Below are 118,252 nucleotides of genomic sequence, written 5' to 3'. Positions count from 1 at the left end.
ATTCAAAACGTAGGCTCCCGTGGCAATATCTCCATGAATCCCACACAGTGCAAATATTCCTGAAAGCAAAAGATGGCAACTTCAAAACCCCAATTCTAACCCGTGACTTCTCTCCGTGATGAGACATTCCTCTCCCGACTCCTGGTGACACAAAAACACACAAATACATAGCTCAGCAGGTAATCCACAATTGGAAGCAAGTGCTTTACTCATTCATACATATAAGTGAACAACAGGTTTAACTCAAGAATGCTACACTGCCTGGGGCTCAGCCAAACTCTTAAACAGGTTGCTCCTGATGAGAATAATTCACTACAGCTGGCTGTGGGTGACAAGCGGCAGGTGTGGCTGCCTCCAGCTCGACCAAAGCAACGGTGTCAGGCCGTCACACTGATTTCTAGCTTGAAAGTAAAATTCTCGGATTTCTTTCTTAGATCAGTTTTTCCAAATTTCCACCTGACTGATTTTTGTTTTTACAAGCTTTTTTATTTATTTATGTACTTCAGATTTCAGGAGAAGAAGCAAAGAGACCTTCTAGAAGACATGAAAACTTGACACAAACATAATCAAACATTCAAGTCTCAGATATTTATTGGCAGAAAAGCTGATTTTATCTTATTAAACTTATAACCTACAGAAACAGTCAGTGCGGCCAAAGCAAGGAGTGAGATGCCAAAAACTACAAAGAGTGTATCACATCACAGGTCACACACAAATACAGCCAGGTTTAGCACAAGGGTGTGAGAGATTCAGGTGATGTGATGAACTTGGAAGTTCATTACACAACATTACTCCTGAACTCGGAAGTTCAGCACAAGGGTGTGACAGATTCACTGTCTGACACTGACACACCCTTGTGGCACACACCCAGGTTTAGCACAAGGGTGTGACAGATTCAGGTGACTTCATAACTCAGCCAGGTTCAAGACACACAGACTCCCAGAGATAACGTGAGAGTGAGAATGCAGACGGGGATGACAGAATTCATGTTGGTGTGACTTTTAAAAAACTTTTCAAGAACTTTTTTTTGCTCAGCTAATATGTATTCCCAGCCTGATGATCATAGTTTTATTCAAATCAAATTATTCAAATGTTATTAACCGCTTTTCCTGAAATAATGATTCAGATTTAAAAGTTTTTAAAGTCCCACTGAAGAGTAACCACAGAATATATGAGATGAATGTCAGACCTAATGGTCTAGGAACCCTAAAAAAACAAAACAAAAGTGAATTACTCTTTTTTTAAGCTTATCGCTGTATGTTTGCTTCACAAACAACATGTTTGTTTGCTAGCATCAGTTTTTATTTTTGGTAATAAAGAATAAAATCCAATCCTCTTCCAACCAGGTCGCTGCCAGTACTACCTAGCCTGGCCTGTCTCCCCAATGTGATGTTTGTGTATTGTATGTACGTCTATCTTAATTGCCCCTTGGGGATAAATAAAGTCTCTCTGACTGTCTGACCTCGCATCCACCTTTTTATTTCCTGTTTTGGTTTGGTCCAAGGTGCACGCGCTCTTAGCCAGATGATGATGGTAGGATCGCTCCGTGAAAAATGAAGTCAGGGTTTCAAAGAAGGTAAGCAACACTGGTGGAAATAAAACTTATAGTTGGAGTATTAGTTACCTTTATTTCGAACAGGAAACATTATTTTAGTGTTGTTTTAGCCAAACAATATCTCCAAAAGTTGATTCTGTTCATCTTTATAAAACGCTACGTCCAGATGAACAGAATCAACTTTTGGAGATTTACTTACCTGGATGATTGAGCATGCATCAGGAAATAAAACAACATGTAAAATCTGAGGTGCTGCTACACTGTTCGGTACCACAAGCCCCTCAAAATATGATTGGCCCCCTTCAGGCATGAACAGAACCACCTGTGGGATGTAACTGAGTACATTTACTCAAATACTTCATTATTTATTATTTACAGGTAAAGTGATGTATCCATTAATATGTATAATAACAGCTTGGTGGTGAGTTTAGCCACAGGACATGAAGTGCAGATTTGGTCAGATATAACCAACCTTGCTTCCTTTCATCAGCTGCTGTGACAAAATCTAAAACCTCAGATAAAAATAACAGGTATCACACAGTAACTGTGAGATGAGCTGTATCTGCTAATGAGAGGCTGAGGTGGAGAGGGCTAAATGTGGCTCATCAGCTGCTTTGCACAGTGCAAACCCTTCATCTGTAATTCTGCCTTGGTCAGTGCATCACGTGTCAGTTCCATGTCAATAATACTGAGAAGATTCAAGATCTTTTAGTGAATCAGTAAGCTGCAGTAACAGTCATGTTAAATAAATCTTTGTCTCAATCACAGTGATTATTCTGTTCCTTTTGTTATGGGATTTTCTAAAGCGAATCTGAAGTCCAGTTTTTATTTTCAAGGTCATCAACTATTCAGAGACACGTTCACTGAGTTCAGGTGATAAAAGGGACTTTGTGACAGGCTGCCAGATCATAGCTACTGATGGTTTTCTCATACACAGCTGGTGCTAAACTGGGATTTACCTCATCAGTTATGTCAAGACTTGTTCTTTTTTTTTAAATCACTGTTTGTAGTGAAGACAAACAGTGGGAATGCACACAGTTTAAAAGGAACAATCACAGCACCTTCTCAGCACTCCCACAGAAAGTCCACCATCTGATGTTTTAAGGTTTAGGGATTTTTGTTTGTTTTATTTTATGCATTTCTACATTGTCGAAAGAAAACTGTCAACCAATCAGCGTTTAGTGTTTGCTGTGCAGATGATTGTCCACAAAAACAACCAAACGTGGCCTTACTGTCTCAAACAGTAAAGTACTAAACAGTTTAAGCACTGGTTTAGTAACCTCAATGAGACTCCAGAACTTGGCCCTCGTAGTTCTGTTTCTGATGATTCATTTTCGTAAAGTGTTTTTTTCTCTCTCTGATATCATCACAGTTCTGCTCGGGCTGCTTCAGGCAGAAGCATATGAGTGGCTACATGTTTAAACTTGGCTGGGCGATATTGCGAAATGTGACATTTTGGTTTTAATGAGGTTTTCTGGATGTCGCTTTCATTAACATCATTGAAGAAGGTTACCCCTGATCTGTTAATACCTGTGATTTTCTCCTGTTTGACTTTATACACACACAAGTGTTTTCCCCCCAGTGTGGCGTTGTCTAAGCAGCAGGGCCTTGAATGTGGACAAACTGGTTAGACTGTGCATTTTTTAATTTTTATTTTTGCAAAGAACAAAGCCAAGAGATGAGCACTGTCACACACAGCAGGCCAGAAACATGCAGCTGAAGAATGAAGAAGGACAAAGAGTCAAAAGATGGCAAAAGGAGTGCCACTCCGAGAGGAAACCCCTCACAGACAAATCAGAGATATAAGAAATGCAGAGAGAATCAGAAAGTTTCCCAGCATCTTCACCTTCAACCTACTTGGCTTCAGGACTGACAGTAACGTCACAGCCTGACTCACTGTGGAGTGGACTGCTGCTGTAGTGACAGAAGAAACGAGCATCCCAGCATTGTAAGAAATCTATTTATTCACTTACATGCATACAAATAAATGCTAACGATGTAAACAAAATGACAGAAGTTTAAATAAAACCAGACTAAATTAAAGCTTTAATCAGAAAGCCTCGTTGGTCATCAGCACAACAAACTAGAGATGGACCGATCCGATATTACGTATCGGTATCGGTCCGATACTGACCTAAATTACTGGATCGGATATCGGAGAAAAATAAAAAATGTAATCCGATCCATTAAATATCACGAAAGCACCTCACAAAACTTGCAACATGCTGTAACTCACCTCAGAACGTTAGCACGTTGGAGCAGTATGCATCACGTGATAGAGCGGCTGTGGCATGCGGGACCTGTCGGTGGTCTGGATAGCATTTGGAGCTTAGCTACCAACCCGGCATTTCATCTCCGACAAAGTTATCCCCGAGAGAAGTAAAGCAAGTGTGTAAGTCCATCTCTGAATGTTTGTAAAGCATAGGGATGGGTATCGTTTAGGTTTTATCCGATACCGGTGCCAAATCGGTACTTTTGAAACGGTGCCGGTGCTCAAACGGTGCTCGAACCGGTGCTTAAAGAATGGAGAACACAAAATTGGTCCAAAAACCTCTCATATTCAGCTGGTTTTTTGTAAAAAGATAACAATGTTAGCCTTTTCTGCAGCTATGGGGCATATATGGTATCACTCTTAGCTGGAAACAGAGCTTAAACAATGGAAAAAATACAAACTTTGTCCAAAAACCTCTCATGTTTAGCTGTTTTCCACTTTTTCTTTGGTCATTTTAGCCTTTTTGGCCAGGGTGAAGGGAGCATCTGCCATCAAACAAGAAGACAGCCGCATGTAGCTATGATGATGTTTGTCATAGCTACATGCTTGATGTTTGCTAGTTCACCTTACATGCATTAATGTAATAACGTGGTTAGCCTACTCAACGTAAATTACACACGAACAACATTAAGCTACTCACGCAGAGAAGAACGGCTGCTGCTGCCATCCAATACAGCGCATTTCTCGGCTTTTAAAAAAAAAAAAAACACTATGCGTCGCCAGGTGTTTCATCGGATTCGAGGTGTTACTTCCTTTGACAGTATCACAGTATCAGCTTAAAGCACTTGTTGCAGGCTGCTGAGTTTGCATATTTTGCTGTGAAGTACAGCCAGACTTCTGACCGCTTCGCCTTGGGCATTTTTAATCTGTAGCTCTGCATAAAAGAACGTACGTACCTGGACCCGCCTACTATCCTCGGAAACGTAAAATGATTGGCTAGAAGTGTATCACAGCTCAGGAAAAAAAAGCACCGAAATAAAGCACCGAAATGTGCACTGCTTTTCGGTCTGGTAGTAAAGCATTCCTGCGTTAAGCTTAACAAGCGACTGCCTCTCGCTCTCCGGCTGCTACTTCAATCATGAAACTGATCAATGATCAGCTGATCGGCTTTTCTGTCGTGACTCCGTCTCTCTTGTTTGTTTTGGCCCACTTTGCACCAGAAAGAGGAAACCAGCGGCTGAACAACAGCAGCACGTTTAAGCTTGATAAGCTGTTGTTAGAATTTATTTAATATTACTTTCTACACCAGGATCTTTTTCTACGTAGCTGACGTAACTGTGCAGGGGCGGATCTAGCAAAGTTTAGCCAGGGGGGCCGATAGGGCATTAACTGGGAAAAGGGGGCACAAAGACATACTTTTCTTTCTTATTCTCATTTAAAATGTCTAGCTTTTAATAAATAATTATCTGACACCCAAAGTTTTAATTTGATGTAAAATGAATAGAAGTCAATTACTGTATATAGTGACTATTAAGTCGAATATATATACCCTAGTAAGCTATAGTACTTTTTACTTTGGGAAGGTACCATCTGTGCAGTCTGCAATTTTGTTGAAGAAAGATGTTGAATCTATTTAATATTTCTTGAAAAATAATTGATTTCTGTGCATTTTTTTCCACACTGCATCAAATTAAGGTTGATTACGTCGGTTAAGCATCATGAGGTGGCGCGTGAGGGGTGGTTCCCTATTTTTTATTTATTTATTTTTGTTGTTGATGGGAGTTGGAACCCTATTAGTTAGGTTGCTTAATATTTATGCTAAGTACTGTTTAAAATACCAGAATAGGGAGGATGGTGTAGGTTTAAGTTTATTAGATTGATCAGTATTGCTGAACTATGAAATATTTTTTTTTGCATACAGGTATAACAGAATACCTTTAGTGTAGTTGTTGTTTTAAACTTGAGTATGAACTTATACAAAATGCAGCAAGATATTTTAAAAAACAGTTTTGTTGATTAAAAAACACTATATCGGATTCATATCGGTATCTGCAGATATCCAAATTTATGATATCGGTATCGGTATCGGACATAAAAAAGTGGTATCGTGCCATCTCTACAACAAACCACTGATTGAAAGACACTTTTCTTTTGACAACGTAAATATTCATAAAATAAAATTTTTAATTTTTAATTTAAAGTATTTGTAGCTGTTGAATTGCAGTCACATAATTACATTTCAAGTTCAAAATTAGGTATTTAAACTGGTTTCATGTTGTGTTGTCGCCACCTACTGGTGGACTTAAGAGTTGTGCTTATGGCACGCATGCTTTTGGCGGGTGTTCAATTAAGCACATATTCCACCAGAGACTCAGGACTCTGTGTATAAAACGAAAATATGAACATTGTTTATCTGTGTTTTCATTTTGTATTTCACGGTAGTTTTTCCACACTGTTTGCTGGTGAAAAAAAAGATTAAAATACTGGACAAACTCCGTGTTGGTGCGCAGCGACATCCCGGGACTGAGGCTGTATTTGGCTAAGTTTTCCCTCTTCTTCACTCTCATAGTTTCCAGGAAGAACAAATGAGTCTCCTAACATCACTTTGACATATAGTATACTCCCCTCACTAAGAACACTCATGGCCGATGATTTTTTATTTTTTTGATAACGGTATGTAGCCTGGGAAATGGTTAGCCACACAGGACACAATTACTGGGTTTCTTAATGTGCAGTTTTATTGTCAATGACAACTGAATAAACAAAAAAAATGTCCTTTGACTTTTACTTTTGTCAAACAGCGGCCATATGGACTTGTACTGAACATCGACGGCACGAGAGGTAACGTGGCGAAGTAACAGAATAACCGACTAAACAAAGATGCGCCAATACAATACGAGGAATAAAGGAAATGAAATGAAATGAAATACAAAACACAAAAATACGGCAGTGGCCTCTGTCTGTGCAGAACAGAATACAAAGAGCTAAATCACACAAGGCTCCTTTAAAAAAATGTGGAAGTGTTACATACATTTTTATAAACACTTACATTCCACAGAAATCTCACTTGGAATACTGGAGCACACAGACGATCTCGCAACTTATTCGTTGCATGGAGAAAATGGCTGCTCCACGCTGCACATACGGGTCCTTTGCATCATACATTTCAGAAATACATCATCTTGTTAAAAATAATGACGCTTTGCCACGGCACTACAATTATACCAATATGTTTCAATGAGTTATGTGCATATTTAACAATTCCTTACCAACAATTTAACTCCTTCACAACATTCCCGTTCCACATCCACAGCAGAAAAGCAAACAGGAAGTCCCAAGATGCATTTCTTGTTAAGTATTTTTTTGGAAAACTGCAGTTAACCCTTAAGCACTACCACCCCCCAGTGACCACAATATGCAACTACACCAACCTATAAAATTAACAGCTTCAAGTGCACGTAACTATGGAACACCAGGACTGCCATAATGAATTAATTAAATACACCATTAAATAATTAATTAAATGTGTCAATAATTAATTAATGTGTCATACCTATTTATTTAATTAATTAATTCCAATTTAATTAATTATTGCCACATTTAATTAATCATTTAATGGTGTAGTTAATTAATTCATTATGGCAGTCCTGGCGTTCCATACAAAACATGCAGATAACAAAAGAAATAGCACAAGCAATAACATTAATTTACCCAATAACATTCTTGTCTTACCATACATGGAAAGAAAGAAACAACATTTTAAGACCCCTTTTTGAACCTTAAATGGAAAATATTATTATTAATTTACCACTCGGCTACAGGTATAAACAATGAAAGGTGGTGGATTGGCCAGATACTGACCGGTGTGTAAAAATAACCCAGTTGTTTGGTGGTGGCTATCGCGGAGCTTCCACAGATTCAGTAACATTAGCAAGTGGTGGAGGCCAGCAGGTGGATGAGAGAAAGTGGAGGTAGGAGAAGGAGAGACCTAGGATTGCCAACCATCCCTTAAAAAACGGAATCGTCCCGTATTTAGAAACAAAAGTACACAGCTACAAAGGCAGACTAGCAGCACACTGCACAGAGTGGTGCATTCAAGGAGCGTCAGCATAGATATGGTGAGGTTAATGACGTAGGACATATCAATTTCCAGAGCTCAAACACTATCTATAAACAAACCACAACACTTCAACCAAGCAAATAACGTGTAAACAGTGGGCTTTCTAACACCACCCGATGCTCTGATGCGACCTGAGTGCTCACACTGTGCCTCCATAATATGAAGATTATAACAGAAATTCTGTCGCTCGCTCTCCCTCTCTGTCTGTCTTTCACTCACACAGACACACACACCGCCACCATCAACTTTGCTAAATCAAAAACATTGATCAGGCAGCTGTGATTGAGCAGCAATGTAAATCCAACTATTTTCACGGTTCTTGTAGTCGTGATAATTTTGTGAGGCCACACCGAAAAGGCTCGGATGAGCTTTCGAAAGTTCTACAAGTTGTGCCTCCATCGCTAGTGTCCAGATCACACGCTGCACAGCTGTGCTGCTCCGTCTTTTTCACCGTTTACGTGTGAGCGGCTGCGGTGACACCCTCACGAGCGATTGATGATCGGGAGCTGGTCGTGAGGTGTTAATCACTTCTCGTTACCCCACGTATACTACACGATGCACGATTAAGGCCAGAATCGTGCCGATCACCAAATCGGTCGCACGACTGAAAAATCGGCTCAAAATGTGCCAAAAACCGCACAGTGTAAGCCCAGCACTGGGCTAAATAAAGGACACTCTTTCGAGGATGCCAATGTTCACATTTTGGACAGAGAGGACAGATGATTTGAAAGAGGAGTGAAAGAAGCCATCTATGTCCACTGTGAGCGACCATCTTTGAACAGAGGCGGTGGTTTACGACACCAACTCTCTGCCATCTATAATCCAGTTTTGAGATCCCTCCCCAGACGCCTTAACGCCCACTTACATCCTGGGCCATCTGACCTCAGGAATTCACATGATAAGGTGGGGCCAGGTTTCACAATGAGCTCATCCGAAACCCTGGCTGATTGGGACCCACACCCAGTTTCACACCTTGGCTCAAGCGATTAGAGGATCATCAGGGGGTCCTTTTGTCCCTCTTTGTTGTTTGCCAAACTCAGTAACTTTTTTGAAGAAGTAACTTTATAATTAATTGCCCAGCATTGGTCATTATATACTGTATTTTGTAGACAGAGTTACAGGACTCTCTCCCAGACCATAGACTCATAATACAAGTCAGAGCTTTATTAAAAAAAAAGAAAGAAAGTTGTGTTTTTAAAATTGGAGTTCAAGTTATTTTTCCTTCCAATAGTGTTAACATACTACATGTCAGGCGTTGTGTGGAGGCGAGGAAGAAGGAACCCAAACGCAGGACTCGCAGGTAGGTGAAGACTGGTGAAGGTTTATTATAAGGAGTGGATGAACAGAGGGTGAATGGACACTGACTGGCTGGACAACTGAATGGGAACTGAACTGAGGGAACACACATTGTAAGTGGGATAAAGCAGTTAATTAAAAGTAGTCTAACATAAATGTAAATGCTGTAATTTGATTATTTTAATAAACCATGTAACTTGGATGGATTAGATGCTGGCGTGACCACAGTGCACACGTCTGATGAGACTCACAGTGGTCCAAGGGATCGCTCAGTGAGTTTGTGCGTTCGCTCAGACACATGAAAAATTAGAAGGAACATTGCCCCCAGGTTTATAGGAAAAGCCATAAAGCCTTTGAATGAAAACAGACGCTGTTGTGAGAGTGATGTACACTGTCTTGTTGGTATATGTATGATTTCTATACATTTTACGTTAGATAAAAACTTTGGTTGTAAGCTTCAGATAATTATTTAATAAAAGCCAGACATTCTAAATGAGAATAAGAACGTATTTCTTTGTGTCCCCCTCTCTCTGTTAATCCCCTACTGGCCCCCTGGCAAAACTTTGCTAGATCCGCCCCTGCACAGTTGTCAGCGTAACCCTGGTGTTATTTGTCTCTCAGAAACAATTCATAACTTCCCTTCAACTCATTCATGTCACCTAAAAGGTAAACCTGTTTCTCCATCACCTGTTCAGCTCTGATGATTCAGTAAGGACATCTCCTGGTTTCATCATGTTTCCCTCTCACCACATATCGAAACCAACATCATGACCAGCAGCTTTTACATCTGTGGCTCCAGCAGCCATCAGCTGATACTTGAAATTAATATTAAATAAATTCTAACAACAGCTGATCAATATGTCTGTGAAGGTTCTCAGTCATCCAGGTCCAGTGTTGGGAAGGTTACTTTTAAAATGTATTCCATTACAGAATACAGAATACATGCCCCAAAATGTATTCTGTAACGTATTCCGTTACGTTACTCAATGACAGTAACGTATTCTGAATACTTTAGATTACTTAATATATTATCATGCTTTTTACAACAACGTGAATGTACTATTGCTGTGTGATTTATTACTATTACTCCGAACTGTAGTAAAGGGACCTCTGACTAATACGGCGGGGTCCCTGTCGGCTCGTAGCCGAAAAATAGCTTTACTTTGTTGTGTGGGTCAACTTTTCTTGCGAGAGACAGAGAGAGGCGTTGAAAGGCTGCTCCAACGGAACTTATTGTTTCGGAGGAAAACACGAACACAGCGTACAGTCGAGTCTTAATAGCTTACTTACAACTGGGCTCGTCAGGCACTCTTCTTGGCTGAAGTGGTTATTATTATATTTACATGCTTCCAGCTCCCGTTTTTCCTCGATGACAGCTCGTACCTTTCCACTCACCTTTTTCTCCCTCCTCGCGCTCACAGACCCCTAACGTGTATGGCAGTCCATTCTCCCTGCAACACGGACTACACTGCCCATGATGCTACATTCTTTAGAGCTATGCTTGTAGCATTCTACCTGTTAGCTTAGCACAACAACAACAACGAAAAGGCGTTCTCTCATGCAGGAAACACACAGTCGCAGAGAGAGAGAGAGAGCGTCGCCCTGTAACCATGGCAACCGTAACCCTGCCGCCTGGAACTCTCACCCAGGAAACACACAGAGGTCGCCCTGTAACCATGGCAACCGTAACGCTGGCGCCTGGAACAACAGAACGTAGCTGTCAAACAAAACCCAAACAGTCCTGACCCGCGACAAAATGAAACAGGGAAGTACCGCAGTGTAATCCATTTATTTCAACAAAGTAACTGTATTCTGAATACCACCTTTTTAAACGGTAACTGTAACGGAATACAGTTACTCATATTTTGTATTTTAAATACGTAACGGCGGTACATGTATTCCGTTACTCCCCAACACTGTCCAGGTCATCGTAGTCAAAGGAGCTTGCAAAGAAAAGCGTCTGGACTTCTTTAAGTTACTTGAAGACGTTTCACCTCTCATCCGAGAAGCTTCTTCAGTTCTAAGGTCAAATGGTGGAGAGTCCCAGATATAAACCTAGTGGGAGTGACCCCCCACAGAGGGACAAAAGGACCCCCTGATGATCCTCTAATCGCCTGAGCCAAGGTGTGAAACTGGGTGTGGGTCCCAATCAGCCAGGGTTTCGGGTGAGTTTCGGGTGATAAAATCCTGTTGCTATGTAGTGTTATCATGTAGTGCAAATCTGTGAAATCTGTGAAAAAGTCACAGATTAGTTTAAAGTGGACTCCTTCACAATAGCACACCGCAAAGTCCTCGCTTTTCATTCCTTCAGAATTAAATATATTCCGGTGCTTTCAGTCTCGTAACTGCACCAGGCTGAATAATAATCCGGAGCGGCTCATGAGGACGCGGATACCTTTTACCGTGACCTGCATCTGACCATGACAAATCGTCAAATGCGGTATGTTAGGCGGGATAATGCGTCAGTCTCTGTGCATTGATTTCCCCGTTCTTCCCGCTTATATTTTCTTTGGCGATTAACAAACTCTCAACAAACTCTCAATAATCTGCATAACAAACCACTGATTCACAGTTTTCTTTTAACAATACATCATGAACATTTTAAGCATTCAGAGTCCTTAGAAGATGAATTCCTCTGCAGGATTCCTATTGTTGAAAGTTACAAAGTATATATGTATATGTGTACGCATGCACACGTTGCGTTCTGTAAAGTTTTCTGCACAGATTTAGACCCTTGGCTTGTTACTCGCATGCCACTGCACTCTCATTGGATGTAGGAATTGGATTTCATAAGGATGTGGCTGTTGCAACAGGCCTGACCCAACAGAGCAGCGGTTATGGTCGCAGGTCTGTGTAGCTGCTCCCTGGGTTGCTGGTTTGAACTTTCCATTGAAGTGATAGTGCACAGCTTAGTTTAAAGTCCTGCTCTTTTTGTGAAGAAAATAAAACAACAACAACAAGTGATTCTCCAAGGCTAAAGCAGATATCCGGTGCTGGTTGATGTTTCTCAGCGTCACTGTCTTTGACCCCCCCCCCCCTCCCCCAAACAGAGAGAGAGAGAGAGAGAGAGAGAGAGAGAGAGAGAGAGAGAGAGATAATAACATCTTACCTCCTAAAAACACACTCGCAGTAAAAACTATCAACAGATACAAGACCAGAGTGAAATTTCCAGTAAATTCTGCTCCGGTTTTTGATATGGGCGGGATGGGGTGCAGCATCATGGCATCGGCAAAAAAAAAAAGTTGCTTGCACCGATGCTGCCCCGATATTATGCCAGCGCATTTTGGGGATTGCGTGGGCACCAATCGGTTTTCTATTGCCCATTTGCTTGGAGTAAAGGCGCCCTCCATTTGTGAGGTGCGCCACCAGCTTGCCAAACACAGAGAGGAGAGGGCGGGGCGATGGGGGATTCTTTGGCTGGCTGCAACATTTAATAACCAGTTCGCAAAATAAAACAAAACAACAAACTAGGGCTGTCAATGTTAACGCTGTTATCACGATTAACGCAATTAAATTTTTTAATGAAATTAATCCATTTGGAGCGCAGAATGACCAAAAATCTCTGTGTTACTCCTCTGGAGTCTTAATAAAGCTAAACTTGTTCTTTGCGTTTTAACTGACATTTATTTCGGACACGAGGATTCTTCGACATGCCTCAACATGTAATGATGTCCAACCACAGCCGATACAATGCCGTCAGAACTAAAAAGAAATACAAACATAAATGAATATTCTTAATAAAGTCCTTAAGCATTATATATGACGAGACATTCCAACAAAACGATCAATAAAATACACATTACACCTCACACTGCGGTAATTGCACTGGAATATCACGCAACACTCGCACTCAACATGACATTGATTATAAAACTCTAAGCATATATGAGTAGATATTTCTAACCATAAATGACAATCCACTATATAAACCTGACAGTTCTACAGCTGCATTGTGGAGAGCACATTGACCAGCTGGGTCATTGCAATATGGACCGCAAATGCCTGCAGAGAGTGATAACAACCAGGACCCTGCTGCCCTCTCTGCAGAGCATCTACCATCGCAAAGTCCAGAGGAGAGCTGCCTCCATCCTCAAAGACCCCCCACACCTCCAACGCAGACTGTTCACACTTCTGCCCTCGAGACGAATGTTAGAAGTGTGAAATCCAGAATGTCCCAACTCAACAACTCCTTCTTTCCCACAGTTATCAGACTCTTGAACAGCTGACCTACCTCAACTGCAATTTGCACATCAGGGCACTTTGCACACTAATTCATTTTGCACATTAAGCTCCTTTGTACATCTACATCAACATCTGGACACCTCACTTGTCTTCACTTACCTATTTTTGCACTTATTTATTTATCTTTCATTATTTTATCCTTATTTTTTTTTATCTTTATTTATCTTAATATCTTGTCTTATTTTTATACTTATTTATCTTGTTCTTTCAACCTAACTTGGCAAATGAAGAATTTCAGTGCACAGAGAAATGCTCTTTCTTCTGTACACATGACAATAAACACTTTTAATCTTGAATCTTGAAATATACTGTTTATAAGACTGGAGAAACCTGAGGGAGTGTTCGCCCAGGGCACCAAACAGGCAGAACAGACCCTGTCCGCAGTAATTCACATTTGTGGCCAGGGACGTGCAGAGGGGGGGGGGGGGGGGGGGGGGGGGGTAAAGGGGCTTGAGCACCCGCCCCTTTCCTGATGAGTGCCCAAAGTGCCCTTTTGTTGAGGCAACTTTTAAATTTTTTTATTTATTTTTTTATGTGTGTGTGGGTGCGGAGTCCTGTCTGTGCCCCTCAACAATAATATTTAACTATTAATCACAGTTTTGCTAAATAAAAGGATCTGGCTTGCATCAGTCACATGATCACTATTAACCAATGATCGCCCTCGACGGCAGAACGCGCTGGTTACGAGCCGGGAACGAGCTCACAAAGAGCACGCGCATTTTTTGCGGTCCGGAGCTGTAGGAGAAACACAAGTTAACTCAGAGACACAGACTGATGCGACAAAACCAGTAAGTAGGTGTACAGCGTACACTGTAGTGTGTAGCACACAGGAGTATTAGCTTATTACGTACACGTTGGTAAGCTGTCTTGTTGCAACTGACGAACTGAAACAAACGAGCGTGCTGTGTGTGCAACAGCGCGACAAACATTACCTGTCCTTTTATTAACTGCACAAGTAGTGCTGGTCATAGCTGCTGGCTACCTGTGTAAGGCTGTCATGGGTCTGTAGCTCTGTCACCGTTTTAGGGAACATTTAGTTTTAAAGTATTTAGAACATATTTAGTTTTAAAGTAAGTTTCTGGGCATTTCCTGCCTTTCTGGAGGGATTGTATTTCACTAAAAAACGATCTAATATGCATGTCCACATAATAATAATTATAATTATAATATATTAAAAAACACACGCTGTATTTTAAAGAACATACATTAAGAAGCAGATTTATATTTTAAATAAGACAAAAGTTGGATTTTACAGCAGTAAAATGATTGTATCTCTACAGTTTAAACATGTAATAAGCTTTGCCCTGCACAGAGTGGATAGTGAAACAAAGGGAATCATCATAAATACATTATTTCATATTTATTACTTCCCCCTCCTCATTGCTTTATTATTGTAGCTCTAGTAATGAATAATAATGTAAGGATTCTGGATCAGCACCATGATGCCCATAGTATATACAGTATTCTGAAGAAGGTCTAAAATGTCACTGTGTGTGCGTACATGTGTGTGTTTTATTTAGCTGGATTTAAAAAAATATTACTCATGATATAACATTGTGCAGACATGGCTGGTAAGGACATGAGGAGGAAACAGTAGGAGCTGTATGAGGCTACTAAAGGCAGGGCTATAACATTTTTCTGTCATCATTTTATTATAGATTAAGTGCAAGAGTTGTTAGGTGTGGATAATTAGATTATAGTTTATTGCAATAGCAAGTTGCGCCTTGTTCTCAGATAGACAGCAAGTGGAGAGTGATATATGAAATGATGGGAAGGAAGGAAGAAGAGAAGCAAAGAGTGATTCACAGGCAGAGCCGAGTTTATGTCACAGTTTTTTGTTGCCTTATGGTTCCAAGCGCTGTGACCAATCTTTGCATTTTGTTATTATCTCATGACACTTGTTTAATCAGCTACCATCTCTCCTGTGGACTTTTTAATGTCTACAGTCTCAGACCAACACAGCCCTGCCCTTCCCATATTAGATTCTTGATGAATGTGTGTTGTTGTTATTCAGCCTGGTTCAATGTGCCCCTTTTTAACTTTGAGCACCCGCCCCTTTAAACCTCTCTGCACGTCCCTGTTTGTGGCTCATTTAAATATTCTCTTCCTGAAATCGAAACTCTTAAAAACACATTGCCATAAGGACAGTCAAACTGGCACTGTGACGCTGAAGCATTTTTTGTTCTGTTTTGCAGTGTTGTCTACTTCTGTTGTGTTTTATTCAAGTTTCTTAGTGATTGTTTTGTCCTTTTGCAGCATTTTCCTCTATGTTATATATTCTTAAGTTACAGCTCGTTTGAGCTCTCAGGGCCACTCACATCAATCAGTAATGGAGCTTCGTTTCAATGATCCCAAAAACTCCCAATGCAGAAAAAGCAAACCTGGATCGAAAAACACACTATCATAGAGTGACTTGCCCAGAGATTCTTTACTGAAGCAGTGTGGGTCATCTTGACAAAGAAAAAGCAACCATCTATTAAAGAAGAGCTTTGAATGTCCTTCAAGGCGCCTGGAGAACTATTACTGAAGACTACTAAACGAAATGAGAAGAAAGAGATTTCAGACTGTGTCGAAGAATAAAGGTGGTTATCCTAAATATTAACTTTCAAGTTCGTTAGAAGTCATTTGTTTTTTTTTTGTTTTTTTGTTTTGCGTGTGTGTTTTTATGTGTTTCATTAAGTCACCAATTTCACACTTTCCTAACAAAATATAAAGAAATGAGGAGTGGCTCGAGACTTTTGCACGGTACTGAAGGAGCCGCAGCCCGCGAGCCTTGGGCCCGCCTCCTTCAGTCAGCTGATTAGAGGCAGACGAAGTCAGTTGAGTTTCGAGTTAAATTTGTATTTTATTTCAAGCCTTTCTAAATATCTCCAAAGGAGTTCAGTGATTCAGATCTCCCAAACTCAGTAAGAAATAAATAAATACAATTTAAAAACGTATGGTAAAATTCTTACCGACCCTCCTACTTCCTGTTTTGCCAAACTGTAGTTCGTCATTTTGCTTCAGGCTCTTCCCTGGAGAGGACGTACGAAAGACTTTAAGAAAGTTTGGGACCTTTTTTTTTTTCTTTTTTACCTCCTTTTTTACAATCCAGTGAAACCAGCGGGTCACTTTTTCTATGTTTCATCCATGAGTATCTCTGTGCTCCTGCTGCTCGTCGCCGCACACTCTTCTTGCACAGGTAGGATTTGGATAAAGGCGAGCGTACAAGAGTGTTTCGGGTGTAGATGGCTTTTCCACGCTCCAGTTTCCAAACCAGGCATTAATATATTTGTTATAAAAGCTGCCGGGGACGATCTCCGTGCAGCAGCTGCAGGGTCAAAACGAGCCCGTTCAGGAAGCAGAAGTTGTCTGAATAGTCAGGTTTTAAAGGTTTCTTCGTACTTCAGTTGATTCACGTAAAGCTGCCATTAGATGGAATTACCGAACAAAGTAAAAAATGATTTGTTAATGTGTAAGTCGATGTACTTCTCCAAAAATGCAGGCAAAGTATAGGTTATTATTGAGGAGTGACAATGTAACATTACAGAAGCGCAACAAAAAGAGTGTAAAGAAGGGGCGAAAAGGTAAGGGCGGAAAAAACCCATCTCCTAATTAGTCTGAGAAAAAAAGACACGACTTATAAGAACATAAAACATCCCATAATTGCGAGATTACGGCGCTATGTTTCGAAAAGAGAAGTCGGTATATCTGAGAAACAGAGATAACGATCTCACAGGCCTGTGTGTAAAAGTTACGACTGTGAAGTCGGGCTTTAAAGGACTGTCCCTGCTGGTTCTGTGTTAATGCTGCTAACACGAGTGTGATCTTGTGTCGTCTATTATGTGTTAGCGTCGACTTCAGTGAGCAGATGTTTGCATTTGTCAAAAGGATCAAAAGGTAAAAACAGGAAGTGTTTAGCTTTCGATGACTGGCAGGGAGAGTTTCACTTCGCCGTGGGGGAATTGCGGCCCACCTTTGTTTGGCGTTTTGTTTTAATCCCGTCAGACTGCAGGGGTTCCCAGCATGAACAGCTGGTCGTGTCACAGCATGTTAATCGGATATGAATCCCAAACGCTTGTTTGCAATTCTTGCTGCCAAGTGTGAAACCGATTAAGATAAGAAAAGATAAGATAGTAAAGTCTTTATTATTCGCAGAGATTAGAAAGTAACATTGTTTTAATAGCAGATTGAACAAATATAATAAGAACATAAACTCAATATATGATTAAATACAGATTAGTTTATAAGGACAATGACACCATAACAATATGGAAAAACATTGTACTCTCTTGTACTGTAGGAATGTGACTGCTCTGGTTTTTATGGGCGTGTGCAGGGCAGTTAGACTGTGTTTGCTCTGAATGTTGACTAACAGTTAAAGTCGTGATCTACCAAAGCTCAACATATGTTTGTTGCTGAAACACTGCCTGAGTTTTATCCTTTAGATTTCAGGGTCAAGTTCACAGGACGTTTAGAGTATATCAGTGGCATGTTTGGTAAACACACCTCATATTACTGTCATATTACTCATGTTGCATCCCGTAATCGTCTCCCAGTTCTGTTGAAGAAGTTGAAGGTAGCTGTAAATGTTTGTCTCTGCTCAGCTTGTGATCGTGCTGTGCAGACAGACATGTGAAACTCCAGAGAGTTCAGCAGTTTCACAAGGACAAAAGTGCAGAAGTAGTCGACATCGAACAGACGTAAATGTACTTTTCGCATTCTCACTGCACATGTGCGTGACTATACATCGCTTTAACGATTTACAAACCAGAGAAAAAAAAATTAACCCTTGAAAGGTCATTTCCACATCCTTTCTTTCTAATATAGATATGCGTTTAGAGCAGATTGGTGGTCCCTTATCTTTCTTATGTGTAGGGGGCGGTGCTAGCAGATTTGTAGTCCTCTTTTAGTTAAAAAAGTTAAAGAGGGTTTACTATTCTGAGTTTTATCTTCATGGTTTGGTTATTGAAGTCTTTTAGCACCTTTCCACACAAAATATCCCTTATTTGCAGCGTCTTTATCTATTTTAATCAGTTTTCTCCAACATCAAACAGAGCCAAGCAGAGAAACTGCCTTAAACTAAGTGTTCAGTGGCGTCTGAAGCCACAGGTATTACTCATACATACACATGCCTCTTATGTATGACTAATATGTTATTCTCTGGGTTACTAATAAGAAGCTGCGCCCTATAAATGTACATGCTTTAAATTGAATAAAAAGGTTTGTGTGATGAGTAACGATATTATATTGTTGCTACACAGATAAAAGGTGTTAGGATAACTCTTTTTAAAACTCAGTAATGACCTACTCCATGTTTTATACCTTTTTCTCTTCACAGGAACAGCGGCCTCAGCAAACAATGTACCAAAGATCGTAGCCTCTGCAGGTGAAACTGTCCTCCTGCCCTGCAGCACCGCTGCGAGTCACGATGTACCAACAGTTGAGTGGAGTAAGGATGATCTGTCCGCATTTGCCTTCCTGTACCGAGATGGATTCGAGATCTTTGAGATGAAGAATCCAGTCTTTCGGTACAGAACAAACCTCATCAGGGATGAACTTCACAACGGAAACCTGTCATTGGTGATATCCAACGTGCAGCCAAGCGACAGTGGAAAATACCGGTGTGCGATTCGAAAGAACAAGGAAACTGTCATTGCAATACTGGAGCTGTTTGTAGGTACGTCCACTCAAAGTTTAGAGCTGCATGTAATCCCCCTCAAAGTCCCTTTCTTCACTTTGGAGATCTGCACATGTTTAGGTTTCTCTAAACACCCTGAGAAGTTCATCTTACAGATTTCATTCTTTATTCTAAGCGGCAGTAACAGAGGGCATTTTCATTTGTGACAAATACTCTTTTGGGTTCAAATGCAGATTCTTTAGTCATGTATCTCTCTCTTAAAGCTCAGATGAGATTTTCTAATAGTTTCCCACAGTTTTCTAATAACATTTGAACTGAAATTTTGGTCACAGACAACAACCTGAATAATTCTTACTTTTGCAGGTGCTGTTTCTGAGCCGAAACTCTCAGTTGTTCCAGATGAGGGAGGAGGACTGACTCTGCAGTGTGAGGCTAAGTGTTGGTTCCCTGAGCCTCTGATTACATTTCTTGATAAAAAGGGAAATAAGATTAGTGCTGAAGACCCAAAGAGAAATGACGAATCCCAGTGGTGCCTCACAGTCACAAGAAGAGTGACTCTACAGACTGCTACCAAAAGGTTTCAATTCAATTTTAATTTTCAAGCCTGAATTTAATTTATATTCTAAAAGATCTCTGAGAATGGCTTAATCTGCGTTAGTTAGTTAGGCTAAGTGGGATATGTTTTTCAGAAGATTTTTCATGTGCACACACTCTTATTTTTCTTGAAAAACAAAGGAATAAAGCTTAAATATGTGTCTTTTGATCACAGGGTCACCTGCAGAGTCCACCAGCGTGAGATAAACACAACCAGGGAGTCAACGATTTACATACCAGGTACACCAGAGCTTTAACAAACACCTGCATCAGCTGCATTACAAACATTATTATTAATGCATATGCTTTATAATCCATCCAGCTGTTCAGTGAGACAAAGAATATAGCACGATGAATAAATAATTTATATTTAGACTATTACTTATTGAATCTCAGTAAATAACCATCAATCTTAACTATATTTTGGAGGTTAAGAAACAAACATGTATAAATTGTTAATATATCTTCTAACATTGCATTACTGCTGTGGCCTCATGTATACGGACTACACATAAACAATCTCTAATTATTTATTTTAATATTTCTAAAAGTATTTAAATACAACCAGAGATAAAACAGCAACATGACATGTTAACAGAAATTAGGATTCATAAGCAGCGTGAAACAACGTACAGTCCTTGAATCAGTAGCTTATAAACCACATTTAGAACACTAACTTGGTGTAATTGCTCTTCGTATAACTTTATCAGTGTCTGACACTGTTGTGGGGGAGTTTTGGTCCACTCTCCTTCACTATGTTGTGTCAGTTGTATATCCAGAGCTGTCTTACAGTCCCACCACTGCATTTGAGTCAGTTGGGTTTGTGGACTTAGACCGGGCCATTGCAACAATTTTTCTTTTTCAGTGATTCTGTTGTAGATCTGCTGCTGTGTCGGGGACCATTATCCCATTGCATTACCCAAATTATACCATCTGAACCTTGGGGTGAATTTGCAGGGACATTTACTCCTGTTAGACTGGCAGCTGTCCTGAACTTTTCCCATTTGTCAATAATCTCTTGCGCTGTCGAATTAGGACTTAAGTTTATTTGCAAATGGCCTTTTAATCTATCCCAGATTAATGATCAACAACAGTTGCCTCTATAAGTTCATTGCTGGAGTCCTTTTTTTTTTTGCGCATTGGTCTGACCTTGGGGTGAATTTGCTGGGATGTCTACTCGTGGCAGAGTTGTTGCATTGTGTTAGCACACACTTGAATGCGCCAGACCTGCAAACTTTTATTGCTCACAATCAATTAATCAAGTGCGTTTGATCAGGAGCAGTTGGCTACTTACCCTCTTAATCCCTATGAAGGCATTAAGAGCATACTTTGGTTTCCCACAGACTGCTTTTGCATTTTGTCTTATTTTTGTTAAATAAATAAAGACACGTTTTGTAATGAAATTATTGTCAAACTTGGTAAAGACTAGGTCATATTTTTATATTTATATTACTATGTGTTGATATGTAAACCTTAGTGGTAACATTTCAGTTAAAAGCAGCTTAGAAAACAAACTATGATTTTTAATTTATCCCATTGTTCATGCTTGATCTCCTTTAAAAAATCATTTCAGATGAATGCATGAAATCCTCCACTCGAATCGTCGCAATTGCTGTGGTGGCGACCGTCATAGTGTGCACACTAATCTGTGCTCTTGTGCTCTTTTTAGTCAAGAGAGGTTACTTGTCTGGTAAGTCAGTTTTTTTCGGCTCTATGTTTAACTATTACGAAGTATTATTTCATTCACTAACTTTTGTCTTTGTGTGGAGAAAGTGCTAACTGTATATGTTTTTGTGTTCCTCCAGTGGGAGGACAAAAATCGAGCTTGGAGAAAGATGAGATCAAGCGATTAACTAAAGAGCTGAAAGACCTCAAATCCAGGCAGAGTCCAGCACAACAGTCCAGCCAGTCTACAAATAACCCTAGATCCTCACCAGGCACCTCAAAGCGTGACATCCCACCCCCACCAAAGTCTTCCTACCACAGCAAGCTCCTTAAGCCAGCATCCTCAACCAACAACAACAGTCCTGTCGCTTCAGGACAAAATCCGGCACGCAGCCCACAGATGAGAAGAAGCAGTCACGGCAGCAGTTCTGCTGTCTCAATAACTAATGATGCTGCGTCATTCAATCCTCCTCCAGATTCAAAAGACAAACCTCTTCCCCGTTCGACGAGTCTGTCTGAGAAACGGCCTCGTAATGTCATTGCAAAGTCTCCACGCAGGAATACTCTCTCAGGCATTTCCAACAACCCCTACGGTGTCCTGGCAGATTTATCAGAAGATGACAATCCGCTGATTGGATAAAGAGGGATAACCAAATGTGATCAGACAGCTTTTATATTTGTATAAATGAAACAAAACATCTCAGGTTAGGGATTGAATCTTAGTAAAAGCTGTCAGTTAGATTGGAGTTTGGATGGTTTGAAAACGAAAAAAGGAAAAGTAATGTACGGGTACAAAAGTCTTCCCACTGAGCCTCTAAAGCCGGCTGAATCATCAGCTTTGAGCAGCTAAGATCAGAGGAGATTACTCTAAACATTTGCAGCTTGAGTTGATCTTGAGTTATCTATATTTTAATACCTACTACACAAGTAGTAGACTTTACACAAGAAAAGTTTTAGTGCAGTCTATTTATAAAACAGAAACTTGCAATAAGTTGGGGAAATAACCTTGTTATAAACACTTGTTTTGATAGTCTTAACTTCCACAGACCTTTATTTTTTAAAAGTATTTTCTCAGTTACACCTGTTGCATTAAGTGCTTGTTGACCACCACTATTCCTGCAAGTCGCAGTTTATGGGTCAGATTGACCCTCATTTACAAATTTATTAACAGCATGTAGACACAAATCTGTTGTGTGTATGTGTGTTTCACACACAAATCAGTGATTTATCCCCATTTCCATACAGTTTGTTCATACTTTATGAACAAATAAAATCAAACACTGCCATAGGAAATGTAAACATTTAAGATGAATAGCATTTTACCACTACCACTATATATATATATTTTTACTTGAGCCACAGTGAATGTCTCAGTTCAAAGCAATTAATTTTATATTTATATAGTGTCAAATCACAACAACAGATTGACTCAAGGTGCTTTATATTGTAAAGACCCTACAATAATATGAAAGTGTGATTTATATTCAGAGCCTCTGTTACTGCAGCCTTACCGCTTTTCCATCACTTTGATGGAAAGCACAGATGCTTTAAGTGTTTACTTTTAACTCTTGGGACTTTGTTGCTGGGAATTAAATTCTTATTGTTTCGCACTTTTCTCTTTAATGTGATGTTTATAAATGATGTTATTTTGCATTTGTGTTTGACTACAGAGATTTGACTGGTGGGGTTTTGTACAGTTTCCTAGTATAAAAATTACATTTGTTAAACAAATGGATCATTCTGCAGTCTTTGTGCATGAAAAGGAGACTAAATAAAATCAGAGTGCTTCCTGTCTATGAGCAGTATATTATTAAAAGCTTTGCTGGCTGTGGAACAAAGATCGAAAAGTTTGAAGTTTTATTATATTTATAGGATTTTAAATCATTTTAATAGGATCAAACACTTGATCACTATATATATATAGATATATATATATATATATCTATGTATATATCTATATCTATATATATCTATCTATATCTATATATATATATATATATATATATATATATATATATATATATATATATATATATATATATATATATATATATCAGCGTGTCAGGCTACATTTCACTGTGTGTTATACTTGTATAACTATGATAACTATGCATGTGACAAATAAAGAACCTTGAACTTGAATCTTTGTTCGTTAATCAGAGTCAACTGGAAAACAGGAATGTTTTTCAGGTGGAGGCTGCTGATATTTTTCCCTCTTCATCTTTTCTGACTGTTTCACATTCAGCTAAGGTCAGCCTCACTACTGCTAGTGTACCTGGACCCTGCAAAGGTTAGAAAGGTAGTTCAGCTCCTCCAGGATGGCACATTATTACACTCCATTCTAAGAAGGTTTTCTGCATCTCCCAGCACAGTCTCAGGAGCAAGGAGGACACTGTACGAGACAGACCGGTGCTGTAGGAGTGCTGGAAACTACAGAACTTAAGGAAAAATAAACAGGAATCTCTAACGTAAAGTTTTACTGCAAACCTCATTCTCAGATTTTCATACTCAGTCCTGACAGCTGTCTTTGAGGGACAAAACAATGAGCCCACTGAAGTTATTTAGTATGACATGGATAAGAAAAGGGTGAGATTTGGTCTGACTCACAGTCTTATATGCTCAGTCCTCTCCAGGAAATAACTATTATGTAGATTATGTAGAAAATGAACTTACGGCACTTCAAAAAAATTTTTTAAGTTGAGCTTAGCATCATGTCAGAAAATGAATTTATGGCACCTTATTACCACTGCCTATTATTCTAAAGGCAGGAGTAATGAGGTAACAATAGAATCTCTCTTTCTATGACCGCCCATCAAAAACTCCTCAGAGGACATTAAAGCTGGACTGCAGTGGGCATTTTGGACACTAAGCCAATATTGTCAGTAGATGTCAGGCTGACACCAAGTGGAAGAGAGAGTGCTCACACTCACACTCACTAACATGATACAAAATGTTATTTGGTTGAAATATTAACCCTTTCTGTTGTGAATTAACTGCTTATATTATTTAAATCTGGCCGTTCATTCTCTGTGTGCCAACCAACCTTGTTTTAGTTGTTTCACACAACAATACTTTAATCATGAATACAATAATTTTAAGAAATCATTTGTCAACATTTACTGCATCTGTTTAATTAGCTGACAAAGAAATGTGTGAGAGAGAAAAGTGGTGTCACACTTCTCAGCGTTTCAGTGTCTGTGTTGTTTCTTATTTCAGTTTCACTGTATTGTTTTATAGCAGTGATTTACCTCGAGTCAGAATCATGGTTTGCACAGGGCTTTGCCCGTGAGTTCAATTAAAGCCTCACACTATAAGTTCAAGCTGCTGATAGCAGAACAGCTGCACTGGTATAATGTTAATGAGATTGACTCAACAATTGTTTTCTGGAATAATAAAAAATGTATCATGTTCATAAGCCAGTTAAAATGTGGACATCTCCTGTAGTCGCAGCACGCTGGTCAACAAGAGATGTGCAAACTATAAGAAACTCTGACCTTAACACTGACCTATAAATCATTCAAGTGTTATAAGGCTCCAAAATCAAGAGATGAACCAGCGTTTAAACAGAAAGCAGACAGAAATACCGAAAGCACTTAGGTGTTAAAAAAGTTGCGTGTATGACTGTGTGAATGGATGAATGAGTCATATTGTTCTATATAAAGCCTCCGAGTGGTCAGGTATAGTAGAAAAGCGCTATAGCATCCAGCATTACAAAGCTACTTTCAAATGAATGATTATTAATGAGCTTATAATAGATGATGAAAGGAAACCTACCTGTATAAGAGGAAGTACTTTGATTGTTGATCTACTAAGCGCTATAAATGTGTAAAATTATCAGACAGCATGATGAAATTATGGCTCTGATCCCGCCTTCTTCTCTTTTTGCGACTTGAACTACAACAGTCGAAACTGTTCCACTTCGTCTGTGTCGACCTGCTCTCTGAAGAGGAACCATGGACGAAGTCAACAAAGTTTGTTTTGATGCCTGTTTGAACAGGTCGCTGTGGTTTGTCCGCCTGCTCCTGCTCGCCGCTGTCCTGTCCTCATCTTGTTGTACAGGTGAGATTTATGGATTTGTGTTTTCAGCGAGTCACTTTACAAATGTTAACACAGAGTCGCTGTAAAAGTGCGTATCTGTCTACCTTTAATGCCTTTGCTAAAGTTTCTGTATTATTCTGTATCGAAGTTCTGACGATAAAAGCAGGATGTTCGGCACGTGGAGACTATTTGTTTACATTTTGAGGAAACAAGCTCAAAATCTGTGTGTCAGTCATTTACAGAGCTTCTCTGTGTTTAAACTTGAAACGCTGAGCGATATTATCAAATGTTTCTCACAATCTGAATGTTGCAGTTCATTTCTACGTTTAGGGGAAGTTCATTTTGACCGACATGACTCGACTAAATTGATACCCAGTTCCTCAATTCTCATTTCAAGTTGAAGTTCACTCACTTCCAAAGGTTATTTTTGGATCATTTCTGTTGTAGAGCACCGACTGCAGTCAGCAGGGAAATCACACTGCTGCTGATGTTTGTGTGCAAACAGCAAATGACCACAGTTTCCAAAATAAAGCGATTTACTGTGACATCAATGTGCGCAATGTGTGACACCCGTACAGTAAAACATTTTTCAGAGTACTTTTTGTGTACGTTTATCGGTGATTTTGCTGTCACGGTTGCAGCAGAGAGTAATAGTGTGGTTTTGTGCTAAAAATGTGTTTTTAATGTGTTTTCTTTATAACTGTCCCTCAGTTTTATTGCAGTTTCCTACAAATGTTTGTTCTGCATTTATTTGACTCACGTTATGCAGGAAGTTAAAGAATCTGCCTCACATGACAGGATTTCCTTTGTTGCGCATGCTATAAAAAAGGCAACAAAACAAAAATTGAAGTAAATTTACTACTTGCACGTACACAGAAATGTTTCAGTGTATTTGTGCATGACGTTTTACCTGCCTGGAACTGTGAGTCTCCTGCTGGAAAAATTATTATGACATTTTGTCTGATTTTTCGTTTGACGTTATGCAGGGATAAACTATCCACAGAGACTGCAACTGTCTCCTCCTTATTTCAGACAAAACAGACACCTTATCTTAAAGACACCACATAACACTAACAGATTAACATCGCTCTCAGACATGTGGTTCGTCTGATATTTAAAACAGAATGAGGAGGCAGCGCCTTCAGCTTTCAGACCGCCCTTCTGTGGAACCAGCTCCCAGTTTCTTACACTCTAAAGCACCTTTAGCTGTTGTAATTTCTCGCTATATACAGGCTGAAAACATGCTTTTCTTATATGGTAATGTTGGGCATGTAAATGTGCAGTCTGTGGGGACTGACACACTTTTGTAACCAGCATTAATTTGCCACAATAGCGACAGTAGGCTGCATTTCTGCGCTGGCCTCGTTTTTCAGCCACAGAGACTCCTGCTTGGGTAATCTGTGGTGAAGAGGTTAGCTATTACAAATATATAAATGAAATTACACATAAGGCTCATCACTGACCTACAACACAGTCTGTGCGTATTTTAGAGTCTCAGTTTACACAAACAGAAGAAAACTTCAGATTTGTTGGACTATATTGTATCGTGAGAATAAACACTTGTGATGAAACCTGATATTTGTATGAATGATTTCTGAGCAAGTTTTAAAGCATAAAGCAATAATGAGGTTGCTGCTGCACACACACAAACATTTTTTTTAGTAGACTCAGTTCTTTGAATAAACACAGTAATTAGTTCCTCCGTGTTTTGTTATTTCTATTATCCACAGGAAAACCCTCAGCGATTGTCGTACCAAAGATCGTGGCCTTTGCAGGTGAAACTGTCCTCCTGCCCTGCAACATCACCCCAAGTGGAGACGTCCCAACAGTGGAATGGACTAAGGAGAGTTCACTTCCAGATATTGCCTTCCTGTACCGAGATGGGTGTGAAACCTTTGAGATGAAGAATCCAGTGTTTCGGTACCGAACAAACCTCATCAGGCACGAACTTCACAACGGAAACCTGTCAATGGTGATATCCAACCTGCAGATAAGCGACAGTGGAAAATACCACTGTGCGATTATCAGGAAGAAGAAAAAAGTAATCACAACTCTGGAGCTGTTTGTAGGTACGTCCACTCAAAGATCAGAGCTGCATTTAATCTCTTTAATGATATCTATCTATCTGTCTATCTGTCTATCTATCTATCTATCTATCTATCTATCTATCTATCTATCTATCTATCTATCTATCTATCTATCTATCTATCTATCTATCTATCTATCTATCTATCTATCTATCTATCTATCTATCTATCTATCTATCTATCTATCTATCTATCTATCTATCTGGTTGGAAAGTGCAAAGGCTACAATGTGAATATTTAATATTTTTGCAGGTGCCGTTTCTGAGCCGAAACTCTCAGTTGTTCCTGGTGTTGGAGGTGGACTGACTCTGCAATGTGAAGCTAAGTGCTGGTTCCCTGAGCCTAAGATTACATTTCTTGACAATCAGGGAAATGAGATCAGTGCCGAAGACCCAAAGAGAGATGAAGAGTCTTCACGATGCTTCACGGTCAAAGGAAGAGTGTCCCTGCAGACTGCTACCAACAGGTTTAATATCAAATTAAAACTTACCACAAGTTTATATTCTGAATGATGTGTTGGAGAATTTTTATCTTGATCATTTAGTTTGTTTATTTCAAAAAAAGTTGTACTTGTAAATATACATTGATTAGTGTGTAATTGCATCTTTCAACAGATGCCTTCTCACGCTAACCCCACTGGTGCACATTTTGAATAAGATGTAAATGTGTGTGTTTTGGTCCCAGGGTCACCTGCAGGGTCCACCAGCTGGAGATACATCAGACGAGAGACTCAGAGATTTACCTGCCAGGTAGCTTTAATCAAACACCTGGATTAGCTGTGTCTATGCTTCACTATCCATTAGCTATTCAGACACACAACATTTATTGAGTAAAATGTGCTGATAAAGCAGCTATGAAATTATGCAGGTTCCTCCTCTTTTATCGAAATGCTTTTTCAGGTTCAATCTCTTTTTTTGTCATTACAGATGGATACCAGGGATCCTTCATTGTAACCATTGTAATTACAGTTTTAACCACCTTAACAGCCACTGTCATCTGTTCATGTATTGTGCATTTAGTGAAGAAACACAGCTGCCCTGGTAAGTCAGTTTCTAGGCGTTATTTTTAAAACTGCTAATTCAGTTCAATGAATCATCAAACAAGTGAAGGAAAAGCAAAACAAATAATAAAAAATAAAAGGAAAAAATATACATATGGTAAGAAGCACCTGGATTTTAGCCTGAATTTAGGTTGGCTTTGTCATAACAGTTTGTGTGTGTAATAAGAACAATGAAATGTCAGGAATGAAACAGATGCTAATTATTTTTGTTTTTTTGTGTTCATACAGTGAGAAGACAAAAACGGAGTCTCGATAATCATGGTACGAATGATGAAAGGCAGAGTCCGGTCATCCAGACAAGGGACTGTACAAATGACTCCAAATCCTCATCAAGCATCTCAAATCCCACGATCCCGCCCTCTCCAAAGTCTCATCACAACAACGACAACCCCAGACCAGAGGCCTTGACAACATCTGTCAGCTCCTCACAGACCACAGAAGAAGATTCATCACATCTGGACACCAGCGGCGAGATGAAAAGAAACAGTGATAACAGCAGTTCACTTCCAGTGTTGTCCATTCCGCATGAGCGTCTTCGCCGTTCGTCCACTCGTCGGTCTGTTAGAGGCAGTATACGTGTTCAGCACAGAAACATCATCTCTGAAGACTCAGAGCCGCTGATGGAGATCGGTCCTGAAACTAAATGAGGAACGTTTCATAATCAGACAAATGAAACTGTCAGTTAGGTGGGAGTTGACCTCTAAGTATAAACTGATTTGTCATTTATTTCAGGACGCCATCCAAGTGAGTTTCATAGAACAGCATTGCATTTTATAAACATACCAACGTTTTAAATACTTATTTGATAGTTTTTGTTTTGAAATACAGTCAAAGTTGTCATTTTAATGTGCTGACCCAATATCTGCTTTTCTTGATTATCATCGTAGGTAGTAATACGGTTTTATAAGAGAGGCACCTCAATTCAAACTTTATCCACATTCATTTTGTGTAATATATTGGGATATGTATTTATTAGAGCTTTGCTGTAATCTTTTTTGAGTTTTGTAATTATTGTATTATGTAATAGTGCTGTTTTAACTTGCTGGTTACTGTTCTTGGAACAGCTGCAACCACACGATTTGCATTATTTTCACCTGGATTGCTGTGCATGTGAGTATGAGGCTGGCTGAGCTCCAGCCAAAGTAAAACTCCGACACGGACAGCAGTGACAGTGAAAACCACGTCATGTATCATGTAACTGTTTGTGACATTCTGATATAAACACACACACCTATAAAACAAACTGTAATGTTAAGAACAATAAAAGTTGTTCTTGTGAATCTACAGCTGTCGATTAATTCTGGTTAAAGCAAGTTTTCTTCAGTATTCACTTAATGCAGTCATATTTGAATTCATATCAAACGATTCAAGGTAAAAATGAACTATTTGTAGCCAGTTCAGTTTTCTTCTTTTTCCAAAACCTCAGAAAGAAATGGGCTAAATATTCCTCACATTGCAGCAGAGTAAAAGTAAGTAAAACAAATGAAGGTTTTGGAGTGGTCTATCATCTGGGCTTAAATGTGACTGGATTACAGAGATAATCGTGCAATTCTGGAAGAAGCTGCTGCTTTTCCTCTGTGTATGGAAAACTCCTTTAGAAAGCCTGTTGTAAGGCTGATGTTAAATGTTGATGTTGTTGTTGATGCTGATGTTAAATTAAAGTACAATTGCTGTTTGTTAATAGTAAACAATGATTAAAAAATTTAAGTAGCTTTGACATCATATGCAAAGCACACAGAGTAGCAAAGTGTGATGGTGAGTTACTGAAAAAAGTTTCTGTTAAAAACCATGGCAAAGGTTTAACGTGAGTTTTTAAAGAAACAAGGTATCATTTTTATATCTTTTAATTTTTTACATGGTACATTTTTTTCTGTAGTCTACTGAGGATTTTGTGGTATTTACTGTGAAAGGTTAAATTTGTGGGTTTTATAGGAAGTGTCAGGTGATGTGAGAATTTAAGGAAAGCGAATGCAACTGTTTTTTGTTTTTTTCCAGATGTCTTCCCATAATCGTCTCTCATTTCTGCTGAAACAGTTTAAAATTAACTGTAAATGTTTTTTTCTGCTCAGCTTGTGACGCGTGCTGTGCACAGAGTTCAGGAAATTTGTTTCACAAGGACAAAAAGGATTTACAAAATTGCACAAGTTCATGGTAATGAAATAGAAGTAAATCTACTTAGTACGTGTATGGAAGTATTTTACAGCATTTCTGCACGACTTTCTACACCACTTGAACTACTTACAGTTATTTTTTTTAACTATTATATTTTACAAAGCAGTGCAATTAGAACTTTTGAAAGATATTAATTCCACAGCAGTGTGTCCATAGCAGAGTGGTTTCTTAAATATGGGCCCTTTGCTGAATTTCATCCTTTATTTTTTAGTTAAAACATTAAAACAGACCTACTATACTCATTTCAGCCTCCATGTTTCGATTCTTGGAGTCTCCTACAGTAGTTTTGCATGATGCCCACTTCAAAAATATTCCTTCATTTTTAGCTTTTCTTGATCAATTTTAGCCAATTTTCTTCTGATTGGCAGGCTGGTGGGGCTTTTCCTCACAGCCACAGCTGTGTGCCTGACCATGTTAGGAAGATCCCTTTTCTTTGACGTCATACAAAGAGAACTGAGTGTTTACAGCAGACTTTTGGATCACGGAGATTATTAATCTGACATTTTGTGTTGTCTTAGGTTAGAATAAGGGGTACAGTGATTTGCAGTTATTTTCATTTCAATACATTTTGAAAGCACAGAAATAAGTAACAATAATGTAAATAACGTAATGTAACAATAATGCAGCTTAAAAAAACCGTTCACTTTGAACCAGCATAGATTTGTTTGTTTTCTAAACACTTAAATTAAAATATATTAAATACATGTCTTTTGTTCCTACTGAGTCACACCTAATAAAACATTAATGTGCTGTCATGTTTGCTGCTTTGAGTCTGTATTATCTAAATTTTAGCAGTTAACTGCAGGCCTACTTGTTGTTCCTAGAGTATTCAAAAGTAGAATGGGAGGCAGAGCCTTCAGTTTTCAGGCCCCTCTTCTGTGGAACCAGCTTCCAGTTTGGATTCGGGAGACAGACACTATCTCTACTTTTAAGATTAGGCTTAAAACTTTCCTTTTTGCTAAAGCATATAGTTAGGGCTGGACCAGGTGACCCTGAATCCTCCCTTAGTTATGCTGCAATAGACGTAGGCTGCCGGGGGATTCCCATGATGCATTGAGTTTTTCCTTTCCAGTCAGCTTTCTCACTCACTATGTATTAACAGACCTCTCTGCATTGAATCATATCTGTTATTAACCTCTGTCTCTCTTCCACAGCATGTCTTTATCCTGTCTTCCTTCTCTCACCCCAACCGGTCGCAGCAGATGGCCCCGCCCCTCCCTGAGCCTGGTTCTGCTGGAAGTTTCTTCCTGTTAAAAGGGAGTTTCCTTGCTTGCTTGCCTGCTTGCTCATAGGGGGTCATATGATTGTTGGGTTTTTCTCTGTATCTATGAAGCGCCTTGAGGCGACTTTTGTTGTGATTTGGCGCTATATAAATAAAATTGAATTGAATTGAACAAGCCCAACATGACAAAATTTGCCACATCTAGTTTAACCCCTACTAACATTTGTTTATGCTGTTAATCACAGGTGAGCAGATCATCCTGTGTGGGCCAAAAAGCAACAATACAGACAGTTCACCTCACTATCGCTGTCACTGATCAAAAATGAGCTTTTCTGACTGATTCAGATGTGAGACCATTGAGATGAAGAATCCAGTCTTTTGGTAACCTTTGTGCTCAAATTGAATAGTTTATAATTAAAGAAGTTATGAGAGAGTATGAACCATCATCAGTGGTCCTCCAACTGCACAACCAGTAAGAATGTAACAAAAAATCAGAACAGAAAAATGAAGCAACAGATTTCTGTCCCTATAACTTATAAGTAAATAAATAAGTAAATGTTATAAGTAAAGCCAGCTGTCTGTAGACAAATGCTAAACTGTTTCTTTGTGGACATTTTCACCCACATCATTCGTAAAGCGTGTGTAATGTAATGTTTTGTATAAACATTTGACCTGAAATGTTGGTTGAAAAGTTCAAAGACCACAACGTGAATAATTAATAGTTATGTATCTCTCTCGTAAAGCTCAGATGAGGTTTCCTAATCGTTTCCCATAGTTTTCTATGAACATTTGAACTGAGATGTTGGTCACAGACAACAGCCTGAAAAATTCTTACTTTTGCAGGTGCTGTTTCTGAGCCAAAACTCTCAGTTGTTCCAGATGTGGGAGGAGGACTGACTCTGCAGTGTGAGGCTACAGTAAGTGTTGGTTCCCTGAGCCTCTGATTACATTTCTTGACAATCAAGGAAGTGAAATTAGTGCTGAAGACCCAAGGAGAAGTGAGGAATCTCCAGGGTGTCTCACAATCACAAGAAGAGTGACTCTGCAGACTGCTACAAAAAGGTTTCATATTATTTTAATATTTAAAGTTTCAGATCTTAGTTCTGGTTTTATGTGGTTCATTTACCTCAGTTGGGTGGGATTGTGTTGTTAAATTATCATCAGTGTACAGAGAGCTTTAATTTTCCAGGACAAAACTATGTGAATAAAACTAAAAGGTGCTTCTTTCGATCACAGAGTCACCTGCAGAGTCCACCATCCGGAGATAACCCAGACCAGGAACTCAGAAATGTACATACCAGGTACACCAGCGCTTTAACACACCTGGATCAGCTGAACTACATAAAACACATATTTTTGTCTATTGTTTACATCCATCTAGCTTTTCTAAAAAAACACTGCAAACTGTACATGTATATGAAAACTGTTTAAAATGTAATTAATTTTAATGTAAGATTTGCTAATTACTGTGTTCTTTAATGTCACTTCTGTTTTAATGTAAATTTTACAAGATGGAAGTTACGTCACCTGTTTGTGTCATTTTTGCAAAATTTTATTATCCTAATCTTCAAATGTTGAGTTTCAGGTGAAAGCCTGAGATCCTGCACTGACATCCTTCGATCTTTGTAACAGCAGTCATTGCCTTTTTAGTCAAGAAATGTCAGCGTTATGGTAAGTCTGTTTTTTTAATAATGTGTTTTAAAATTAATTATTTAACTGATTATTTGGCCATCAGAATGTAAATATTAAAAAAACAAAAAACAAAACAGATCTGTTGCAATTATCTCCGTCAAGGAGGTTGTGTTTCTGGTAATGTTTGTGTGCTTTTCTTTCTGTCTGTAAACATAGTAGCTTGAAAAGTTTCTAATGAATTCTGATTAAGCTTTGCAGGCGTCATGTTAACAATCTATTCAAATTCAGCTAACATCCACCAAAGTGTTCAAGGTCAACTTAATGATTTATTGGTCAAAAAAGCTGCGTGATTTAGAAACCACAATTCTTACGAGTGTGGTGTCTATTACCAATGTACAGAAAGCGATTTAAAATAATATTCCTTGGACATATAAAGACTGATATAGGTCAAAAAACTTAAACTTTCATGAAATTGATTTGCCTGAATTTCTACTGCCTTAGTTTGCATTGGCAACATGTACGAAATGATATTAGGATATTGAAAACATCACATTGACCTCTGACCTCACTTTTACATTTCACATCAGCTTTTCGTTCAAACTGTAAGGACACAAAGATATATGTTATATCTTTAAAGAACATATTGTCAAGAGAAAGACAATGAACTGCCCATTAAGTGACAAATATACTGACATGTAATATTATATAATGAGCTCGGGTTAGTTACACATCAGTACATATTGTCAAACATCTACTACTACATAATGTCTGCCCTTCTTACAACCTTAAAGTGAATACTGCTGACATTGTGAGCTGACCTGGTGGAGGTTTGCAGAGATTATTTTAGTTATTTGCTGGACTGGGTTTGTGTTTTCACTCTATAAGAATGTTAAATGTAGCAATAATGTGGACATCTCAGGATACACCAGATCGTTGTGAGGCAGTTTGTACTGACTAATTTGACACAAAATCAAACCTCTTTTTACATTTAACTTTCTTATTTTTACAAGGACTGTATAGCTACAGTAAGTTCTCAATCAAAATCTCTTCACACTAAAAATCTTTACAATAAACAAATGCAGCAAAGTGCAGACAACAGAGAAAATATATAATTCATACACTAAGAGCAGTAGTGGTAGTTTAGCCAGGACTATCACAAACATATTTGACATTAATTTAGGTATTAGAATAAGGAAATGGGATGTGGTGTGTTGCAAAGTGGCTTGCAGAAGAAGCAGGCAGGGTAAAAAAAAGAGCTTAAAAATGTGCTGTAAACAAGATTGACCAATTTGATTAGATAAGTGATCATTTGTTGTAGCCTGGCAGTGACAGCAGGTGATGGTCCTGGATTTTGAGTTAATTTGGCCTGAATTTGTGGCCTGCCTAATCTAATGCTCAGTCTAAATATATTAATTTAAATTATATTTGTGTGTGTGTGTATGTCTGCACTGATCGATAGAATGGTCAAGATTTAAGAAAAAATTGCCAAACAAGTGATTTTTTATTCACTTTTTGTGTTCATACAGTGAGAAGACAAAAATCAGGCCTTGAGAAAGATAAGATGAGTTGTGTTCAACAGTCTAGCCAGCCCTCGGGATCATCACAAAGCACCCCAAACCCTGTTATCCCACCCCCAGCAAAGTCTCCCCACACCATCAGCCACCTGAAACCGGAGGCTTCAACCAACAGAAACCATCCAATCAGCTTAACACAGACCAGGTATTCCACACCTGCCGTTTCAGGACAAAATCCAACATCTGGCACGCAGATAAAAAGAAACAGCTGTGACACTTCTGTTTTTTCAGCAAAGAATCGTGCTGTGTCATTCAGAAGTCCTTCAGATTCAAAAGAAAGAAAACATCTTCCTGTTCAAAAAGCATGCGTGTGTCCTGGTCTGGTGCAGGTGGTGCACATGCGCCTCAGCGCAGCAACACCTTCGCTGACAGGTCTAAACTGCACTACAGTACCCTGATAGATTCATCTGATGTCCGGGGACATCAATAACAAATCAATATAATAGTATTAGATTTAGTAGCAGTAGTAGTTATAATAATGATAGTAATTGTAGTATCAAAAGTTAATAAAATTATTAATGCCACTACATAAAAATACTTCTGAGAAAAATTATGATCCCAAGATGTGAAATGATTCAGTGCAAGAAACAGGTCTGTGACATGCTTTATTTTCTTTATGGATTCATCTTATGATTTTTTTTGTTTGTTTGTTTTTTGCTTGTCAAATTATTTCAAGAGTTTCCCAGTCATAACAAATCTCATGCAAAATGACAGATTACTAAAAAAAACTTGGGAAGAGCAGCTAAAGATGAAAATGCGCTTTTTCCCCACATGAAAAGGTTTCTTTTTTAATTTCATTCTCTTTTGGATACTACATCAGTCAGTTTCATGGGAAACCTTACACTTTTACAAATAATTTATCTTTCATTTGTATGTGTATAATGTGTAAAGTAACATACTTGAAGTTGTGTCTCAATATTTTTATTGCTTTTGATTATTCTGATATTGGAATAATACAAAAATATGAAAGACAAAAACACCTTTCATTTTAAGCTTCTTTTAGTTGTATGCATATTGTATGTCCTATCCTTCAGACACTTTAAACTGAGTGTATGTTGACTTTTCCATTTGTATAAAAAAATGAATCAACTTTTTTTTTCTTCCAAACTTAATTTAAAAATCCCATTACAGAGTCACAGCCCTTATCTACCCCAGAATTTTCCAGGGGTTGGCACAAATAAATGGAAAAGAGACAAAATGAAACCATTCCTTTCCTCCTTACAGGAGCCATGGTGGTTTGAAGGAAGCTTCAGTGCTAAATTGATTTCATTCATCTGTAACCCAGAGGTTTTGAAATGAAAGTTTTGTGGAAATATTTAAGCATCTGTTGATCTAAGCGTATGCAAATAAGAACACCGATCCATCACATTAACATCATGTGAAATAAAGAAAGCACATTATACTTCCACCTTTGCTGCTGCTGTGTTCTCCTATAGAGGTCAACTTTTCTATTAAGGCTTGTTTTTGGTCCATGTTTGTCTCTTATAATATCTCTGCTGCTGGACTTTCTGTCTATGTTTATAATTTCTTGGAGACTTAACTGGTCATGAAAAGACAAAGCTGTTTAATAAATGAATAAATCCTGTTGAAACTGTTTTTTTTCCAGCATATTTAAACGAGCAAACATTTTATCTTTGACTCATGTCCCAGTTTTTAATCCCTGTTCAGCGACGATGCCAGACTAGTGGTAACTGCTAGTTTAATGTCAATGGGCTCAACTTACAAGACTGTACATGTTTCATAGGACGCAGAACCAACATAACAAGCTTGTTTCCACCACTGATCAAAAACAACAACAGCAAAAAAAGGAAATTTTGTTTCATAGATGACATTTCTTTATCAAAAGCTTCCATAGGCATAGACAAAACATATAAGAGGGAGAAATTTCTTCTCTGCTCTGGACTCTATTCAAAAAGACGAGCCTTGTCTTTGAAAAATGGGGTCAGTGCCTGCCAATGCTTATAAAGATATAAATGTAGGCATACACTTCAGTCACTGACAAAGGAGAGGAACTGTAATGTTAGGTGACAGTAAGTTTTGCAGAGACTTATGTCAGCATTTGATTGCGTCAGACAGACGAGTAACTTCACAGACAGCAGATACTCGGAGTTCATGAACTGTAAAAAAACTGCATAAACATTTTCACATCCATTAGAAAAAAATTATTTTATTGTTATTGGGAGAGAGACAGAGTGAAGTAAAAACTCAGAAACCAGCGAACGACAAAGGTGGCACCGCTGATTAATAGGATTTTTAAACAGTTTCACATTTGCAATCAGAGGAAGAGGATTTAGGAGAAAATTATTATGGTTTCATGTTTAAATTTTTATTTTGAAACGATATTAGGCTGTTTTAAACATACAACACTTATTACAGTAAAACTGATGTTTTACCTCATCCAGTGTCCCTCTGTTTTGTTCCAACCTATGAGTAACTTTTCATGCTGAAAATGATTCACTGTGTGCGATTAACAGGAAACAGCCATCGTATTTTCTCGAAACCATCGACAGCACCTTTGAATGACTGACAGAGGTTAACTCACTCATCACTGCATCTACAGCAGGTCTATGGCCTTTTGGTCAGTGAAGCTGCACAATGGTTTATGTTTGTTTAAGTTTTAATAAGCACTGTAGATGTGACTATAATTGAAATAATAAAAAAGTTAGCAATAATAACGCATTGCTGTTAAGATTTCAAGCTCCGTGAAATTAAAGCTTGGCTTATTTACTCAAAAACAGCGCAACCGTGTGGTAGGATATGATAACTGCATTTTATTATCGACCTCTTGATTTAATATTCAGCTTTTTAAAATTCGGCTTTATATCTAAATATCCTACATTTTTCAGCAGATCAAAAATTTATTCTGCTTGTTCTGGTAATTGTTTATTTTCTTCCTTTTTTCGGTTTTTTTCTTCCTCTTCAAAGGACTTCCATGATATACGCTCTATATAAGACCAGATCCCCAAAGTGAAACATTAGAAAACTACATGCAGTGCACGTGTGGCAGATGTGACCCTGAGTTGGATAATTAGAAAAGGATGGATGGATATACATATATGTGTGTGTGATACAGGGCTTTAAGAACAGGTACATAACTCAATATGTTCAACACAGAAAGAAATTGGAAGGAACACCAAAGGGGCAAAACACCAGCTCTTGATACAGCTGTTGCTTGGAGTTGCAAGACCAGACTGGTCGTAAGACTGGCTACGGATACCGACTCCAGAATGGAGCAATCTCCACCCACCTCCTCTACATGGATGACAGGAAGCTGTATGCCAGGAGTGAAAGAGACACTGTCATTTGAACTTGAGAAGTGTAGTCAGATGGTAATGAAGACGGTAGTCAGAATTGGGGAGGACTGCACCACCATAAGGCAACATTGCAGACATCGAGGACAACTACAAGTACCTGAGAATCCTACAGGTAAACTGAAACCATGAATAGGCCTCTAGGAAAGCTGCAACCACCAAGTATGTTCAGAGAGTAAAGCAAGTCCTGAGGAGTAAGCTAAACAGGAAGAACAAAATCTGGGCAATCAACACCTACGCCATGACGGTGATCAGATACCTCACCGGGATAATAAGTTGGCCAAATGAGGAGATAAATGCCAGAAACATCAAGACAAGAAAACTCCTGACCGTGCATGGAGGGTTTCACCCAAATTCCAGCGCCCTGAGGGTGTACGCTAAGCAGAAGGAAGGAGGCCGAGGGCTGGTGAGTGTCAGCACCACAGTCCAGAATGAAACAACAAAAAGCAAAGGTCTGTTGTTGTTGCTTTGACATTTTTTATCTGACTGTGTTAATGCTGTCTACATCATCTGTTGGGTGGACCTTTTGTGACCTTTTGTATAGTTGAGAAGACACAGGAGTCTCTTCTTATAATGTGCTCTAAAAAACAAAACAAAACACAGTCTCTGTTAACACATAAAGTTGCCACTTTTACCATATTCAGCATTGCAAAGGAAAATAATGAAAAATGAAAATGCACAGCAAAGGTATAACAGGCTAGAGACTAGGGATGGGTATCGAAACCCGGTTCTTGTTGAGAACCGGTTCCCACTGTTTCAGTTCCTTGGAATTGTTTGACATTTTTGCAAACATTCCCTTATCGATTCCAGTCGCCCCGAATGACGTCACCACATTGCGGAGCGTCATTTACCCGGCAGGAAACATGGTACCTAAGCGGCTCAAACACTCAAAAGTTTGGTTTTACTTTACGAGAACGGATGACAACAGGACAACTTGCAATACTTGCAAAGTAGATATTTCATTTAAGGGAGGAAACACTACGAATATGCAAAAAACACGTGATGACCTTAAATGAATGTCGTGTTTTTAATTCAAATTCAAATCAAATTCAAATTTATTTGTCACGTACACAGTCATACACAGTACGATATGTAGTGAAATGCTTGGACAACTGCTCGTGACCTAAAGAGAACAAAAAAGGAAAAGGCTATGAATAAGATAGGAAATAAATATGAAAAATTAAAAAGGGTAAATTTAACTAGGAAGGAATAAAATATAAATTAAGGTTAAAAATGAAATAACTGTACAACACAAATTAGAATGAAGGGTAAATTTAACTGGGAAGAATAAGATAAAGATAAATATATAAATTAAAGTTGAAAATAAAATAACTGTACAACAAAATACACAATACACAATATAGAACTATATAAGAATGTATGAAGGAATCTAAATATAAATAAATATATACACAATAACAGCAGCTGTACAAGTATTAACCGGAAATGAAGAATATAATTCCGCTCCAGACTCGTGAATCTCAACCCAGCAGCAGCGGTAAAGTTTGCACGTCCTCTCCCGTTAATGCGGCAGGTAAATAATCAACTAACAGTGCATATTATGTTAGCGCGATCTGCCTTATTACAAAACCTGCCATTACTGTGCATTTAGGTGACCGTGATGAGAGAGACAGACAGAGTCTGGCTCAGATGCTGGCAGTTCTCGCTGCAGTCTACCGGTAGCGTCTCCTTTCAGGCCAGGATAGACGAATGTCACCGAGCAGTGACTAAGTTTGTGGTCAAAGGCTTGCACCCATTTGCCACAGCAGATGCCCCGATTTAAAGTGAACGTGTTTAATTGTAGGCAGGACATTACTGGATATTCTTGTGTAATTGCTACAGAATAATTTATGTTATACTTTGTTATTGCTACAGAAGAATATTTATTTTATTATTTTACATTTACAATTTTTTTTCCTGGGGCCCCTTTGACACCCCATGGAAGAGCCGTAGGCTGGATCTCTTAAGATCTCACTGTTGGGTTTGTAAGGCCATGTTACTCCTAAATTTCTATCTTGTTCAAAGAGAAGATATAAAGCAAAGTTCTAAGCTAATCGACCTTAGTGTTCTCCTTTTTTAAAAAGAATCGATAAAGAATCGAATCATTAAACAGAATCAAAAATGGAATCGGAATCGTGAAAATCTTATCAATACCCATCCCTAGAGACGTAAAGAAGTGTGTCCGTGTAATGAGCACTTTCACTTTAATAGAATCAGTAGCCACATTTTATTGAGATCACTGATATCTTATCTGGATGAATCATTTGGTTTGTATCGATAGCATAAAATACAACAATATGAATGTTAAAGTTGTTGTATTCAGTCATATTTCCTTTATTAACAGATTCAGATGTGAACATAATCACACGGGCTATATTGTCAGCAAATAACATAAAGTGCTACTACATGAGTTACTTCTCACACACAAATTTTCTGTAGACTTCATCTTGAAATGCACTGACTGATATGAGCTGTCAAATGACTGTACTGCTGTTGTTTGAGTGTAAACAGGAAATGACCAGAGCTTCAAAATTACAGTAACTTAGCATGACTTCATGCAATGCACAGTAACAAAGCATGTTTCTTGGCTTTTGTTTTTTTGTAGGTTTACCAAAAGTTTCATGGCATTTACTGTAAAAATTGTGGTAAAGATTAACAGTAAGGTTATTTTAAAAGCACAAGCTATCAGGTGATGATTCCTTTGTATCCCTTTTTTGTACTAAAAATAAATTGTGGTTGTGTTTCTTCTTCTCCTTTTTTTAACTGATGTTCCCATAACTGTCACTCAGTCCTCTTGAAAAACTTAAAAAGGTTTGCAAGATGTGTTTGTGTTCTGCATGCATGTGACTCATGCTGTGTGACAAGTTTGAGAAATCTGCCTCACATGACCACACAGGATTTCCTTAAGTGCTGTTAATGTTGTGATAAATAATATGATAGCGTTATGTTCTCATCGGCCTCCTGATTTAATCTTGAGATTTTTTAAGGCTTTCTGGTTACATCTACAAATATTATACTTTTTAATCAGCAGCTCAATAATTGGTTCTAGTTGTTCTGGTTAATAGTTTCTTTGAGGGACATGTGCCCTGTTAATTTTATATAGGAGACCAGACCTCAAAGTCATCTAATGTCTTTGTCTAATATCAAAGACATTAGATGACTACTTACAATGTGGATGTGGTTTGTGGCTGTGCTGTACATCCTTTTGTTGTTGCTTTGAGTTATATTTGTTTGCAGACTTTATGCTAAGGGAAAGGAAGGAAGCCGAGGACTAGTACGTGTCAGTACCACTATTCAGCATGACAAAGAGCAACAAAGAGCAAAGATTTGTGTGAATGTGTTAATCCTGTCTACATCATCTGCTGGGCGACCTTTTTGTGTCTTAAATTTGGGGGTTTGTGTCTTTAAGATATTCCTTTTAGCTTTTTTTTTTTTTTTTTTTTGAGACACTGGACGATTTCCCAAAGGGTTTCATATGAAATGTGATGTGAATTAGAAAATTACAATCTATGATAACAAGTTGTCAGTTTCAGCACATTCAGCATTACAAAACTACTTTTGTAGCTGTTTGTATTGTTTGGCATGATGAAAGGAAGCACTTTCAGTTCACTCACTCACTGTTTGACTTGAAGCAGCAGACCTTATTGTCTTTTTTGAGTTTGTTTTCATTTAGCCAGATTTATCTTGTACTGCATTTGAATCTTATCTGGGTGTAGTTTAAGAGAGCACAATGACTATGATCTCCTAAACTACAAATACATTAAAAAACAAAACAAGAGTGCATGATGACATTCACACCGTCATGAACCCACCCACTTCCTGTTTTGTGAATGAGATACTACAGTTGGAACTGTTGCACATCATTATGCCTCAGGCTGCCCTCTAGAGAGGAAGCATGGAGCAGGTTAACAGAGTTTGGGTCCTTTTTCAGTCCTTATTTCACACCCGTGGATCCGGCAGGTCGTTTTTCTGTGCTTCGGCCACGCACGTCCTTGCGTTCCTTCTCGCTGTGGTCCTATCTTCTTGTAGAGGTAGGATTTCTACAGTCCCGTGGGAGTGTTTTGTGTCGCGTGACTTTCCCACGAATTACTGTGCAGATCACACGACAATATATTTGTTATAAAATCAGCTGAAATGGAGAGAATATCAGTGTAGTAGCTGCCTCTGCCCGTTGTCCATTTATATGCTCATATACAGTGGACTACACGGTTAATGGTTAATTCTTTGTATCTTGTTTTATTTAATCTGAAAAAGTCGGTGATCACTGTCACCCTATGTTTTTATTACCACTGTTCATTTTAAAGCTCAGTTTTTACATCCTTACGATGTGACTACAGCCCAGCTCATGCAGCAGTATATCAATGACTAAACTTATATTGTGGATGGATTATCTCAGCTGTTCTGCTGCTGCACCTCTTAGATATGACTGTAGTCATTACTGCTCTCACTACTTGTTTCAACTTCTATTGACTGTGTGTTTGAGGTGGTTTCAATCAGGCAGAACTGAAAACACATCCACACTGTTTCATGGTTTCTGGTAATATTTGTGTAAAAAGTGATATGCCTAGCAGGTTTTTACAGTTAATGGCTTGACTTTCATTTTTAAGAAACAAAAAAGGTTGTAAATCTGAGGACATGGGGGGGGGGGGGGGGGGGGGGGAGAGAATATGAAGAATGAAAGGTGGTTAGTCGAGCTGATATACCTGTGCAGGTACAGAAGACCAGATTATTTTAGACAGTTTGCCTGAGGAATGGAGGAGAAGTGTACAGGTACCAAGCAGTTTCATGTTTTGATATAATAATGGCATCCATTATTCTGGGAGAAAAATCATCCCACTGTTTGCTTTTGGGCTTTCAAAGCTTTAATGTTTACGCCTGTAAACAATGTTGTATTTTTGGAGCCAGATTTGACCAAATTTGATTGCTAAATAAATGCTAAATGCTAGCATTCTGTTTAGCAAACTGCATCAATAAACTGTATTACACAATAGGTATTTGAGGGATAAATGCCCTAAAAGAAGCCAAGAGGTCTTCTTTATACAATTACTTCAACTGAGTCCTAGCCTATTGGAAATAGCTGCCAGTGTTGGCAGACCCATCGAAGTAGGCTCAACTGCAAAAGTTAAACCTCAACAAAATTTCAATGAGTGATAATAATAAATACATTTAAAAAAAAAAATCACTCCTGCTGTTGTCATGTAGAGATGTACCATCTACAGAGGCTAAAGCTGGTTTGTCTATCAAGCTGTAAACAAATGTTTTAACTTGTTTTAATGTTGTTAACGTGGGCATTTTGAGTTCTATAGCATTGAGAAATACTGTTGCTGCACATGCAAACTATATTAGTAGATCCAGTTCTTTGACTGTAGGAAAAACACAGTAATTAGTTGCCACACATATTCTGTTTTTTTTTTTTTATTCACAGGAATAATGTTAGTGGATACTGGACCAAAGATCGTTGCCTTTGTCGGTGAAACTATCCTCCTGCCCTGCATCACCACCATCAACAGTGAGGTGCCAACAGTGGAGTGGACTAAAGAGGGTCTGTTTCCAAACACTGCCTTCCTGTACCGGGATGGATGTGAGACCTTCGAGATGAAGAATCCAGTCTTTCAGTACAGAACAAACCTCATCATGCACAAACTTCACGACGGAAACCTGTCAATGGTGATATCCAATGTGCAGCTAAATGACAGTGGAAGCTATGTGCAATTCGGAGGAACAGGAAAAAGAAAGTCATCACAAGGCTGGAGCTGTTTGTAGGTACGTTAACTCAAAGTGCAGTACTGTATTTATCCTTTCCTCCACTTTGGAGATCAGCACAAGCCTCACATTTTGGTTTAGGTTTCCCTAAAGACTCCGAGGAGGGTGTGAGGAGTGCACAGATTTTACTGTGAATGTCAGATTAAATGATTTATTATTTAATGAAATAGTCTGAGGTTTTCTCCTTTCTATTCTTTATTCTAAGCAAAGGTAACCAATTATCTGCAGATTTTTCCCAATCATCTTTGCCAAATGTTCTTAGGAGAACATGCAGATTCTTTAATGATTTCTTTGATCCACAAACCTCAGATAATATTTGACATTAAAGTATTTTCCACAGTGAAAATTTTTGTAATAATGTTTGCTGGAAGGTTCAAAGGCCACACCCTGAATAATTCTTGTTTTTACAGGTGCCGTTTCTGAGCCGAAACTCTATGTTGTTCCTGGTGTTGGAGGAGGACTGACTCTGCAGTGTGAGGCCAAGTGCTGGTTCCCTGAGCCTAGGATTACATTTCTTGACAATCAGGGAAATGAGATCAGTGCTGAAGACCCAAAGAGAGATGGAAACTCCCCAGGGTGTCTGACAGTTACAAGAAGAGTGACTTTGCATACTGCTACCAACAGGTTTAATATCATTTTAATGCCTAAAGTTCAAGACCTCAGATCTCATTTTATCTGTGTCATTTACTTCATCCAAATGGGAATGTGATATCAAGTCACTGCATTAGTGCAGTCATGCATAAGCTATGACAAAAAGTGCACATCAGTTTTCTTTTTCCAGGACAAAACTGTGACTGAAACCTAAAGGTGTGTCTTTTTAATCACAGGGTCATCTGCAGAGTCCAGCAGCCTGAGATAAACCAGATTAGGGACTCAGAGTTTTACATACCGGGTAAGCTTAACACCTGAATCAGCTGGACTGCATAAAACTTAGATTTCATTATTCTTTTGTAATTATTCTAAATGTTACATTTTGCAGAATAAAAGTGCATCAAAAAGCACCTTCAAAAAATAAATGCCAGTGTCTCTTTGTGTAAAATGATCTTGATTTTCTCATTAAATCTCTTTTTTTAATCATTTCAGATGAATACCTGAGATCCTGCACTCTAAACATCGTAATCAGCGTTGCAGTGACGATCCTTTTAGTCACAATCACCTGTGCACTCGTATACTTTATTGTCAAGCGCTGTTGCTCCTCCGGTAAGTCATTTTGTGCCATCCATCCATCCATCCATCCATTCGCTTCCGCTTATCCTTTTCAGGGTCGCGGGGGGCGCTGGAGCCTATCCCAGCTGTCATAGGGCGAGAGGCGGGGTACACCCTGGACAGGTCGCCAGTCTGTCGCAGGGCCAACACACAGGGACAGACAACCATTCGCACTCACTTTCATTCACACATTCACACCTAGTATGCCTTTGTTTTTAACTACTTCTAATTATTTGCTAATTAATTAGACAATTTATAAAATGGATAGAATGTTGTCTCCAGAAGTTTAGCTGCTTTAGCGTGGCAAGGTATGGTTGGAGAACACGGAGCTTCCAAGTTTAGCAGATATATTCAGCTGTGGTCTGTAGTAATGGCACATGAAGCAACTATCAGTACTGTGTGCGTCAAACATTCAACACGTCCAAACATAATTCTAGCACAGAGATTCCAGATGGAAACTGTATTCAACACTCACGTGTATAACAACTTTAACAATTACACAAGGTTTATAATTAGCATTAACTAGCTTAGTAGCTTACATAGCGTGTTAGCGTAAGATAGCATTAGCATAGTCACGAGGGAACAAATACACGCAAAAGCATTTGACTTACACAAAATCATGTAAACAGGACCCACCTTCTGGCATTCAGACACAGCAATAACACAAGAACCCACAAGTTGCTGGTGAGAGGACACAAGGAAAAAATGCTGGCTATCAGCAGCTTCGAAAAGCAGTTTTCAAAGCCCACTGTGATGGCATCAGAGCTTTTGTTTTGTTTGAAGAGTCCAGAAATTTATAAGTTAAACATCAAATGAGTCAAGGAGAAGCAGCATTTTCGTACCGTTATAAATAAGAACCTTGATACTGTCTAAAATATTTAAATAGTTATTTGTAAGTAAGTAATTTTAATGTCAAATTGCTGACACAATAGCAAATTGTCTCATAATTGCCCCCAAAGCATTTTTGTTGGGTTCAAATAAAGATGAATGCTATTGTAACTAAAATGCTTATATCTTACAGTTGGAGTTTTCCAAATTTTACACACACAAAAGAAAATGGAACTGTGCCCTCACCAGTGTTATAGTTACTAGTTACTTCTTCAAAAAGGTAACTGAGTTAGTAACTGAGTTACAATATTCTAAAAGTAATTAATTACTTGAAAAGTAACTATTGCGTTACTACTAAAAAACATTTAACCCTCTGGGGTCCAGGGTATAATTGGCCATTTTTAACTACTTTGGATTTTCCCCACATTTCACCTTTAAAAAATATTTACTTTGCCTTGTTTGGCCTGCCGACACAATTTAAAAACTGGTATATATCACCTTGTTGCTTTGTCTTTAAGTGGTCATGTGATTGGCTTACCACGACTACTTTATTCTTCCTCAGTCAAACAGCAGCACTCATGTGATTGTTTTGCCCCGAGCTCCAGGTGTTGTGCTAGACAGTGATCGTGATTATCGTCCGCGGGAGCGCGCAGCTGCTTAAAGCTGTTGCGTCCAGATTACTTACGTAGCCTGTTACTTCCGTGCAACTGATATAAGATGTGGTAAGCTGAACACAGCTTCAACTGTCTGTTTGTTGAAAAATAGTAACGGACCGCATTTTCCTGTTAGTAACGGTAACGGCGTTGTAACAATAGGAATAGTAATTAGTTAGATTACTCGTTACCGAAAAAAGTAACGCCATTAGTAACGCCGATGTTTCCCATCACCGGCCCTCACTGATAAAGACACAGCTCAAAGCAGCTTTCGTTCATTAAAATAACCTTGTTAATCAGAGCAAATCCCAAAATATGGGGTCACTCAAGTGAAGTAGAACCTGGATTTGCTATGAAATTCAGGGAATTAACACTGAAATTATGGTAAAAAGATGCAGTAATGTGCAGGCTTTAATGTGGACAACAGAGGCATACAGCAGTGGTAGTTCAACTGCGACTGCTTTAATTAAAGGAAAGTTATTTTTATTTGGGGGCATTTATTTATTTGTTTGCATGGCTACTCTGATGTCCTCATCCTTTTATGCATTTATGTGAACAGGCAGGGAAAGACAGCAGAGACATAACACGAAATGCAGGAACTCACATGTAGGCGGTCTGCAAGCTGCAAGATAGCTTGCAGAAGAAGCAGCAACTGCAGATAGAGTAAATAAGCTTAAATAACATGCTATAAATTAGCCACTGAAGGATATTAGCAGCTGCCTTACCTAATGCTTAAGGTTAGTGCATTCATGTATATCAGGTATACTATGTTTTCTTTTCCGCTTTGTAATAGAAACAGGGAAATGTCAGGAAAACAAAATGCTAACTGTGTGTCTTTTCTTCTTTTGTGTGTGTGTTTCTACAGTTGGAGGACAGAAACCGAGTGTTAATGGAGAGAGCATCCACCAGCTACCGAATGAGATGAATGAAAGCACACCCAGTCCGGACGCCCCCCCCAGCGAGTCATCAAATGACTCCACATCCTCACCAGGTATCTTAAATCCCAGTAATCCATCAAGACAAAAGTCTCCTCAAAGCAACAACAACCTCAAACCAGAGACTTCAAGCAGCAGCAGCCGTCCAAACTCTGACAGATTATCAAAGACCACAGGAGGAGATTCAGAACCTGCCGGTTCAACACAATATGCAGCAGCCAGCTCCCAGACGCAGAGAAGCAGTCAAGACAGCAATTCTGCTCTTTCAACAAACAGCGACGATGTGTTTTCCACTTCTCCTTCACACTCAAAAGAGCTTCCTTTTGTCTCAAACGCGCGTCGTGGAAGCACTGCACGGCCTCAGCGCAGACATACGCACTCTCCAGAAGCAGAGCCGCTCATCTCGATCTAGAGTGGAACTGAAATACGAGGATGTGGCAACTTTTACAACTGGACAAAAAGAAAGTAAAATGCTGATGTCAGCTGACAGTCAAAGGAGAGTCGGTCATGCAGTTCGAGTTTTACTTTCTGTTGACTGATTTTTCAGTCATGTTTAATCATTCAGCAGAGACGGCTGGATACAGTCCATTTTTAATATATTCCATAACACATAGTCTAAAAAGTAGTAGTAAGTAAATGCTTTCATGTTAATATATGGTATCATTTTCTGACTCACTAGTAGCACTGAATAACTATTATCTTCACATGGTTATCTTGGTGTGTCAGTATGATGCTGCCTGAGCGCTCGTCAAGATAAACCTCCAACACAGATGGTAGGTTAGAGGTAGATGTATTATTTTATGATTCTTTAATAATCAAGCTAACGGGACTTTTGAAATAAGCTTTTTCCTTATTTTTTGTTTCTTCAACTCCCTAAAAACAACAACAAGAACTTTCTTGTTTTGTTATTTTGCACTTTTCTCATGTTGTTCTTTTTTGCACAGTTGTTTCTGTGATTTTACTGGGAGGGCTGTGTAAGGTCTTCTTACTGCTAATCCTACATATCAACATCAGCTTTACCATTTATCAGACCCTTGAAACTTGGAAGCTTTAAAGCTAACTTTATTCCACTTTGAACTACCTTAAGATTGTGATTTTGTGATTTTCAATAATATTTGTTATGGAGTTTTTACAGGTTTATTATATAGTTCTTTTTATTTTCTGGTTGTGTAAAATGAGCCTTAAGAATAAACTATTTTGGCTTTTTAAAACTGTTTTTGTCCACATTTAATAAAACAGACCTTGTTTCTGACCCATATTTTCACAGCTGGAGGAAGAAAACAAAACAGTTAAAGTATTTAAAACAAGTCCAGTTTTTTGTATTTTTTTTCTTCCTTCTCCTTTTCTTCACAGCATTGTCATGTTACAATATTTATAGATGTCTAACCCTCTCAAACTGCAAAACAAGAAATGAACTACAGAACAAAATGAAAATAACTGGAAACCTGCAGCTTAAGGATTAGGATGAGGATCCAAAACTACACACTGTAGCTTGTCTGCCCGCCACTGTTTATTGCACTTCTTAATAATGACAGATGTCAATACACTGTCAGGAAGTACATGAATAATCTTAGTGACTATAGACAGTGACCATCATAACAATATCTGAACATTGGGCCACATTGGCCATATCACCTCCGCCTTTGTTCAGGTTACACACACACATATCACTTGCATCACTAAATACAATATACTATAACTCACAGCAAGCGACTAACAAATAACCATTCATTAGTGAAGCATTTGCATATTGGTTACAGCATTTGCATCTCCTCTTACCTCAACAAAACATAGAAAACACAACTGAAAACATTCATGAGCCTGATTAACTTTACTGTCACGAATACTTTTTGTACTTCATTAGCATCGCTACTGCACTTGAAGCTTTACCTGCTAGCATCAAGTCCATTAGCCTAGCACGACCACGTTGGCGTTATTGTTTCATTCTACTCACAATACTTCGACATTACTGAGTTTATAAGTTATACTTTCCTTTGACATGTTCACAACAGGCTTATTGTTTCTACGTCATTTAAGGACTAATAACCCACCTGTGTATTAAAATAAAGAGGCACAGATCATCAGCTTGTTTACAGTTTGCCTCAAAGAGAGTTTATGTTTCTCCTGTGCACTTTGCACCACCTAGTTGTATCATAAAGTAATGCCGCAAAGTGTAGTGAGAAAACCACTGAACCAGTAACTAAAGACATAATAAACATGCAAGGATAGCACGGTGGCACGGTGGTTGGCACGGTGGTTAGCACTGTTGCCACACAGCAAGGAGGTCCTGAGTTCAATTCTGACCCTGAGGAGGATAAGTGAATGGATTGATACGCCTTTTTTTTTTTTTTTTTTTTTTTAACCTTGTTTAAAAACATGAACTGAACTGTGATTCCATAACTTATGAATTGTCTTTTTTTTTTTTTGTCTCTTAACCTTTTAACTATTAGTTTAATCCCTATTTATGTCTTCAACAACATTAAGCACTGTTTACTGTGTTTAGTGGTCTTCTCTGGATTCCCTTCTAAACCATTTTCCTCTGAGTCCTTGTAAACCAACCTTGAGGAAACACCAGAAACAGAATAAAAGAAATCCTATTGTTTGTTGTGAAATCTGTTTATGTTGTCCTAGTAAGGCTACCATGGGGGCGACCACTAGAGGTCGCTAGAATACTGTATGTGTATATGTTTTGAGAAAATTGATGATAGCCACGTACACTGCTGCTACAGTTCAACAAAAGCTGTTCGTGCAGGAGAACCATGCGTCTTATTGCCTCCAATCACGACATTGTTAATTCCTTTGATCTGAGAGGGAACCAGACTTCTTCACATGTATTCTGTTTTCAGACCACAGAGGCCACAGGGTTAGGAGGACGGACAAATAACCAAAATATTGGGGGGGAGTATGTGCTGCTTTGCACCTGTTCCCCACTACCTCCCCACTTGGTACGTTCTTTTATTTCCTACTTGGTTAGGTTTAGGAAAGAGAGAGAGATATGGCCCAGAGCAACCCTACACACTGAACAGACGGAGGGATTGGCTGATCTGGCATAGGTTTTGGTAGGATCAGTAAACACCAGCAGAGGGCAGCAGTGCACAGCTTTCAGGAATTGTAGGATCGTTACTGGTTGCCTGTTGTCGATACAGATGAAGTCAAACACGTGGATCTTAAAAGAGTCTTTGGTGGATTAATTAAATACACAAGACTCTGCATCACTGCTTCTTTATGTACCTGATAAGTTGACAGCTATCATTGAGTGTGCTGTGATTTGAAGTTTTTCGCTTCAGCTTCACTTGCTGAAGCATTGTGACTTTTTCTTAACACAGCTGTGATTCATAGCGGTGAGTCAGAATGATACTTTGCGTAGTGATTTCCCAGTGAATCTTCCTCTGAATCATTGCACCCCCCCCCCCCCCCCCACACACACACACACAAGAGCACAAGAGAGATGAAGACACACTACAATGAGCTGAAACATGCACTTGTTATTGTTAAAACAGATTATTATGACTCAAAATATTATTTGGTTTTCATACGTGCCTATTTTCAGTGATATCAGCTGTAATAGCAGGATATTAACTAGGCATATAAACCTATAATTCTCTCTCCTTTTTGCCATACTTTTCAAGCAACCTATATTTGACAACAACATAAAAATTAAAATTCTGTTTTGGAGGCACGACCACAATATTTTTAGTGGCCCCGTATGAAAAAATTCTGGAGGCGCCCTGTCTTTGTGAATTATTAAATTATTATTATTGAATTAATTTGGTCTTCTGACGAAAACAAAAAGAGGATTCAATTAAAGAAGATTTCATAGGCTTGCTTTAACTTCTAAAAGAGTGTAAAAAAGAGACTTTACACTTTTTTCCACTTACTGAAGGGTGTCTCATTTCCTGTCATGCTCAAGTGCACGGCATGAAGCCGCTTCAGAGGGGTAGGTGTGAAATGGTGGGGGTGTAAATTCATGAGAAGGATAAGTGTTTGGAGGGGGAAACCAAACAGCACTGCATTCTGCAGACAGAGACCACAGGGGGTGGAAAATAGAAGCCCCCTGCATGTGCTCACAATGTTGATCTGACATTTGGAATATGAGGATTTTTTTTGCAGAGCCCACCAACACCTAATCATCTGTGCGACCCTAATAACTTCCTGCAAGTCAGAGAGCTGCTGAAAAGTTTCTAAGAAAGAAAAGAGCACCAAAGCACAATGGAGATCTCTTCAACGTGTCTGATTATCTGTGAGTAAATGTTACTTTTTTAGTTGTTTTTAATTCAGCTGTAATTGAAAGAATTCCTGAGCTTGCAGGACATTTGAAGGTTTTATTAGGTGTATGTTTCTCCAAAGATCTCAAAGAAAATACGATTACTTCTTTGTCCTACAAAGTACAACTTGATGAGAGGCTGCTTCCTCACACATTCTGCTTTAAATTTCTCCCATTTTTTCCAGAGTTATTAGGTTTTGATTTATGTTCGGCTCGTCACAAGCTAAAAATGTGATTTGCTGTATTTTAATTTCACTTTCATTTACTCACTTCCACGTTGCTGTTTTCGGACGTACTCGTGATATATTGCATGGACAGAATGATGTTTTGCATGATAATTTTACTGTGCTGCGAGCTTAAATTGTTAAACAGAAGCGTCGCACTACAAACCCAAGTTGGCAAAGTACACAAATGGTTTTCCTACTGCAACATGTCAACATATCAGCAGTGGACAAAGTCCGGTTAGTTCCTTTTTGCAACCTGCATGGACTCTCTGTGATCTGCCAACAATGGTACCAATGCCAAGATAAACACACTATTCATTATGTATATCGTGAAAACAACATAATTATATATTTTAACACCCTTGAGTTATATTGTCTCTTGTAAAAGGGACTTCTTTCTTCCCACATTATCCTTAAAGTACTTGTTCAAAGGAGATTTTAAGGTATTTGGAATTCACTTACTAATATCGTATGTCATGGCTACTGAACGGACCCACGCGCAGACAGTTCTTTCAAGGAAACAAAAGGGGATTTATTTACAATAGGGATCACCTTAGTGCAAAATATATGTACAGTGAGTTGGGAGGGGGTCCAGGGCTCCAGGGAGAGAAGGGGGGGGGAATCCACACACACGCTTCCTCTTCCACTCAGTCACCGCCACCGCTCCTCCGCACACACGCACTCCTCTTCAGCCGCACTCGCTCCAACACTCCACACACTGCCCCACTTGGACAGGTCCGGTGATTCGGTCCAGAATCTACAGACAGAAGGTCAAAGGTTAGTTCCACAACATAAAACACGTGTAAGCGATTCTTCTTTGAATATGCCGCGAGCACGAACTCAGGTGGTTCGACGTTCCAGCGGTGAGCTGCTCTGTGCCACTGCCTTAAATAGCAGCTGGGGAAATCAGCCAGATCAGCCGCAGGTGGACACCATCCACAGGGGTGCGTGGGCCAAGAGTGAGAGCCCGTAATGAGCTCCACCCAGGCAGAGAGGAGGAGGAGAGACAAAAAACTAAAACTAACAACAACAAAACCTGTAGCCAGCGTGGGCCAACCAGAGAGACACGGGGACCGTGACATCGTAGGGTCTCTATATTATCAAGCATCACAAGGGTGTTGTTGTGAAAATCCTTCTGAGACCAAGAAAAATAAAGTTCTGGACATTTTTTTGTGTGTTTGTTTTTTGGAAGATTTTAAATTTTTAGATGATTTGGATTAAATACAAAACCTTTTTCCAAATAGCGGTTTATTCATTTATTTTTTATTTTTTATTTTCTGCCACTAGTTCAACAACAGAATGATGTTATGTGGAGATTTGGTGTTCACGTTCATGTGGATTTCTGGTTATTGTTTTGTTCACAAACAGTAAAATTGTTAGATGAAGGAAACTGGAGAGGAAATGTCTGCTCATCTACACAGGACTTCAACAGTCTCAGCATAGAGAGGCAGCTTTGTTGCACTTTGTTGAAGTACAGTCATCTTCCAGAGATCATGAATTTTTCTTATTATTAGAGACATCTATATCAATTGTTACTTTGATGGAGTAATCTTGAAGATTTTGTCTTGACTTAACTGAATTGACTATAATTAGGACTCAAGTGTATCTGGATCCCAGTGCATCAGGCATGCCATGAACACGTTATAGATACACCAAAGATTGTTTTCAGATTTCAGGTTAAAACAGTTAGGAGAAGGAAACACATCAGAACACTAAACCATGAACATATTATCTACGCACTGAAGATTGTTTTCATTTTTCAGGTTGCCTTGTTAGATGAGCACCTCTCTGGTTTGTGTGCTCTGGCATTTTCAAAAACCTGGTTTTCTATTTCCTGTTTGAGGTCACCAGAGGGCCTCCAGGCTTGGCAGTTGTGGGCAGTTTTGTCCTGTCTTCATGTCTCATGGTAAAAACAGCTGCAAACCAGTTTCAATAGAGTTGAAATTGAACTGAAAAAGAAGGGAAGGGTACAGTTTAATGCACTGTTAGGAAATATATTATCAAATGTATAACTAAACAGAGTAAACAGTTTAAGAAATAAAACTAATTATCCACTCTATGTTTGTGCGAGTGTGTGTGTTTGTGTTTATGTGCGAGTGTGTGCATGTGAGGGTTAAAATTGCTCTACATTTCTGAAATCCTACTACAATGAAGGTAGGGATGTAATATTTTTCAAGACTGTAAGGCCAGTAAGCAAAAACAGACCCAAATGCTGAGCTGATAGAGAGTTGTATCAAAGTATTATAATCTTTATTTACACATGAGTTAAGGTACGCATTGAGGGGTCTTGGTAAAAGCACAGGGGTTTCTTTCAGTTCTTGAGGGAAATGTCCATAGAGAGAGACGAGACGGGTGTTAAAAGGTCCACAAAGTAAAAGGTCCACACAAGGTCTGGAGGCCAAATGTTTTCATTCTGTATCTGCCATTTTCAGCTTTAATTAGACTCTGTTTAATGTATTTTAGCCTCTACACGAGATTAAAATGTTGCTGCTTTCCAACATATTGGTGATATACTACGGAGCCCCGCAGGGGACATGGGAGAAAAAAAAATTAGGGAGGAAAAAAAAAAAATTAAGACGGACTTTTGCGAGCTCTCGCAAAAGTATTGCGAGAGCTCGCAAAAGTTTTAGCCGCATTCTTCGGAGGCCGCCAGCTCGAAGCCGACCGGGAGGTCGAGGCACGATGTGCCGGGAAAGCTGTGTTCCTCCCGGCTGTAGTAGGTCTCGACCTCCCGTTAGCTTCGAGCAAGTGGGTGTCAGATCTCCAAAAACGTCGGAGCACTTTTGCAAATATGTGATGTCTTGTAAACCGAGCAGGTATCTGACGTTTACACAACTACATTCACGCCTCAAAATATCTTAAAAGTGTATTTTGTGACCCAGAAAGAGCAATATTACAACTAAGTAGCTGCCGCCATTGTTGGAATTCAACTTTTGCGAGCGCTCGCAATACTTTTGCGAGATCTCGCAATACTTTTGCGAGTGCTCGCAATACTTTTGCGAGATCTCACAAAAGTCCGTCTTAATTTTTTTTTTTCGCCCTAATTTTTTTTTTCTCCCATGTCCCCTGGGGGGCTCCATAATATACAGGAGGGACAGGATGATGTTTTGTGTAATCATTTGCCTGCATGGAGCTTAAATGGATAAACTGAAGCATCGCCCTACAAGCTCAAGCTGGCAGTAGTAAAACAGTTGCCTAGTGATCGTATGTTATATGGACGACAGTATTGGCCCACAGCTGTAATCTTTGAATACAGGTGTTTTAAGTTGCATTTACACAGCTGTATAAAACTGAGCACCCTTTCAGTCCGGCATTACAAACACTTACAAAAGATTGAGTCGTTCTAAAGAGGTCACTGAAACACTGAGCGTGGTATGACTAAAGTCCATTCGTGGAATTTCTTCCCTCCTAGATATTCCATGATCAACTGAAAGTGATATTATTACAAAGTGGAACAACAGCAACTCAGCCATGAAGTCGCAGATCACACAAACAGAGCAGAGTCTCTTAATACGTAAGAGTTTCCAACGCTCTGTTCACTCAGTAACAGAGTCCAAACCCCCTCTGTCATTAACCTCAAACAGTGTGCACTCTTGCGGGTGTACTCCATCTGTGGCCTTTGCTTTGGTCCATGTCCTAATTTGAGACGTTCCTATTATTATCATTGTTATTATTATTTTATACACAGATGTCATGGACTTACAAGTAATAGATTGATATGATGCGGTGATATGGTCTTAATCTTTTGTGGATTTGTGATCATTTTTTTGTCCATGAGCATTAAAACAGTTAGATGAAGGAAACACATCAGAACACTAAACAATGAACACATTATATATGCACTCAAGATTGTTTTCAGTTTGCCTTGTTAGATGAGCACCTCTCTGGTTTGTGTGCTGTGACATTTTCAAAAACCTGGTTTTCTTTTTCCTGTTTGAGGTCACCAGAGGGCCTCCAGGCTTGGCAGTTGTGGGCAGTTTTGTCCTGTCTTCATGTCTCATGGTAAAAACAGCTGCAAGCCAGTTTCAATAGAGCTGAAATTGAACTGAAAAAGAAGGGAAGGGTACAGTTTAATGCACTGTTAGGAAATATATTATCTATATTCACAACATACTTCATACCGTGTACATTATATATCTTTCTACGTAGCACTTTTAATTCTTATTTTTATTTTTATTTTTTCATGTCTATTTAAGCGCTATCTGACAGTATGTTTGCACTGAAGCACCGCAGCAATTTCCTAATGTTGTAAACCTGCTCAACATTTGGCAATAAACCCCTTTCTGATTCTGATTCTGATTATAACATACCATAATAGACCCATTTCTGTAATATACTCACATATCTATACTATTGCTACTATATATTGTAATATATCTATATCACTAAAGCACTTCTGGATGGATGCAAACTGCATTTCGTTGCCCTGTACCTGTGCATGTGCAATGACAATAAAGTTGAATTCTATTCTATTCTATTCTATCAAATGTACAAAACAGAGTAAAATTGCTTGGAAATCAAACTTTTAGCAATGGCTCTGAAATAACTGAAAATCAGGTTGTGTAGGAATGTTTAGCTTATTTTAGAGTTTAGGAATGTGTTAGATAGGATATAGAATTGTGAGACACTGCCTTGGATATAAATAAAGGCCTGACTGTGTCATGAACTTAGGAGTAGATTTTAGGAGACCCTCCCCCAGTTGAACTGTGTAAGTAAGACAAAGAGGAGTTAATGCTGAGTGGAAATTCCTCAGGGCATGCCTGGGTGGAAGTCTCAAAGTTTGTAACTAAATAACTTTGGTTTGGAAGGGAGGTGGACTTTTATGACCCTCAGGAAGGTACGTACATAGAGATATACGCACATAGTGTTTTAACTGTTACGCACACACATCCACACGCACACTCACTCACGTGCATTCACACATACACACAGGTACACGCATACACTCACTCACGTGCACTTACACACACACGGATACGCGCACACACAGGCATTCACGTGCTCGTGCACATAGACACAGACACAGAGTTTGCAGCACACCGTGGGGGGTTTTATGATAGGGTCGCTCCTACAAAACTGTTTCACGGACAAATGAGTGAAGATTTTGCAGAGGGGCACCGGCCTGGCAAGTCTTCCCTTCTAGAAGAATGCATGCTTAAATGAGGATAAATAAAGATGAATAAAGTTTTTGTGAAAATGACTACTGAGTCCGTCTCTGGATGCTCGAGGAATAAAAAGAACCGGGGTAAAACTGATTTCGCAACAGTTGTCATTCACTAGGTGGTTTAATGTTGAAGAACATGTTTTTCTCTATCAACCAATGCTTGCCATGGGGTCTCCAGACCTGTGTGTCTGGGGCTTACCACAAGTCTGCAGACTTGCATGTTTTAAAAGGACCAAAACTCAGCCTGATGCTTTTTTCCTCTTCTTTTTATTTCATGTTTCGAACCCCAGCTGCTATGCTGAGCATCCATCCTGACCGATCTCAGTTCTTTTGGTACGAGACGATCACGCTGAGCTGTGAAGGGACAGACAACTCTGGAAATTGGACTCTGAAGAGAAACACCTCCTCTAAAACTGCTGAGTCATGTATCTCGGGTTGGGGAGTGTCAAATCAGACGTCATGCACTATTGTGGACACCTATGCATCAGACACTGGAACATACTGGTGTGAGTCTGATCGAGGGGAATGCAGTGAGACTATCAACATCACAGTCAAATGTAATGCTCTTTATTATTTGATGTTTTAGACTTTTTATCTGATATACAGCTGAGGAGTCATAGCACGGTTTGATTTTCAGATGGAGTCATCCTGGAAAGCCCTGCGCTTCCTGTGACAGAAGATGAAACAGTGATACTTCTCTGCTATTACAAGTACGATGAAGAGAGCAAGGCGACTTCTAATTTCTCTGCTAACTTCTACAAAGACGGACATTTAATCAGTACTCAGCCTGCAGGAAACCTCACTTTCTCAGCTGTGTCCTTATCTGATGAAGGTTTCTACAAGTGTGAACACCCAACAAAAGGACAGTCAGCACAGAGTTGGATGGCTGTCAAAGGCAAAGGTGGGTTCAGGCAACAAGACATCTGTTTTGAGGAGAAATGTGGTAGACGTGATACATAATCAATAAAATACACCCAGTCTGTCCTTTGACATATTCATTGTGCTCCAAAAGCAATGCATTAACTAATTTCACCTATTTAAACTAGTCACTGAGGATTGATTGACATATATTCAAAAGATTTTGTTATTTTCTAACTGGTGAAGCATAAAATCCTTATTGAGGCAGTCCTGTCTTCCTCCTCTCACCCCAAATGGTCGCAACAGACAGCAGATGGCCCCGCCCCTCCCTGAGCATAGTTTTGCTGGAGGTTTCTTCCTGTTAAAAGAAAGTTTTTCTCTCCCTCTGTCGCCAAAGTGCTTGCTCATAGGGGGTCATATGATTGTTGGGGTTTTCACTGTTTTCTTTGTATTACTGTAGGGTCTTTGCCTTACAATATAAAATGCTTTTAGGTAGCTGTTGTTGTGATTTGGCGCTGTATTGAATGCTGAATTGGAACTATTTAAAATGCAGTCACACACATGCACATTGCATGGCCAAAAAAATATAAACAGTATAAAAAGTGGATGTAGCCATTCTGCACCACTCATTACTTAGTGAAGTACTCTTATGAAACCTCAAATTGAGTGCTTTACCACTTTGAAATGGACATGATAAGGGAAGAGGTGTCCAATGCATATTCATTGTTCAAGAACTTATGACTGGTAATTAATTCATGAGTGAGCATTACTTGGATAATCCTTCATTCTGATTTCAATAAAGGCCATAATTTACTAAAGGAACTTCATATTTTATTTATTATGACTAGAAATTCGTGGCTGAGCCAAGCAAGTCAACAGAAAAAGGTTTAAAGAGGTCACAGAGTGAGGGAACTTCCCCTAGACTTCTATAGCATTGGAAGTCTCTTTCCAGTCACAGGAGTCTCCACCTGCTGGCCATTAAAAGAATGAAGGTTTAACATACTTGCATATTAGACCTTGAGGCTGTATCCATCTTTTATACTGCCTGTGCAGTACTGCTCTGATTCACACATCTCATCTGCACATACTTAATTAGAAGGTAAATATGAGAAATACATATATAAAGTCCAAGAGCTTTTAAGCTCCTGTGCCCTGTATTTCTGCTTTGGCTTTCCCTGTCGGTTACTTAATTGATTCTAATGTGTATTGTTTGATTTCCTTCCTTTATTGTTGCCTTTCAGCCATTTATTCTGCCTGTATTTTTGGTACTTTCTATGCCAACTCTGTTATTTTGTTCTGTCTTCCTTACAGTCAGAGCTCAGCCATCAGTATCTGTGCCTGGACTGATTGGTGCTATTCTGGTGAAACTCTTCTACACTGTGATTATTACACTGGGTGCAAATGTACTCATACGCTGAGCTAATGGTAGAAAACCTGAGAAAATGAGTGTGATGTGACCTCTTTCATATCATTGCCCTCATATATTGAAATATATCTTTATATTTGTACAGCCATGATGTTTCGCTTTTTATTTGAAAATGCTGGAAATTAATCGCAAAGAAAAAACAAAGAATTTAGGAACATCTGAGATAAGATGCAGTAAAAATGTTTAAGGATGCGTTCACCAACAGCTATGGAGTCTGTGTATGTAATGGTGTTAAACATGTACTCATAAGACAAGTATTTAACCATCCAGCCATCAGTTTTTGCAGCTGAGCTAGAGCTGGAGCCTATCCCAGCTGTCATAGGGTGAGAGGAGCTATGGACAAATTGCCAGAACTGGTGAGAGACAGATCTGAGAACAACCAAGTAACCTAGCATATCTTTGAATTGTGGGTGGAAGCTGGAAAACCCACTGGGAGAAGATGCAAACTCCACTTAGAACACCAGGCAACTGATGGATTCACACCCAGGACCGTTTTCCTGTGAGGCCGTGTTGAGAAAACCATATCATTATTCCGTCCTTGTTACTATATGACTGTAACTACCTTCTATAGTGTTTTGTAAACCATTTAACACATTAATATGGTTCTAATAAATGACAACTGGAGTGCCTGGAGAGAACCCACACCAGCACTGTGAGAAGATACAATCTTCATACCGAAGACCAGGAAACTGATGGATTCACACCCAGGACCGTCTTCCTGTGAGGCCGTGGTGCTAATCACCGTATCATCATGCAGCCCATGTTAAACTATATGACAGTAACTACCCTCTATAGTGTTTTGTAAACCATTTAATATGTTATTGTGGTTCTAATAAATTACAACTGGAGCATCACAGAGTGCATTTTGTGTTTTCTGTAGGAAAATACACTTTAGGTTTTAAAAAGGCATTTTAAATCTGGGTGAAGTATTTTTATAAGAAATCAAAAAGGATCAAACTCGTATAGAGGATAAATGTGTTAATGACTATTAAGTTACATAGATGCTGCCTTGATTTGCAGCCAAATGTCTGTTCAAAACTAACTTTTCAGGAATAATTAAAAATAACGTTCAATGTACGATGAAGCTCTCTGCCTGTAACTCAGGGTATCAGCATGTTTACATTGTTGACAGGTGACAAAAAGAAATGTTTCTCAGTGCTCACTCATTTTTTAGGTAATCACCATTCAAACTTGGGTGATAATAATAATAATAATAATTGTTATGGCCCTGGGCCTTGAGGGAGTGAGACCGCTTTTCTCTTCAAGCAAATCCAATAGTGCCAGGACTCAATAATGATTGGCTAGCTGGAGATCTGTGCCAGCCCTCCTGGGCCCTGTTTCAGGAAGCCGGTTTAGTGGAAAAACTGAGTAAGTATACCCTGAGTTAACGAAAACTCTGGGTTTTCAGTTTCACAAAGCGAGTTTAGATTAATTCTGAGTGAGTCACTATGACGACACACTCCGTGAAGCTAACCTGCCCCCTAGCAGGTTTACTACAACTAACCCTGACCTTCTCCGCCCCTTTGTCGGAAACCTGACTGTAGGAAGTGTCAGACATGGCGTGCCCCTTCCTTGAAGAGCCAGTAGATGTTGAAGCCCAAATTGTCTGCAGGGCTCTCCGCCGGGAGAGAGTGATTAGAGCGCGTTTGGACATTTTATCATTTCCTGATGATTTTCTGTGTGAACGTTACCGTTTTTCAGCACAATCTATAATTTATTTGAAGAACATCCTCAGGCCTAATATTGCTCATAAGACACATCGCGGACATCCTCTCAGTTCTGTACATATTATTTGTATTGCACTTCGGTTTTTTGCAAACGGGAGCTTTCTGTATAATATTGGTGACGCTGAGCACGTTTCCAAGGCTACCGTCTGTCGGGCAGTCAGGAATGTTACAGTTGCACTGAAACGTCTCCTGTACTCGTCTGTGGTGTTCCCCGGTCATAGACCCACAAGATTTATCAAAGAGGGATTCCACAAAATTGCAGGTAACAGGATGAACAAAACTTAATTTATGATGTGGTGATACTTGAACTACTACTTAAATTTTACATTTATTTTCAGGGTTCCCAGGCGTGATTGGCTGTATAGATGGCACTCACATTCCAGTCATTGCTCCTTCAGTAAATGAAGGAGGCTATGTGAACAGGAAGTCTTTCCACAGCATTAATGTGCAGGTACATAGTTCCCTGTAGCATTTCAAACTAACAAATTATTTCATTATAGTAATGGATGCTAATTTGTGTTCTCTGCACTGTGAAGATCATATGTGATGCTGCCAACATTATCACAAATGTGGAAGCCAAGTGGCCAGGCTCTGTGAGTGGTGGTGGTGGAGGACCCCCACCTGTTTTTCGGGCCTCCGCTTTTTTTCTGTTGGCTATAACGGGTCACATTTGAGCATACAGAGTAAGCAAATATGTACTTATAATGTGCTCAGATAATTTCAATAAGTGCTTACAGAAAGAAAATTAATGTAGCCTCTAACTGCAATTGATTTACATGGGACAAACAGACCAAGCACTGTGGCTCATAATACAATTACACCTTACCTGTTTGGACTATATTTTTATATTTCATTTTTACTTGCTGCCAGGAACGTTTGGGGCCTGTTGGGTTGCACCTGTGCTCACATCATCACAAAATAAAATGTATAAAATAAAAAATAAAATATAATAAAATAACGTGTTAAATGGGTGGAAATCCCTAGATCAATGTTTAAATTAACACTCAAGCATTGACTCTGTCGGCTATGTTTTGCCATGCATGCTCCCTTTTTTTTGCAGCTGAGGCTGTGTTACTTTTTTTCTGCAAAATTTGCATGTTATCGGCATATGCTGCCATCAGAATTTCGGCGTCAAGCGCTGTAAAATACATTGACCGCGCCTTCTTTCCCTCCGTCTCCATGGTGACTCGCTTAATCTGTGCTCCACTAATCAGGGCTTTATGTATCCTTGTGCACGCGCCTAACTTGGGGTTAAAGCAACTCCGCGTTGATTGAACTAATTGTTATCAGCCTTTCTGAAACCGAATATTCCGAGTTGGACAGTTTGGGGTTACTCAACCCTGAGTATCGTTTTTCACTCTGAGTTTTCTAAACCGGCTTCCTGAAATAGGGCCCTGTATGCAGTTTGCAGTGTGTCAACCCTCATAGACAGGGCTGCACATAAGTGGTCCGCAGGTGCGCATGCGCTGTCAAAATAAAAGACGCGCAACAAATAATAAGTTGCAACGCATGTTTGCGTACATAAGATTTTCTGGAGGAGGACAGACGTTTGTTTAGAACTCTTAAAGATGTCAAGAAGCTCCTTTAAGCAATTACTTTGGTAATTGCTCCTTCCTCCACCTCCAAAGAAATGTCAGAAGGAGTCCGAACCACAAAAGAAGCACGTATTCTCGGAAAAGTGGTTGCAGGAGGTGAGCTGGCTTCAAACAAATGATGAACGCACAGAGATGTGGTGCAGAATATGCCGTGAAAATCCCACTCTAGCGGACAAAAACAGTGCCTTTTATATGGACGCAAACACACATTGCAACTTCTTATCTGGTGTGCGTCTTTTATTTTGACAGCGCATGCGCACCTGCGGACCACTTATGTGCAGCCCTGCTAATAGACACTTGACTGCCTGGGATCCGGTGGTGCTCCAGGAAGCAATGAGTGGTTGATTGTATGCACCTGTGGCTCTGTGTCTGCTGCTTAGGAGTGAACATGCTTCCTTCTTGCCTCCCTCTTTGAACTTTGATCACTCAACTCTGTTCATGGCATTGAATTTTGTTTGTTAACCTCGGTGCCTGGTTGAACTTAACTTGATTAGAGTTTTGTGATGCTAGTGTAAAGTGTAGAAGTAAATTTAAATCTACTTTGATATACAAAGAGGTGTTTACAAAGGTTATAAAGCTAGTTATGTATTTGGTGGTTACGTGTTTTGATATTTACATGTTTACATGTTTGAATGTTTAGACATGCATGTTCAAACCAGTAATAAGTATGTGTTATATCTACCTGGTTGTTTTCCCTGTTTTGATCTGAGTATAAGATTTCCTGGCTTCTGAGAGGCCAGTGAAGTACTCATGAGGGCGGCACACAGGAAGTGTGGGTTATTGTTGCAGTGTGCTAAAAGTAAAGAGGCTGCTAAAAAGTTATCCGTCTCCGTCTTGCTGTACCTAATTATTCAGAGAGATTCCCAACCATCTAGTGAACCCTCACGTTACATCTGGTGGCAGCGGTGGGATTTATTTTCTTGATGGATCTGTGTATTTGGTGAGTTTTACTCCCAAGCTGCGGATAAGATCGTTTTTTTTTCCCGCTGGGATTTATCCCTCTCTGTGAACAGCTGATGAACTGAAAATAATAATAGTAATAATTTTTGGAGATAGTAAGGATTGTTGCAGCTTTTCTCTCTGTTTTTGTAATTTTTGTGATTTTTTTTTTGAGCTGGATATTTGTTGGGAACATGTCGGCTGACGAGAGTGAATCTGTGCATGAGCTGCGCTCTTCTCCTGTGCCACATTCGAGGTCAGTGGATGCAATACGGACTGTTGCTGCTCCCGCCCACCATACCGTTTCCAGTGCCCTGACAATAGATCTTCCACCTGTTTTTAAAGGAGATGGGACTGAATCTTTTACTAGTTGGTCTCGTCGCTTTGAAGTGGCAGTGCAAGCTATGACTCCACCTGAGGTAGATTTGCCAACTGTGATGTCCTCTGTTCTGCCTACTCGTCTAGCAGATGCTGCATTTTTGTACTGGGACAGTTTGCCTTCATCAGCCCAGAAAGACTATGATCTAGTGAAGGATAAGCTGAAAGAGGTTTTCGGTCCAAAATATTCTCTGCCATTCTTCCAGACACATGTGAATGCTCGCCCCCGGAAACCAGGTGAAAGTTTAGATGTGTACAGCGCGGATATTACCCGTCTTGTGCTTGAAGCTTTCCCTAACTATGACCACAATGCCTTGGAAGGTGAAAAATTTCGCCGTTTTGTTGCTGGGTTGGACCCCACCTTGCAATCTAAGATTCATGAGATGGGTGCAGAGGATCTCGACGGAGCCCTGCGCATTGCCAGCCGTTGTGAGAGAGCACGGGCAGCATTGCAACTTACAGCTGCAGGATCCTCTCATATTCCGTCTTCAGAACAGGTTGCTATGATACGTCCTCAGCCTACTGATGCTAAACTTCTTCAAGCGGTTGAGTAGCTCACGCTTACTGTAACCGGCCTGAAACATGAAATACAGCAGTTACGGGAGAAACAGAGTTACCTTGCCCAACGTTTGGACTCCAGTCGTGATAGATCCTCCTCTTCCAATGTTCAGTACAGCACCAGCAGTGCGTCCCCGTCGCCTTATCATGCCAGACAACATTCCAGAGACTATTGCTCGCCTGAGAGGCATTATCATCGTGATCCAGAGTCTCACCGTGAACGTCCTTCTTCCCCTGTTCCCCAGAGGTTCAATGAGTGGGACAAATGTGAGAAACACGATCAACGCACATACCCTTCCCAACAGCCCCCCCAGTATTCCAGGTACAATTACCCTGACAATAACAGATACCGACGCAGTCCCAGTCCTGCTCCACGTAGAGCTAGAGATGCTGCGTCCTACAGTAGGACCGGTGTTCGTTTCCAGTCCCCGGAAAGGCCTGCACATTTCACCTCCGGCCCACAGGGAAACTTTCATTAGCTGCTGTTGAGGGGCAAACATCAGCTACAGTATCAGGGCCCCAAAACCACATCCCCCAGTTCCCCTCAGAATCTGATGGCTCAGTCTCCTCTAACGTCTTGGCTATTGTCGAGGGCATTGAAGTGTGTGCTCTAATTGACTCTGGTTCCTTTGTCTCCCTTGTGAGTGAAGATTTTCGAAACGCTCATCCAGCTTTGAAAAAACGGCCTATGGTAGCATCCTCTGTGCCAGCTCGTTCGGTCAATGGAGAACGTCTGGAAATCTTAGGCAAGTTAACCGTTGGTATTAGGCTTGGGACTCAGGTATGGCAGCAGGACTTTGAAGTCCTCAGAGGTGCTTACCAGCCAGTCATTCTAGGTTGGGATTTTCTGCAGAGGCACCATGCTCTTCTCGACCTCAAAAACAAAGTGCTGCAACTGTGGGACATGAAAATTCCCCTGTTGCCCAAAGGACATGAGGTGGCTGCCTGCTGTAATGTTTCCGTGTTAGCACCAACCAAAATTCCAGCTATGAGCGAAACTCTGATCACAGCCTGTGTGTCAGCAGCCACACCGGCTTCTCCTGTTCCAACAGACTACTGTGGTTTCTTGGTCCCTAATCCAACATGTGACATTTTTGTGGCTCACACTCTCAGTGAAGTTCAGAATGGTACTACAGTGGTTCGAATGCTTAATCCCTCCAGTGATGAAATCAAACTGTACCCTGGACAGCATCTTGGTGAGTTTCATTCAGGCTCATCTGTTGATATCATTCCACTGGAGCAGACATGTTGTGCTACTTCACCTGTGTATGATTCGACTCTGCCGGTAGAAATAAATGAAACAAACTTGTCACACTCCCAGGTTCAGTCCCTGAAATCACTTCTCCAGAAGTATTCAGGAATCTTCAGTAAGCACTCAGAGGACAGAGGTCACACAGGCATAATTAAGCATCATATTCACACAGGTGATGCTACACCGATTAAACAAAGAGCCTATAGAGTGACACCTGATCAGAGAGCTGAAATACAGACTCAAGTTGACAACCTTTTAAAGGCAGGTGTCATCGAAGAAAGCTACAGCCCATGGGCCGCCCCAGTGGTTCTGGTGCGAAAGAAAAATGGTACGTGGCGTTTCTGTCTCGACTATAGGAAACTCAATGCAGTGACAATCAAAGACTCTCATCCTCTTCCAAGGGTTGATGATGCACTGGATGCGCTGTCAGGTTCTGCCTGGTTCTCCACAATGGACCTTCAACATGGCTATTGGCAGGTTGAACTGGAAGAGAAGGATCGTGAGAAAACTGCTTTCACAACCGGCAGTGGACTTTACCACTTCACTGTTATGCCCATGGGACTCACAAACGCTCCAGCCACATGTCAGCGGTTAATGGAGATGGTACTTCGTGGCCTTCCCTGGAAAACCTGCTTAGTGTATTTGGATGATGTCCTCATTTACAGCCGCTCTTTCGCAGAACATCTCCAGCATCTGGAAGAAATTTTCGGCAGATTCCGGGCAAGTGGCTTGAAGCTAAACCCCTCAAAATGCTGTTTTGCCAAAGATCAGGTACAATTTTTGGGCCACATTGTATCAAAACATGGCATCCAGCCTGACCCCAGAAATGTGAACAGTGTGCAAGCCTGGCCTATTCCACAAACAGCGACAGAAGTAAGATCATTCCTTGGACTTTGTTCATATTATCGCAAGTTTATTCAAAACTTTGCGCACCACAGTGTCCCCTTACATGCTCTCACTGAGAAGCATGCACCTTTTCAATGGACTTCTCAGTGCCAGGATGCATTCATGTATCTGAAACATGCCCTCTCAAACCCTCCAGTGGTTTCATTCCCTGACTTCACATTGCCATTTTCTCTGTATACTGATGCTTCTAGCACAGCTATTGGCAGTGTACTAGCTCAAAAACAGGGACAGCAAGAGAAAGTCATTGCCTATGCTAGCCATGCGCTTACAAAGGCAGAAAGAAAGTGGTCGACTTATGATCGAGAACTCTGGGCCATTGTTTGGGCAGTTAGACATTTTCGGAACTACCTCTATAAGCAGCCATTTGTTGTTGTCACGGATCACAAGCCCCTCTTGGGTCTTCGGAAAATACCCATTGACAGTGATAGAACTGGTCGCCGTGCTCGCTGGGCTCTTGAACTTGATCCTTTTGAGTGGACTGTGATTCATAAAGATGGCCACCGCCACCTCAATGCGGACGCACTGTCACGTCGCCCTGTCACTGGTGAAACCGTAGAGCAGGACACAGTCTGCACTGCTTCTGCTACCTTGAAACCTGAAGAGAGGTGCGTGGGTCCTGCAGGCCCGCCCAACCATAGTCCCTGCAGTACTGACCAAAAACACATTCCATGCAATGACCTTCCTGATCCACGACTGCAGTGTGCAGCGCTATCTGTTTCATCCACATTTGTGCTTGAGCTGCCTGAAGATGATCTCAAAAGTGAACAACAAAAAGATCCTGTACTGTCAGAAGTCATTGGCTGGAAAGCTAAGGGTCAGAAACCACCCTACTGGCGTATGAAAAAATGCCCACCTCAGGAAAAAGTGCTATGGCACGAGTACTCTAGACTTACCTTTCACAATGGCTTACTCTGTCGTAAAGCTTTCAACCCGTCCCAAAAGTCAGTGTTGCATCAGTTGGTTGTTCCTGAATCTTTAAAAGACACTGTCCTACAGCTGCTGCATGGCAACCCAGTGTCCGGTCACCTATCAGCAGATAACGTCCTGAAACGTGCTCAGCAGCTATATTACTGGCCATTCATGTCACGTGACATCAGAATATGGTGCACACAATGCACCCCATGTGATGCCAGACGGAATCCCACACCTCATCACAGAGCTCCAATGAAAACAATTGTTGCTGCGGAGCCATTTCAAAAGGTGGCAGCTGACATACTTGAACTCCCCATTATGAGTCGTGGCAACAGGTACGTGCTCGTTGTTCAAGACTATTTCTCGAAATATGTCAATCTCTATGCTATCGCAGACCAACGTGCCACAACAGTTGCAAAATGCCTGTTTGACAACTTCATCTGTCAGCACGGCGTCCCTGAAATGCTACACACAGACCAAGGACGTCAGTTTGAATCTGACCTGGTGAAACATCTGTGTCAGCTGCTAGGCATCCAGAAGACACGGACCAGCCCATATCACCCTCAATGCGATGGGATGGTCGAGAGGTTCAATCGAACACTTATTGACCAGTTAGCTAAGTTACTCCTTCAGCAGCCTGGCGAATGGGATGACTGCCTCAATCAAGTTGCTTTGGCTTACAACACCAGTCCTCACTCTACCACGGGATTTACGCCATTTTTTCTCACACATGGACATGAGGCACGGATGTCTGCTAATATGCTGTTGCCTACCAACATGTCAGCATCATCTACTTCTGTTTCTCCTGCTGACTACGTCACCCAGTTGACTCAGAGACTTCAGTTTGCCTTCAGCACTGCTGCATGGAACAGAGATTGTGCCCACAACCAGCAGAAACAATTGTACGATAGGGGCATCAAACACACTCCTTATGTTCCGGGTGACTTGGTGTGGTTAAATGACCTCACTACAGCAAAGCAGAAACTTGCTCCACATTGGAAGGGCCCCTTTGAGATATTGGAGTGCCTTGGAACAGATGGAGAAAACCCTGGTGTCACGTACAGGATTCGCTACCTCCTGGACCAATCAGACAAGACTCAAATCGTTCACTACAATCGTCTCAGGCCGTACAAAGCACCTGTTCCTAAAGGTGGAACCAACTCACCTGCTGGTGACATACCTGTACAGCCCCAGATTCCACAGTTGACTGCATTATCAGGTGCGTTGCCCTTCACAGCTTCAAAATCTGCAGCTGAAGGGAGCTGGAATGTTCAGTGCCGCAGCCCTGCAACCTCATCAGACCCTCAGGTTTGTCAGCCACCACCTCTAAACCAGTCAAGACCCCATTCCCACTCTCCTTTGTCCCCTTCTCCTCGGTCTGAGACTGTAACGACTTCCCCCTCTGGCCATGTGGTGATACACCAATCAGACATTGTCCCTTCAACTCCTCATCGTGTATCTGGTGTTTCACGGCGATGTGTGAGACGTCAAGTTGTGCCTCCCAGATACCTCAAGGACTATGTTTTGAACTAAACTTGTTTTTGGTTTTGCTGTTGTTTTATTGTTGTCCCCTTTGCTCGCAGCATGTTGGGTTTTTTTTTTCTTCCTTTTCTGTAGGGAAACGGGGACGTTTCTTATGTGAGGGGGGGAGGAAAATGTAAAGTGTAGAAGTAAATTTAAATCTACTTTGATATACAAAGAGGTGTTTACAAAGGTTATAAAGCTAGTTATGTATTTGGTGGTTACGTGTTTTGATATTTACATGTTTACATGTTTGAATGTTTAGACATGCATGTTCAAACCAGTAATAAGTATGTGTTATATCTACCTGGTTGTTTTCCCTATTTTGATCTGAGTATAAGATTTCCTGGCTTCTGAGAGGCCAGTGAAGTACTCATGAGGGCGGCACACAGGAAGTGTGGGTTATTGTTGCAGTGTGCTAAAAGTAAAGAGGCTGCTAAAAAGTTATCCGTCTCCGTCTTGCTGTACCTAATTATTCAGAGAGATTCCCAACCATCTAGTGAACCCTCACGTTACACTAGCTTGCCTCAGTTAACTCTTAGCTTTTACTATTGTCTGTGTTAATGCCTTCATGTAAAGTGGTCTGTTGAAAAAGCCCTGTCGGTTTTTTGTTTTACTCAGTTTCTTGTGTGAGGGCTCGTGTATGTTACTCCTCCCTAGGAGAGGGGATCGTAACAACAACAACAACAATGATAATAATAAAAATCCCAAGATGTAAACCTACCCATGTCACACATTCAACTATGTGTTGCATAAAAGCTTTCACTATAGTGAGATGCATTCAAATTATAATTTGAGTCAGTCAGATCTGATCTTCAAGGTTACAAACATTCATTTCTAATCATTAAACTGCTCAAATTCCAAGTAAGATTATTGCTCATGTAACCTTTGTATCCTTAGTTGTTGTAAGTCATGGCAAGTCAAGTTAATGTGTAACTGCTCTTTTTGTATGCCTTTGTACAGTTATAGTTACTGTATCTTGTATTCTTTATATTATGTTGTGTTGTATTTGAGCTTAGGCTATTTATTTATTTCACCAAAACACACAACGCAAAATAAAACTGTAGACAGACTTGACTGAGCATTGTCGAAGAGAAGGCTTCAGGTTTTCCATTAATTTGTCCTTCCTCTTTATGTTACAATCAACAGTTTGAGATATACGTTTAGTTTCATTTGGTTTAATTTCTTGTGAAGAATGACACAGTAATTTAGGTTTCATGTAACTTTATCTTAGCCTCAGCATCTTCGTCTTTGAATAGTTTCGTCAGAAAAAAAGTTTTTGTCCCTGTTGTTTTGTTGTTTCATGTTGTTTTTGTGATAACAAAGTCCATCTGAAGACTGTTCTCGAAAAGACGAGCACCAAATGATGTTAGACCTGCTGAAGTGAGAAAGTTGTCTTTTTTTTGTTTTCTTTGAGGATCGAAAGTTTTACTTCAGAAAACAGTGAATATGTTTATTAATAAACGCTATTAAAGTTGAAGTTAACAACAGATCCTTTGCTTTACTTGCTAATGTACTAACAGCATTAACAACCTAAAACACACAAAATGAAAAAAACAAACAAACACAAAAAACATGTAAGTCGAGCACTTGCAGACTCAGCAGCACTTTCAGATTAGCATCTATATGAATTCATAAGCTGTGTTATATTATATTATAAATATACTCATTTATTATTTAATGTTTTTTTAAATATAAAATGATGGTAAATGTAAATGGCCTGTATTTATATAGCGCCCCAAAGCGCTTTACATATCCAGTCATCCACCCATTCACACACACATTCACACACACATTCACACACTGATGATGTGTTATTTATTGCAGTAACATTGCTTTTTCATGAAATACACTTTGCTTCTTAGAAAGAACTCAAATAAAAGCTGAAGTCACTTTAATGTGGAAAATGATGCATGTAAAACATGTTTGGTTGGGTTCTGAGAAAACTTACGAAGCGTTTCCGCACTGAAGAACACCAAAACTACACTTCCTCTTTTGCTCAGTTTATTTGTGTGGAAGGCTGTCCAGGTCCTCACTAGCTGTCTTGTTTCCTCTGCTGTATGAACCTGTTACAAGGTCATTTTGCTGGTTTTCACAGATCATTGGAGGTAAGAACTTCTCCACTTATCCCTACTTTATTCATCTTTTAATTTGTAATTTGTGTGATTGAAAAGAATTCTAACTGAATATAGTCAAGCTTCAGTCTCTGTTCGGTTTTCTTGTTCTGTTGTTTCAAGTTTCAAAGTTCTGGATTCCTGATTCAGCTTTCCTGTTTTACTTTGAAGGTTAGCTTTCTTTCTTCTCTGTGAATGTCTTCACCTGTGTTTTGTAAAATGTATTCATCACCTCTGAGAACACGTGGCACATGTATGTTTCAGTATGTTACCTACAGTCCTGCTCCTATCTCTTGTCAGCAAAAAACAAACAAAAACAAACATAAGATGAAACAGGAAATTCTGTCTAAGAGTGTGCTGTTTGTGCAGTGGTGATATTTAAATGAGAAAAGCTGAGAACGACTGTTTTGAAGCAACTCAGAATATCTAAAAGCCTTATTGAATCATGTTTTAGTTATTGTCTGGCTCACTTTGTGTTTTCCTGTAGATGATGAAAAACTGCTTGAGTTTCTGTCAGTTTAATCCAACTGACTTCTGACTGTGCTTCCTTTGTTAACGTGTGTGTTAAAGTGTGAAGAGTGGGTGGGGTTCAGTGTTCACAGAATGGATAGTTTATTTTATATATTATATATTAACCTATTTTTTTTTACTTTTAAGAATGTGGCCATGATAAAAAAATAATATTCTATACTGGTTTATGTTTTATAACCTTTTCACAGTAAAGAGAGGAGCTGGTTGACCTTGGATTAACTCTAAAAGCTTTTATTAATATCTTAAAAACAAAAGCTATCAGATTCTCTCTCTGTGATGAAATGAATTCACGTCAATGACACTGGAATCCTAGAATGGACACTTGGACATAAACGTAGCTCATAATTTGAAACCTTCATCCTAAGAACCCACAGTCACACAGGTGACACTGCTACTTTACACATTGAGGGAAGTTTCTATTAAAGTTTGAACATTGACTCTCCCACAGTTTTCCTGACTGTAAAAATAGGTCTGGGCTCTTATGGGTTATTATGCACGTATATGTATATATCAGGGAATGAGGAAGTATGTTTAATGTAATATCTGTCTTTGTTTTTCTCTAACCCGATGACACAGGGCTCACTGATGATATCATTGATGATGCAGCACCTCCTGCCTCTCACTACTCTGCTCCTTCTGTCCATCGTTCCCACTGAAACTGCAGTGGTGGCATCAGTGGCACAATGTAATGAGTCTTTTCTTGAGAAAACTCCACCAAACATCCCAGATATTTTGGAGGAAGGGAACATCAAGGACCAGAACAGATACAAAGTGATCTGCCAGACTTTGACAGACATCAGGAGGTTTGTGACGCTGTACGACACCAAGAACAGGATTCCAGTTTTTTCTGCTGCAGAGTACAGAGGTGGAGGCGAGGGAAAGGGAAGTCGTTGGAAGATTGAACCACAGGTATCATTATAAGTAACAGCCATCTGATTTAATACATCTTTTTAAGCTTTAATAAAATATGTTCATAATGCAGTGCTACGTGATGATAATACTTACCACATTTATTACTGTGAATCTTAGTATACCACTAAAATTAAACCAACTACCCACAGTGCTGTGCTACTGCTATTGCAACTAAAGCACTCCAGTGAACTACAAAAGTAACTTTTATGGTAACACTTTATAATAATGTCATGCTATTAGTGAGTAAGACATTTTTCTCTTAATTAATAAACTCATGTATAACACGTTCATGGTAACATTTAGAGAGGCTGAATAAGTGATTAACAAAGTAGTTTCATTGACATTTATATACGTAACGATTAAGATATGAGCACATTGTTTGTGAGCGATCTAATAAAGGTTTTATTAACACTTATTTCATACTGTAATTCATGGTTACTTCAATCAGTTATTAACCTTTAGTTCAGTACTTTGACTGCATTTAATGTGTAGAGCATTTTTGCCACATAAAGCATTTATAGAACAAAATGAAAGTATTTCAAGACTGCAATTACAAATTACGTACTATGGAGGAGTAATCCTTTAAAAATGATGAATGAAACATTTACTAATACCTCACTAATGCTGAATAGTCCGAGATTATTATAAAGTATTACTGCTTTAACTTATTACTTATATTCAGTGATCCCATTTATATGTTGATGACGCTACAAAGATTTTCCATTTTTTCTGATATAGGACACGTCTGTATATTTCCTATGTAACAGCAGTCTTGTCAGTTAAAGTTTGCCTTTTTAAATGGTAGCATTAAAATATGTAAAGCTCACAACTTAAGAGGGCTGTTATTATGTTTAAATAATACAACTTTGATCAACCAATTAGTAAATGTACATTTAGTCGACTTTGCAGCAGCCATGCATGGATCACTAATATATCATTTTCACTTTTATAGCTTGAAAACCAAACTGGTGATGCCAATATGACACCAGCAGACAAGAAAATCACCTACGACCACCAGGCTGGAACTAATGATTACAAACAGACAGAGTTTGACAGAGGGCATTTATTTCCAAGCTCTTATAGATCTGAAGAAGGTGACATAAACTCTACATATACCCTGACTAATGCTGTTCCACAAAGAAGACGATTTAACAATGGTAGGTGGAACTTGATGGAGAGATGTGTTAAATGCATTCTGGATAATTACTGCATTAAAAACAATAACCAAAGAGAAGGCTTTGTAGTGATCGGAGCACAGCCCGGCAATGAAAACCCACTCAACCAAAGGATAAATATACCTTCAGTGCTGTGGTCGGCATTCTGCTGTTACAGTCAAAGTAAGGAGAGCTGGTTGGCGAGTGCACACTGGGGTGAGAACACAGATGATGGCCCAAAATATCTGCAGACCAAGACCTTGGCAGAACTCCACACAAAGCTGAGAATTGAAGCATTTCCTGGACCACAATGCCGTAATGGCAAAAGTGCCACTGAGCTTTACTCAGAAAGTCCCTGCAAAGCCCAATGCCGACAAAAGTGAAACAGAAAGAAGAGTACATCTACTCGTCCTACAACCACCCCCACCCCTTCAGTCTTCTTCTTCCACATGTAATTCACCAATCCCTCCCAGCTCCAAATCTTTCTCATCACCTGGAACATCTGTCTCACTTTCCTGCACAGTTCCAAATTACAGTACCACATCTGGCAATCCAACAACTGGCCCTCTGGGTACTACAGCCAGTGTTTCTGCTGCTGCATCTGTCCAGATTTCTAGCACATGTGTCAAAAGGTTTTACTCTAAACCTTTTGTCGCATGAGAGTGATGAGATTCCTTATAAGGCAACAGACTAAAGATGAGAATTCTGATTCAAAGCATTTTTTTTTCTTTTAGAAAACTACCTGTAAGCACCATATGAGAAGCCGGGGTTAATCGAAAAGTGATTTGGAAAAGTTAAAAAACACGATCATGTTAAAAGAATAAATAATAAGGAACTGTATGATTGACTTTGAAATGACTGAAAAAAGTACATTCAAAAGTTTACATCATTATTGTGAAATGAAAGGGCATCATCAGTTTTTCCTCCTAGTCATTTTTATTGATTATTTCATGCTGATGTTTTCTTACCAGAGTCTCTCTAAACATTGTTCTCTATCAGACAGGTGCCACAGACCACATCACAATGCAAATATTATTGATGCTTCATAAAGGAAGCTTGCAATCAAAATTCTTGGCTGAATAAACAACATCAACACTGCAATTTACAAAACAATTAAAAATAAAACAAGTTGGATTATATCTTTTTGGCAAAGATATACATAAAGCATTTCTCATGCATAAAGGGAAACTAAGCATGGTTTTAAAATTAGCAATTATATTACATTTTAATTATAAATGTCTGATTTAAACCACATTTATTTATCTACTATTCATGCCTGAGATGATAATGAAGTAAAAGCTACAGATGTGATTAAATGAATAATGATGTTTTTGGTTCGGGAATCGCATGAAGGATTTGTTAAGCTGTGGTTCCTGCTTTGTAATCTCCATGTTTATTCTTTCCTGTGTTTATAATGACCGTATAGTTTTGGTAATTTGGTAATTTACCTGAATCATGTGCCTTGATTTCATGCCTTTATTTTCCTTCCTGAGTGCCTGATTGATTCTTGTGCTTTATCAGATTTACTTTCTTTGTTTTTGTGTTTTTTGACATTTATTCTTCCTGCATTTGGGGTATTTTATCTGCCAGTGCTGTTATTTTTTTCTCTTTTCCTCACAGTCAGAGTTCAGCCACCATTGTGATTGTTACACTGGGTGCAGATGTACTCATACTCAAAATAAGTGGTGTTACCAACATAAACTGCTTTGAGATCATCTCTTGGTTGAAAATGTCAGAAATTTATCAAATAGCAAAAGCAAGGACGATTTGAGACAATATTTACACACACTGTGATGTGCTGGTATACAGAAAAAAATGTTTAATGATGTGTTCACCAACAGCTATAGAGAAAAGAGAAGTATTTGTTGAAGTACTGAGTTGTAGTACCAGCTACAACTCAACAACTGGTTGAGCTGTAGCTGGAGCCTATCCCAGCACATCATTGAACTGTGGGTGGAAGCTTGGAGAGAACCCACACCAGCACTGGGAGAAGATACAATCTTCACACCGAAGACCAGGAAACTGATGGATTCACACCCAGGACTGTCTTCCTGTGAGGCCGTGGTGCTAATCACCATAACATCATGCAGCCCATGCTAAACTATATGACTGTAACTACTCTCTATAGTGCTTTGTAAACCATTTAATATGTTATTGTGGTTCTAATAAATTACAACTGGAGCATCACAGAGTGCATTTTGTGTTTTTTGTAGGAAAATACACTTTAGGTTTTAAAAAGGCATCATTTTAAATCTGGGTGAAGTATTTTTATAAGAAATCAAAAAGGATCAAACTCGTATAGAGGATAAATGTGTGAATGACTATTAAGTTACATAGATGCTGCCTTGATTTGCAGCCAAATGTCTGTTCAAAACTAACTTTTCAGGAATAATTTTAAATAACTTTCAGTGTACGATGAAGCTCTCTGCCTGTAACTCAGGGTATCAGCATGTTTACATTGTTGACAGGTTACAAAAAGAAATGTTTCTCAGTGCTCACTCATTTTTTAGGTAATCACCATTCAAACTTGGATGATGATGATGATGATAATAATAATGATAATTGTTATGGCCGTGGGCCTCGGAGGGAGTGAGAAAGCTTTTCTCTTCACGATTGGCTAGCTGGAGATCTTTGCCAGCCCTCCTGTATGCAGATTGCAGTGTGTCAACCCTCATAGACAGGGGTGCACATAAGTGTACGATGAAGCCCTCTGACTGTAACTCAGGGTATCACAGCATGTTTACACTGCTGACAGGTGACAAAAGGAAGTGTTTCCTTTAGGTAATCAACATTATTGTTACCCTGTAACTCAGGATAACAATAATAATGACATTAATAATAATAATAATGATCCCAAGATGTAAACCTAACCATGTCACACATTCAACTATGTGTTATAAAAAAGTTTTCACTACAGTGAGATGTATTCAATTTAGAATTTGAGTCAGTCAGATTTGAACTTCAAGGTAAGATCGCCTATTTATAATCAATAAATTGCTAATATCCAAGTAAGGTTATTGCTCATGTAACCTTTGTGTCCTCAGTGGCACTGAGTCATATCAGTTTATCTCGATTCACAGGTTTTTGAAGCTTTGTATTTTTTTTTTATTAATTTTTACACTCAACAAAAATATAAACGCAACACCTTTGTTACTGCTCCCATTCCCCATGGGATGGACGTAGAGACCTAAAATTCATTCCAGATACACAATATAACCATCCCTCCCAAACAGTGGTCACAAATCAGTCCAAATGTGTGGTAGTGGGCACATCTGCTATATTGAGATAATCCATCCCACCTCACAGGTGTGCCACATCAGGATGCTGATCTGACATCATGAGTAGTGCACAGGTGTACCTCAGACTGCCCAGTGTATGTCATGGTTTTTGGGAGCAGCTGAGGGGTTTTCAATTTTGGTCATCAGGATGGTACCCTGGCTACTCTCGGAGCCGCCTGTGTCGCACCTGAGCCCCCTCCGCTGTCAATTATAGGAGGCCTATTTAAGCCAGGGCTGCCTACTACTCATCGCCAGTTCGTTCAGTCACTTACTGTGGTAACTAGGCTTCGTCTACACTCCGCTCTGCCCTCGCCCTGTCTTCATGTTTAACTCTGCTCCCTTGTGCACAGGTGTCCATACAATCCCGCCCTGGACTCATCGCCTGTTGTTCAGAGGAAGTGTTCACCTCCTTGTTCCACCTCCGTCGTCAGCTCTCATTAAGGGAATCATCATCTAGTCATTCACCTGCATTTCGTCCTGCAAGCCCCGACTCTCTTGGCAACACTGATGATTTCTCATTCAACTTGGGCTAAGTGTAGTGATCAAAAACACACAACAACCACCAAAGCCCTTGATACTACTATTACAAACTTCAAGCCCAGAATAAAAGAGACAAGGGGTCAATATTAGCCAGGATATGAGTGACATGATATGATATGAAGATGATATGATGATATAATAAAGAAAAGAGCAAAAATAAGGTTTGCAATAAAACTAAAACATCACAAAAAAAGATCACTTACAATCAACAATGTACCTTTAACCTTTCTGTCGTGTTCGGTTTGATTTACAAATTAAAAAATTCGTAAATATTGTGTTTTACATCCGATTGCCTCAAGTCCTCATGACATCCTCCACACTATGCACTTGAACATATAAAAGTGATGAGCACATCTTTCGTTGAATTTTGACTGTTTTAATCAACTTTGTTAGATCTGTGGTGTTCCCCCTGTCCCACTGAATGACCACTGAACGACTCACTGAACAACCCATTGACCCACCCACTGAACTGAATTTGGTAGTGAAAAATATGATAATTTAAGAGCTGTTAAAACTGACCGGTCATTTTCGACCGGGAACATTAGAGTAAGGGGTGAGGGTGAATGGTGCAACCTGTCCACAATGTAACAATCACCTGGTAACCCGCTCTCACCAGAAGAAAACAGATGCCCCTTACTTAAAAACCCAAATCCACTCCAGATAAATACAACTTTATTACATGCAAATGTTTCCCTAAGGAAATGATTGGTACCACTGCAATCATGTTATCTTAAACGCAAAACAATTCCCAAAAAGCATCTAGGCAAGGCCTAATTTTCTATAAGGTGTGAGCCCCAGCTCAGGGATTGCACATTGCCCGACTAATATTGCACCTTGCCCAGTTAACATAAAGAGCAAACCCAAATGCAAAATAAATAAATAAATAAATAAAAATAAATAAATAAATCTGTTTTAAGATGTGACCCTTACACCAAAGCAGACTAGGGAGAACGAGCAACAAAAGGAGAAAAGGAAAAACTCCTCAGACTCATTACCTTCCCAAATCACCTTTGTTCACAGCCACTCATCAGCACAAAGGAGAGAAGAAGAGCGCCTGCTGCTGCTTCTTCTTTTATACCCTCCCTTTGATCCTCTGGGTCCTAAAACCTTCACCATTAAATAAGTAAAGAGAAATTCTCATTAACTGAAAAGACAAAAAAATTAAGAGGAAGGATCTTTTCATTGTCATTATGCATTCACAAACAACACTTTGTTTGGTAACGCTCGGCACTGAAGACAAGGGGCACTTAGCTCATTACCTCAACCTTTTACATACATACATACTGTACTTACACTACTAGTCAAAAGTTTTAGAGCACCCCAATTTTTTTCAAGTCTAATGAAAAGCTTGAAATAGTACAAACTTAAGTGGTAAAGTGCCAGAGATGAAAAAAAAGGCAAGGTTACACAAAGAAAGGTGTCAGTCAGTACAGTTTCCTTCACCATCAGGGAGGCCGCCAAAGGGACGAATCACTTTACTGTTTTTCCAAAGTTTGTCAGTGTGAACAAGATTTCTCTGTGGGGCTACCCACGGGGGTGTAAAACTGTAGCAGCGTGTGCAAAGCAGACACTCTTGTGTATGCAATGGTTTATTTGTGTGCCCGCTGTTGAGTTGTACATGCGCGGGTTGTTGATTTTACATGCGAGGAATTTAATTGGGCCCGTGAAATGAATATATTTGTTCTGATGATTTTTTACTTGCACATTTATTATGATTATAACTCTAAGAACTGAACACTGCTCATAGCTGAAGTCTGGCTTTTTAATTAGTACATGTTGCAGTGTAAGTAATCCAACAACAGCTTTACCGACCTGATTACAACCTGTTTAAATATCAATTAACAAACAAACTGAGATATATATACATAATATGTGTATGCGTGATATAAACAGTAGCGCAGTCATGGTTGGCTGCCTGTACCTAAACTGTCAGGGCCTATTTTCTGCTCCAGTCCAGTCCAGGCTCCACCTTTTTGCTCTTTGCTGTGTGCCTGCAGACAGACTCCATGTTAAACTATGGCAGCATCATCTTCGTTGTAGCCCCAGTTTGCTTAGTGTTGCCATATCTTTCATTCACACCCCTGTTCCTGCATGTGTTTCTACTGCAGGTCTTTCTTTAGATGCAAATGTGAGTGAAACGTTTGCACAGTGCTTGCACAGAGCTTCCACAGTGACACTATAGAGTCGTGCATTAAACGAAGCACAGAAGTAAAAAATTTGCACAAAGATTTTTAAAAATATTTGAGTTTCTCAATGAATAGTTGCTGTCCTAATTCAAGCTAATTTCTAATTTTGCTTCTTGTCTGTTTGAGATCAACATGCAAAGAGACACAAAAACAACACGAAAAAACAAGGTGACAGGAACAGAAACTGAATGAAGGCCTTGCATTTCACAGTCATAATGTTTCTGAGAACAACCACGAAAAGCAGAACATGCAGACTAAAATAAAGTAACTTACTGTGAAAACAGACTGCTGTGTCACCATCGTCAAACAAACAACATTAGTGTGACAATACATGTCAAAGTGTTAACATGAAGAAGGATAAATTAATGTAAAATACTGAAGTCTGTTCTCCAATAAGGGTCTCACACACACAGCAATGTCTTGTTTGCTGCAACTCAACCTGTCAAACCTGCAACTCCAAGTCTTCCCTTCACAGTAGAAACAGACCTGCTGACTACAAACACTATTAAACTGTATTTAAAGTTGTGGTCTGCCCATCACACAGGCCATTGACCCTCAGAAACACACACACACACACACACACACACACACACACGTTGGTGTGTGTGTTTGTATGCATACATAGATAGATAGAGAATGAGAGACGAAAGGAGAAAAGAGGAAGTTGAGGTGCGAGACTATACACTGTGTAAAACTGACAATAATCATAACATACACAAAATTCTGAGTAGGCACCGACTTCCTCTTTGAGCCTAACTTATCTTTAAGGAGGGTGACTCTGCACCGCACCATGTATCTCATTTCCACTGCTCTGTTAACCCATTAAGGAAACCTGAAGTGGTAAGAACTGTTTTCTTTATTTTATTCATCACCATACTGGTCATCTTAGTAGATGCGCGCGCACGCACGCACGCACACACACACACACACACACACACACACACACACACACAATTGGAGTCAACAAAGTAAAGCCAAATTCCATTAGTTAGCATAGCAGTCACAACAAGCTGTACAAACTAATATGAAGCAACATTAATTGAATTAAAGCAGCACAAAGTTTAAAAAAAGAAAAAATTGATTCTGAACTCCATTACTGTAACCCTTTTTCTTAACTTTCTCTTAAGCTTAACTAAACTCGTAACAGATGCCACACCAGTTAGATGTTTACCTCATTCCAAAAAGGATTAAACATGAAACGCAGAATAAAAGTTTAGTAGAATCACATTTTCTAAAGATTTATTGAGTTGTTTGGAGCAGACTGAAACTGAATTTCACTCCATCTCAGGCCACTTGGGCTGAACTTGTCTGGCTGTTACATAACAGACACTCTACACCATTAAAAGAATTCATGATGACGGTTATCAAACGTGAAGTTTTGATCTTCTTTTGATGCTGGTTCAGTGAATTTTGGTCAGAGTGATGAAACCTTCATATGTCGGTATTCAGCACTGATGGCATGTTCGTGTACGTGCCGTGGGGTGAATGATCCACGCTTTTTGTTTCTTTGTGCAGAATCTGTTTACCTGCTCTCATTTGTTGTTTTAGCTGTTTGGCGATTTTTGAAATAGTTTTCTGAGCTTTAACCTGAGAGTCTGAAAGCCTCAGTATATAAAGTCTTAATTATTGTTGAGCTGACTTTGTGTTTACCTTTAGATAGATGAAGAAAGACACTTAACAGGCTTGAATTGGTTTTAAAATTTGTAAGAATGCAGTTTCATATGCAGGTTTCCTCCACCAGATTTTCTATGGTTAGACACCTTTTTATGATTCACAGTTTAAGCTAATCCTTATCTTATGCTGGGCCTTTGTTCATCTGAAATAAACTGCTTTATTTCCATTCCCGTTAATCCAATCAAATTCTCACTACACGTCCTTTGCAAACAGAAGGTTTGAACCGCACAAAATCCCTTTATTTATAAAGTGATTGCTGCTTGGTTTACTTTTGTAAATACTGTATTTGCATAGTTTCCACTGAGACACTATTTCTTGTGTTACGCCTTTTTGACATTACACAGGTTCAAGAGTAGAAACAAATTGGGTAAAGTCAGCATTTATGGTAATCCTTATCCTTAGTTTTGGGCTCACAGTGATTATTTGTGCATATATTTACCTCATGATTTGAAACTTTAGCTGAGACAGAAAATACGGTAAATTTTAACTGTGCCTCTTTAAATGTAATGATGTGTAAAGGTTTTGGTTTCTCCTCTGACCAGATGAATCAGGGTGCGGTGATGACATTACTGAAGCAGCTCCTGCCCCTCGCTGCTCTCCTCCTTCTGTCCATTGTTCCCACTGAAACTGAAGTGGTGACATCAGTGGCACAATGTAATGAGTTTTTTCTTGAGAAAATTCCACCAAACATCCCAGGAATTTTGGAGGGAGGGAACATCAAGGACCAGAACAGATACAAGCTGATTTGCCAAACTTTGAATAACACCAGAACATTTGTGACACTCTACGACACCCAGAACAAGATTCCAGTTTTTTCTGCTGCAAAGTTCAATGGGAGCACATCTGGAAGACCCCAGATCCCATGGATGATTGAACCACAGGTATATATTAAATATTTGCAATATTTATTAGTTATGTGTAACAACTGTTATGTGTTACTTCATAATAACTGCTGTGATGCAGCTTTCAAACTGAAATAAAATATTATGACACTGCAGGCCTACGTACATGATAAACTAATCACTGTACAGGCTGACTCCAACACTCTAGTGTTGCTGATACCATTTCTACTAATTCAGTAACTGTTTTGAGGGCTCTACAAATTATTTCCATTACATTACGTTACAAAGTGATAATCAGCATTGTTCAGTATATGTTCCTAAAGACATCACTGAGTTCAGCTTCACTGAGTTTGGCTAAAATTAATTTAAATTATGTCAGTTTAAGTTCGCTCTATAGACGAAAAAAAAGCAATATCAGCTGAAATGAATGATCCTGAGGTGATAACTAAACTCTTTTAATCTGTTAATCTATTTAGCAACAACCATGCATGACTTACTGACCTACCCTTTTGATTTTGACAGCTTGAAAAACCAAGTGACAATCCCAATATGAGACCATCAAACAACAGTACCAATTACAAGCACCAGGCTGGGGACAAAGACTACAAATACAACATAGATTTTGACAGAGGACACTTGTTTCCAAGCTCTTATGGATCTACTGTTTTAAAAAGAAATTCTACTTTTACTTTGACTAACATTGTTCCACAAAATAAAGACTTCAACAGCGGAAGCTGGAATAAAATGGAGAATTGCATCAAATGTGTTTTGAATGAATATTGCAAAAACAATAGCAATATAGAAGGCTTTGTAGTTATCGGAGCACAGCCCAGCAACAACCGTCTCAACCAAAGAATCAGTATTCCTTCAGTGCTCTGGTCGGCCTTCTGCTGCTACAGTCAGATTCAGAACAGCTGGCTGGCAAGTGCACACTGGGGCAACAACAGAAATCATGGCCCTGAACATCTGGATACAAAGACCTTGGGAGAACTCCACAAAGAGCGGGGAATACAAGTATTTCCTGAAACACAATGTCCTGAAACTACAACAGTTACTCATCTGTATTCACACCTTCCCTCTAACTGCTCCTGCCCATCAAAAATGTCAAGTAAATCTGTACAAAGTACATCTTTCTCTTCCCCTGAAACATCTGTCCCACTTTCCACCACATCTGGCAAATCAACAACTGCCCCTATGAGTACTACAATTGCATCAGTCAAAAAGTTTAAAGTAAATGAGAATGATGTAAGGCTTTTAGAAGGAAAACATTTTCTTGGACCTAAAAAGAAGAAAATCCCAATTTAAATGTCAGATTTTTTTTCAGGTAACTTGCTTGGAAGCATCATAAGAAGAAAGAAATCGTTAAATCAAAAAGTAATTTGGAAAAGCTGAAAATCATGAAAATGTTAAAGGAAATAACCTGGAAATGAATCATTTACTTTAATGAAGACAAAAGTAAAAATAATGTAAATTAATGATGGTTATTTTCTTAATCTGGTTTTACTCAGTAGGTGTTTTATTTTTTTTATTCATAATAACGTTGTTATCATGTGCTGCAGCTGCCTTTAGTTTAGTTACTGTGTATTCTTCCCTGCTTGGAATTTCTCAGACTATGAACACAGACATATACACCAGCTGTGTATATGTCTGTGCCCCTGCGCAATGTGACAAATCCAAATAACTTTGTATTGAGCCGATTCAGGTTTTACCATTAATTTGTGTCCCATGTTTATGTAAAACAGCCAAATATTTCCGAGATGTGATTATTTTTCAGTTTATCATTGCTGCTTAAATTGTATTAAATAGGACGTGATGTTTCATGTAACTTTTTTGTAGTGTTTGCATCATAAGCGTTATTTTGAAGTGTAAGGGCACCATTAGTTTTTCTCCTGTTCACTTTGATCATTTTGGGCAGATGTTGTGTTTTGTGTGTTTTTTTCTATTTACCTGTGTCTCTCTACACTCCATACTGTAATAAACTTCACAAGGCAACGCCTGTTGAAATGTCATAAGGAAACTTACAGACAAATCTCAGTGCTTAATAAACAACATATTAATGTGACAGGAGTCCAGAGGCTTCAGAACTTGCCATTCTCACAGCTGGGTCCTGTACTACCTGGGTGGGTGCGGTCAAACTTCCGGTTGAGTCAACGCTGGCGCGACTTGCTGCCTCTACTCACCGGTATTTTTTTTATCTTTTATTTATATATTCTTTGATACATCTTAACAATTGCTAAACCTTCTTGTCTTCTACTGACACTACTGGCGATCTCGTGAATTTTGCAAGTTCCTGAGTATTTTGGGTCTAGTTCATCTGCCTGTTTGTTTTGGTCGTTGTCTACTGTTTGGCTTACCTGACTGTCCGTGATGTGGCCTAGCAGGATCTGCGTCTTGCTCGTGTGGGTCTAGATTTTTATGTCATTGGTCTACTGACCTAGTGCTGGACTAAACCAATGAAACAACTCAAGCACAGGACTTAGTTTAAAAGGTTGAACAGTTTGTTTACAAACACACCAGGTGCTATATACAAAATGTGCAAGGGGAAAAAGTCCAGGGAATCCAAGAGTGGGGAAGGGCAGCCACAATCCTGTGGGTCACACACACGAAAATATCATCTTCAGTCACACACGCCTCTCGAACACACTCGCGTTAGCACTGTTGGAGGGGAAACCAATAATTTCATAAATTGTTAATCATGCATAGAAAATAAGCATGATGCCAAAAATCTTTGTGATCATCGTTATTGTGAAATAATAAATGCTAATTTTTAAACCATAAATAATTACCCACGATGTATACCTGAGGTATTTTTCTTTCTTTCTTTTTATTAAAAAGCTCTCATTACTTCATGTTGGAGCTTGTTAAATAGGTGGCTTAATGCAGGATTCCTGTTAGCTTTGCCTGTGAAGCCATTTTTATGCAACGCAATTATGGCTGCCCGTGTTTCTTTGCAGGTCACCATGGTTAACAATGGAGGAACAATGATTTCAAGCATCACCGTCCTTTTAACATGTCAGGTCTGCCATTCTAACCCAATCAGCCTGACATAATGATCTCCAGCCTTGTGCTTGTCAACATTCTCCCCTGAGTTAACAAGACGATTACTGAAATGATCTCAGCGGGTCCTTTGATGACAGCAATGAAATGCAGTGGAAAGAAGGACTATGCAATTCATCTGATCACCCTTCATAACATTCTGAGTATATGCAAATTGCTATTATAAAAACTTAAGCAACAACTTTTCCAATTTCCAATATTTATGTAATTCTCAAAACTTTTGGTCATGACTGTACACTGTAGCATGTATTTATGTTTTGTAGATTTGATGTGGGAGTAGAGGATTATGCAAAATATGTGCACTTTATACAGCATGAGAACGGAGCTTCTTTATACCTGTCATGCTACTATGGTTTCATTTCCTTTAAATAAAAATACTGCAAATAATTTTGTCATGCAATTTTTTTTTATTATTATTATTCTGAAATGGAAGGGCATTATCTGTCAGGTAGGGCTGTGTGGCAGACAAGATTAGGACCCAAATGCAGGACTCTGCATCCCTCCTGCCACTTACAGGGGAGTTTGGTCTAAAACAAATGAAGTAATTGAGCAGATACTTTACAGTGGGGCAAAAAAGTATTTAGTCAGCCACCGATTGTGCAAGTTCCCCCACTTAAAATGATGACAGAGGTCAGTAATTTGCACCAGAGGTACACTTCAACTGTGAGAGACAGAATGTGAAAAAAAATCCATGAATTCACATGGTAGGATTTGTAAAGAATTTATTCGTAAATTAGGGTGGAAAATAAGTATTTGGTCACCTCAAACAAGGAAAATCTCTGGCTCTCACAGACCTGTAATGTCTTCTGTAAGACGCTTTTTTGTCCCCCACTCGTTACCTGTATGAATGGCATCTGTTTGAACTCATCATCTGTATAAAAGACACCTGTCCACAGCCTCAAACAGTCAGACTCCAAACTCCGCCGTGGCCAAGACCAAAGAGCTTTCGAAGGATACCACGAAAAGTATTGTAGACCTGCACCAGACTGGGAAGAGTGAATCTACAATAGGCAAGCAGCTTGGTGTGAAAAAATCAACTGTGGGAGCAATCATCAGAAAATGGAAGACATACAAGACCACTGATAATCTCCCTCGATCTGGGGCTCCACACAAGATCTCATCCCGTGGGGTCAAAATGATCATGAGAACGGTGAGCAAAGATCCCAGAACCACACGGGGGGACCTGGTGAATGACCTGCAGAGAGCTGGGACCAAAGTAACAAAGGTCACCATCAGTAACACACTACAACGGCAGGGAATCAAATCCCGCAGTGCCAGACGTGTTCCGCTGCTGAAGCCAGTGCATGTCCAGGCCCGTCTGAAGTTTGCCAGAGAGCACATGGATGATACAGCAGAGGATTGGGAGAATGTCATGTGGTCAGATGAAACCAAAGTAGAACTTTTTGGTATAAACTCAACTCGTCGTGTTTGGAGGAAGAAGAATACTGAGTTGCATCCCAAGAACACCATACCTACTGTGAAGCATGGGGGTGGAAACATCATGCTATGGGGCTGTTTTTCTGCCAAGGGGACAGGACGACTGATCCGTGTTAAGGACAGAATGAATGGGGCCATGTATCGTGAGATTTTGAGCCAAAACCTCCTTCCATCAGTGAGAACTTTGAAGATGAAACGAGGCTGGGTCTTCCAACATGACAATGATCCAAAACACACCGCCCGGGCAACAAAGGAGTGGCTCCGTAAGAAGCATTTGAAAGTCCTGGAGTGGCCTAGCCAGTCTCCAGACCTCAACCCCATAGAAAATCTGTGGCGGGAGTTGAAAGTCCGTGTTGCTCGGCGACAGCCCCAAAACATCACTGCTCTCGAGAAGATCTGCATGGAGGAATGGGCCAAAATACCAGCTACTGTGTGTGCAAACCTGGTAAAGACCTATAGTAAACGTTTGACCTCTGTTATTGCCAACAAAGGTTATGTTACAAAGTATTGAGTTGTATTTTTGTTATTGACCAAATACTTATTTTCCACCCTGATTTACGAATAAATTCTTTACAAATCCTACCATGTGGATTCATGGATTTTTTTTTTTTCACATTCTGTCTCTCACAGTTGAAGTGTACCTCTGGTGCAAATTACTGACCTCTGTCATCATTTTAAGTGGGGGAACTTGCACAATCGGTGGCTGACTAAATACCTTTTTGCCCCACTGTATATATATACATATATATACATATACACACACACACACACACACACACACACACACACACACACACATTTAACTTTGCATTGCTCACAGCTCATAGCTCACAGCTCTAAACCTAGGCATTTTTCAATCATATGCCTAATCACTATGTGTCACTGTGACTCTCAAGTATTGTCACAAGTTCGTTTAAATTCGTTTCCAAAACCAACAAAATAATCAAACAAAAACAAAAACATAAACGTGTCAGGACACAAAAGAAAAAAGAAAAAATGCTGTCACCCGAACAAGGCAGAAGTCTGCATATGTTGGCTTTTAATAACATGCAGCTTGTAACATGGTAGACTAATGTGCCTGTGTTAATTCAGCTCCATATTATTGTGTGAAGTTGCACTGGGTTGGGAGTGGTTTTGTGTGTGTCACATTTTTGGTGAGCCAATGGCTGGAATGGGGTTGGACTAATTAGAGGCAGGTGTACTTGATTGCACTGATACACTGGTCTACTTATAGCCCACACTACAAACACTGCTGTGTTGTTTTGTCTCTCTGTGCAGGTATGTAATGTGATGAAATTAGATATGTTTGGGATGGATGGGTTTTGCGCTATGAATTTTATATTAAGTGTGTCGTTTTGTCTCTCTGTGCAGTCCAGGGCCTATTATATGCCACAGCCTAAAGGCAGCAGGGTTGCAGAGGCTGGAGTGACCACTGACTATATGCTTGCAGGGTGGTGGGTCTCCAAGGACAACTTCTAACCCTGTTAAAGGCAACATGTGGAGTGCAACTTGGCTGTGTGGCATAGCTGGCTCTGGCCTTGGGACTGTGTGTTTTTATACAATTCATAAATGGGACACTGGACTGTTTTATCTTTTATCTCTTGATATATTTTTCGTCAATAAATTATCTTTTAGAATTTTATTGACTCATCTTTTTGCCCACGACTGAGACGGTTGGTCAGACCTAGAGTCTTTCTTTGGGTGTGTTACAGCAGCTTCTGCTCTAAAAGAAACAAAAAAGAAAAAGAAAATGTGTAACATGCTCATCAGCTTAGCAGTGTCTACATATTTAATTCAGCTTCTCAATCCTGTAGTTTTAGCTGTTGTCTACAGGGTTTTGCTTATTGGTTGTTATTATAGGTGTGCTCTATATCTCAGCAATGTGTCATTCTAGGATGATAGGTTTCAAGCTGGTCAAGTGCCTCTATGCACTTCATTAGTTTAGTTATTCTCTGTATTGTCTTCATCTCACATGTCATTACACTGAGTTTCAGCAAACCTTAAGCTTGATGCAGACTACTGTTTAACAATTATCCACCTCACATCATAACCGACTAAGGTGCCTCTTCATATTAATATTATGTCATTGTTAATATTATCATCTTTGTCTTATATAACAGCAATAGCATATTATAATATTTTATTAGTGTGTACCATTATACTACTCCTGAGCCAATTTGTTAGTTAGGATCATCTTATTCAGCAAACAGATAATTTAGAATTCATCCAATCTGCGGTCACATTTGTTCTCTCTGTTGCATGGCGGACCAGGCAGTTCTATTATAATATATTATTTATATTTTATTTTGTATCCATCAAGGGCTTCAGATGACCTGCAGTTATCACCATTTTCCCAAGGTGGAGACGGTTACCTTTTCGCACACTGTCCTTGGCTGAACAGTGACACAGTCTTAATATACTTTATTTATTTTATTAAAATATTTTCGTGTGAATTATTTGCTTTATATTCATTTTATACATTGTGGGCATGGTCATCATGCCAACTGTGTTTCATTGTTAATATCACTTTACAGGTTGTTATCCTTGCTATTATTAATTTCAAATACTCTAAAGATAATTTCTACTGTAATTTTCCCTTTGTTTATCTTTATTTCGTACTTTATATCTACTCAGTGGGGTCTGTTTTCAACCCTTTTAAACTACTTCAAACTACTTTGATCTCTAGTTTTCACTTAATAAGGGATTATTATGTTCTTGCTGATATGGGTGTTGCTGCAGATGCGGCTGCAGGAATGAGTGATGGTTTACTAAAAGGATTGTGGGCACTGCACAGCAGGGGCGGAGCGTGGGGGTGGCTTACTGGGCTTAAGCCCGGGTTGTTTTGTCAGAAGCCCGGGGTCTTTTGGAGTGTAATTTTTTCATAGTTAGATGTCTGGCTGACAACTGTATAAAACAAAAAGTACACACAATATTCGAAGCACATAGTGCACACTGTGGGAATTTACGACTGTGCGTGAATCCCCCCTGATATTGGTATGATCCGAGCTCAGGCACTAAGTGACTGAGCGAGGGGGCGGGGCAGCTGCTGCCTGTGTCCGCTGTTGGAGAAACGGAGCCAGCCATACTAAGGAGAGCTTAAGTTTGACCAGTTACCAAAGAAAATCATTCATACCGTACAAATAATGTAAATATGACGGTGCATCACGAAAGATTGATATCAAACTGATCACTTGACCAATATTACGTTACTCGCTCTTCAAGTGAATCAACAAATGGCGAAATGAAAAGCCGAACAAATGCTATTTTTTTAGAGTCTTAGCTTACGTGTGTTTATTTCATATTTTCAGTTCTTACCCTCCCCGACTAAATCGGTTTCAGTTATGTACTGAAATATAAGAATGGACATTAGAGGCTTCTTTCAAAGAAAAAACTCAGGTAAATGTTATTTTGTATATTATGCTTTGTATGTTGTTCAGTATATTTCTATGCAAAACAAGAGGGATTTCAGTACACAGCAGGATATTCACATTTGTAACCAGATATTTACATACACTTTAGGGAGAAAACATAAAACATTTTTACTGTACAACATCAATTTAGAGTAAACTTTTGTTTTAGATAAATATTGAAATATCTTTTGAATTAGTTAAATGTCAGAATAAAGAGAGACAGAGCTGTCTATTTTTTATCACTTTGATCAAATTTAGGAGTACATATACATTAAGTTTATTGTTAATTAGTAAGAAACTCCAGACGATTCCATTCTGAGCTGAAGAAGCTTCTGATAGGTTAGTAGAGTCCATGTGAGTAAACTGGTGGCACAGCTGTGGATGCATATAAGGCAAAACACAGAGCCTGTTTTTTTGAAATGGGAAAATCAAGAGATGTCAACCAAAACACCAGGAAAAGAACTGTGGAGCTCCATAAGTGTGGCTCAGTTTGAATACAATTTGGTGCCATTTGCAATTAAGAAATACAGATAGTTTCTCTCTTTACTCTTAAAGTTAACAAATATGTTTTTTATATTTATCAATCTAAAAAAATAAACATTTAGTCCGATTTGATGTTACAATTAAAAAGTGTTTGTGTTTTGATCTGAACAGTACATAAATATGTGGTTTCAACTGTATATTTGATGATTGTCAGCACAAAGAGGGAGAGAGAGGAACAGAGAGGGAGATGGAGAATGAGGACAGAACAGAGATGAACAAGAGCAGGTGAGACACACATGTTAGTCAAATGGTCATTTGCCAAAAGTATCACCGTATCATAGGTCCTCATGTATCTCGTACCTAGTGTTTCTTTTTAGGTTTGCTATTTTTCAAATTCTATATTTATTAAGTTATGCAGGCTTGTTCGCACAACAAGGATAAATAATTATATAAACTTTTCTCAATCTAAATATTGTACTTTGGTGGAATTAAAAAATAAGTGTAGTGCAGGTCTATGATGATTTTTAGTGCTACTATCATCTAGTTCTGATTCTGGTTCTGTCTTGGTTAAGTCCTCAGTAGTCCTGATTTTGAACTGTTGTAGTCCTGTTTTAATTCCGGATCAGTTCTGGGTCTGGTTGAATTGGGGTTTAGTCCCTGTGTCTTGATACAGCCCCGACTTTGTTCTGCCTTGCTGCTTAATTAAAAAACTAGTTTAAGATGTCCTGCACATGTGATATATATTTTTCCCTATATGAAGTCATTCTTTTTTGAACAAAACTCAAAACAGAGCCTATTAATCTTTCAGTCATTTCTAACCTCCCCCCCCCCCCCCCCCCCCAAAAAAAAATAAAAATAAAAATACCACATGCATACTACCCTTTAGGGCTAAGCCCCGGGTGTTTCAAATGTCTGGCTCCGCCTCTGCTGCACAGCGTCTCGTCTTCTGGTTTTACTAAACTGGCAGTTGAGTTCTGTTCTTCTGACTGTTTATATTTTGTTTTCTTAAATTTCTCAATTTACAGACACTGTTTTTGTCCGGCGTCTGGACTTTTCTTTTCTCACCACTGCTCGTCAGCAGGAGTGAGTTTTAATTTCACTTGCTTGATTACCCATCTTATTTATGTATTTACTTATTTTTGTTTGTTTAAGCTGCTATCACCTTCGCTGGTATTAGAGACGAGAGTGGTTGCTCACACGCCCTTCGACTTTCGGACTATTTCCGAAAGCGGTGTGAACTTTACGAGACGGAACTCGACCGTTCTCTCAACTCACCAGCACGTCAGTGAACAGCAGTAAAAGAAAAACACAGTAGGAGCAGCTCAGTCTCTTATTGGACCGTGAAAATTCAGCTTGCTCCGTTGATTAAAACAATACACACACACATTCACATTCACACCTATTCGCGCGATCGGAACCCTTATCATAAGGGGAGCTGCCAGTCTTTCTGTAGACGAGCTACTTATTCCCTAGACCCTGTCTAGACCCAGCTGGGGGAGCTACCCCGAGCTCCAAACCGAACCCACAGAAGTGGGGAGCTTCCAGTCGACGAGCTCCAAGCTACCAGTCGACGAGCTACTTCCGCTATTTTAAATTCCCTGAATTTATTTTAAATTCCCTGAATTTAAAATACGCTTTTACGCAAGATTGTGTCAGTGTGTCTGTATCTACCTGGTCAGTGTCGCCGGATCTGGTCCACCTCGATCGGGCCCCACCACCGTGGGTTGCTTTCTAAGACGTTGGCCAAGACCCGAATTTAACGCTCTTGGACTTTTATCACACACCTGGTGTGTGAGCTGTCGACAGGCGAACAACGTGGACTGGTCACGGAGATGGGACACGATGGAGGCGCTCCGGCTCCGAAGGACCAAGAAATGTTGGGAGAAAACTCTGCAAAAGACCCAGGAGGAATAAAGACACAATGAGACAAAGTTACTTTCTTTATCAAACGTGTACACGGGTGAGCTGCAAAGAACAACTCACCCCCATGAACAGAGGCTTGGCATTTTTATAGGCACAAATCACAGAGACAGTGAGAACAGGATAAGAAAATAATAAACAGATAAAATAAACAACTCCATATATGGTGCCAGTCTCGTCAGCAGAGAGCTGGGAAAGATAAAACAATCAAAAACAATATGTCCCAAAACAATATGTCTTTGCTGGGAAAGTCTAAAAGGATAATTCTAAACTAATCTAACCATAGACAAAGGGCATCTTTGTACATTTAAAAGAAGGTAAAGAAACATAGAATCATTTTTCCTGTAACAATTAGGTTACAAAGTAATTCATTTCAGCTATATATGAATAAATAAAAAAGGAAAGAAAAACATTTTCTGTACTTTTTGTGATTATTGTTTATTTTTTGCTATTAAGCCAAGATAACTTTTTATTGTCATTGCACAGTCATACTTAGTACAACAGTACGACATAATTGGAATATTGTTCTTTTTTTTTTACATGTAAATGTTAATGTGATTTCATTTTTCACACAAATAAACTATAACCTAACCCAAACTCCTGTACATCCCAAAGATGAACATAAACGAAGCATCTTAGAGTCATAGTTCTTTACTTTTAGCAGAGTGAAACATCTACAGCTGTAAGCTCCATTATAGTTGACCATCATTTTGTTACGGGGCAGAAACGTTTTTCTAATGTTTCCTTACAATATTTATTTTACAATATCAAGCTGTTATCATTTCAGACCACACGGGGGAGCCCTTTATATATTTTTTGGACTATAAGCAGTTTAGTCTAGCTGTGAACATGTGGGGAGAGAAAACATCATAATCCTTTATTTCTGTAGAGGTTTCTAGTCATCCAGGTCATCTTAGTCTATGGAAAGAAAATCTGAACTTCTTTAAGTTTCTTGAAGACGTTTCACCTCACATCTGAGAAGCTTCATCAGTTCTAAGAGGAACTGGTGGAGAGTCCCAGATTTAAGCCCCATGGAAGTGTCCCTAAGAGGGTCATGGACCCCCTATTGATCCTCTGCCTAAGCCAAGGTGTAAAAACGGGTGTGAGTCATAATCAGCCAAGGTTTAGGATGAACCCTTTGTAAGACTAGCATCCCCTGGGTATAGACGATGGTATGTAGGGCGGTCAATGACTTTGTCCTTTTCAAGTTTTTGTAGGCAACTGATACGTTATTTGTGCTTGCTTTTGGGGTCTTGTTTTAAGGCTTCATAGGTATTGAAGTCATTGCAGAGTGTAGTAATGTTTGTGTAATAAGCTGCTGTGCTTAGAACAACAGTGCACCTCCTCTTATCGGCTGGACAGCCTTCTTTTCTTGTATTGTGAGGTTGGACAGAGGAACTTTTTGCACTGTACAGGGTGGCTAAAACTTTCCTCCTTATTTGCTCTGATCCTGTTTGTGTTCATTTATTAATCATTATGGTTGTTTCTGTGTCTGTTTTGAAGTCCACTATGGGTAACTGTTGAGAAATGGCAAAATTGAGTTCTGTGGCTAGGACTTCAGTGAGATTCCAGTCTGAAAAGTTCTTCACTCATTTTTCCTGACTGTCTTTGGTTGTGAAGTCCTCCTGTTCTTGTCAATATTGTGTATGTGTTGACTGGGAAGTATAAGTTTTCATTAGCAAAGTAGGGAATTTCTAGAGTTGTCTTTCTTTTCCTTTAGAGTGTTGGGTCCGCTGAGCCACGGCCACAAACTTAAAAAATGAAAACTCTTAAATAGGGTAGGGTAGAAGTTTTTTGAGTTCTAACTAATCTTGTGCATCTATAGTGAAATGGACCTGTCTTATCCTTTCACTTGGAAGTTGATTTTGTGCACTCCATAGAATCGATAAAACTCTGCTCTGAGTTTGTTTCAAACTCTCTGAAACAAATCTGCTCTGTCTGCATCTTAGATTGAAACTGACATGCTGAAGAGTTGTCCCTGTGGAGCTGTACATCAGAAAACTCCACTTAGTCACATGAATATTCTGGATGAGTTTCAAAAGATTTACTCCTTTTTTTCTCATTTTTAACAGAACCAAAGGTCCAACCACCAATTTTGTTCTGCTTATCCGTGGCTTGATAACACAGGCAGTAGCCTAGGCAAAGACGCCCAGACCTTTTTCTTTCCACTGAGGCATTCCTAGGCCAGCTCAGAGATGTCATTTCTCCAGCACGTCCTGGAGTCAGGTCTTGGGAGTGAGCAATACAGAGAGCACCTGGTGGGCTGGCCTGTAATGACAAGATACATGACAGGATATGTTACACTATTTATACGTGATTCAGCAAGGTCTACAGAATATTGCTGGTCACATGTTCCCAGAGACTTAATACTTTAGCCATTAGCTGCACTAGGTTTTAACCAGCAGCATTTCTTTACCTTCCATTTGTCGAATGATGCATTTGGCAAAGTGCACCACTATTTGGAAAGCTCGTCTTTCCTCCTTGGTGCTGTTCCAATACTAGGTGCAGATATTTCCCATCAGGATGCTCTGGATGGTGCATGAGTAGAAGTTCTTGAGCAACTTCTGAGGTAGGTGGAAGTCTGAGTTGTCTGAGGAAGAAGAAACGCTAGCAGGCTTTTTTCACCAGCGTGTTAGTGTGACGTGACTAGTTTCTTTCTAACAATTCTCTCCCTTTGTAAAGGTACATCTTGAACAAACAGCATAAACTGATCTCTGAAGAACTATTCATGATAAGGGACACTAGAAGCACAACTGCATCAAAACATCTTCTGTAAAACTTCCCTTTTCTGTTTACTTTCATAAAACCATTGCTGAAGAGTGAACACTTAATTTCTCTTGTTATACACACACCACCCTAGCAAATGCTGTTACACAAGACTGCAATTTATTGAGTACTGGAGATGATCCTCCAGCTATTGGGGAACTAGACCCAGAGGGGGTAAGCTTGCCCTCAAAGATATTCAGCTGCTCAGATGAGCCAAGGCTACTGGAAGTGTTTCTCTCACTACATTTTCTTTAACATCTCTTTTAAATGCATAATTTCTTGTTCAGACATTTAAAAAAACATTTAAAAAATGCATATGACGGTCCAACAAAACTCACTTGGATGGAGAGCACACCTTATAATGGACTTGAGGATGTAGAAACACTGCGAACAGTGAAATTTTAAAATGTAGTGTTTAAATATCAGCTTTTATTGCTGATATTATTGTTAATAATAATAATAATAATAATAATAATAATAATAATCTACACCTCTTCATAGTCAGGATTTTTTTTGAACCCCTATATCTGAAAGTATTTCTATTTTTGTTTATGACAAACAAACACACGATGGAGCATAAGAGTTCACTTAATTACATCAGTTGGATTCTAATAGACCACTGGGACTTTTACTTCCCAGAATAATTAGTTAGACAGTGAAAAAAACCTTTTCGTGTATTTTCAAACGGGAATGTGAAAGTGTCTGTCTTTAAACTTTAGCTCTGTCTCTATGCTGGGGGTCTGTGTCTGTCTTGGGCAGTAGCGGTTTTTGATACGGGAGACAAAGGCGTGGTGGGGGGCGGCATCACGGGCATCGGCAAAAAAATAAAAAATTGCTCATACTCATGCTACCCCGACATCAGCCAGCGCATATTGGGAATGGCATAGGCACCGATCGGTTTTCTATCACCCATTTGCTGGGAGTAAGGGCGCCCTCCATTTGCGAGGTGCACCTGCTGCTTGCGGCACAGGGAGGAGAGGGCGGGGCGGCGGGGGATTCTCTGGCTGGCTGGAGCGGCATCTAATAACCAACTCACAAAATAAAACAAAATAAAAACAAACTAACAAACACGAAAACACCAGACATCATGATACAGACTTATAATTTGCACCGATGTTTTTTCGAAATTCTATAAGCGAAAAGTGAGCGCGAGAGCCCTCGGTGCGCCTGCTCGCTGCTGAAGTCAAAGTAAACTTTATTGTCATCTCCGCTACATACAGTCCAGTATATAGAGAGACGAGACGACGAGGCTCCAGTTAAGTAAACAAACAATAAATATAAGAAGAGTAAGAAAATAAATAGTCAACAGGAACAAACTCGCTAAATCTAAGTAAAACTAAAATTATCTTATTTGGGAATTCCCTTAGAAATGCAGATTCATTTAGATGGTGTGGAAATTGAAAGAGCACTTGAACATAAGTTTCTTGGTGTGATTATAGATGATAAATTAAACTGGAAGTCTCATATAAATCATATACATAACAAAATTTCAAGAAGTGTCTCAATCTTGAGTAAAGTAAAACACATTCTGGACCACAAATCACTCCACATTCTCTATTGTTCCCTGATTGCACCGTATTTGAATTACTGTGCAGAGGTTTGGGGCAATACTTACAAATGTTCGCTATCATCAATCTTTATATTACAAGGAGGTATTTCTGTAGTCTATTGATTACTAGATAGTGGAAAAGGGGTGGGATTAAATAAGCTTATGCTTCTTCCTGCTCCTTTTTGAACATGAACGTTATTCGGAGGTGTGGTTGCTCGTTTTCCTTTTGTTTTGCTTTGTTCATTTGTCTCTTTTAATTCTATTTTGTTGTACTTTTTCAACATGTTCAAAATAAAGATTCAATCAATCAAATATACACTTCAGGACTCAGGGTAAAGGGATCGATAACAATTTAAAATTTATAATTTACAGTTTAAAGTCTCACACAATCTGTCGAAAGGGGAGGAAGACCTGCTGCTTCCAAATAGAGCACATTTCATTCATAATGTTGTAAATCCAAGCTCACTGTGTATTCATGATTTGAATCCTGGGTTGTGTGAAATCCCAGAAATAAACCCTAGACAAAGTGAATCTGTGAACTAAGGTGTAGGTCGGAGGGTATGATGGCGCCAGAGGGAGTGTTCGCCCGGGGCACCAAACAGGCTAGGACCGCCACTGGTCTTGGGACATGTAGTGGTGTGAGATACTGCAAGTTTTGGTATCGATTGGCCATCAAGTAAATACAGGGCCAGTATTAAGAATACCAGTATTGATGCACTTAATCTATAAAGGCAGCTTATATACATGAGAGTGGAGTCTTACGGTGAATGTGATAGATTATCATCAATTTGCCAAATAAAAATACATTTTAATCAGACTGAGATCAGATCACTGAGATTTTCAAGTATTTTGAAAGAGTGTTTTTGTTTGTTGTAAAATGTAAAAGTGCATATTTTTAAAGCATATTTGATCAACATCTGTTGTTTAAATGTCCTAAATGAATAAAATAGACAATCCAAAAAAGTAACTATATTATATTCAATAAATGTCATTGGCAATGGTCAATAACACTTTAAGTTATGCTTAAGAACTGGGATGAGTCATGACTAAAACATGACTTTCTCCACTAAATTGGCTAACTAAATGAACTACTCTGCTGTGTTCCCCCCCCCCCCCCCCCCCCCACACACACACACACACACACACACACCAGTGTAGGCAGTGATTTCATTTACTCACTGTGGCTGCTCTGTGCCACTGAGTCACTAAGTAAACTAAACATAGCAGATAGAAGTGTGCCTCCATGGGAGGAGCGGTGTTTGCACAATCACATCTACTTTCTGACGATTTCGAGCAAGGGAGTGAACTTAGAAGAGAAAACAACAAAGTACAGTGCAGATCTGTTTTCACTAATTAAAATAAATAGTTAGTGGTTTGCGCAAAATGATTCTATAAAAATGTGACACCAAAGCTGTTACACCCCAGCCCAGGGAAAACTGGCGTGCAACATAAGAAAAATAAAAATAAGGAGAAATGCCCCCACACTCCCTGCTCTCAAGGAAGACGAACCAACAAAAAACAGTTACCACGGATTTCACAACAGCCGGTCAATTTATCAAGTCCCAAAAGGTAGCAGGTTCAGGTTTATGCAGCACAGATGCTTCCTGTGATTTCGCTCAATGAACACTTTAGGCATGGTTTGTAGTGTTTGGCTTTCCGTCTCCAATGTGAGTCATTACGGTGTGATATTTTTGGTTGCCAAGCTGTGTATGGAGGTGATTTTATAGCTTTGAAATTAGATGGGAATGTATTGTGTTTTCTTAAGAGCAGAAAACCAAGGGGAAAGTTTAAAATGTGGTGAAGCAGTTAGGCAGGGAGGTTTCTAGTCAAGGTCAAGGTCCCAATGTACCCTCTGCAGTGGTTGCATCACTCAATTTCATGCTATCATCAAGCACATGCAGTCATTTATACCCACCATTAAGGCACAAGAAGCCGCTACAGTAATTTCCTAAATGACAGCTGTCACCACTCAGACAATGTTACATCAGACATGCTGATACGGAGGAGAAGTCAAAATCACAAGTCAAGACTTGTCAAGACAAGTTGCAAAAATCAAGAGGTGCATGACTGGCTCACATGACACAAGTGACGCGGCTAGCATAGTGAAGGGCCTGGGACAGGACCTTTCTGTGAGGAGTGTCACGGTTCTCTCCATTTCTCCCCTTTTCTGCATTGGTACTGTCTGGCTTCTCCAGCTTCCTCCCAAACTCTAAAGACATGCAGTTAGTGGGGTTAAGTTAACTGGTGGTTGTAAATTGCCCATAGGTGTGAATGGTGGTCTGAGGTACCCTGAAGAGGATCCAAAAGTCACACAGACGCGATGGGAGTTTAGCAACAATTATATTTACTCGAGACGTTCGTGAGTGTGTTCTGCTCTATTTATATAAATAAATTGCAGCTTAGATGTGTTTTTTCAAAGGTGATCTAAGCCTGAGAGCTGTTTCCACACCATGTGCCCGGAGAGGGAAGAAGGCCTGAAGTTTAGGAGCCATATGGGAATTGATACTTTTCTCTGTCTTACTTACTCCTGTCTATTTCCACATGTATGCGGACCTGGGCCGCTGGCTGATCTTACTCTTGGTCAGTCTGAGGGTTTTTTTTCTTCTTTTGACTTTCTAGAGTAAAAAGGCTGTGAAGGTTAACTGTTTCAGGCAAAAGTGTTGGTGAGGAAATGGCTTCATTCAATAGGAGCATGCTCAGACAGTAACTCAGCATTTCAGGCTTGTTGTTATGTATCAAGTCTAAGAAAAGGTGCTGAGGGTGTCATTTGGGGTGTTGTGGAATTTTCTAAATAAAGTCTGCAACACAAAAAAGGCTGTGGTCAAGCTACTTCTTACTACGTGCAGGAGAACACACATACACATCAAAACATAACAGGTTCACAGCAATGAGCGTTCTAACCATGGGGCGTCGCAGCGCCCCTTTCATACCATCGCACAAACTCTGTGTATCTTTTAGTTGCAACAGTCTTTTGTCCAACCCGGGCTATTGCTGAACAAAGAAGACTCCCATTATCTTTTCCCAGGCCAGCACCTGGCACTGACCCTGAGCTTCATCTGTCTGAGCAAAACAGTTAGCAGATAGCATAGTGAACATCATTAGGCAGCTAAGCAGTTTTCACAAGGTCATGCTGACACATACTTACTTCATCTTACGCATGCAAAGGTTATACAGAAATCATACAGTGAAATTCTAACCACCTAAATCTAAATGTGAGGGTTAACTTTAATTTTCCCATTACAGGGTGTTGAGATTTTAAATGGACTAACAATGAGGTGGAGTTGTTTCTGCGAGTAACACAAAAGTACAAAGTTGCAAAAGCGAGTGAGAGTTAAAGAATTTGAGGAAAGTTATCTGGAGCCTGTACAGACTGATGTTAATAGAGCTTTCAAAATTCAGAGGAAACAAAACAACTGCTGTATAATGCCCTTTTATCTTTGGTTAATTGGTCACATGACTAGGGAGTGTCTGCCTCCATGCACGCTGTGCTCACTCTACCAGTTCTACCTCTCTCTCTCTCTCTATCCTGTGTGTGTGTTAGTATGACCTATTGACCTATGACCTACTTAAATGAATAAAAAGTATAATGCTTTGCTAACGCTTATGTGGCGAAATCCCTAAAGTTATAATAATGTATTCCCACAATGGGCATTTACAGGAGATTGTGGTGGAGCAGGATTCCAGCACAGACGAAGGAAACAAGTCTGCTGATGGTGGACTCTCTGTATCACCTGACCAAGCCTTTTGCTTAAACTTAACACGGGCTAAGAAGCAAGATGGACGAGATTGTTTTTGTTACATCCAGCATTTGTGAGGCTAAAGATCAACAAGACAAGGTCTAGTTCATCCACTCCACTGCCTGTGTCGGTAAGCATCCCTCCCTTTTGCATATGGCATTGAAATGTGAACACTACCCACCGTTCACCACAGCGAACATTTGTCGTAATTCCCATACACTTGGCACACACACCAGCACAGCACTTCAGGAGCGAACTCACTCTGATATGCGCGTGATATGATTGTTTATGTGTAAGGGGAGCATTTACAGTTAAACATGTTCTGGAAATCCAATTCAGGTTCAACACTTAGGTCACATAGAAACATCTCATTGTATCTTTATGTTGAGCTTTGAACTGTATCATCTTTGGATTTCTGTTCAAAAAAAATGCAGGACTGTAACTGAAACTTCCACTCACTAACATGCCTGATTTCCATTTGCTTTCCCTCTGCAGCCATCAGAGTCCTCTCACGAGACATGGATCACAGTCCTTAAAATAGCAGCCGTAACATCTGGGATTGCTTTCCTTCTGGGCCGGAAACAGAGTAGAGAACCAGGAGATGAAAAGACCAGAGTAACCAAACAGTTCAATGAGGGAGTCGAACCGGTGCCATACAACTATAAGTGATCACTTATTAAGAGACTGTCTCTACAAATAAAACATGCTTGCTCCAAAGCAAAGACATCTATCAGTGAGTCATGCCAAACAGCAGATAGATGTCAGAGTTATGAATCTCATGTAAAGTGCAGATTAGTAACGTGAAAGATACCCTTCCACCTCACTGTGAGACCCTCCGGATTATAGAATGCCGCTCGCGGTAACACAGGCTTGGAGCAGAGGCTCCAGCCCTCCATTCCAGCCCTAACCATAACCTTAACCTTATCAGATATTGTTTTCTAAAGTGATTCATGATCAGAATGTGAAACACATTTACATGTATAGCCCTGCATGGACTGGCACCAGCCTACATCTTCGATCTCCTACAGCCCTATGTCCCAAGCAGGTCCCTGAGGTCATCTGATCAGGGCTTACTTGCTATAAAACAGACTAAGATGGGAACTAAGGATATTAGAGTTTTTGCCACTGTGGCCCCGAGACTGTGGAACTCTCTGCCCCAAATCTTAAGAAATGTGGACTCAGTAGTTGTTTTTAAAAAACAACTCAAAACTCACCTTTTTAAAACGGCTTTTGATTAAATTTTGCCTCTTTTATATTGTCTGTTTTACCTTTTTATTATTTGTTATCTTATGTCCAGCACGTTGTGACTCTGTCTAGAAAGGGGTAATATAAATAAAGTTTTATTATTTATTTATTTTAACAAGTTCAAAGTGTTTGAAGCAGTGCAAAGGAAAGACGTGGTCTGAGTACACAGTCTATGTTTAGTGGCTGCCTGAGTGATGACGATTACTCGGACGATAGCTCACATTAGTGAGGTGTGGGAGGATAGTGTTTATTGACATTCCGAAGGTCCAAGGGAAGAAACAAATTTGACTAACTAATACTCCAACTATAAGTTTAGTTTCCACCGGTGTTGCTTCTCTTCTTTGAAACCCTGACTTCACTTTTCACGGAGCCATCCTAAAGTCATCAGATGGCTAAGAGCACGTGCACCTGGACCAAACCAAAACAGGAAACAAAAAAAAATGGGCGGGGTGGGGTCGGAGGAGGACTGGGTTTTAATCTTTGTTATCCAAAAGAAAAACGGATGCTAGCAAACAAACACGTTGTTTTTGAAGCAAACAATATTTTATGGTGATAAGTTCCTCCGCTGCTGGCACGTAATCTCTGCCCCTGTCTCTGCATAGTCCAATAAACAAACCGTGCTCCTTTCTCTGTTAACTATCGTACTCCAAGATGTCAGATTAGGCACCAGTTGTCGACCTTGAGAGAGAGACAGTGAGAGAAAAATAGAAACTCTGTAGATTCAATCTTTAGTCCATTCAGTAGCGTTTTTTGATACGGGCGCGACACGGGCGGTTGCCCGGGGCGGCATCGTGGTGGGGGGCGGCATCACGCGCATGGACAAAAAATTTAAATAAAAAAAATTGCTCGCACTCATTCTGCCATGACATCATGTCAGCGCATATTGGGAATGGCATAGGCACCGATCGGTTTTCTATCGCCCATTTGCTGGGAGTAAGGGCGCCCCCCGTTTGCGAGGTGCGCCTGCTGCTTGCGGCACAGGGAGGAGAGGGCGAGGCGGCGGGGGGATTCTCTGGCTGGCTGGAGCGGTATCTAATAACCAGCTCGCAAAATAAAACAAACTAACAAACACGAAAACAGCAGACATTATGATACAGACTTATAATTTGCACCGATGTTTTTTGAAATTCTATACGCGAAAAGTGAGCGCGAGAGCCCTTGGTGCGCCTGCTCGCTGCTGAAGTCAAAGTAAACTTTATTGTCATCTCCGCTACATACAGTCCAGAGAGATGACGAGGCTCCAGTTACAGCAGTGCAATTAAACAAACAATATATATAAGAAGAGTAAGAAAATAAATATACACTTTAGGACTAGGGATAAAGTGTACACTCATACTGGAGTGTAAAATTAAAACCAATGGAAGATGGACAAGAAAAGTTCAAAGCCATCAGGTCTTCAGTTTAGAAAAAAGAAAAAAGAAGAGGAGGAGAAACGAGCAAAAGATACAGGTAAGCAGATGTGTCATTGGATCATGGCAAGTCATGTATCCTGAAACAATCAGAATCAGAATACTTTATTAATCCCTAAGGAAATAATGTGGGTTACAGTTGCTCCAAAAAGAAATGGTAAAAATAGTAACAGTAACAGACTAAACTCTAAACAATACATTATGTTACAGATTTTAATATTAATTAGTCATTGTCAATTGTTGATTTGTTCTGTTCTCATTGTATGATGAATTATGATGGCTGTTTGGTGGCTGTTTGTGTAACCCGTTCAACTGTTACACCTGTTGTTCTTGCGTTGTGTTCTGGCGTGAAAGTAAGAGGCAGGACACAGTACTGGGTCTTTGGCTCTTTACTGCACATCTGCAACACAGAAATATGTGTCTGATCTGTGTGTGTCACGCGACTGCCGTACACCTCTCCTCCGGCCATGCTGAAAGGAGCTGTGTCTGCAGCTTCATTAATACTATAATAATATAATAAATCAAATACAACATATTGTTTTAAAACATTAACTTAAGCTCTCAAAAACAAAAAGCACAAAAGAAATATGTCACTGAAAAATCACCGATTGTGCAAGTTCCCCCACTTAAAATGATGACAGAGGTCAGTAATTTGCACCAGAGGTACACTTCAACTGTGAGAGACAGAATGTGAAAAAAAAATCCATGAATTCACATGGTAGGATTTGTAAAGAATTTATTCGTAAATTAGGGTGGAAAATAAGTATTTGGTCACCTCAAACAAGGAAAATCTCTGGCTCTCACAGACCTGTAACGTCTTCTGTAAGAAGCTTTTCTGTCCCCCACTCGTTACCTGTATGAATGGCACCTGTTTGAACTCATCATCTGTATAAAAGACACCTGTCCACAGCCTCAAATAGTCAGACTCCAAACTCCGCCATGGCCAAGACCAAAGAGCTTTCGAAGGACACCAGGAAAAGTATTGTAGACCTGCACCAGACTGGGAAGAGTGAATCTACAATAGGCAAGCAGCTTGGTGTGAAAAAATCAACTGTGGGAGCAATCATCAGAAACTGGAAGACATACAAGACCACTGATAATCTGCCTCGATCTGGGGCTCCACGCAAGATCTCATCCCGTGGGGTCAAAATGATCATGAGAACGGTGAGCAAAGATCCCAGAACCACACGGGGGGACCTGGTGAATGACCTGCAGAGAGCTGGGACCAAAGTAACAAAGGTCACCATCAGTAACACACTACAACGGCAGGGAATCAAATCCCGCAGTGCCAGACGTGTTCCGCTGCTGAAGCCAGTGCATGTCCAGGCCCGTCTGAAGTTTGCCAGAGAGCACATGGATGATACAGCAGAGGATTGGGAGAATGTCATGTGGTCAGATGAAACCAAAGTAGAACTTTTTGGTATAAACTCAACTCGTTGTGTTTGGAGGAAGAAGAATACTGAGTTGCATCCCAAGAACACCATACCTACTGTGAAGCATGGGGGTGGAAACATCATGCTATGGGGCTGTTTTTCTGCCAAGTGGACAGGACGACTGATCCGTGTTAAGGACAGAATGAATGGGGCCATGTATCGTGAGATTTTGAGCCAAAACCTCCTTCCATCAGTGAGAACTTTGAAGATGAAACGAGGCTGGGTCTTCCAACATGACAATGATCCAAAACACACCGCCCGGGCAACAAAGGAGTGGCTCCGTAAGAAGCATTTGAAAGTCCTGGAGTGGCCTAGCCAGTCTCCAGACCTCAACCCCATAGAAAATCTGTGGCGGGAGTTGAAAGTCCGTGTTGCTCGGCGACAGCCCCAAAACATCACTGCTCTCGAGAAGATCTGCATGGAGGAATGGGCCAAAATACCAGCTACAGTGTGTGCAAACCTGGTAAAGACCTATAGTAAACGTTTGACCTCTGTTATTGCCAACAAAGGTTATGTTACAAAGTATTGAGTTGTATTTTTGTTATTGACCAAATACTTATTTTCCACCCTGATTTACGAATAAATTCTTTACAAATCCTACCATGTGAATTCATGGATTTTTTTTTCACATTCTGTCTCTCACAGTTGAAGTGTACCTCTGGTGCAAATTACTGACCTCTGTCATCATTTTAGGTGGGGGAACTTGCGCAATCGGTGGCTGACTAAATACTTTTGTATGCCTGTATGCCTTTATGCCTGTTTGAGTCAAATTTGACTAGTTTTGACATTTGATTAGAATTTAAAATTATTAAATAAAGCTGTTTTTTTTTTTTTTTTTATATACACATCACATCTCTAAAGTTGAACATAGGACACACACAAACAGGAGGTCCAGTGCTGTAACTGGTAATTTCAACTGCCGAAGTAAATTAAATCGTTTTAAACAATAGATATTTCTCCTGTACTTCCTTCGAAGAAATTGAGCATGATAATAAAAATAAAACCAACTTAAGTTTTGTTCTTTTAGCCTGGAATTTAATGAATTCTTTTAGTTTAAACCAAAATACATAAAAATGGAAATATTTAAAATTTCATAGTATTGCACAGGTGCTACGAATGTGACTTTTCTGGGTCAAATGTTATCTGTATCTACACCAGTGTGAGACAGTCCAAGGTTTCAGGGACATTCTGTATTTCTTTTTTTAGATGGTGACGAAATTCAAAGGTCAGCATGACAATATCATGACAAAGGAACACTTTCGTCATGGTATTGTCATGACAAAGTAGATTTTGCCCAGAGACAGGGACCTGCTGGTCTCTAAAGGATAATGGGGGAAAACCTAAATACTGGAATGACTATATACAGTGCACATAAGGAGCAAAGTTAATACTGAGATGAGGGACTACATTGGCGCCTTGATACATAAAGTGTAACTTTTAAAAGCACTTTGGAGGGGCCAGTACACCCACAAAAGCACTGCATGAATGCATTAAGCCTGTTTTCAGCCCGTTCTTACTTCCAAGGTGTAATAAAGAGACGATTTGCCAAGTCCCGATGCTGTCACAGGCTGGGTCTCTGACCCAGCGCTCTGAGTTCATGTTTGTATTTGTCTCATTTTGTTATGTGATTTAGTTTGTGTTATTTCCTATCTGCCTTTAGTTTAGGCAGTTATTGTTCCTGGGTTTTCTATGTTTTGGGGTTTTGTATTTATTCATCACATATTAGGTCTGTTAAGTTGTGTTGTCATGTTTTAGTTTTAGTATTTCCTGTTTTATTCTGACAATGTCATGTGTTCTTTGTTTATTGTATTTAGCTTTCCTCTCCTGGTCCTGTCATTAGGTTTATGTCTGTCAGCTGTTTCCCCCATGTGTCTCCACCTCCCCTGATCACCTCATGTATGTATTTAAGCCCTTTGTTTTCTGCATGCCATTGTCAGGTCGTCTGCTCATCCATGTCTCATCCCCAGGTACCCATGTCAGTTCACTATGGTTAAGCTTTTTCATGTTTTGTTATTAGTTCACCCAGTTTAGGTTATTGTTTAGTTTTCACCGATGCCCGATTATTTTTACCCTCATTGCTAGCCTCAATAAACGGCTTGTTTTGTTTATCCACACTACGTTTTGGTCTGCGTTTGAGTCCTCCTCTGCAACACATACGGTCTGCCCCAGCCAGACCGTGACAGATGCGTTGCTGAGGAACGCGAAAGGCGACCTTCTGCGTCCTTCTGCTAAGCGCCAGGTTATGGATGATTTTCAGTAGAATGATGCTCCCACGGTAAAACACAATCCAGCCATGTATTCCATCCCTAACCCAAACCTTATTGCTAACCGTAACTAACACTTTAATGATGTCAGATAGTGTTTACCAAAGCGATTTAAGTAAAAGAAAAATGTACATGTGTAGATTCATTGGAAACGGTTCTCAAGTTTTCTAATATACTGCCATGCCACATGTAATATACTGAGGATTTGTCACCTAGCGTAAAATGTTACGCTTTGGGAGTGAGAATGTGTTGCTCTTTTGCATCAGTACCTAGTTGGGTCGACTTGACACGGTTCGCCATGATTTTCAGGGTTTTCCATTAGGTCATAGTACCTGTTCTCCCAGGGTTCCAAGTGAGCTGAGCAGGTACTAAAATGTGACGTTCTTAGACAGTATGCCACTGATTTGCTGGTCAGCACCATCTCTCGACTAGTCATGAGAGCGTCTTGTTCACGAAAATTAAAACTGCCATTTTTGAAACCGGGCAATGAGGGAAGTGATCCTCAAGTCTAACAAAAACCCACAGACCGAGCAGCAGGAATATTCTTGCCTCGACATTCACCTGTTTTTTAGTGTTCGTGTTGCATATTAACTCATTCACTGCCAGCCATGAGTCAACGTATGTTTTCAATTGACGTCTATAGACGTCAATGGCAGTGAATGAGTTAATTATGTTGCGGGATGATTGGACGAGTTGCTATGACAACAACCACACAGATTAGGTACTACTGGATTGTAATGGAAAACCAGTCGATCTGTGTCAACGAATCCCTAGCAAGTGAGTCCCAGTAGGTACTAATGGAAAAGGAGCTTTAGATTACATTTTCACCCCCTTTCACCCTTAATGCCACAGATGAAAATCCCATTATTCAAAGCTAATTTAAATTAGACTAACAAAAAAAAACAAACCTAAACTAAACATATAATTTATAGCCCCAGATTGAGTTAGCGTTTCTAATTATTAGAAAATGTTTTAAAAATTATTTATTTATTTAAAGTAAATTTCATTATTTTAAAACAATATCAAATAAAGGCTGCAGTTTGACTAGATATGAGTAATGCTGCCTGTGAAACTTCATTTGGATTCTGGAAAATTGTAGTGCGCAAATCCACTTTGACTCATTGGCTACAAAACTTCCTGTTTAGGTTAATTTTATATTTATGAAAGACCACCTTGTTCCTCACTGACTGTCTTGTTACACCTTCTGTATGGACACTAGTTTATCCAGGTTTCAAGAGAGAAGAGATGGTAAGAACTTTGTTACAATAATTTAAGTGATGCAAGTTTACAAAAATCACAAACTGCACAGCTTTCAAGTTTACTTTTACATTTACAAAGGCTTTTTTTTTACTTGTTAAAAAAAGGGGGGTTTACAACATTTTATAACTGATATTTATAAAATATGTTATAAAAACATAACATTTTTATAGTACATTCTCAAAACAATATGAATTCAATAGAGGCAACACTTCTGCATGTAATGGATTTTTTAGCATAATTTTAGCACAATTTCAACTCCATCTGGACCTTTCATTACTGCATCTGTCCCTTCCACCTTAACTGGCCTTTTCACATTTACATCTCCTTGTCTTACTACCACATCTGCCCCACCCTCTACCACATCTGACTTCCACTACTGGCCTTTTCACAACCACATCGGTTCCTCTTCCTATGGCCCACCTTCTACCACATGCAGCTGGAAGTGCATTGGCAGCAGGTGGAGCTGGACGTGCATTACCAGCAGGTGGAGCTGGACGTGCATTAGGAGTAGGTGGAGCTGGAATTGTGGCAGCAATAGGCAGAGTTGGAAGTGCATCATTGCAAAGTGGAGATGAAAATTCATTATTAGGAAGTGAAGATGGAAGTGCATCATACTGCGTCTGCTTCTTCCAGCAGGTCTGTTTCTCTTGCTTTTCAAACCATAAATGCTTCTTATCCAACAACAAATGCTCATCACTTAAACTCCACTTCAGCTAAATTTCTCATTTGCAGTCTACTTTCTGTTCACCTCCACCTCCAACCTCAGACCAACAACCAAATCCCTCTATCCCCATCACAGTTCACTCACCAGATGGTCCTTCCCTCCAACTGATTGTTATACCAATACAACATCAGCTAGATTTGTTCTGAAATATCATACTTACTCTGGATGGCATTATCTTGACCTCCATTAACTCCAAGGAAACTTCAAGTTGTTTTTGACCAGAATATGTCCTCCAATGTCTTCTATTTGCTTTATCTCTAAGATTAGAAACATTCCGTCTCAGAGTAATACAGAAACTCTATGTGATACCATCATTAAATCTAGAGTGTAATTCATTATAATCAAGCTGTCCTTAAAACCTGTATTAAAAAACTTCAGTTGATCCAAAATGCTGCATCAAGAGTACTGACAGGGAGTAGAAAGAGAGAGCATATTTCTCCCATATTGACTTTTCCTCATTTTCTCCCTTTTACATCTAGAATCTAATTTAAAAATCCTTCTCCTCACACACAAGGTCTTGAATAATCAGACCCCATCTGATCTTAATGACTTTCTAGCACCACCACAACATAACCTAGACCTACACCTTAGTTCACAGATTCACTTTGTCTAGGGTTTATTTCCGGGATTTCACACAACCCAGGATTCAAATCACGAATACATAATGGACTTGGATTTACAACATTATGAATGAAATGTGCTCTATTTGGAAGCAGCAGGTCCCCCCTCCCCTTTCGACGGGTTGTGTGTGAGACTTTAAATCATCAAACTGTAAATTATAAATTTTAAATTGTTATTGATCCCTTTACCCCGAGTCCTAAAGTTATATTTATTTTCTTACTCTTCTTATATTTATTGTTTGTTTACTTGCACTGCTGTAACTGGAGCCTCGTCGTCTCCTCTCTCTATACTGGACTGTATGTAGCGGAGATGACAATAAAGTTTAATTTGACTTCAGCAGCGAGCAGGCGCACCAAGGGCTCTCGCGCTCACTTTTCGCACACAGAATTTCGAAAAAACATCGGTGCAAATTATTACATTACATTATCACAATTATTACAAGTCTGTATCATAATGTCTGGTGTTTGTTGGTTTTTTGGCTTATTTTTTATTTTGTTTCATTTTGCGAGCTGGTTATTAGACGCAGCAGGTGCACCTCGCAAACGGAGGGCGCCCTTACTCCCAGCAAATGGGTGATAGAAAACCGATCGGTGCCTATGCCATTCCCAACGATGTCGGGGCAGCACGAGCACAAGTACGAGCATTTTTTTTTTTTTGCCGATGCCTGTGATGCCGCCCCGTGTCGCCCGTAACAAAAACCGCTACTGTCCCCATTAGAACATTTCACTCTCAGGCTGTGGCTTATTGTGGTTCCTAGAGTATTTACACGTATAGTGGGAGGTAGAGCCTTTATTTTTCAGGCCCCTATTCTGTGGTACCAGCTTCCAGTTTGGACTCTGAAGGCCGACACCGTCTATAATTTTTAAGATTAGGCTTAAAGATTTTCTTTCCCACTGTCACCAAGTGCTTGTTCAAAGGATGTTGTTTGGTTTGGAAAGATTTTCTCTGCAATATTGTATGGTCTCTTTCTTATAATACCTTATAAAAAGTACCTTGAAGTGACTGTTGCTGTGATTTAGCACTTCATAGTTAAAATTGATTTGAATTAATTAAACAAAACCAACTGATGATTTCTTTCAATCTTATGTTTTATTTAATTAATATGAAATGAATATGCATCAGAATTAAACGCTAATAATAGAATTCATTTACTCTTTTTTTGCTTCCAAAATCCATTAAATGTATATTGAAAGAAATTGTGGCTTGTCACTTTCTTTTGACAACATTAAGCCCACACACACACTGATAACACAACAGCAGCAGTGGTCGTGACGCTTTCACAGTTTAACGTAGAGTCAGCAACCTGTGGAAACCCAACTTTGTAGCCGCTCCTTTGACCATCATTTATTTTATACAGCAGGAAATCTGCACTTCCAGGAGTTGGATTAAAATAAGATGAACTTTTAATTTGGTCTTATAATATATTAAAATTATACAGCTTGCTGTATATGTAAACTAACAGTTGATTGAAAATTAAATCATATAAAATACTGTATTAATTAAACCCAGTTAGTATTTCAAAATATAAAAAGACTTTTTTAACAACCCAATAGAAATGTGGGCCAATAAACTCAAGTTAAAGGTTAAATTTTTTTATGCCTTATTATAGATTTTTTTTATTTATTATTTTATGGAATTTGACCTTTGACTGACCTTTGACATTACGTGCAATGTGTTTGCATGTACTGTGTTTTGTTAGAGGTTTTTGGATTTTTATTGAGTAATACTGCGGAGAATCATAATGTTAATAAATTAAATCAGTGACTGTGGCATCACAGTTAGCTTGAATACCAAAGGTCACCTTTCAGCTGTTGTTTACACAGGAAAACCATGTAGCACTCTCACTGAGCAATTACTAACACTCAGACTGGCCAAGAGTAACATCAGCCAGCCACTCGGCTCCACATACACAGACAGACTGGTCTTACTGAAAAGCCTCCTTTTTTTCCTGTCTCCTCAACCTCTTCCTGCCCTCTTCTCTCTTGGCACACAACTTGGAAGGAATCAGGTTTTCATTACCTTTAGGAATACTGCAGTCTAAGCTCCTATTTATATAAATAGAATGATTTAGAAATGCAGAAGACTGACATCTATTGTATCAATGTGCAGAGCACTTTATATTGGGCAACCTCCCATCTTATCTGTAAATTATGATGTAATGTCAACTAAATGCTCCACTCCCACCACAAAGCCAGTCACAAGAACACTCTACTCACTGTTCACTGAGATCACTCAGCATCACAGTTCAGCATCAGTTAGACTTCACGAAAAATTCAGAGACAAAAAGATTTAGTTTTATTTCAGTTTTCAGTAAAAGTTATTGGAAATGTTTAGCATTCACTTTCAGTGTCCAGTCCAAACATTTTTGTGTGTCAACAGTTTGATGTGCAAACATGTTAAACAGCATACTCACAGTTACTTTGTGGCAAAAGAAGTTTGGTTGGCTTTGACTGTTTTCCAGTTTTAAGAGGTGGTTTAAGTACATGCTGGAAAACTTGATTGAGTGCTTTGTCCCAAATAAGGCCAACATCTGTTGTTTATTGTCAATTATTGTAGAAAAAAACTCAACAGTCATCACACCAAAACTTCACATTCCCTATTCATCACATCTACTACATGGTGTTTTGAGCACACTTGCATTTGCTCATTATACAATGGCTGTTTGCAGCCTCAATGGTCGCATTTTGAGACCGATTACGTCACAGCCGCGCAACAAAGGCTGTCCCAATTCAAACACTGCTTGAAATACGGCCCTCAAATGCCTCCTTCATTTCCCTGAATTCTAAGGATGGGTCGGCGTATCCTTCATGGCCCAACATATGCCAGACTTCATAGCGCGGCGGTGGGTGTGGATAATTTTGCTGAAAAAAATGGTGAATGGCTGAAGTGGGGCAGCTGAAGAGTAAACTTTCAAAAGTAAGTACTGAATATTATGTCACTTATTTATGTGCGAATGTTTAATAATGAAGAACATTAAAATATAACTGTTGGCCACATGTCGGCAAAGTTATGTGACATTAGCGATGTTTGTACTAACTTGGTTTAAAGCCTTTACTTTACTTTTATGGATAATTAAAGTCAGTCATACATCCACAAACACAACAAGCTGAAAGTCAGTGATGCTGCTCGGTTTGCAGTCCTGAATATCACGGCACAAGCAGGATTCAAAGGAGCTGACAGTTCACTCGTTAAGCTGAAAGAAAGATGCTTTAATCACAGCAGTCACACATGTGTCCACTGTACCATCTGAGAACTCTTCTTGTTTAGCACTCGTAATAACACAAACACTAAATCCTCCTTCTCTTGTGCTGTTGTGTAGCAGTGTATACACCTGAGACTGTCACCTGTCTGTCTGTCCTGCACTCTCTCTCTGTTTCTTTCTCTCTGATTGTGGAATAAAAGTAGGAACATGTATTTATAAGTTACACTTGTGTTTGAATCCTGCAGCTTATCACACATTTGATTTCCATGTGTGACGACTGCAAGTGTCCAGAGTGAGGACAGACTGAGGGACCCACTGCTGCACATCATCTGTGAGGCTTTACACCCCTGATGATCCACCAGGACAAACTCAGCAGTGTGTGAGGAAGAGGAGGAGGAAGAGCCAGCAGCAGCTGACAGATGGAGAGAATAGACAGACTGTTCCCTGTTTGTGAAGGACTGCTGGGAAAGTTTAGAATAGCTAATTGTCTGTCCTGAATCAGTCTTATTAGGTAATGTTCAAATAATTTGATCATTTCAGTGTTTTCAGTGTGGGAGAAAGTACTCAGGGCCTTCAAGTTAAACACTATGAAATGCAGCAACAAGTTTAATATTCAGAAACCTGAAGTATGTATCAGCAGCAGAATGGAGCTAAAAATAAATGTTTGTTTCAGTTCTATGAAGCTTTGAAACTCAGGGAACGTGCCAGCTTCAGTGCATAAAGAGGGAAACACATCATCATGTAGCAATTTCAAATATCCAGTGGCCTTGAGGTTTCCATTGATGAAGAATGGAGCCACTATCGTTGTACCCCATACCACACCAAACCATCAATTTTGTCGTTCCAACCGTCTTGGAGGGATCCATCCAATGTGGGTTAGTGTCAGACCAATAGTGGTGGTTTTGTTGATAACTTCACCATTCACATAAAAGTTTGCCTCATCACTGAACAAAATCTTCTGTGTGAACTGAGGGTCCTGTTCCAATTTTTGTTTTGCCCATTCTGCAAATTCTGTGCGCCGATCTGGGTCATCCTCGTTGAGATGCTGCAGTAGCTGGAGTTTGTAAGGGTGCCATTTGTGAGTAGCTAATATCCGTCGAAGGGATGTTCGACTAATGCCACTCTCCAGTGACATACGACGAGTGCACAGTTCAACCTGTTGTAATGATAAATATAATAATAACTTTATTATTGGCCATATTATATCTACATTACCAAAGTAGGATGCCTCAGATACTTATCAAATCACACAAAGCTCATATAAAAACAAACAAACAAACAAATGAACAAAATATGTTCTCCTTCATTTCTGTCAAACAAAGCTGTATGAAACGTTTCCAGCTGTTAGTATCATGGTTGCTAGACAACCTGGGCAGCATGATGGAGGCTAGACCGTCCCATTTCACAAGTCTCCAACTTCCAGCCTTAGTGGTCTTTGAGTACGTGGCCCTTGTGGACCGTTAAGGCTGTGCACTTTAAGGCTGCAGATGCTGAATTGGTATACAGCCAATGAAATGCAGGGTGGTGCCACCTTAAATCACATGCGATAGGTCACATGACAACATGACAGCATTTTCCAGTCAGAACCACATTTTACATGGGACTAACATTTAATGAATAAATAATATAGAAGTAATATAGATTACCTTGGCATGAGTAAAAAGAATCAGTGCCAAGAAAAACTTTCAAGAAAAATTATTGCCGAATTATAGCTCCACAAATCCAACAACAAACAGAAGGACAGAAACACATAAGTTGTGTCCCAATGCCGCATTTGAAGGCCGATTAGGTCACAGCCAGGCGACAAAGGCTGTCCCAATTCGTCGACTCCTTCAAATGTGGCCGACAAATTGCCCCTTTCTTTGTTCATATTTTTTTTTTTTGCCTTTGATTTCAAATCCTTCAATGACTGTTCTTTCTTTCTTTTGTTAACTCTTTTTGGCTTTGTGTTTATTGTTTTGTTTTTGCTTTTTTTCTTTTCTCGTTGTAACGCTCAACGGAGGATATAACATATTCAGATTAATGATGATGCTTTGTATGTTATACTGTTGTTTATAAATAAAGTTCACCAAAAAAATAATAAAATGCGGCCGACAAATGTGTCCTTCATTTCCCCGAATTTGAAGGATGGGTCAGGTGTGTCCTTCGTGGCCCACCATATCCCAAAATTCATCGCGGGGTCGAGCCAATTCCAGTTTCCAACAATGGCGGCCACTACTAAGTTTTAAAATTGGTCTTATTAATCTTTCTGGGTCACAAAATAAACTTTTAACATATTTTCAGGCGAGAAAGTAGCTGTGTAATTTACAAATATCTGCTTGGTTTATCAAGACATCGCATATTTGCAAAAGTGTGCCGACGTTTTCGGAGATGTCTGTTACCCACCCGCTTGATAGCAAGCCGGGGGGTTCAATGGTCACTCGAGCCGGTGAGAGCAGCGGACTCCCAGCTTCATCGTTTACAGTCCCCCGCTCTTTCGCTACTCAGGTTAAACACGATAAACATGATATATAAGTCACTCGGATAACTAAAAAATGTAATTGTTTGCCTTTTTTCTGTGTTTTATTTGTTCCGGAGTAAATCGGTTTGGCTGAGATCAAAGTTATTAGATTATTAGATTAAATAAAGCTTTATTAATCCCCCGGGTGGGTTCCTCCTTGGTTTTCACACAGCTGAATAAACGTCAAACAGAAAACTGATTAAACAGAAGTGTGAGACGGTCGAGAATTTATGCCAGCGTCCTGTTATATTTTAGATAGCAAGGAGCAGACGGCCGAGTTTATTAAACCCCACCGAGACAGCGGTGATGCAAATCTGAAAGCTAGACCGTCCCATTTCAAAGCCTCACACTTCCGGCCTTCTCGGTCTTTGAAGGACCCAGCCCACGTAGACCGCGAAGGTCGGGTCCTCCGAAGGATGCAGCCGACGTTTTGGGACACAGCTATAATGTCTCAGACAATATGTAACTGCAAAATATTTCATACCAGATATTAAAGCTACTCACCCACAAGTAGCAAACATTGTCTATAAAACTACAAGAAAAAGAGGTACTGTTGATAATTTCATGCAGTTACTGTAGTGATTATGTTAGGTTTTGTATTGTTGATTGTCATTTATGCTTAGAAATATTTAACCATATATGCTTAGAGGTGTATAATCAATTGTGTAGTGATAGTCTGCAAACTTTGTGAGTATTAGAGAGCACTCTGGGAGCACGAGGGAGGTCGTACCTTGTTTTATTGTTTTATGGTAGGATTAACGTGGCTGTGTTTGTTTTAGGCTAAGTGCCTTTTGTTTAGATGAACCGCTGGACTTCCAGACCAGCAGGTTTAGGGAAGTCATTTATGGGGTCACACTCTGATCCCACACACACACACACACACACACACACACACACACACACACACACACACACACACACACACACACACACACACACACGGTACTCTTTGTGTGTATGTAGACGTCGTATGTTAATGAACCTATGCATATTCATGTAACCACAATAGGGCTTTGGAGCGTGATGTCACGGGGGTGGGCGTGGAAAGGATTTTGGCCCGATCCGCCATTTTGGGGGTCTAAGTGAAAAAGGAGCGAAAGCATAGCCATGGTTCGTTCTTGCTGTGTGGTCGGCTGCAATGTTCGATCGCACGACCGGCAAGAGAATAAGCTTGAAAAGGGTTTATCTTTTAATTCTTTCCCAACCTGGAAGCGACATGAGGCAGCTCGTGTATCGATGTTACCAAACGAAGGCGTCTAGTCTGGATAGCAGCTGTGAGACGAGCTGATGGAAGTTCTCTTCCATCTCCAAATATCTGTTGGTGCTCCAGACAGTTTCATTCCGGTAAGTTGTAAATATGTTCATATCACTCTTTATAGCCTATTAGTTTTATTTTTGATGCGCTCTGAGGTCATAGCAAATTAGAACAAACATCCTACTGAGTGCAGAACTACCTTCTATTTATAGAGTTGCTAATTATTTGGCATTATTGCAGCAAACCAGCCGATGAAATGGATGAAACACCGGGACTGGTTTCCAGCGCTACACGAGGGACCTGCTTCAAACATACCACCATGCCAATCAGATTACTTCTTCCATGTCAGGGTGAAGAGGTGACCCTCCTGGATAAGATGGTGAAGGTTTGCTGCGTTTTGGTGAACAGTGTCATAATAAAACCAGGGAAAATGAAACCTGCTCCTGTTAAATATTCTTAAGTCTTTTGCTGTATAAATAGCAGTATTTTTTCAAAAGATATAGTAAATAAAGTAATGTTAGTAGTGGGTGATATCATGTAAACACTCATGATTTTGTGTGAACATTTTGTCATTTGTAAACTGTAAATGACATGGATTCTACATTGTACCTGATGTGATGCTCTATAAAGTGGTTTCAATAAAAAAAAAAAGAGGCAAAAATTAGTTTGTTTCTTTATTCAACATTTGAACAGCGGGACAAAGTCAGTACATATTCAGTAAATGCAAATTATTTACACAGCAGTGCACTACAGGCATAAATCTAGACCCCCTAGATAAAACATCATGGCATTACCTTTCAATACAGATGGTCTGTCTATGTTTTGATCAAGAGCCTTTTTTGGGCAGCTGAAGAGAAGTCGTCTATCTTATGGCCAACCTCTGGCTGTATCTTGGTCACATTACCCAGCAAAACCCAGTATGCAGGTTCATCTGTAACAGTCCTTGTGCCACGGATCAACACTGTTCCGTCTACTTTAGACAGAAGAGCAGCGACGTGGGTGCAGGTCTCTGCGACTCCGGCCATACAGGTGCAGCGGGCGGCTTCAACCTTCCCTGTGATGCTCACAGTGACCCATGGCTGCAATGCTGGTTCATTCAGTCTTAGAGTGCAGCACCTGAAACACACACAGACAAAGTTCATTTAAAGACAAGAACTATGAGCCAAGGCCGACATAAATGTGTTTAATCTACTTTATCATAAATGTAACAAAGTGTCTAGAAAGTTAGCACATACATGTA

General features: G+C 39.6%; 5 protein-coding genes, 1 long non-coding RNA gene and 1 pseudogene across 8 annotated transcripts; all 7 read left to right on the top strand.

Annotated features, from left to right (window-relative positions):
* Positions 1-16,351: 16,351 nt before the first annotated feature.
* Positions 16,352-23,151, top strand: LOC147335120 (butyrophilin subfamily 1 member A1-like). Its single transcript, XM_086276213.1, has 6 exons — positions 16,352-16,606; positions 18,746-19,084; positions 19,409-19,622; positions 19,815-19,879; positions 21,213-21,329; positions 21,445-23,151. The coding sequence occupies exons 1-6, from the start codon at positions 16,555-16,557 to the stop codon at positions 21,942-21,944; spliced, it is 1,287 nt and encodes a 428-aa protein (XP_086132339.1). The 5' UTR covers positions 16,352-16,554; the 3' UTR covers positions 21,945-23,151.
* A 2,082-nt stretch (positions 23,152-25,233) lies between these two features.
* Positions 25,234-29,730, top strand: LOC147335119 (butyrophilin subfamily 2 member A2-like). The gene is made up of 6 exons (XM_086287456.1): positions 25,234-25,363; positions 27,073-27,411; positions 27,682-27,895; positions 28,114-28,178; positions 28,356-28,469; positions 28,718-29,730. Exons 1-6 carry the CDS (start codon positions 25,258-25,260, stop codon positions 29,134-29,136), a joined length of 1,257 nt encoding a protein of 418 aa, XP_086143582.1. The 5' UTR covers positions 25,234-25,257; the 3' UTR covers positions 29,137-29,730.
* An 11,932-nt stretch (positions 29,731-41,662) lies between these two features.
* LOC147335118 (butyrophilin subfamily 2 member A2-like) lies at positions 41,663-48,396 on the top strand (annotated as a pseudogene). The gene is made up of 6 exons (XR_015128600.1): positions 41,663-42,431; positions 43,826-44,163; positions 44,574-44,787; positions 44,991-45,055; positions 45,247-45,363; positions 47,716-48,396. The product of XR_015128600.1 is annotated as a butyrophilin subfamily 2 member A2-like (transcript).
* A 3,389-nt stretch (positions 48,397-51,785) lies between these two features.
* LOC147335117 (low affinity immunoglobulin gamma Fc region receptor II-like) lies at positions 51,786-59,805 on the top strand. 2 transcript variants are annotated; one of them, XM_086276201.1, is made up of 4 exons: positions 51,786-52,025; positions 57,728-57,994; positions 58,075-58,338; positions 59,607-59,805. In XM_086276201.1, exons 1-4 carry the CDS (start codon positions 51,995-51,997, stop codon positions 59,711-59,713), a joined length of 669 nt encoding a protein of 222 aa, XP_086132327.1. In that variant the 5' UTR covers positions 51,786-51,994; the 3' UTR covers positions 59,714-59,805. The 2 variants fall into 2 exon arrangements, with proteins under 2 accessions (XP_086132327.1, XP_086132319.1); XM_086276193.1 differs by lacking the exon at positions 51,786-52,025 and having other exon boundaries at positions 57,685-57,994.
* Positions 59,806-61,462: 1,657 nt separating this feature from the next.
* LOC147335116 (uncharacterized) lies at positions 61,463-62,038 on the top strand. The gene is made up of 3 exons (XR_015128599.1): positions 61,463-61,710; positions 61,787-61,899; positions 61,985-62,038. It is a non-coding gene; the product is annotated as an uncharacterized LOC147335116 (long non-coding RNA).
* Positions 62,039-71,569: 9,531 nt separating this feature from the next.
* On the top strand, positions 71,570-75,185 carry LOC147335115 (endonuclease domain-containing 1 protein-like). The gene is made up of 4 exons (XM_086287455.1): positions 71,570-71,617; positions 71,747-71,794; positions 72,731-73,063; positions 74,019-75,185. The coding sequence occupies exons 1-4, from the start codon at positions 71,570-71,572 to the stop codon at positions 74,601-74,603; spliced, it is 1,014 nt and encodes a 337-aa protein (XP_086143581.1). The 3' UTR covers positions 74,604-75,185.
* Positions 75,186-82,458: 7,273 nt separating this feature from the next.
* Positions 82,459-84,045, top strand: LOC147335114 (endonuclease domain-containing 1 protein-like). The gene is made up of 2 exons (XM_086286047.1): positions 82,459-82,779; positions 83,263-84,045. Exons 1-2 carry the CDS (start codon positions 82,459-82,461, stop codon positions 84,043-84,045), a joined length of 1,104 nt encoding a protein of 367 aa, XP_086142173.1.
* Positions 84,046-118,252: the final 34,207 nt, after the last annotated feature.

This window comes from Aulonocara sp. 'chitande type north' Nkhata Bay, linkage group LG3 (assembly GCF_057382095.1).
Source record: "Aulonocara sp. 'chitande type north' Nkhata Bay isolate Kocher_YH1m ecotype deep benthic linkage group LG3, A_spYH_male_GT1.1, whole genome shotgun sequence".
Taxonomy (NCBI): Eukaryota; Metazoa; Chordata; class Actinopteri; order Cichliformes; family Cichlidae; genus Aulonocara; species Aulonocara sp. 'chitande type north' Nkhata Bay.
Note: the sequence above shows the minus strand (reverse complement) of the source record. Positions and strands in the feature narration are given on the sequence as shown.

What these genes read in the sequence shown, in the direction of transcription:
- LOC147335120 (XM_086276213.1), top strand. Translation starts at nt 16,555, where the DNA reads ATGAGTATCTCTGTGCTCCTGCTGCTCGTCGCCGCACACTCTTCTTGC. An exon ending in CTACAGACTGCTACCAAAAG is followed by an intron (nt 19,623 to 19,814) that starts GTTTCAATTCAA and finishes TTTTGATCACAG; the next exon opens with GGTCACCTGCAGAGTCCACC. An exon ending in GTCAACGATTTACATACCAG is followed by an intron (nt 19,880 to 21,212) that starts GTACACCAGAGC and finishes AAATCATTTCAG; the next exon opens with ATGAATGCATGAAATCCTCC.
- LOC147335119 (XM_086287456.1), top strand. Translation starts at nt 25,258, where the DNA reads ATGGACGAAGTCAACAAAGTTTGTTTTGATGCCTGTTTGAACAGGTCG. An exon ending in GTCCTCATCTTGTTGTACAG is followed by an intron (nt 25,364 to 27,072) that starts GTGAGATTTATG and finishes TATTATCCACAG; the next exon opens with GAAAACCCTCAGCGATTGTC. An exon ending in GAAGAAACACAGCTGCCCTG is followed by an intron (nt 28,470 to 28,717) that starts GTAAGTCAGTTT and finishes GTGTTCATACAG; the next exon opens with TGAGAAGACAAAAACGGAGT.
- LOC147335117 (XM_086276193.1), top strand. Translation starts at nt 57,685, where the DNA reads ATGCTTTTTTCCTCTTCTTTTTATTTCATGTTTCGAACCCCAGCTGCT. An exon ending in TATCAACATCACAGTCAAAT is followed by an intron (nt 57,995 to 58,074) that starts GTAATGCTCTTT and finishes TTTGATTTTCAG; the next exon opens with ATGGAGTCATCCTGGAAAGC. An exon ending in GATGGCTGTCAAAGGCAAAG is followed by an intron (nt 58,339 to 59,606) that starts GTGGGTTCAGGC and finishes TCTTCCTTACAG; the next exon opens with TCAGAGCTCAGCCATCAGTA.
- LOC147335115 (XM_086287455.1), top strand. Translation starts at nt 71,570, where the DNA reads ATGAACCTGTTACAAGGTCATTTTGCTGGTTTTCACAGATCATTGGAG. An exon ending in GTTTTCACAGATCATTGGAG is followed by an intron (nt 71,618 to 71,746) that starts GTAAGAACTTCT and finishes TGTTGTTTCAAG; the next exon opens with TTTCAAAGTTCTGGATTCCT. An exon ending in TTTCCTGTTTTACTTTGAAG is followed by an intron (nt 71,795 to 72,730) that starts GTTAGCTTTCTT and finishes CCGATGACACAG; the next exon opens with GGCTCACTGATGATATCATT.
- LOC147335114 (XM_086286047.1), top strand. Translation starts at nt 82,459, where the DNA reads ATGACATTACTGAAGCAGCTCCTGCCCCTCGCTGCTCTCCTCCTTCTG. An exon ending in CATGGATGATTGAACCACAG is followed by an intron (nt 82,780 to 83,262) that starts GTATATATTAAA and finishes TGATTTTGACAG; the next exon opens with CTTGAAAAACCAAGTGACAA.